This window comes from Pelophylax lessonae (assembly GCF_965119305.1).
Source record: "Pelophylax lessonae genome assembly, chromosome: 9".
Taxonomy (NCBI): domain Eukaryota; kingdom Metazoa; phylum Chordata; class Amphibia; order Anura; family Ranidae; genus Pelophylax; species Pelophylax lessonae.
In genome coordinates, this window is record NC_138776.1 from 31,775,164 (window position 1) to 31,919,342 (window position 144,179).

General features: G+C 47.2%; 1 protein-coding gene across 1 annotated transcript; it reads left to right on the forward strand.

The window, feature by feature from the left end:
* Positions 1-449: 449 nt before the first annotated feature.
* On the forward strand, positions 450-114,783 carry RIMKLB (ribosomal modification protein rimK like family member B; the record flags this gene model as incomplete). Its single annotated transcript, XM_082267328.1, has 7 exons — positions 450-612; positions 36,923-36,999; positions 85,506-85,722; positions 100,918-101,148; positions 101,356-101,442; positions 103,396-103,599; positions 114,284-114,783. The coding sequence occupies exons 3-7, from the start codon at positions 85,554-85,556 to the stop codon at positions 114,781-114,783; spliced, it is 1,191 nt and encodes a 396-aa protein (XP_082123454.1). The 5' UTR covers positions 450-612; positions 36,923-36,999; positions 85,506-85,553.
* Positions 114,784-144,179: the final 29,396 nt, after the last annotated feature.

Below are 144,179 nucleotides of genomic sequence, written 5' to 3' on the forward strand. Positions count from 1 at the left end.
ACTCAGGGGCCCCTCTCATCTCTCATTGTGATAGTACACAGCACCCTACACGAGGTTTCCATGTTTACTTCCCCCTCCTCCTCCTGCTTCCACCTTAGCCGCCCCGCCCATATACACTAGACAAGCCCCCCGCCCCCGACGTCATTGGAAATCCCTCGCTAAGGGGCGGCCTCCCTCCCCTCCGCCCCGCCCCCTCCGGCCCGAGCAGGCCGATCAGCGCGCGCCATGCAGCCGCACCCCCTGAGTCACTCCCTCCTCGCCCCGCCCAACTTCCCCCCCGGCGTCGCCCCTTGCCTTTCTCCACCTTTCCCGCCAGACAGTCCCAGCCAATGGGAGGGGCCCCGCGCCTGTTTCGCCCAATGGAAGGGCTACGGCTGTTTTGGAGGCGGGTGGGCGTGTCGTGGCGAGCAGCGCGTGCTGGCGGCGGCTTAGTCTGGTTGTGTGTGAGGCGGAGTGCAGACGTGTCTGTGAGGAGCTGCGAGAGCGCGTGAGTGTGTGAGAGAGAGGGAGAGAGAGCCCGGCGGGGGGACTCCGCCCGCTTCACTGCCATCTGTCTGCCCGACTGACTACTCACTGTGTGCTCCGTCCTTCACACGGCACAGAGACGGCGGGGTGAGTACCGGGGGACCGCAACATCTCTCTATTATTTGTCATCTGTTACCCGCCGGGGGGGGGGGAGAAGTGTGTCATCCCCGAGTGACCCTCATCACACCGGATACCCCAATACCATAGAGAGGGGGAACCTCTACACCCCCCATACCATAGAGAGGGGACCCCTCTACACCCCCTATACCATAGAGGGGACCCCTCTGCACCCCCTATACCATAGAGAGGGGGCCCCTATACCATAGAGAGGGGGCCCCTCTGCACCCCCTATACCATAGAGAGGGGGGCCCCTATACCATAGAGAGGGGGCCCCTATACCATAGAGAGGGGGCCCCTCTGCACCCCCTATACCATAGAGAGGGGGCCCCTCTGCACCCCCACTACCATAGAGAGGGGGCCCCTCTGCACCCCCACTACCATAGAGAGGGGGCCCCTCTGCACCCCCACTACCATAGAGAGGGGGCCCCTCTGCACCCCCACTACCATAGAGAGGGGGCCCCTCTGCACCCCCACTACCATAGAGAGGGGGGCCCTTCTGCACCCCCACTACCATAGAGAGGGGGCACCCCATATAGAGGTCACTGAACCCCAGATGTGATGGACACCCCAACATTACATAGACACCCAAATATTGTTCTTCAATAGGGGTGCCCTGCTTTTCAGGGGGAAGCGCTATGGGCACCCAGTAATCGGTGTGGATGCCCTGCTTTTTTGGGTAATTGCTATGGGCACCCAGTGATTGGTATGGGCTCCCAGCTTATCGGTGTAATCCCTATGGGCACCCAGTAATTGTGATGGGCACCCCACTTTTTGGGGTAATTGTGATGGGCAACCCTGCATTTCAGTGGTAAATCCTATGGGCACCCAGTAATCGGTATGGGTGCCCAGCTTTTTGGGGTAATCCCCTATGGGCACCCAGTAATCGGTATGCGTGCCATGCTTTTTGGTGTAATCGGTATGGGCACCTATTAATCCATATGGGTGCCCCGCTTTTTGGAGTAATCCCTATGGGCACCCAGTAATTGCTATGGGTGCCCTGCTTTTTGGGGTAATCGCTATGGGTGCCCCACTTTTTGGGTTATTTGCTATGGTCACCCATTAATGGCTATGGGTGCCCCACTTTTTTGGTTAATTGCTATGGGTGTCCCACTTTTTGGGTTATTTGCTATGGGCACCCATTAATGGATATGGGTGCCCCACTTTTTTGGTTAATTGCTATGGGTGCCCCACTTTTTGGGTTATTTGCTATGGTCACCCATTAATGGCTATGGGTGCCCCACTTTTTTGGTTAATTGCTATGGGTGTCCCACTTTTTGGGTTATTTGCTATGGGCACCTATTAATGGATATGGGTGCCCCACTTTTTGGGGTAATTGCTATGGGCACCCATTAATGGATATGAGTGCCCCACTTTTTGGGTTATTTGCTATGGGCACCTATTAATGGATATGGGTGCCCCACTTTTTGGGGTAATTGCTATGGGCACCCATTAATGGATATGGGTGCCCCACTTTCTGGGGTAATTGTGATGGGCACCCAGTAATCGATATGGCACCCTGCTTTTTGGGGTAATTGGTATGGGTGCCATGCTTTTCAGGGTTAATTGCATGGGCACGCAGTAATATGGGCTCCCTGCTTTTCAGGGTTAATCGCTATGGGTACCCAGTAATCGCTGTGGGCGCCTCGCTTTTCAGGGTTAATTGCATGGGCACGCAGTAATTGATATGGGTGCCCTGCTTTTCAGGGTTAATCGATATGGAAACCCAGTAATCGGTATGGGCGCCCTGCTTTTCATGGTTAATTGATGTGGGTGCCCAGTAATTGGGCACATGGGTAATCGGTATGGGCGTCCTGCTTTTTGGGGGTAATCTGTATGGGCGTCCCAGGAATCAGTATTTTAGGGGTAACTGTTATAGGCACCCTGGCATCCTCTGTCCGTATGGGCACCCCTGTATCTTCAATCAATATCCACACCCATCTATTGGTTGGTAATATGGATAGTGGCACCTCTATCTTCCATCAGTATAGACGCCCATGTGTTGCCTATTGATATCCGTATAGAACCCCTGTTGTATCCTCCAGGGTAAATGAGCTGCCCTGTATTTTCTGATATATGACCCCCTGTATCCTCCATTGGTCCACACACCAGTTTTGCCTCCCCCTGTAGGTTTCATTGGTATAGGCAGACCAGCATTGCCTGTTAGCCATGCCGGTAGTATAGGCTCCCCTCTTTGTTACCTATATCAGCATAAGGGTCTCTGTATCGTCCATTGAATTAGCCCCCCCTTGTGTGCCCTATCAGTATACATATAGGTGGGTTCCCTATTGGTATCTATAAAAAGATCCATATTGTCTGCATCTGTCTTCCATTGATCCGCCCCCCCCCCCCGTCCTCCCCACATGTGTCTATAGACCGCCTGGCTGTCACATTGTTATAACATTGTATCATTTGGCATCTCCGTATCCCTCCATCTGCATGCACTTCCCCTGTCCTCCCTCGTTAAAGTCGCCATCAGTGTCATGTAACACGTATGTGAGGACTGGAGTCACATCAATCCTGCGTCTGGTACCCCGTCTACCCGTGTGTGTAAATTGGCGCCCCCCCCCCCCCTCCTCTGCCATGAGTTTGTTCCTAGTCAGCAGTCGTGTCAAATCTAAATTGACGTCTGTGTTTCCGCCCGTCAGCATGTGTGTTTTAAGTGTAAAAGGCCCCCCCCCATATGAAGAAGTCGGCAGCATGTGTGTAAATGGCCTCCCATCTGCATGCGTCGTCCAATGTGTGAACTGCCGTTGCCGTGTCACTGTCAGTGTGATTTATTATCCTCCCCGGGTATATGAGGAACATGCATCCGCCTCTAATCTGGTGTCTCTATACCCCCCCCCAATAATAGCATCCCCCCCCCCCCAGTCTTTCCTATACGTTGATCTCCTGTCTCTTCCACTGGCGTTGTACGAATTTCCACCCCCACCCAACATGTGATTTGCATAAATGGTTGGTTCCGTTGTGTACATCCCTGAGCCGTATTGTGTTCTTCTAGTACAGGCGGGGTATCCAGGGATGCCAATTTGTAATCTAAGAAAATGATATCCTCGTATTCCCCATCTGTACATGTGATGACGAGTTCCATTCTCCCCCCGGGGGCCACAGCTCCCATGGAACGCTTCTCAGTGCAGCTGTAGCCATACGGAGGGAAAAAATTCCGTCCTCCCCAGACCTGTGTATCCAAATCCAGGCAGAGCAGGCCGGGGGTATAGGGGGGGGGATGTGTTTTACATTATGGGGAGAGAAGGGGGCAGCTGCAGCACCGTATGACAGCATGGTACAGGCGGTATTGTGTGGGTGAGCGGGAGGCTGGGTCAGTGCGAGGGAAGGAGGAGGATGTGCGCTGTGTCTGTAGGATGACGTTGGAGGGGAGGCTTTCTTCTGCTTCACTTTTCAGAGAGGGGCTGATGAATACTGAGCTTCCATGGTTAAGGGTGCTGGGAAGGTGAAAATAGGATTTGGAGGGGGGGGGGGTGTTGGAGTAGCTGAGAAAATTGCTGTAAAGGGTTCATAAGCTGTGCTTTGAGGAAGACCACATGTTACAATTTGTACAATTGGCTTCCTATTGTGTTACGTTGTAGAGGAGTGTGAACATATGCTGGGGGGGGGGGGGGGTGCGCAAACTTCTGTGTATGTGTGCAGGGCTTGACAAATTTGATTTGAATTAGGGAGCCAGCTTTTTTGTTGCCCTGTCATAGGGGCCGATCCCCCTTGTGCTCGCCATGGGGGGGGGGGGGGGGCTCGGCTGATCCCCCTTGTGCTCGCCATGGGGGGGGGGGGGGCTCGGCTGATCCCCCTTGTGCTCGCCATGGGGGGGGGGCTCAGCTGATCCCCCTTGTGCTCGCCATGGGGGGGGGGGGCTCGGCTGATCCCCCTTGCGCTCGCCAGGGGGGGGGGGCTCGGCTGATCCCCCTTGCGCTCGCCAGGGGGGGGCTCGGCTGATCCCCCTTGCGCTCGCCAGGGGGGGGCTCGGCTGATCCCCCTTGCGCTCGCCATGGGGGGGCTTGGCTGATCCCCCCCCTCCCCGCGCTCGCCATGGGGCGGGCTTGGCTGATCCCCCCCCTCCCCGCGCTCGCCATGGGGCGGGCTTGGCTGATCCCCCCCCCCCCCCCCGCGCGCTCGCCATGGGGCGGGCTTGGGGATGATCCTGTACATACCAGTTCCAGTGTTCCCACCTAAACCCGTCTACAGCGTGTTCTTTCAGTACAGTTTTATGGGGGGGATGGCGAAGCAGCTTGGGCCCCTGAGCACTGTACTGTACACTCCCTGCCCAGACCTCTGTAGTTCCATGGTGTGAATAGGGCCCCAGCAGAGGATGGGAGAGATGAGCAGAGGGCCCAGCCCTGAATACAAGGTACAAGGCAGAGCCTGAAGGAAGGAGCTCCCCATACTGCATAAACGGGGGGCTAGGCTAGTCCCCCACTGAATGGCTACTCGTGTGTCTGTGTGCCTCTACTATACGCTATACAGGAGACAGGTCACTATACTGGCAGATGCTGGCCGCCTTTCTCCGCTCTCTTCTTCCGCCATCTTCCCATAACCTCCCTTTCTGTCTCCGCTTGCCGGAGTGACAGGCTAGAAGTCTGACTCTGAAAGCTAAACAGCCTTGCTAGCTGCTCTCGGAACCGGGGTCTGAGCCCATCCAGAAAAAAAGGGGGCGCAGCCTGCAAAAAAAAAGGGAATAAGAAGAAAAGGGAGAAATTTTGTGCTTTTGGCTTGCTGGTGGTGGAGAGATAATGGGCGGTGACATTCATGGTGCTGGCATGCGATAGGCTGAGGGATAGCGGCTTCAGAAATGACTTGTGCCTGGTGCTAACAAGTTAATGGGCTGACAAAAGCTTAGGCGCCCGGAGGCAATTTCTAGTTGCTGTTGCGACTTGGTGCCTGGGATTTGTCGTGCCCTGTGTGTGTGTGTGTGTGTGTGTGTGTATGTTTTTTTTTTTTTTTCTCCAATCAGATCATTTTAAACTAGAAGGGGGCTGTATAAATTGTGATCTGTGAGGATTTTATTATAATTTATATTAATAGAATATTATATTAGTAAGATTTGTGACTCCACTTTTGTTACAAGGAAAAGGAAAGTATGCATCTTAGTGGAGACTTCTAGGAAAATCAGGGAGCCAATCACACAAGCAGGAAAGGACATTTGTGGGGGGTTTTCTTTACATTCTGTAAAATGCACACAAACGTATTACAGAAAACGCAACGGATGTACGCTAACAGATGGGAGAACATGCAAACTGCATGTGTAGTGTCCTGGCCAGGATTTAAGAAAAGGGTCCCAGTGCTGCAAGGCAGACATGCAATCCACTGGGCCTCTGTGCTCTCTTCCCCCCCCCCCCCCCCCTGTATTTACCAATACATGTGTTTTTGTTAATACAAGCAGTGTGTAATTGGCTACGTTTTGACGTGGTGGGGTTGATTTTTGCAGAGTACCAAGTCTGGTTTCTATGCAGAGCTGCACCAATCGGCTTGTTTTATTAAGATTTGACAATAAAATCTTAAAGATGTGATTGGTTACCATTTGCAGCTGCACCAGATTTTGCACACCTGTGTCAGCTTCATGCAGTAGTGCTTACGTGTCCTAGAACATGCTGATAGGAGGAGAGAGCAGAGTGACACATTCCTCAGTTTGCTGCTTTTTCCTTTCACTGTCCCATTCACAGGCTGGAAGAGCAACTGAGCTGTGAGCTGTCCATATTGGATTGTACGACTTGATGACAAACTACGGTGGGGACATTTCTATCTGGAATGGTGTGGCTGCTTTAATGATGAGCGGAAGATGTATGGAGTTGGGGTAGGTTATGTTTGAGGGGGGGGGGGGGTAGATTACATTCGGCACGGGTGGGAGGCGGGGGTAGATTACATTCGGCACGGGTGGGAGGCGGGGGTAGATAACATTCGGCACGGGTGGGAGGCGGGGGTAGATTACATTCGGCGCGGGGGTAGATTACATTCGGCACGGGTGGGAGGCGGGGGTAGATTACATTCGGCACGGGTGGGAGGCGGGGGTAGATTACATTCGGCACGGGGGTAGATTACATTCGGCACGGGTGGGAGGCGGGGGTAGATTACATTCGGCACGGGTGGGAGGCGGGGGTAGATTACATTCGGCACGGGTGGGAGGCGGGGGTAGATTACATTCGGCACGGGTGGGAGGCGGGGGTAGATAACATTCGGCACGGGTGGGAGGCGGGGGTAGATTACATTCGGCGCGGGGGTAGATTACATTCGGCACGGGTGGGAGGCGGGGGTAGATTACATTCGGCACGGGTGGGAGGCGGGGGTAGATTACATTCGGCACGGGTGGGAGGCGGGGGTAGATTACATTCGGCACGGGTGGGAGGCGGGGGTAGATTACATTCGGCACGGGTGGGAGGCGGGGGTAGATTACATTCGGCACGGGGGTAGATTACATTTGAGGGGGTTGGGAGGCGGGGGTAGATTACATTTGAGGGAGGTGGGAGGCGGGGGTAGATAACATTTGAGGGGGTTGGGAGGCGGGGGTAGATTACATTTGAGGGGGTTGGGAGGCGGGGGTAGATTACATTTGAGGGGGTTGGGAGGCGGGGGTAGATTACATTTGAGGGGGTTGGGAGGCGGGGGTAGATTACATTTGAGGGAGGTGGGAGGCGGGGGTAGATAACATTCGGCACATCAGCTGTAATGAAACTACAAATCCCATCATACGTCAGTATCATTGATGTCAGTATTGAAATCCCTCATGGGACTTGTAGTTCCACAGCAACTGAAGGTTGGCTGCCTGTTGGGCTGGAGGGTAGGCAATGCTTTGTACTCTGGCTGTGATGGAACCACAAATCCCATCATGCTGATCGTATTGCAATCCCTCATGAGATTTGTAGTTCCACAACAGCTGAAGTTGTGAAGGTTGCTTACTGCTGGTTTAGAGGACTGCATGGGGTGCTTAATGCTGAAGTAGGGCATGCTTCCATATTCCCTATTGGTGTTTGAGAGCTTTTCCTCCCCCCTCTTGTTTGACCTCTCCGTACACAACCAGATTTGAATTGTACAATCGGTCAGTTGTTGCTGAACTTGTGAAGTTAATGGCTGTCCTCTTGCATACTCTTGGCTAGTCCGATGCTTTATTTGGCTTGTGGGTTACCATGCTGAGATGGGTAGTTTGAGGTGAAGATATTTGTGCCAGATGATTGTCTATCAAACAAAGTAACCGTAAATCTTTGGAGGTTATAGGTTAAAGCCCAGCTCTGGAAATAACAAAAATGCTTTGTTTCCACCGAGTGGTTTGGTACAGTTCAGTACGGTTTGGTACACCTTGATCAGGCTTGCCTTTCCACCGCCAAGTGTAGCTCCACCCTGTTGGCACGATACTAATGTGCTTGGTACCCAAACGGGAAGAGTCCCAAAAAAGTGGGTAGGGTTCGGAATTGGGGTACCATTCACAACTTTTGACAATGGAAACAACAAAAATTGCATACCGTACCGCTCAGTGGAAACGAGGCCGAAGAGACATCGGATGCAATGGGGCCCCACACTTGGTGGTTGTGAACCTCAGACATGAGATATTACCAAAGCATAGTGTGTACTTGGCTCAATCCAGAGCACAACGTGTCTGCTGCCTCCTTCCTCTATCTGCAACAGTCCCTAATGAGTTTTTTTAAAAACAAACACAAAGAAAGGACGTACCAGCCTAGCGCATTATCCTCAGCGGGCTTTATTAATAATAAAGGTTAAAATCAGCTACTCACAAACATGTGGTAGAGCAGCATATCAATTCCAAAAGACAGCTTCAAATGAAACGTCCAATGTCTCCTGTAGATGTAGGGCTGATGCGTTTCGAGGCCTTGCCTCTTCCTACTTGACCACATTGTGCGGTCATATCAAGAAGTTCCACAGGAGGGAGCATGCTAGAGTGAGAAATACGGCGTCTTCCGTTACCCCCGTGGTTGCGGCGTCTTCCGTTACCCCCGTGGTTAGAGGAGCTCCAGCCCAAAAAAATACTAATACTGTATCTGATGGTTTTAAATATTGGGACACTAACATGTCCAGGGATCCCGCGATGTCGACACCCCCGACGACTTTTTTTTTTTTTTTTTTCTCTCACTCAATCAGCTACCGGGTGCTGCCACCGCCATTCCTTATAAGGGAAACTGGCAGTGCAAATTCGCAGCCAATTCTCTACTGCACATGCGCGAATCACGCTGCACTTTGTGAATGGCCTGGCGGTGGGGGCAGGGGTCTGAACTTCCAGGGGGCCTTGGCGAGATCACCCGTAAGGGGGGACGGGTACCTGCCAAAAATGTGCTGGTGGGGGGGGAAGCACAGAAGCGGAGCTTCCTCTTTTGGGATCCACTTTAATATGTATTGGGGATGAGGCGCTGCATGGGTTTTTTTTTTTACCACATAACCCCCGTTTCCAAAAAAAAAAAAAGCCCTGTCATTGTGATAGTCCTTTGTGTGCTTTTTATATTTTTATTTGTTTACATATAATGAACCCTATCAGGGACAGTTCTTGTCAACAGGGGGCGACTCTGTGTACATATGCAAAGCTCCTCCAGTATACATTTACATGTAGATGCAGAGAAACAAATCTATTGGTTAGTGAATAACTTCCAACTTTTCAGTATCCTATGTTAAAGCTGACGGAAGCTATTTACTAAAATATCCAGGTTTTCATGCAGCGTTCTCCTGTGCTGTCATGCCTGGTGGCCGGATTTTCTGGGCTTTGACGGGATCAGGTGTGATCTCATTATATTGCAGTGACTTTGTTGCATTGTCGTCACCTGCTGCTACTATTACTAAGCAGTTGCTTCTCAGTGGATGGCTATACGGCTCAGTAGGAGAGATGGAGACTTGCAGGAACATATGGTGATTGGACATCAGCGCTTCATTTTGCTTTCGCTGCTGAAAGCGGCAGGTTTTTTTTTTTGTAGAGCGAAATCCTGTTTTTCTTATGGCAGCCGCCCTTGGCTAATTATATGGCTGTGCCCCGGGATCTCTGCCACATGAGAATTTCAATGCGTTTGTCGGTGGCAGGAGCCGTAGGTAAGCAGATCTGTGTGGATTGTGGTGAAGAGGAAGATGAAGTACCAGTGACAGAAACCTCTCTAAATTGGATTTTTCTCTGCTGTGAATTAATCTTGTCCACCCAAAAACGCTAGTTCAGTGTATGATGGGTGTAGTATCGTGACGCCACCTAATGCACATATGTGCACACGTTGACAGCTTGTCACATGTTACTGTGTACGTTTAGGTCTCCAACACACAGGCGTTTCCCGGCATACATCGGATTCCTAGGGCAAGAATCGCCAGATTTTTGTCGCCAGAATGACAGGTGCGTGTGAATGGCGGCGGTTGTAAAGTAATGACTGGCGGCTGACAGCAGCAGTCACTGTTGGCTTGTAGCCGCGGTTACCTGAGGTTGGGGGACCGGTGTCCGAGCCTAGACACGGATGCAACGACAGATGCAACCAGACTCTGAACCCGCTGTCAGTATCTTTTATGTTTAAATGAGTTTCTATTGTTTTAAAAGCATTTTAAGGTCTTTAAACACACTTTTAAAAGTACAGTGACAGTAAAATAAACATGCTTTCTGTGTATTTTAATGGGGTTTTTCTATTTCGCGGATTTTCACTTTTCGCGGCTGGGTCCGGAGCGTAACCCCCTGCAATGGAGGGGGGTTTCCTGTATGCCAGTGACCGCCTGTGTGTGGGGCCTTAGTTTGCTGTACATGTCATGGTGAATCTCTATAGTTTTTCTAAAGGCAGAACGTTTTTTTTTTAACCGGAGCACAAACCGGTCATTAAGGTAGATTTTCCGCATGCAGGCACCCATCCCGGCCTTCTATACTCACCTGAGCCCAGTCTTGATCAAGTGATGTGCATGAGAGCAGAGGCTCTCCTGGCTCTCTACGCCCCTCACTAGCTCACAGTGGAAGCCATTGGCTGCAAGACAGTGAGTGGGGGGCGGAGCCAAGCCTTGCCCCTTGTCTTAATGGCTTGCTATGGGGGCACTTGGAAACAGGGAGGAGCCAGGAGCACCCAGGGGGACGACGACAGGTTAGTATTAACATGTTAAATGAAATTTAAACCTTTTTATAGTCTTTAATTTCTCAGCTTGGCTTTATCCTATGCGGTGGTACCGTTGACTGGTGGGGTCTTTGTGGAGCCTCTGCAAATCAATGTGGGGGTGCACTGGTGGCACAGCAACCAACCTTACTGACTGCTTTGTGGGCCACCCAACTTTCCACATGACTGACGTAGGAAAGAGACCAGCAGGAAAGATCTGATTCACAGTTCTTGTGCAAGGAATCATGGGACATGTAGTGCCACCGGCGTCCATGAATGGGTGTGCGTTTCCAGGAATAAAAGTTGCGTGGGTGCTTTGCACCTGGGAAAGTGAGCTGTCTAAAGATAATGAAGGGAAATCAGAGAATTGGCAAAGCAGAAATTAAAAATGTACATAATCCTCAAATATCCCTTTTTTTTGTAAAGGCAGCCCCCCCTAAATACATACCGGAGCCCAGGCAGCCCCCCCTAAATACATACCGGAGCCCAGGCAGCCCCCCCTAAATACATACCGGAGCCCAGGCAGCCCCCCCTAAATACATGCCGGAGCCCAGGCAGCCCCCCCTAAATACATGCCGGAGCCCAGGCAGCCCCTCCTAAATACATGCCGGAGCCCAGGCAGCCCCTCCTAAATACATGCCGGAGCCCAGGCAGCCCCTCCTAAATACATGCCGGAGCCCAGGCAGCCCCTCCTAAATACATGCCGGAGCCCAGGCAGCCCCTCCTAAATACATGCCGGAGCCCAGGCAGCCCCTCCTAAATACATGCCGGAGCCCAGGCAGCCCCTCCTAAATACATGCCGGAGCCCAGGCAGCCCCTCCTAAATACATGCCGGAGCCCAGGCAGCCCCTCCTAAATACATGCCGGAGCCCAGGCAGCCCCTCCTAAATACATGCCGGAGCCCAGGCAGCCCCTCCTAAATACATGCCGGAGCCCAGGCAGCCCCTCCTAAATACATGCCGGAGCCCAGGCAGCCCCTCCTAAATACATGCCGGAGCCCAGGCAGCCCCTCCTAAATACATGCCGGAGCCCAGGCAGCCCCTCCTAAATACATGCCGGAGCCCAGGCAGCCCCTCCTAAATACATGCCGGAGCCCAGGCAGCCCCCCCTAAATACATGCCGGAGCCCAGGCAGCCCCCCCTAATACATACCGGAGCCCAGGCAGCCCTCCTAAATACATACCGGAGCCTGATCTCAATCCAGCGATGTGTATGAGCAGGTGCTCTCTCCCTCCTCATTGGCTGTTACAGCAACACTATTGGATCCTGCTGCTTTCAGTCACAGCCATTGATTGAGGAGCAGGCTGCTTTGTGCCCCTATAACGAGTTTGGGGGGGGGGGGGCAGGATTGGGGCTGCTCTGTGCAAAAGTAATGCAAGGAATAAAACATGTTTAACAAAGACTTTACCTTTACTTTAAATTAACCGCGTGCTTCTAACGTGACGGTTTAATACTACTTCAGCCCTTCAAGACTCCCAAGTGGGGTGAAAGGAGCTGGCCTTCAGTTCACAAGTCCTCTCTTCTGCCACAGCCAATAGGAGGTGGGGGGGTCTGCTTTACCTGTTTAGTTTTTAATCGTTCTGGAAAAAGCAGTAGAAGTGGGAACACCCTAGAGGGGAGGAAGAAAAGCGGCAGTCAAGCAATCGTCTTTTCCAAGCCCAAAGAGGCACACGAAGCCGTGTGGGCATTGTCCATCAAACTCCACCTATACCCGAAATCACCATTAACAAGTTGGTGCTCTAATTCATTAATTTGCAGTCTGTATATTATTGTGCTTTAAAATTACCAGCAGTTTTTTTTATTATAAGGGCTTTACCATCACAATATGGCCACACACAGCAAATGGGTGGAGTAGGAAAGCAGAAATTATGCAAGAGAAAAAAACTGCATGTAAATGGGTGGTTCTGGTAAAAAATCCCTTCTGCTTTATATTCAGAGTTTTTATATTTTTGGTTCCTTTTAAAGCTAAACTCCAGGCTAATATAAAAGACTCAAATACAGCCCTGTATTCAGTGTGTTTGTGGATGGGTGTGTGTGTGGGGGGTTTGTGTGTATGTTGTATAGATAGATCTATCAGGGCTCGACAAAATGCCAGGCGCCACGTCGCAATTGCAACTAGAAATTGCCTCCTGGCTCCTAAGCTTTTGTTAGCACCAGGCACAAGTAATTTCTGAAGCTGCTATCTCATGCCAGCACCATGAACATCATGCCCATTATCTCTCCACCCACAGGCCAAAAGCACGGAATTTCTTCTTTTCTTACTCTTGTTTTATTGCAGGTCGCTCCCCCTTTTTCTTGATGGGCTCTCGGACCCCAGTCCCAGGTGCAGCTAGCAAGGCTGTTTGGTTCCAGAGTTAGACTTCTAGCCTGTCACTCTGGCAAGCGGAGACAGAAAGGGAGGGCCTGGGAAGATGGCGGAGAAAGGCAGTCAGCATCTGCTGGTATAGTGACCTGTATAGAGTGTAGTAGAGGCGCACAGAACACAGGTGGGTAGCCCTTCAGTGCGCGGGGCCCCTGTGCGAGGTGAGGCTAGCCCAGCCCCCAGTTTGTGGTGTGGGGAGCTCCTTCCTTTAGGCTCTGCCTAACACTGCATGTATTCAGGGCTCAGCTCATCTCTGGGCTCCTCTGCTGGGGCCCATTCACACCATGGAACTACAGAGGTCTGGGTGGGGAGTGTACAGTGCTCAAGGGCCCCGGCTGCTCTGTCACCCCCCCCCCCCCCCCCATAATTCTCTGACAGAATATGCTGTAGGCAGGTCTAGGTGGGAGGGCTGGAACTGGTGGTGAGCACGGAGCCCACCCCCCGTAGTGAGTATGGGCATCAGCGAAGTCCCCAAGGGTGAACCTCCTATGACAGGGCTCGACAAACAAGCTGGCTCCTAGATTCAAAGAAAATTAGTCAAACCCTGATATATTGTATGTGGATATAATCATTTTTTTTGTTTACACTCACCGGCCACTTTTAGATGGATGCACCTTGCTAGTACCAGATTCCCCCCCCCCGGTTTTTTTTGCCTTCCAAATTCTCTTAATTCTTCTTCTAGTGGCCATAGCTGGTGGCAGTATTTGCACTAACAATTCGACCGGCTAGATGTGCCCAAGTTGATTGATCATCTTGTGTACAATCCATCTGGGCCTGTCCCTGCTGGACCGTGCCAGATTCAAACCATCTATGGGTGGCTTTAGTAAGGTCAACAATGAGGCCTTTATTTGCAACCCCCCCCTTTTTTTTTTTCCCTTCTCCACTTTGGACTTCAGGGGCCCCAGTGCTGCCAGGCAGAAATGCAGACCAATCAGTGGCCCTCTATCATTACATCCATGAAAGAATCTGGGTTGTTTGTGTTTGTTTATGTGTTTGTATGTATGTGTATGCCTGAATTTGACATGGTGTCCTCTAAGTCGCTGTAAGCAAAGCTCAAACAGTATTAGGAGCAGCCAGCCGGGTGTGCTGCAGCACTCATGTGCTCTAGAACAGCCTTTTTCAACCAGGGTGCCCTTTTGAGGTCTTCAGAGGTGCCCAAAAATTGCCAACAGGGCAGCCATGGTTACTCAAAGCCACAGGTTTTATTGTGCAGCATTATAACTTTTGGGCATCATGCGGAGCAGCCACTGGCATCCTAACAATGACATCATATAAGGATGGATGTCGGGTACCTGTACAGCATCCTTGTTTGCCCCTCTGTCAGCACTGGGGTCAGGTTAGCAAAGAGAAGCATAGAAAGTGAGGGAGAAGATGACTGCTAGAACACCAGTACCAGTGTGCAAAGGTGGAGGAATAAATCCCCTCTAATGTTGGGTGGCCCATGTGTGTAGATGCTGCTGCCATATGTGAAACTATTAGTTTAGTTTTTACTTTGTAGAATGCGATGCCTCAAGTGTGCAGAATTTTAGTGCGCCTTGACTTACAAAAAGGTCAGGAAGCACTGCTCTAGAACACGGTGATAGGAGAGAGCAGAGAGAAGTTCATCAGGCTGCTGCTTCTCTTTTTACTGTCCAGTCACAGGCAGGAACAGGACCGGTCATCAGGCTGCTGCTTCTCTTTTTACTGTCCAGTCACGGGCAGGAACAGGACCTGTCATCAGGCTGCCTCTTCTCTTTTTACTGTCCAGTCACAGGCAGGAACAGGACCGGTCATCAGGCTGCTGCTTCTCTTTTTACTGTCCAGTCACAGGCAGGAACAGGACCGGTCATCAGGCTGCTGCTTCTCTTTTTACTGTCCAGTCACGGGCAGGAACAGGACCGGTCATCAGGCTGCTGCTTCTCTTTTTACTGTCCAGTCACGGGCAGGAACAGGACCGGTCATCAGGCTGCTGCTTCTCTTTTTACTGCCCAGTCACAGGCAGGAACAGGACTTGTAAGTGAACTGCAGCAGAGAGAAATTGGTTGTCTTGCCTTGCCAACCAGGGCCATGCTATGTAGCAGAGATGTGTAATTATTAGGACTGGCTTGGCAAATACAAATCTTTGCTTTAGTTGAGTTTTATTGAGATTATCAAATTTCAATTTTAGTAAATGTCGTTTGGTAACCAAATCCAGTTCTCTGCAGGGCATGTCTCCTCTCCAGTATTGCTAGGAATAAAACAGTATAAAGGGTTACAATTAAAGCCTTCAGCTTTTGCTCAAAGAAACTTGCAGCACATATAAAAGTACATTTGCATTTGTCTTCTGAAGGAAGAATGATTCGGCTTTGATATTGGATGTAGGTCACATGAATGTCCTGGAGATACTGCTGATTGATTTGCTATTAGCGGCAGTTGGCAGGGCATTAACGGCCTTTTGATGGGATGGGTACCATTGAGCGCTGTAATGTCAGCATGCCATAGATCCACTCCGCTATCCCAGCATGGAGGCCGTGAGGCTGATCTGCAGGGGAGCTTCATGGGGCGGACGTTCCGTAGTCTGCGGTGACCAGGCTCAAGTGTGCTGGAATCAGATATTGATTACAGTAGGCTACTGCCTTTTGCTGTTTGTAATAGAATCTGCTTTATGGCCTTTAGTCAAGTGCAGGGTGTGGCATCCTAGAAGTCTGCTAATAAATCCGAAACCAAAAATGAAACTCATTACAGCTTACCAATCATTAGATGTGGTGGCTGCATTAGTTTTCGTTTTTAGGCTCCCCCCTCTGTTTTCACCTGGTGATCTGTCCAGTAATGCACCTTCTGGATGAGAGCACCCCCCACCCCACCACCACTCTGGGTGAGAGTGCCCCCACCCCACCACCACCACTCTGGATGAGAGTGCCCCCACCCCACCACCACCACTCTGGATGAGAGTGCCCCCACCCCACCACCACCACTCTGGATGAGAGTGCCCCCACCCCACCACCACCACTCTGGATGAGAGTGCCCCCACCCCACCACCACCGCTCTGGATGAGAGTGCCCCCACCCCACCACCACCGCTCTGGATGAGAGTGCCCCCACCCCACCACCACCGCTCTGGATGAGAGTGCCCCCACCCCACCACCACCACCGCTCTGGATGAGAGTGCCCCCACCCCACCACCACCGCTCTGGATGAGAGTGCCCCCACCCCACCACCACCGCTCTGGGTGAGAGTGCCCCCACCCCACCACCACCACCGCTCTGGGTGAGAGTGCCCCCACCCCACCACCACCACCGCTCTGGGTGAGAGTGCCCCCACCCCACCACCACCACCGCTCTGGGTGAGAGTGCCCCCACCCCACCACCGCTCTGGGTGAGAGTGCCCCCACCCCACCACCACCACCGCTCTGGGTGAGAGTGCCCCCACCCCACCACCACCACCGCTCTGGGTGAGAGTGCCCCCACCCCACCACCACCACCGCTCTGGGTGAGAGTGCCCCCACCCCACCACCACCACCGCTCTGGGTGAGAGTGCCCCCACCCCACCACCACCACCGCTCTGGGTGAGAGTGCCCCCACCCCACCACCACCACCGCTCTGGGTGAGAGTGCCCCCACCCCACCACCACCACCGCTCTGGGTGAGAGTGCCCCCACCCCACCACCACCACCGCTCTGGGTGAGAGTGCCCCCACCACCACCACCGCTCTGGGTGAGAGTGCCCCCACCACCACCACCGCTCTGGGTGAGAGTGCCCCCACCACCACCACCGCTCTGGGTGAGAGTGCCCCCACCCCACCACCACCACCGCTCTGGGTGAGAGTGCCCCCACCCCACCACCACCACCGCTCTGGGTGAGAGTGCCCCCACCCCACCACCACCACCGCTCTGGGTGAGAGTGCCCCCACCCCACCACCACCACCGCTCTGGGTGAGAGTGCCCCCACCCCACCACCACCACCGCTCTGGGTGAGAGTGCCCCCACCCCACCACCACTACCGCTCTGGGTGAGAGTGCCCCCACCCCACCACCACTACCGCTCTGGGTGAGAGTGCCCCCACCACCACTACCGCTCTGGGTGAGAGTGCCCCCACCCCACCACCACTACCGCTCTGGGTGAGAGTGCCCCCACCACCACTACCGCTCTGGGTGAGAGTGCCCCCACCCCACCACCACTACCGCTCTGGGTGAGAGTGCCCCCACCCCACCACCACCACCGCTCTGGGTGAGAGTGCCCCCACCCCACCACCACCACCGCTCTGGGTGAGAGTGCCCCCACCCCACCACCACCACCGCTCTGGGTGAGAGTGCCCCCACCCCACCACCACCACCGCTCTGGGTGAGAGTGCCCCCACCCCACCACCACCACCGCTCTGGGTGAGAGTGCCCCCACCCCACCACCACCACCGCTCTGGGTGAGAGTGCCCCCACCCCACCACCACCACCGCTCTGGGTGAGAGTGCCCCCACCCCACCACCACCACCGCTCTGGGTGAGAGTGCCCCCACCCCACCACCACCACCGCTCTGGGTGAGAGTGCCCCCACCCCACCACCACCACCGCTCTGGGTGAGAGTGCCCCCACCCCACCACCACCACCGCTCTGGGTGAGAGTGCCCCCACCCCACCACCACCACCGCTCTGGGTGAGAGTGCCCCCACCCCACCACCACCACCGCTCTGGGTGAGAGTGCCCCCACCCCACCACCGCTCTGGGTGAGAGTGCCCCCACCCCACCACCGCTCTGGGTGAGAGTGCCCCCACCCCACCACCGCTCTGGGTGAGAGTGCCCCCACCCCACCACCACTACCGCTCTGGGTGAGAGTGCCCCCACCCCACCACCACTACCGCTCTGGGTGAGAGTGCCCCCACCCCACCACCACCACCGCTCTGGGTGAGAGTGCCCCCACCCCACCACCACCACCGCTCTGGGTGAGAGTGCCCCCACCCCACCACCACCACCGCTCTGGGTGAGAGCGCGCCCCCACCCCACTCCATCACCGCTCTGGGTGAGAGCGCGCCCCCACCCCACTCCATCACCGCTCTGGGTGAGAGCGCGCCCCCACCCCACTCCATCACCGCTCTGGGTGAGAGCGCGCCCCCACCCCACTCCATCACCGCTCTGGGTGAGAGCGCGCCCCCACCCCACTCCATCACCGCTCTGGGTGAGAGCGCGCCCCCACCCCACTCCATCACCGCTCTGGATGAGAGCGCGCCCCCCCACTCCACCACTCTGGATGAGAGCTGGGACTTGGTCTCACAGATATGAACGGTACTCTTTGGAAGTCATGGCGTACTTTTTGTCATGCGACGTTGCAGTCCCAAGTGTAAAAGGAGCCTAGAGGTTTTACATAAACAATTGCTGATCATTGTAAGCACCCCTGTCAGTGTTAAATGGGTTGTCTCATCTCTATAACTGGTACATTCTGCTGTAGAACTTGTTTTTGGAAAAACAGCAGACTTGCTGGCTGAATTGCCAGGTGAAAATAGAATAAAGCCTGAAGAATGAATGCAGCCATCACATCTAGGAATTGGTAAGCTGCAGTGTTTGTTTTTGGGATAAATACCATTTTTTAATTCTGTGCTGACATGTTGTTGTTCAGTACAGATGCTGCTTCTTGGTCATTGTTTCTCCACGGCTTAGTGTCCAACCTGCTTAAGTGGTTGCTGGAAGGAAAATGTTTTCGTCTAGTTGGCTGCAATGCAGTGCAGACTCTGGCATCGTTCCCAAAGTAAATTTACGTGTTGTAGGATGGGTCACAGAGCGCGGGATTGGAGGAAGGTTCTGCCTATGGCTGGATGCCAGTAATGCATCTGGCTACTGCTAGGGGATGAGTGACCCAATGGTTAGAACCCCACCACCTCCAAATAAGTCCCGCCATAGCCTTTCTCCTGCTCCTCTCCTCTACTGGCATGGACTTGTGTGCTTGGGAGCTTAGACGTTTGGGAGTAAGAGACAAAATCGCCTAGGTGGATGCAGCATTTGTCCCCCGCAGCTCCGAAGACGGAGAACTGAGCGATCACACACCACTCATCCCTGAAAAGTGGATGTAAACCCTCACATGTACCCAGAGAAGTGAACAGCCTCAGATGGAGATGAAACAAATCTCCCTACATAAGTTTATTTGTCTACAGCTTTCCACACTGTTTTAAAAGTGAACATTTTTTTCTTCCTGTTCCAGCACTGGGTGTGGAGTCTTGGCATACACTGACCGCTGATTGGAGGAAAGGCACACCCCCCCCCCCCCACTCCACATAGTCGAAGGAAAGAATGTGCAGAGCTGTGAATAGACCAGCTCTCTGCTAATCTCTCTATGCACCCTCCCCGACACAAATTTCCAGCTTTTATCTCGTGTCGGATAATTTTGTCAGAAGTTATGCTGGTAACAGAGCAGCAGAAAGACACGAGACTTGGGGCTTTGGTGAGAGATAAGTTAAGACTACAGATATGTGCCCAGGTCAAATTTCAGGAATGGGGTTTACATCCACGTTACATAGTAGTTACATAGTAGGTGAGGTTGAATAAAGACAATAGTCCATCCAGTTCAGTCTTCAGTGAGCAGTCACCAGCTCTCTGCTCTGCCCCTCCAGCAATCACGAGTGCTAGGGAGGGGCAGACTCAGTCTCTTAACAGCTGCTTGTCAGGCATCTGGGTGGATCCCAACATTAAAGTCGTGACCTCAACAGAGCCAGGACTGCCTGAGTGATGTCAGCAGACTGTCACCTGAGTACGGGTCACAGGAGTGCAGAACAAAGTGAATTTCTGTCACCCACAGGAGAAGTAGAGCTTTGGCCCTACTTCTCCTTTTTGCCCTCTGGAAGATTTACCCGTCTTCATGACCAGGCCATTTTTTGCGATACGGCACTGCATTACTTTAACCACTTCACCACCGGGGGATTTTGCTGTTTTACGTCTGGGCCACTTTTTGCAATTCGGCATTGTGTGACTTTAACTGACAATTGCGTGGTCATGCAACGCCGTACCCAAACAAATTTACGTCCTTTTTTTTCCCCCACAAACAGCTTTCTTTTGGTGGTATTTGATCATCTCTGCGTTTTATTTTTTGCGCCATAAACAAAAATAGAAAAAATATAATTTTTTACTTTCTGCTATAAACCGATCTAAAAAAAGAAGCCAATTTCCTAATCTTTATCACTTTTAGGCCAGTGATTCTCAACTCCGGTCCTTGGGGACACACTAACACTCCAGATTAAGTATTACCTCAGGGAGATGAAGACTACGAATACTGCAATCACTGAGCAGCAAATGAGATCTCCTGTGATGTGATTTTTAGTTATCTTGCAAACCTGGCCTGTTGGTGGGTCCCGAGGACCTGAGTTGAGAACCACTGCTTTAGGCCAATATGTATTCTGCTACGTGTTTTTGGTATAAAAAATAGAATTGATTGGTTTGCACAGAATATTGAATGGTTTGCACAAACATCAGTGCCTACAAACTACTGGATTTTTTAATTTTTTTTTGATTTGAGACTTCTAGCGTGACTGCGATATTGCGTTGGACAGACTAAAGCCTCGTACACACGCAACGATTGTTGGCCATGAATTTTCGGCCAACGTCCGATCGGCTGATTGTTGGCTTGTTAGTATGATGTTTCCGACAACCGACCGTCTTTTCGGCCGAACAAAATCTGGTGTGCAGACTATAAAATTTTTGTAGGCCAACAACAGAACGGCCGAGTGTTCGTCAGTCAGTACAGATTTCGGCAGACAAAAATCTGAGCAAGACTGGGCATGCTCAGAGAAGAAAAAACACACGGAAAGTAAACCAACACATGACATCACTTCTGAAGTTGGTTGTTGTTGGCCGAAAAAATTAATGTGCAGTCTAGAGCACATTCCAACCAACACAACACAACTCTGGGCAAAAGACGGGCCATCGGTCGGCCGATAATCGTTGCGTGTACGAGGCATAACACGGTTTGGGGACCAGTGACACGAATAGTTATCGGTGCTAAAAATATGCACGGTCACTGTACTGACCACACTGGCTGGGAAATCTCCTCTACGATCAGCGGGTGCCGGCAGACGTTTGTTGGCCGGCAGACGTTTGTTGGCCGGCAGACGTTTGTTGGCCGGCAGACGTTTGTTGGCCGGCAGACGTTTGTTGGCCGGCAGACGTTTGTTGGCCGGCAGACGTTTGTTGGCCGGCACCCACTGAAACTGATTGCAACAGAAGCGAGGGTGCCCCCTACCTGGAAGGGTAGAATTGCGTATATATACAGAATAGCCGCCCGGTAGTAGTGACTGATATGGGGTGGTCGGCAAGTGGTTATGTGGTCATTTGCCCGGGCACAGAAGCACTTTACGCACCTGTCTTTACACAGCATTTTGACATACACACCCCACCTAACAATGGCTTTTTGGGGTCCCCTGTTGATTATTATGCTTCTGTTCTTTGTAATGTACATACTCAGCCTTACAAAGGATACTTGGAAAATGTCCATAAAACGTGGAGGCAGTTTTCAGCTCCTGGAAAAATCAGTGCATGTAAATAAATTATGCAAAACAGAAGGGCGGCCGGTCTGTAAAGCATTTTCTGGTTCTGGTAACTGTGTGCCCACGTTCAGCTTATCTTTGATTTTTCAGCTTGCGTAAACAAATCGGGCAGATGGTCATGCATTGCTGCTTACATAAACATCTGATTTTTATGGCCTCTGTACCAGGAAGGCTCCAGAATGGGGTAACTCCATGTAATATCACCTAGTTATTGGGTAACCTGTTAAACATGTCCTATTCCATCTTCTAAATTGGGGATCCTCAAACTTACGGCCCTCCAGCTGTTGCGGAACCACACATCCCATGAGGCATTGTAAAACTGACTCTCACAGACATGATGGGAATTGTAGTTCCTGAACAACTGGCGGGCCATAGTTTGAAGACCCCTGCACTAAAGCATAGGTCTTCAAAGTATGGCCCTCCATTTGTTCAGGAACTACAATACCCATAATGCTTAATCATGTCAGTGAATGTCAGTTTTTACAATGCCTCATGGGATGTGTAGTTCTGTAACAGCTGGAGGGCCGTAGTTTGGGAATCCCTGCACTACAGTCTTTGCTGTGCACCCGGGCCTATTTTTTATCCCTGATTTGTGCGCAGTGACATCCATTGCATTGTGTATGTATGTAAATTTTTTAATAACTTTATTGCTATCACATGGGATGAACAACATCTCTTGTAACAGCGTGCGGCGGTAACGGGTCCTTTGTGGAGAGACCTGGAGTCTATTAGACCCCATATCTCTCCCCTGGTCTCCAATGCAGCCGATCGGTTTGATCGGCTGCTTTCCTGCTCAACGACAAGGTAAAAAAAGAACAGAAGTGACAATCTTCATCTCTTCCAGTTTCTGGGGTCACTGATGGAGGAATGTCAGTTCCTCTGTGTAATGACACCACAGCTTCCATTACTCCGGGGCAGCGCGATCAGATGGCAGAGCCTGGGACCCCTTTCCACAGAATCGATCGAGTGACTTTTCAACCACTAGAATCCTTTCTGCTGTAACAGTAAATTGTCAGCTGCAAATTTTGATACTGGGATGATGCCTGCATACCTTGTATAACCACTTCAACCTAAGGACGTCCTAACGTAATGAAGTGGGTAAAGCTAACCACTCAACCCAGTCAACTGGCTAAAAAACATAGCCCCCTGAGACGTGTTTAGGCCCCCGGAGACCGCTGTCACCTGATGATCCATGCGCCTCTTTTGGCATTGAAGAACGGTGGTCAATAATGCACTCCCGACCAGCCATCTGGTCTTGCCGCCACTGTCAATTCCTGAACCCCATAGCAGATATTTACATATTATAATTATGCAATGAATTAACGCATTGCAATTTCAGGAGATCTTGTTAGAAGCGATTTATATTCAGCTACTGGAAAGTAAAAGTAGCCCTGCCCAACCGAGCTTCCAAAATGTGAGCCGGAGGTGACACAACTAAGCTTTGTAGGGTGGTTTGGTTTAGGAAGGTTTGGAGTAGAAGCTACTGAGATTAGGCAAGAAGGATGGCTGGTCGTCTTTTTAGAGGAGGCTGGTCGTCTTTTTAGAGGAGGCTGGTCGTCTTTTTAGAGGAGGCTGGTCGTCTTTTTAGAGGAGGCTGGTCGTCTTTTTAGAGGAGGCTGGTCGTCTTTTTAGAGGAGGCTGGTCGTCTTTTTAGAGGAGGCTGGTCGTCTTTTTAGAGGAGGCTGGTCGTCTTTTTAGAGGAGGCTGGTCGTCTTTTTAGAGGAGGCTGGTCGTCTTTTTAGAGGAGGCTGGTCGTCTTTTTAGAGGAGGCTGGTCGTCTTTTTAGAGGAGGCTGGTCGTCTTTTTAGAGGAGGCTGGTCGTCTTTTTAGAGGAGGCTGGTCGTCTTTTTAGAGGAGGCTGGTCGTCTTTTTAGAGGAGGCTGGTCGTCTTTTTAGAGGAGGCTGGTCGTCTTTTTAGAGGAGGCTGGTCGTCTTTTTAGAGGAGGCTGGTCGTCTTTTTAGAGGAGGCTGGTCGTCTTTTTAGAGGAGGCTGGTCGTCTTTTTAGAGGAGGCTGGTCGTCTTTTTAGAGGAGGCTGGTCGTCTTTTTAGAGGAGGCTGGTCGTCTTTTTAGAGGAGGCTGGTCGTCTTTTTAGAGGAGGCTGGTCGTCTTTTTAGAGGAGGCTGGTCGTCTTTTTAGAGGAGGCTGGTCGTCTTTTTAGAGGAGGCTGGTCGTCTTTTTAGAGGAGGCTGGTCGTCTTTTTAGAGGAGGCTGGTCGTCTTTTTAGAGGAGGCTGGTCGTCTTTTTAGAGGAGGCTGGTCGTCTTTTTAGAGGAGGCTGGTCGTCTTTTTAGAGGAGGCTGGTCGTCTTTTTAGAGGAGGCTGGTCGTCTTTTTAGAGGAGGCTGGTCGTCTTTTTAGAGGAGGCTGGTCGTCTTTTTAGAGGAGGCTGGTCGTCTTTTTAGAGGAGGCTGGTCGTCTTTTTAGAGGAGGCTGGTCGTCTTTTTAGAGGAGGCTGGTCAATCCAGGAGAGTTTCCGTTTATTGGCAGTATCTGCAGTCCTAGTGAGAAGAGAATATATGTACATCACACAGGGTAATAAATGGAGATTCATAGGCACACAGAAGAGTTGTGGTTCCTGAAGTGAGAAATGGTTGCATTTAGAAGCAAGAAATTATTTGAGCTCAAGTGTGGGGACCCCGAGGGTAAAAATTGAGGGGATCCCATTTTTCTTATAAATTGCAGCTCCTTATTTCTGTTCTGAGATATACACAGCTCTGCGACAGCACAGTCTTGAGGAAGGAAAATCGCACTAGACCTGTAAGGTTTTTATTGGTAGTGTTATCTTTGATATAAATATCTGGTTCCTGTGCAGGCAGCTTCAACAGACTTTCTTAACCTTTTCAACACAGAGGAACCCTTGAAATGCTTTTCCATTCTCTGGGGAACCCCTCCGCTAATGACTAGATTTACAACTCATGATACATTAGTGTGATGATCAGTGGGAAGAACGCTCCTTAAGATTTGTGATCATTTTGAAGAATAGATAAAAAGATCAATGGTGTCAATGGGAAATTCTGAGAGGCAGAAAATGCTCAAGGAGCCCTTAGCAACCTCTGGAGGAACCCTAGGATTCCCATTCTACATCCCAGAACAGTGATGGCGAACCTTTTTAAGCCTGAGTGCCCAAACTGCGACACAAAACGAACTTATTTTTTTCAAAGTGCCAACACTGCAATTAATAACAGCCACAGATAATGGCCGCAAGGGCCTCTTGCCAATCCCAGTGACAAAGCAACACTTCCCCCCCCACCCCCCCTTATACAGATTTCCACTCACTCTGCTGCCAGTGGCAAGGCCCGCAACTGGCACTGCAGGGGGGGGTATTCTTGCGGCTTCTCTGTCCGTGGCTCAGTGTACTGCTCCAGTCTTTCTCACAATCTCTATCTCTATCTCTCTCTCTCTCTCTCTCTCTCTCTCTCCCCCCATAGTCTTTCGGGGGGCTAAATGTCCCATGGTGCACTTGTCAACCACCTCTAGGCTTGTGACGGTATCAGATTTTCATGCTGCGATTAATTAAGGTTTTGCCACGGTATACGGTATTATCACGGTATTCGATTATTAAATTTAAATTATAAAATTTCCACCTCACTTCAATTTCATTGCTGAATTTAGGGGCTTTGGTTCACTTATGCACATTATTATATAGTCAGTCAGTACAGACTCTGTGAACCAGGCCTAAAATAGGTCATCAAGCAGTGTCTGGCCTAACTGGTGATGACTGGTCCTGGCGCTCGGCTCCGATCCGATGGCCTGGTCATTAAGAGGGTAAATCCTTGTGGTCAAGAAGTGGTTAAACCTGAAGGAGGTGTTGTTTATAAATTACTTTACTATTGCTTTAGGCCTGGTTCACATGTATGCGGGTTGGCGGCCCACATTTGCACAGGCATAGCAGCCCATTGATTTGAACGGGCTGCTATGCCCTAATTTTCCGCAGAAAAAAGGTGCATGCAGCATTTTTTTTAAATTCAGTGGCCTTGAAATCCATCCTGCTTTTGCACCATGCGACTAACCTGCAGTTCCTGCTCTGGCAAGCTTTCTGCATTTTTTGTATACGTGGGCACGGCATTTAAAAACAGTTTGCGTGTGCAGCAACGGCAGGTAAGTCGCATGGTGCAAAAGGATGGATTTCATGGCCACTGCATTTTTTTAAATTCTGCATGCACCTTTTTTCAGCTGAAAACGCAGGCATAGCAGCTCAAGCCCATTCACATCAATGGGCTGCTATGCCTGTGCAAATGTGGGCCCCCAACCCGCATACATGTGAACCAGGCCTAAAGCAATAGTAAAGTCATTAATTGGTTAAACCTGCAGGAGGACCGGTGTTTTTATCTATTAATGACTTTACTATTGCTTTAGGCCTGGTTCACATGTATGCGGGTTGGTGGTTCACATGTATGCGGGTTGGTGGTTCACATGTATGCGGGTTGGGGGCCCACATTTGCACAGGCATAGCAGCCCATTGATGTGAATGGGCTTGAGCTGCTATGCCTGCGTTTTCAGCTGAAAAAAGGTGCATGCAGAATTTAAAAAAATGCAGTGGCCATGAAATCCATCCTTCTTTTGCACCATGCGACTTACCTGCCGTTGCTGCACACGCAAACTGTTTATTTTTAAATGCCGTGCCTACATATACAAAAAATGCAGAAAGCTTGCCAGAGCAGGAACTGCAGGTTAGTCGCATGGTGCAAAAGCAGGATGGATTTCAAGGCCACTGAATTTTAAAAAAATGCTGCATGCACCTTTTTTCTGCGGAAAATGAGGGCATAGCAGCCCGTTCAAATCAATGGGCTGCTATGCCTGTGCAAATGTAGGCCGCCAACCCGCATACATGTGAACCGCCAACCCGCATACATGTGAACCAGGCCTAAAGCAATAGTAAAGTCATTAATAGATAAAAACACCGCTCCTCCTGCAGGTTTAACCACTTCTGGATCGCAAGGATTTGCCCCTTTAAAGACCAGGCCATCGGATCAGAGCGCCAGGACCAGTCATCACCAGGTAGGCCAGACACTGCTTGATGGCTATATAATAATGTAATGTGGGCTGCTATGCGTGTGTGTGTATATATATATATATATATATATATATATATATATATATATATATATATATATATATATATATATATATATATATATATATATATATATATTTATTAGAGCTGCACGATTCTGGCCAAAATGAGAATCACGATTTTTTAGCTTGGAATAAAGATCACGATTCTCTCACGATTCTCTGTGTAACAAAAAAAAAAAAAATTGGGATAACTTTACTGTTACGTTTTTTTTTTTTTTTTTATTCATTAAAGTCTAATCATTGCGTTTGAAAGACTGCTGCGCAAATACAGTGTGACATAAAATATTACAACAATCGCCATTTTATTCTGTAGGGTCTCTGCTAAAAAAATATATAAAATGTTTGGGGGTTCTAAGTACTTTTCTAGCAAAAAAAAAACTGATTTTAACTTGCAAACAGCAAGTGTCAGAAAAAGATCCAGTCTTTAAGAGGTTAAACTTCCTTTCTCCCTGGCAGAGGGAAGGAAAAGATACAAATGTAATCATTTTTGTTTATAGTTAGGAGACTTAATGCTGAAAGGTGTTAGCTGAGTGAGTGAATGAGTCATCCAGCTCACTGAAATGTATCAATTCACAAGTCAGGCAGACTTGACAGAGAAACTCGGTATTTTAAAAATGCCACAATAACAATACCGTGGCTATGCAATACCGCGATATATCGAATTACCGAAAACCGGCATATGTCTAACCACCTCATTGGTGCTTGGTTGTAGCCAATGGGGAGGCAGGAATCAGAGTGGGCGGCGATCTCTACAAGCGCCGCTCTCCCTCTCCAGCACTGCTTGACAGATGGGGGGCAAACGGGGAAACACACTGACAGTCCACGCTCGCTTCCCCCCCTTGTCAGGGGAGGGAGGATTAGAGAGCCAAGGCATTAGCGGCGGCAGCTTCCCAGTATAGGTGGCGTGCCCACAGAGAGGGCCCTGCGTGCCAGCTGTGGCACGCGTGCCATAGGTTCGCCATCGTCTCCTTTGCTTTTAATGTAAAATAACAAAAATGAAAATTGGAAGTTTGATTCTAAAGCCAAAAGGTGTTTTTTTTTTTTTTTTTTTTTTTTCTTCGTAGATTACAAAACCTTCCACTAGCAGTCCCCTCTACCTACTTACCCGAGTCCTGTATCCAGTGATGTGCCTGTCTGCGGCAGCGCTGGTCTTGTAGGCGCAGTGGGAGCCATTGTTTTTTTTTTTTTCTCCTGTCCTGTCAATCAAATCCTAAGAGCTGGCAGCAGTGGGAGCCATTGGTTTTTGCTCCTGTCAATCAAATCCTAATGGGGGGGGGCAGTGGCACGTGAGGAGGGGGTTGGGGGCTATGCTGCAATCTCTCTATGGATGTACTCAGTCCAGCTTGGGAAGGTGCCCCCAGAGCTAGCAGATTTCTATGGGGCACACAGAAGAGTGTAGAGTGCCAGTAGGGGGACCCCAGAGGAGGCAGCGAGGGGTCCCTCTGTTCAATAGTATTTCACAAAACAGACTAAACCTCCTGTGTTTATTTTTATTTTGGAAAAACATTCGAGCCTTTAGGCCCTGCTCACACCTGAGCGCTCATCTCTAAAGTCTCAAAATGCCCAACAAGCAAAATCCCATTCATTTCAATGACCCCTGTTCACATCTGAGGGTTTTGTCTCCTGAAGCAAAATGCCTGAAGCTCAAAATAGTACATGAGCTTCTTTTTTGGCAGCGGTTTTGTTAGATGTTAATGCCTGCCTCCAAACGCCTGCAAAAAAAGCCTGAAAACGATACCCTCAGGTGTGAATGGAACCTTATTATCACTTGAAGTGCCACACCACTGCTAGGAAGTCCAGGTACAACTTCCAATTAAAAAAAAGTGGACAATCCTAACATTTTCCAACACATTTCTGGGGTTCAACCCCCCCCACCCCCTTAATCGGAGCTTGATTTAAAACAATGGGGCGCTCTCTCCTTTTTTCTTCTTCTCAGCATGCTCCCTGCACTGCTTCTTCTCCCACCTCCAAGTCTGAGCTTTGCTGTACAGGGCCTGCTACATGCTGGTGTCAGGTCACAATTGAGTACTTGTGCTGCTTCTCCTAAAACTTTGATTGCAAAACTCGATTAATTTGTCTTCTCTGCCTGTAGCTCAGGTTTAATGCCGTGTTGCACACTGAACATCAATAACATTGTACGCTTCAGTAATGATTGTAACGTCGCACACGCCAAGGTTCTGATTATGAAACTCTTTTGGCTGGCACAGACCATATTATGCAGAATTGTACAATCACACAGCTTGCAATTATTGATCTATTGAAGGGTTTGCCAACTTTTCCCCGGTTTTATAAACCCTTTCCAGTTTTTTTGTGATTGAAGAGAACTATTGGATCTTTTCTGCCCCACCCCCAGCAAGGGTTTAGATTTCTGTACCGTCAATCTAACCTTGTAATATGGGAGGTTTGAGATTACAGTCAGAGCTTTATTTTTTCTTTTTTTTCCTGCAGTCAGAATGCATCCGCTTGCTTCCTAACCGGCCTGCTGGCTCCTGAATTTACTAACCACTTGTCGGCACCTGCCTGGATTGTCATCCTATCCTTTGATGTCGTGTTCAGCCGGGGTAATGTGCATACGGATGTTACAAAAAGCAGAAATTGTGGCTTTATTTTAGGCCAAATTTAATCTGGGAAAAATCAAATAAAAATGGCTCTGGAGCACTTTATACAATTTTATATACCGTATTTATCGGCGTATAACACGCACCCAAATTTTAAGGGGGGAAGTTTCAGGGGAAAAAAACTTAAATTTTAAATGAAGAATTGTGAAGCAAAATAAGGGTCAGTGGCCATTTTGCAGCCTCACCAGTGCCCATCAATGCAGCCTCATAAATGCAAGCGTGATTGGTGACCCATCAATGCAGCCTCATAAATGCAAGCGTGATTGGTGACCCATCAATGCAGCCTCATAAATGCAGCGTGATTGGTGACCCATCAATGCAGCCTCATAAATGCAGCGTGATTGGTGACCCATCAATGCAGCCTCATAAATGCAGCCTGATTGGTGACCCATCAATACAGCCTCATAAATGCAGCGTGATTGGTGACCCATCAATGCAGCCTCATAAATGCAGCCAAATGGGTGCCCATCAATGCAGCCTCATAAATGCAGCGTGATTGGTGACCCATCAATGCAGCCTCATAAATGCAAGCGTGATCGGTGACCCATCAATGCAGCCTCATAAATGCAAGCGTGATTGGTGATCTATCAATGCAGCCTCATAAATGCAAGCGTGATTGGTGATCTATCAATGCAGCCTCATAAATGCAAGCGTGATTGGTGACCCATCAATGCAGCCTCATAAATGCAAGCGTGATTGGTGACCCATCAATGCAGCCTCATAAATGCAAGCGTGATTGGTGACCCATCAATGCAGCCTCATAAATGCAAGCGTGATTGGTGACCCATCAATGCAGCCTCATAAATGCAAGCGTGATTGGTGACCCATCAATGCAGCCTCATAAATGCAAGCGTGATTGGTGACCCATCAATGCAGCCTCATAAATGCAAGCGTGATTGGTGACCCATCAATGCAGCCTCATAAATGCAAGCGTGATTGGTGACCCATCAATGCAGCCTCATAAATGCAAGCGTGATTGGTGACCCATCAATGCAGCCTCATAAATGCAAGCGTGATTGATGACCCATCAATGCAGCCTCGTGAATGCAGCGTGATTGGTGACCCATCAATGCAGCCTCATAAATGCCATAGTACACAAAGTCTAGGCACACCTTTTAACCCTTTGATCACCCCTGATAACCCCTTCCCAGCCAGTGTCATTAGCACAGTGACAGTGCATTTTTTTTTTTTAGCACTGATCCCTGTATTAGTGTCAGTGCCTGACTGTCCGCCGCAATATCGCAGTTCTGCTGGAAGTCACTGATCGCTGTTAGTAGGGAAAAAAAAAAAATCCTATAGTTTGTAGACTCTGTACCTTTTTATATAGTTATTGCAATTTTTTTTTTTAACCAAAAATATGTAGCAGAATACACATTGGCCTAAATCAGGGGTCTCCAAACTTCCTAAACAAAGGGCCAGTTTACTGTCCTACAGGCTTAAGGGGGGCCGGACTGTGGCCATTGGGAGTAGAAAAAGGCCTGGCATCAGTGGGAGCCGTTGGGCCCCAGCCCTCGGTGTCAGTGGGAGCCGTTGGGCCCCAGCCCTCGGTGTCAGTGGGAGCCGTTGGGCCCCAGCCCTCGGTGTCAGTGGGAGCCGTTGGGCCCCAGCCCTCGGTGTCAGTGGGAGCCGTTGGGCCCCAGCCCTCGGTGTCAGTGGGAGCCGTTGGGCCCCAGCCCTCGGTGTCAGTGGGAGCCGTTGGGCCCCAGCCCTCGGTGTCAGTGGGAGCCGTTGGGCCCCAGCCCTCGGTGTCAGTGGGAGCCGTTGGGCCCCAGCCCTCGGTGTCAGTGGGAGCCGTTGGGCCCCAGCCCTCGGTGTCAGTGGGAGCCGTTGGGCCCCAGCCCTCGGTGTCAGTGGGAGCCGTTGGGCCCCAGCCCTCGGTGTCAGTGGGAGCCGTTGGGCCCCAGCCCTCGGTGTCAGTGGGAGCCGTTGGGCCCCAGCCCTCGGTGTCAGTGGGAGCCGTTGGGCCCCAGCCCTCGGTGTCAGTGGGAGCCGTTGGGCCCCAGCCCTCGGTGTCAGTGGGAGCCGTTGGGCCCCAGCCCTCGGTGTCAGTGGGAGCCGTTGGGCCCCAGCCCTCGGTGTCAGTGGGAGCCGTTGGGCCCCAGCCCTCGGTGTCAGTGGGAGCCGTTGGGCCCCAGCCCTCGGTGTCAGTGGGAGCCGTTGGGCCCCAGCCCTCGGTGTCAGTGGGAGCCGTTGGGCCCCAGCCCTCGGTGTCAGTGGAAGCCGTTGGGCCCCAGCCCTCGGTGTCAGTGGAAGCCGTTGGGCCCCAGCCTTCGGTGTCAGTGGAAGCCGTTGGGCCCCAGCCTTCGGTGTCAGTGGAAGCCGTTGGGCCCCAGCCTTCGGTGTCAGTGGAAGCCGTTGGGCCCCAGCCCTCGGTGTCAGTGGGAGGAATTATACATTTGTTATGCATGAAAATAGTGCCCCAAGGGTCGGAAAGCAAGAAAAAGACTGCAGTTTGGAGACCACAGGCCTACGTTGATGAAATTTGATTTTTTTTTTTTTTTACCATTCTGTAGGTTTTATACCAAAGTAAAAAAATCCAAATAAAAATGTATTTGTAAAGAAGAGCAAAGTAATGCGCTCACCGAACCCACAATATAACTTCGCTCACCCGGCGCCAAATTACTTCTGAACACAATAAATAAATTATATAAGCTGCTGCTATAAATTTATAAATGTATATAGGTGCATCAAGATTCAAACAGCTCACAAGCTAAAGACTCCTTCACGCACTAGCAGCGCTAAAAGTCCATGTAATAAAACATGAATCAATAAATAAATGAATGGATGAGCACATCAATGAAGGGAAGTCCATGCATGCAGTCCCAGAATGTAAGGAGATGGGTGGGTATATCCTTGCAGAAACCCAAAAGCTTTCACCACACCGCTGTGTGCACCCTTAAGTGGGGACACTTACCAGAGCCAATCTGTATAAAAGCAGAATATAACAGCAAGCGGGAATGCCTTTATCGCCTTACACCTCTGCGTTGAAACTCCAACAGGGACCGCCAACAGATATCACATGTAGACCCCCCCTTACCTTGTCACTATGAGTCCTGCATGTACAACGGGATGACATCAGACAGAAGCCTACTTCTGCAAGAGGACAAACTTTCATAGTTATGTCTCCAAGCGCGCTCCCTATTTTACAGTGGCGGCCATGACTTCGGACTCCCCCTTTTTGTGGGGGGTCTGTGATGTAAGGGGGGGCTCTCTGATGTGGGGGGCTCCGGGGGGAGGGTGGGTCTGATGTAAGGGGGGCTTTTTGTGGGGGGGTCTCTGATGTGAGGATGTGAGGGGGGCTTTGTGTGTGTGTGGGAGGTCTCTGATGTTAGGGGGGCTTTGTGTAAGGGGGTCTCTGATGTGCGGGGCTCCGTGGGGATGGGGTCTCTGATGTGTGGGGGGTCTCTGATGTGTGGGGGGTCTCTGATGTGAGGGGGGCTCTGTGTGGGGGTCTCTGATGTAAGGGGGGCTTTGGGTCGGGGGGTCTCTGATGTGAGGGGGGCTCTGTGGGGGGGTCTCTGATGTGAGGGGGGGCTCTGTGTGTGGGGTCTCTGATGTAAGGAGGCTCTGTGTCGGGGGGTCTCTGATTTAAGGGGGGCTCTTATGTAAGGGGGGCTAAGTTATTAGTGATCATAAAAAAGAAAAGTCAAAGTGCAAAAAAGGTGCAAGAAAATTTGCCCGGGGGGGGGGGGGGGGGGGGGTGCCACGGGATTAGCTCGCACAGGGCGCCTGATCACTAAGGCCGGCCCTGGTGAAGGCTTTTGGGTTTCTGCAAGGATATACCCACTCTCATCATCTCCTTACATTCTGGGACTGCATGCATGGACTTCCCTTCATTGATGTGCTCATCCATTCATTTATTGATTCATGTTTTATTACATGGACTTTTAGCGCTGCTAGTGCATGAAGGAGTCTTTAGCTTGTGAGCTGTTTGAATCTTGATGCACCTATATACAAAAATGTATTTGTGTGCAGCGTCACACGACCGTGCAATTTTCAGTTAAAGGAATTCAGTGCCGTATCGCTACAAGTGGGGCTGGTAACGAAGGGGGTTAAATCTTCCAGAGGCCAAGTGGTTAATAATTGCTTGAAACCTTAATAGCTTCTGTCTACATGTGGTGTGTATATATGTATGTGTGTGTGTGTGTATGTATGTGTGTGTATGTATGTATGTATATGTGTGTGTATATATATATATATATATATATATATATATATATATATATATATATATATATATATATATATATATATATATATATATATATATATATATATATATATATATATATATATATATATATAATTTATTAGTATGTGTGTGTGTATACACCAACATGCCATAAAAGAATTGAAAGTGGATTAAAAAGCAATTCATTGCAGTAGAATGTGAAAATGTAAAGCAGAATAAAAGTAATTGTAACATCAATAAATAAAATGGGAGCGGAGGAACATTGCGCTGGGATCTCTGCCCTGTAGAAGGAATTGGAGGGGTTAAAGCCCCCCCTGTGTGCACCGTGTGTCAGAGCTGACGGTTGGTGTTTGATGAGCAGTATGAAGAAATGTTTTCTCTGTTTGTACAGTGAGCGGATCAGGACACGCTCTGTATTTTCCAGACTGTAAAGCCCAGCTATACACGAGTAGATTTTCATATTAATGTTTGTGTGAAAATTCTCAGTGAATTCGATGCGTTGATAAATATCTGAAAGTAGTTCTAAATTATCTTTTTTTATTTTTAGAATGAATGCCCTTTCCTGAACGTAAACCTATGTAGAAATGAGTTTTTGAGAAACGATTTCCTTCCGGCTCCTTCACATTTTCTGTTCACTAAAGTTGAAAACACTCAAATTTTGACCCCACAAGTCACTGGAAAATTGAACATTTTAAATCAAATGAAATTCTACTAGTGTATGTCCAGCATGTTGAACCAGAGCTCAACAAATCCCAGGTGCCAGGTCGCCATGGCAACTAGAAATTGCGTCCTGGCACCTGGGCTTTTGTCTGTGATTTTGGGGGGGGGGGGGGGGGAGGCGTAGGTAAGGAGATGACTCAACGGGTGCTGGCACCTTTTCTACCTGATGATCTGTGCCAAGCGGGGCAGTGCCACCTGCGCCTTCCCATGGCTATGGCTGCGCACCTTAAATCTCCTCTCAGCTCCTTATGAGCTTTATACACAGCACATGGAACCTGGGGCACCAGATAGATGGATGGATCTATCCAATAGTAAATGGCTGCGGGGCTGCGGGCAGCCAATCAGAGGCTCAAGCCTAGTGTACAATAACTGTTTTCTTTTCGTTCAACCCAGCGGGCTGAACGAAAAACAAACTAAGGAGCTTGCTGTACTATCGGCACACTGATCTTCCCAGTGAAAGGCTTTGCAGGGGGGAGGTGGGTGCTCTAATGCTTAGTGTGGTCAGTTTTTAAATAGAAAGTAAAGGGACTGGCAGGATCCCCAGGGATTTTACACAAAGGACGCAATACAAAGAACGGGAAACTCTCATACAAGTACATGGTACAGAAGGCACAGATCAGGAATATGAAATGGGGGGGGGGGATTTATATATTCTTTAAGATTATTTGTAGCTCAGCAATTCTTGATGCTTTCTGCTCAGTTATCTCTATAGGCTTCAGCTATCTCTGCAACCCTGAGCTTGGCCACTGCTAGTATAGATGGTCAGTGTGGGCTTGCGGGGCTTTTGAAATGGTCTGCGTGCTTCTGCAATGCTAAGGTGAGCACCAATGGCTGCCATGCCCTGCAGTGAGCCCTGAACTGCATTCAGTGCAGTAATGGGAAAAGAGAAACTGCCTATGAAGTATATAACCTTTTTATTAAACCTCAGTGTACTGAAAGGATAAGTTCACTTTTTTTAGAAAAAAAAAACGCACACCTTTTTTGTGCTCTTATATTTTTTTACACTGGGGCCTGTAAAGCATTGCAGCGTTCATGGGTTGGAAGGCACCCGGAGGCTTAGTACACGGTCTGCCTGTACCTTCCATAGGGGAATGCAGTTAACTAAATATCAGGAAGAATCCAATACCTACAAGAGCGCTCCCTCGCAGTTCATTGAGAACTACAAGCCATCGGCCGTGGTGGCTGATGGTACTTGTAGTTCATTCAGAAATCAAATGATGCTGGCGGAGCTTCACACGGCTGTGCAGTTTTGAAATTGTAACATCGGTGGGGGGAAAGATCCCCGGCCTGCTGTCTCTTGGGGGGGAGCCAGGAACATGTACAGTGTTCCTAAGGTGAACTTATCCTTTAACCCCTTCTTGCTGATGTACCACATATATGCGGCCCCACTGCACTGGCCAATTTTTCCATGGGCCGCATATGTGTATCTTACCTTGTCGTCGTCCACACAAATGAGGGTGGGGTCTGCCACTGTCGTCCTCCCAACAACTTGGGGGGGGGGGGGCTCTGCGCATCTGCCACAGTCACCCTCCCAAAGAATTGGGGGGGCAATTTCACTGTTGTCCCAACAAATTGGGGGTGGGGGGGTTTCATTTGCCACTGTCCTCCCAAGGGGTGAGGTGGGTGGAGGGCATCTGCCACTGTCCTCCTCCCAACAAATTGGGGGGGTGTTCATTTGCCACTGTCCTCCCAACGGATGAGGTGGGTGGAGGGCATCGGCCACTGTCCTCCCAACAAATTGGGGTGGTGTTTGCCACTGTCCTCCCAACGGATGAAGGAGGTTGAGGGCATCTGCCACTGTCCTCCTCCCAACAAATTGGGGGGGGGGGGGGTGTTCATTTGCCACTGTCCTCCCAACGGATGGAGGTTGAGGGCATCTGCCACTTTCCTCCTCCCAACAAATTGGGGGGGTTTGCTACTGTCGTCCCATCAGATGAGGTGGGTGGAGGGCATCTGCCACTGTCGTCCTCCCAACAAATTGGGGGAGGGGGGTGTTTGCCACTGTCCTCCCAACGGATGGAGGTTGAGGGCATCTGCCACTGTTGTCGTCCCAACAAATTGGGGGGGGGGTGGGTTTGCCACTGTCCTCCCAACAGTTGAGGGGGGTGGAGGGCATCTGCCACTGTCGTCCTCCCAACAAATGGGTGTCCCTGCATTCGTTATTACTTTGTCTCCAACTTAGGGGTTCCCTTAAACCCAGAAATGTCAATGCAATTTGCAGGCAAATGAGTATCTAGGGCAGTGACACGGGTTTCAGACATCATATTTTTTTCGTGCGTCCATCTTTAGACAGATTTCTATTTAATAACAGTAATTACTTCAGAAGAAAAGGGTGTGTGATAATTGGCTTCTATTGTAGCTGTTTGGGGATGTTTTCTTTTCAGAGATTGGGATATAGAGGCTCGTCCTGTCCTCCTCCAGTTGGATTACTTTTGGGAGTATAAACTTGACATTTGGAGGAGACAAAATAACGGGCAATCCGGGCATTGCTACAAATTGGAGTCAGCCGTAATCTGAAGATAACAGGAAGCCGATAACTGCAGGACTATTGATGGCAGCAATGGAAGCAGATTGCTATAATGTAACTTTGTAGCTGTCTGTATCGTCTGCTTCCTGTTATGTGAAGACCGTGTTCTGGTGACGTTGCTACATTGTAACGGGAGTTGTTTACTAACATGTGTAATGTGGGAATATTTATGTAATGGGAGTTGTGACTTAATGGGCTTCACATTGCAAAGGCCCTCCCTAATGTGACACTTAACTAATTTTTTCTTTTTTGTGTCTTCTGCAGATTTAACAGCCTTTAGCAGAGCCGGTGTTCCCAAATCTCAGCAACAGTCCAGGCCACCCCTCCAGCCGCAGCTCAGTGTAAGTATTCCATAATGAGTGCTTTACAAGTACTTGGAGCATCTGTGCTTTCGTAACTTATTTTCTCTTTTCCCCACAAACCTTACCAGCGTAGTTTAGTGTCACTATAGTAACACTGTACTGGACGGGGGGGGGGCTAGTTTTTTTTTTTTACACTAATTGCTGTTTCTATGATCACTGACAGCAATGTTTGCAACTGTAAATAGCTGTGATTACTAGTGATCTTAGATTGTAAGCTCTGACGAGCAGGGCCCTCTGATTCCTACTGTATTGTATTTGTACTGTCTACCCTCAAGTTGTAAAGCGCTGCGTAAACTGTCGGCGCTATATAAATACTATATAATAATAATAATAATAATCTGTGATTGGCTACAACTAATCACATGGTACTTCATTTTAGCCCATATGTCATGTGATAGTTGCGAGCCAATCACAGCGTCAGTCTATAGTAAGCACAGCTGTTATGAATGAGCTTCATTCATACCAGCCTTGTTGACAATGTAATTGCAGAAAAAAATGAAACAAAAAACTGCGCTTGGGTCTATTAAATAAAAAAACAGCGGCTGCACATGTGCTGGATAAAACCTAAAAACAATAAAAAAATTGAAAAGCAGCGCTATATAAAAAGTCCAGGTATAGGTAGGGTCCAGCTGATTGGTCTCCTTGAAGTGCCACCACCACCAGAGAGAGAGCAACCCCAATCACACTGCCGCTTACCGTCCCACTAATAAATGAAGGCTCAAAGGTCGCACCAAACTGCTCCTCCAGAAATCCTCAGCGATTCCAGGATCAAGCCAATTTGGTGCGACTCCATACAGATGGTACAAGGCAGACTGATCACACACACACACGTGTGTATATATATATATATATATATATATATATATATATATATATATATATATATATATTTCAGAAAAAAAGAAAACCATAGTGCAGGGGTCTTCAAACTTTGGCCCTCCAGTTGTTCAGGAACTACAATTCCCATCATGCCTATGCATGCCAGAATTTTACAATGCCTCATGGGATGTGTAGTTCTGCAACAGCTGGAGGGCCGTAGTTTGAGGATCCCTGCCATAGTACAACACCTAATGAACCACCATTTAATGTCCTTATGCCAAATAAATGCTTACAGGTAATAAGAGTAAAAATAGCTTATCTACCAGAAATGTTTGACCGCCAACGAGATGACCGCTGCTTCACTCCGTAGTGACGTCCCGCGTCACAGCTCCCGCGCAATTGCATAGCAAACATGATCCCCGGCCGTTTTTAAAAGTGGCTGGGTACCAAGAGCTGCGATCAGCAGGTGCCGCACTGCACACCAAAGGCTGGTTCAATCTGTATATGCCGCCCACCTACAGTAAATGGACGGTGCGAGGGCGACAAGTGGTTAAGCTCAACATCATGCAGATATAATATAAAAAACAAACACAATTATATCAAGATTTTACTATACTCTTGCTTTATATCTTCCTTGCTTTATATCCATCTTCTGCTTGCAGAGTTCAGTTGCCACACTTAGGAAGTGTCTGATGTTTGCGATCCCCCTGTTAAGTTTAATGCCACTTATGTGTCCAGTGATTATGGGGGTCAGTGAATGGGACCATCATCTGGGAGACGTCCAACACACTTGAGTGTCGAGTGTGAGGTCTTTTTTTGACCCCAGATCTTTCCTCAAAAAGGACCGGTCATCCCATATTTCTATTACAAGGGATTTTTACATTGCTTGTAAGAGAGATAAAAGTGATTTTAAATAAAAAAATAAAGGGATAGTGTAAAAATGAGAAAAAAAAAAATTAAAGCGCCCCAATCCCTCTGCTTGTGAGCAGAAGTGAATGCATACGCAAGTTGCGCATGCATATATGAACAGTGTTCGCACCACACTTGAGGTATCGCCACAAACATTGGCGAGAGTAATAATTCTAGAACTTGACCACCTCTGTAACTCTAAATGGGTAACCTGTAAACCTTTTTAAAGCGTCTATGGGGATTTTTAACCACTTAAGCCCCGGAGGATTTTCCTGCTAAACGACCAGGGGGTATTTTGCGATTCGGCACTGCGTGACACTTTAACGGACAATTGCGCGGTCGTGCAACGCTGTACCTAAACGAATTTGACGTCCTTTTTTTTCCCACAAACAGAGCTTTCTTTTGGTGGTATTTGATCACCTGTGCGCTTTTTATTTTTTGCGCTATAAACAAAAAAAGAGCATAAATTTTGCAAAAATAACAATATTTTTCACATTTTCTTATATGAAATTCCCCCCCCCAAAAAAATGTAAAAATCTAAATTTTTTAACATTTTTTGTTTTATCCTACCTATGTTTGGTAAAGAAAATCGCAAAAAGCGTATTTTTATTGGTTTGCGCAAAAGTTATCGCGTTTACTAACAAAGGGAAAGATTTTTGTCATTTTTGTTTTTTTTTTTAAACGCGTAATGGCGGCGATCTGCTTTTTTTTTTTTGCGGTACTGCGGCGGACAGATCGGACCCTTGACTGACATTTTTGAAACTTTTGGGGGTACCAGTGACATTTCTACACTAATCAGTGCTATATATATATATATATATATATATGCACTGTTACTGTAAAAATACACTGGTAGTGAAGGGGTTAACTTTATTTGGGAGGGAGGGGCTGTGTCCCTAGGGGCGTGCTTTCTACTGTGATTGGCTGTGGCTTGAAGTGTAAGGACACTGATCAACGGATCTACATAGTAGATCCGTCTGATCAGTGTTTTTACACCGAGGAGAATGACAGGTGGCTTGTTTACACAGGATCGCCGAGTGCCTGGCGGACATTAGGTCCGCCAGTCACACGCGCGGGGGGGTCCGTGACCGCGCGGGCGCGCGCCAGACCCTCCCAGGCTAGTGACGTTAATTAACGTCACTCTGCCTGGCAGGGGCTGACCGCCGCAGTAAATTTACTTGCGGCGGTCGGCAAGCGGTTAAGTATCGCAGTTTGTTGCCATTACATGAACTTACACAATTTTAAATCGTGACATGTTGGTTATCAGTTTACTCGGCGTAACATCGTCTTTTTTTTTTATTTTTTACCAAAGTGTATTTGTAGTGTTGTTTTTTTTTTTTTTTTTTTTTCTAATCTTCCAGGCCACAGCATCTGAGAGACTCTTCCCACCTGAAACAGGTTAACGCAGTAGTCCACCATTATAAAAATGTCAGTCATACCTTCTGTCTCAGTTTGTTTCCTCTGGATCCACAGGAACTGCAGCGGTTTATTTTTTTCAGCCTCTGTGCTAAGCTGCAGGAGGCTCCTTGGCCAGCCTCCCATCCAGCTCAGTGAGCCTTGGTCAGGGGCAGCACATTGAGGCAAACTGACCCCCACCTTGGATAAACAACCATTCCCCCAAGCTCTCAAGGCGCTGGTGGCATTTCCCCTGAAACGGCAACTGGAGCCAGTGACCCGGGCTATCCTGTAGGCTAGTTCCCAGCGTGCCCGAAAGGGGGGCTCGTGTGCCCCCCGCATGCAGCACCCCGGTTTCTTCCAGCAAAGGCCAGTCCAGGCTGACCGTGTCGGCTCTCCTGCTCAGCATCCTCGCTGTTGGAGGAGCAAGATGGCGGGCGGACCACTTCTGGTCCGCAGCCACCTTGGGGCGTGCAGAAGTCGGGACGGCAGAGCGGGGAACGTCCACTGATGTCGCTTCCGGGCGGCGGCACAATTTTCAAGAGGAAAATTCTCAAAACTAATACTTATTCCAAGAAGATTAAGCGACTCCCCTCCCCAGAAGGAAGGGGACCATAGGTTACCAGGGGGTGACCATGCAGGTATGTCCACCAACCTGCATGGGAGCTGGACAGGAAGCTGTTAAAGTCCCTATGCAGGGCTTTCTTTTCTGAGGCTGACCATATTGGATGCTTCCCCACCCTGCCCTGCAGATCCTGCTGGTCAGGACCGCTCCAAGGTAAACCGAGGAACTCTGGAGTTCCCTCTGTCTTTACCTCACTATCTTTCACCGTAGTGTATGGCAACTGCCTGTTTCACTGGGTCCTTTGTGCTTTTTTTCAGACACAGACCCCAGAAGAGAAAAAGGCAAAGATGAGTAGCAAGGCATGTGCCTCTTGCGGTCAGACTGGGAAAAAAAAAAAACAGATGCAAGAAATGCATCAACCAAATGGTGGCCAGATATTTACAAGGGTTCCTTTAAAGACATGCTTGACTTTTAAAAGGAAATTAAAGAGGTTGTAAACCCAAATTGTGTTTTTTTTTTTTTTTTTTCCCAACCTGAAAGAGAAATGCATAATGAGCTAGTATGCATCGCATACTAGCTCATTATGAAATACTTGCCTTAGAACGAGCCCCCACCGTGCCGCCCACTTACCTCTATGACGGGCGACATGTTCAGTCGTCCGTCTTCCGGGATCGCAGCTTCCGGCCATCTGATTGGCCGGAGGCACGGTGACGTCACTCCCGCGCGGGACCTGAGGGTCACGGCCCTAGGCTCTGAAGGAACGGCACCAGCGGGCGTTCCTTCAGAGCGCATGCGCCAGTGATGTCACTGGCTGGGTGTAAGGTAAATATCTCCTAAACTGTACATGTTTAGGAGATATTTACAGTACCGAATAGGTAAGCCTTTGCAACTTTTACCTATAGGTAAGCCTATGATGTGGAGGGTTTACTTCCTCTTTAAAAGCACAATTGGACCCCTGCCTACAGCCATAGAAAAACTGGAGTTTCAAGCCAATCCCGCACTCATCTACCATTAAGGCACCCATCCCCCTCATGCAGTGGGGATGAGGTGGAGCAGGGAACTGATTCAGATAACCCAGAATCTGAGGATGGCCGATGCTCTGACTCAGATGTCAAAGAGCCAGCACCAGAGGGTACACACTTTCCCTTGGAAGACACGGATAATTTACCGAGAGCCATAGCAGATATGCTGGGTATCAAAGAACTTAAAATTGCAGAGCTTTTACTTTACCAATAGGATGTATAAGGGCTTACAACCGAAAAAAACCATAGACCATTCTGGTACATGAGACTCCTGTGGCTGAAGTCATGGGAAGGGAGGAAGAAGACTGGTCCATTCACACATTTGCGAGGAAGAAACCATCAGGCAAACTAAGGCTCATAGTGAACCTAAAACCGCTCAACAAAAATAAGGTAAGAAAAAACCCGGGATGGAAACCATCTACTCAGAAACATTCATGGCGACAGTAGATCTGCAGATGCATATCTTCTTGTACCGATAAAGAGCTATCAAATATGCCTAAGATTTGTGGTCCAGGGTCCGGCTACCACTCTACTTTTTAAAGACGCCGCTCTGCCTTTTGGCATCTCTTCCGTGCCCAGGATCTTAAAGATAATGGCAGAATCCTTAAACCTAAGACAGCAAGGCATAGGAGTAGTGCCATATCTGGACGATCTATTTGCCGAATCAGCAGACGGGCTGGAAGCCGATCTACACAAGAGCATATCTTACAGGGCTTAGGGTAGATCGTGAGCGAAGAAAAATCGCAGCTAACACCAAGCCAGAGATTCGTATACTTGGGCTATATAATAGATGCCGAAGTGACCAAGATTTTCCTGACAGAAGAAAGTCGACAAGATCAAGAAAGCGATGGTATCCCTGATGACCAAATTCATGACCTCCAGACGGGGCATGGCAGTATTGGGACTAATTACTTCCTCAACCCGGCCATCACCTGGGCTCAGCTCCACATGAGACCCTTACAAAATCACATTTTGGCCCGTTGGGATGGCAACCCATCATCCCTAGAGGCGACTATCTTGGTTCCTCAGGCAATCAAAACGCTCCAGTGGTGGCTCAGGCCTCTAATTTACCTTGAAGGGTGCAGATGGACACATATCGATCCTATGGGGATCACTTGTGGACTCCAGCGCTCTCGGCTGGGGGGCACACATGGCAGACCACTGCGCACAAGGAAAATGGAATACCCACTGGACTCAAGCATGCTCAAACCTGAGGGAATTAAAAGCCGTAGGGGAGGCGCTAAAATCGTTCCAGGCGGCAATTCAAGGCAAAGGCATCAGGATTCAGTCAGAAAAATGCCACAACAGTGGCATACCTGAACAGACAAGGGGGGACAAAACCGACAGTCTAATGACCCTGACCGAAACACCCATCATGGGGCGAGGACAACATCAGATCCATCTCCGCCATCTATCTGAAGGGAACACCGACATCAGGCTCGCAGGTTTCCAAAGCCTAAAAAGCATAGAACAGACGGAATGGTCCCTAAATCAAGAGATCATTTTAGGGGATCTCCAGTCATGGGAGTGCCCGAAGTGACTGTTTGCGACCAAAAAATACGAAGCTCCCAAAATTCTTTCTAAACTCTACAGATGAGAACATCGGTGTAGATGGCATTCAACCAAAGCTCGGCTTCCACATCTGTTTATGCATTTCCCCCAACTGCCCTAATACCAAAGGTTGTACAAAAGGTCATGGAAGAAAGGGCTACAGTGATACTCATTGCACCCCATTGGCCTCAGACCATGGTTCAGTCCCTTTAAAAAACCTCAGCATTAGATCTCGTATAACACTTCCAGACTTGCCGAACCTCCTGTCTCAAGGGCAAGTAAACCACACGAACCACAAGGTCATGACGCTTTCGGCCTCGTTCCTGAAAGGGTGAGGTTACAGAACTAAGTCTGTCAACAGTGACACCCATCTTAGCCAGCAGAAAACAGGTGACTAGAGCCATCTACAAAAAAGTGAGGAAAGTTTGTCGTCTTCTTGTATGAGAACAAAGGAGCCCCAGACAAAGGAAGCTATTCCAGTGGTCTTAGATTTTATGCAGGTAGGAGTGGACAAGGGCAGAACACTTTGAAGGTTCAAGTGGCAGCCCTATCTTCCCACCTACACATTAGGTTGGCAGAAGACACATTCATCAGAAGATTCCTTCTCTCCTTGAAAAAAGCCAGACCCATAAAGTTTAACAGAACTCTTACGTGGGACCTCTCCACGGTACTTAAAGGTTCCTTTCCACACCCTTTGAGCCACTGGAGGAATGTTTGGATAAATACCTTACACTAAAAACAATACTCCTGGTGGCACTTGAGTCAGCAAAATAGTCTCTATCCATGATGGAACCTTGTGGTTTAATTCTGACAGATAAAATTCTCACAACAGACCCAGGCCTCCTACTGAAAGTCTTTGACTTTCCACATAGGTGGTTATTCCTTCCCTTCCAAATTCAATGGATAGCTGAAAAAGTGACTTAGAACAAGCTTGATGTAAGAGGTCCTAATGGCTTACTTAGAAAACGAAATAGTGGAGAAAAACCACCACACTATTTGTCCTCCATGCAGGAGTCAACAGAGGGAAGCCAGCTTCAAAGTACGATAGCAAGATGGATAAAGCTGGCTATTCAGACAACCTACCAAGCACTAAACCTTGCCCCGCCTAGCGGAATCACGGCCCACTCAACCAGTGCTTGGGCATCCTCAAGCGCAGAATTAGCTGGGGTAACACTTGAGCATGTTTGCAGGGCAGCGACATGGTTAAGCTTCAATACCTTTTTTGTAAGGCATTACTGCATCGACCAGCTGTCAAGTCAAGACCAGATATTTGGTTGCAAGGTGCTCCAGACTTCTTCCCCTCCCTAGTAATTATTGCTTGCTACATCCTCTCAGATGCTGCCCTGGAAGATTGGAGAAAAGAGTTGGGTACCTGGTAACTTTTTCTAAAGTCTTCCAAGGGCAGCACTCGTTCCCACCCTAAACAATAATGGGGTTTTGCTGATTCTTAAGCTTATGGAGGGTTTTCGGTGCTTTGATATTCACGGAGGCAGAAGGTATAGTGGACTATTGTTTCCAGGGGGAGGAGTTTATCTCTGATGCTACCTTGGAAGACTTCTTAGTTACCAGGTACCGAACTGTTTTTTTTTTTTTTTTTTAACAAATTGCGTTACGCTGCGCAAATACTGCGACATAAAAATTGCAACAACCACCCCTTTAATCGCTAGGATTTCTGCTAAAAAATTAGAAATTATTTAGGTAGTGGTGTATGTGTGTGTGTGTATATGTATGTATGTATGTATGTATGTGTATGTATGTATGTATATATATTTATGTATATATATTAGTTTGGGGGTTCTAAGTAAATTTAGGCCCCTTTCACACTTGTGCGACCTGAAGCAATGCCTGTGTAATCTTGAGGTCTCTGGACCTCAAGTCGCATCAAAGTCGGACTAAAGTAGTGCAGGGACTACTTTGAAGCCACTGCGACTTGAAGGAGGACAAATATGAATAGTATTCATTGGAAATCATGGGGTACGACATTAGTCCCAAGTCACACAAGTGTGAAAGGGGGCCTTAAACTTCTAAACAAAGTGCTGGAAAAGGCCAGGTCCTTCAAGCGGTTAATAAATTGGTTTTCTTTTGCTGGTTTTTCTTTTTCATTTTTAAATCGGTAGATGTATAGACCTATATGAATTACTGCCAATAAAAAATAAAAAGAATTCCAGACATGGGTATTTTATAGATGTCTCATTGATCCAGCTTAAACCAATGTAACTATGTATATACCATACCTGGCTGATCCTGGAAGCTAGCATTCTGAAGTGGATACCGCTTCCAGAGATCTCCACTAGCCTTTGGAGCCTGTACTGAGCGTTTACCCTGCTGTGTTCTTTTTTTGTATACAAACTTTTATTGAAAAACCAGAAAATTGTGGTACAAAGAGGATAGACAAATTTGTCATGACAAGCAACGGTAAGACATAGTTTACAAAAATATAAATCCCAGAATGACGGGCGCTCTACAGAGAATGCTTTGCATTTTCTGAATGAATGCAAAGCACGTTCTGAACAAGGTGGAGAACACGACGCTACCGCCCCACCTGTCCACATGATATTGTGTTTTGACAGTATTTGTTGGCTTGAAATTTACCTTTTAATAAAACTGCTAGTTTACTTAATGTCAGATTAGGAGCAAGGTGTGGTTCCTGGACCGGCAAGTATAACTCTCTTGCCTCTGTTTTAATTACAACTAATCTCCAGGGATACCGCAAAGTAAACGCCTTTAACGTGTAAACGCTTTTTTTTTTTTTTGTGTGTGATTTGGTCACTTGTGACACTCGCAGGTTACGGATTTTAATTTTCTACCAGTAAAGTGACGAATTTATACACACACATACTGCTCTGCAATATAAGTTGCATTTAATCATTTTAGTGTGTTTTTCTGCTTCATTGCAACATCCTCCATTACCTCCCTGAACTTTCCTTTCCCCCTTTTGTTTTGAACAAGCAGTACACATTAGCTGTGTTTATGCACACTACAAATCCTGTTATCCATAGTCCATCTCAGGAGTGGAATAGTAGACGGTGTCTACATCTCTACATGCAGTGGAACCGTGGAGAATGAACCTAGTCACCCTCTAACAGGAAGTCAGATCACAGCAGCAAGGAAAGAAAAATTGGAGCAGAGCAATAGAAGGGACTTTACGTTCAGAATACAAAAAGTGTGTGTATACAGTATCTCACAAAAGTGAGTACAACCCTCACATTTTTGTAAATATTTTATTTTTTCATGTGACAACACTGAAGAAATTACACTTTGATACAATGTTAGGCTGCATTCACATGTCAGCGTATGATCGCGGGCAGAACCGCCGCGGTTCCGCCCGCGATTCGGAGATTTATTGCAAATGGCGGGACGCCTAGCGTTGCCCGTTGATTTGCAATAGCCCCCCAAACGCCGAGCGATGTTGCCGCAATTTCCGCTTGCCGAATCGCGGCAACATCGCGCAAACAAAATCGCGGGACGCAATACGCTTCAAAGTACAAGAGCTTCTTTGGAGCGTATTGCGTCCCGCGATTTTGTTTGCGCGATGTTGCCGCGATTCGGCAGGCGGAAATCGTGGCAACATCGCTCGGCGTCTGGGGGGCTATTGCAAATCAACGGGCAACGCTAGGCGTCCCGCGATTTGCAATCTCCGGATCGCGGGCGGAACCGCGGCGGTTCTGCCCGCGATCCAAACGCTGACATGTGAATGCAGCCTAAAGTAGTGAGTGTACAGCTTGCTGTCCCCTCAAAATGACACACAGCCATTAATGTCTAAACCGCTGGCAACAAAAGTGAGTACACCCCTAAGTGAATGTCAATTTTGGGCCCAATTAGCCATTTTCCCTCCCCGGTGTCATGTGACTCGTTAGTGTTACAAGGTCTCAGGTGTGAATGGGGAGCAGGTGTGTTAAATGTGGTGGTATCACTCTCACTCTCTCATACTGGTCACTGGAAGTTCAACATGGCACCTCATGGCAAAGAACTCTCGGAGGGTCTGAAAGAATTGTTGCTCTACATGAGGGGTGTCAAACTCCACTTTCATCGCAGGCCGCATCAGCATTATGGTTTTCCTCAAAGGGCTAGTTATATCTGTAACATTAGATGTTCAGAGCACCCCACGCCCCCTTACACCCTTACATCACAATGCACCCACTTACCAGAGGGTGGATCTGGGAAGAAGAGAAGGGCTGGAGTCAGCTTCCAGAGTCTGCTGGATGCTGAGACCAGGGGAGGCAGAGACAAGGTGGTGTTGCGGCTGCACAGAGGTGCAGGATCTGTAGGAGGAGTTCTTCCCTCCTCTCTGATGCGGACTGCTGAGGGGGGGGGGGAAGACAAGCCTTTCTGCAGCTGCACAGAGTACAGCAGGATCTGGCAAAGGAGTTCTGTCCTCTCTGCTGCCAACTACAGAGAACACGTGGGGGCAGAGACAAGGGGGCTGCCACAGCTGCATGAGAGGTGCGAGGGCCAGATGAAATGGCCTGGGGGGGGGCGCATACGGCCCGCGGGCCTTGTGTTTGACACCTGTGCTCTACATAAAGATGGCCTAGGCTATAAGAAGATTGCCAAAACTCTGAAACTGAGCTGCAGGACAGTGACCAAGACCATACAGTGGTTTAACAGGACAGGTTCCGCTCAGAACAGGCCTTGCCATGGTTGACCAAAGGAGTTGAGTGCATGTGCTCAGTGTCAAATCCGGAGGTTGTCTTTGAGAAATGGATGTAGGAGTTCTGCCAGAATTGCTGCAGAGGTTGAACGGGTGGGGGGTCAGCCTGTCAGTGCTCAGACCATAAGCTGCACACTGCATCAAATTGGTCTCCATGGCTGTCGTCCCAGAAGGAAGCCTCTTCTAAAGATGATGCACAGGAAAGCCCGCAAACGTTTGCTGAAGACAAGCAGACTAAGGACTTGGATTACTGGAACCGTGTCCTGTGGTCTGATGAGACCATAGATAACATTATTTGGTTCAGATGGTGTCGAGCGTGTGTGGTGGCAACCAGGTGAGGAGTACAAAGACAAGTGTGTCTTGCTTACAGTCAAGCATGGTGATGTGAGTGTCATTGTCTGGGACTGCATGAGTGCTGCCTCTACTGGGGAGCTACAGTTCATTGAGGGAACCATGAATGCCAACATGTACTGTGTGACATATGAAGCAGAGCATGATCCCCTCCCTTTGGAGACTGGGTATTCTAGCATGATAGCGACCCCAAACACACCTCAAAGACGACCACTGCCTTGCTAAAGAAGCTGAGGGTAAAGGTGATGGACTGGCCAAGCATGTGTCCAGACCCAAACCCTATGGGGCATCCTCAAACGGAAAGTGGAGGAGCGAAACGTCTAACGTCCACCAGCTCCATGCCCAACAGGGTTAAGGCAGTACTGGAAAATGGTGGCCACACAAAATATTGGACACTTTGGGCCCAATTTGGCCATTCTCATTTACCGGTGTACTCACTTTTGTTGCCAGCAGTTTAGACATTAATGGCTGTGTGTTGAGTTATTTTGAGGGGACAGGAAATTTGCACTGTTATACAAGCTGTACACTCACTACTTTACATTGTAACAAAGTGTAATTTCTTCAGTGTTGTCACATGAAAAGATATAATAAAATATTTACAAAAATGGAGGGGTGTACTCGGGTTTCTGAGATACTGTGTATATTACTGTTCAAAAGTTTGGGGGTCACTCAGACAATTTCATGTTTTCCGTGAAAACTCACACTTCATCAAATGAGTTGCAAAATGAATAGAAAATATACTCAAGACATTGATGAGGTTAGAAATGATTTTTCTTTGAAATAATAATTGTCCTTCAAACTTTACTTCAAAGAATTCTCCATTTGTAGCAATTACAGCCTTGCAGACCTTTGGCATTCTAGCTGTCAATTTGTTGAGGTATTCTGAAGAAATTTCACCCCAGGCTTCCTGAAGCACCTCCCAAAAGTTGGATTGGGCATTGCAAAATGGAGTGATAGCCTTCCTTATTCAAAATACCTTTTACCTTGTACAAATCTCCCACTTTATCAGCACCAAAGCAGCCCCAGACCATCACATTACCTCCACCATGCTTGACAGATGGCATCAGGCACTCCTCCAGCATCTGTTTACTTGTTCTGCGTCTCTCAAATGTTCCTTCTGTATGATCCAAACACCTCAAACTTAGATTTGTCTGTCCATAACACTTTTTTTTGTTTCCCCCAATCTTCCTCTGTCCAATGTTTGTTCTTTTGCCCATCTTAATCTTTTCCTTTTTATTGGCCAGTCTCAGATGTGGCTTTTTCTTTGCCACTCTGCCTAGAAGGCCAGCTTCCCTGAGTCTTCCCTTCACTGTGGATGCTGAGACTGGTGTTTTGTGGGTACCATTTAATGAAGCTGCCAGTTGAGGACCTGTGAGGTGTCTATTTCTCAAACTAGAGACTCTAATGTACTTGTCCTTAGTTGTGCACCGGGCCCTCCCACTTCTTTCTATTCTGGTTAGAGCCCGTTTGTGTAGTTTGTGTAGTTTGTGTTTGAGTGGTACACACCGTTGTAGGAAATCTTCAGTGTCTTGGCAATTTCTTGCATGGAATAGTCTTCATTTCTCAGAAAAAGAATAGACAAGTTTCAGAGTTTTTTTTCTGGCCATTTGAGAGTATGATCGAACCCACAAATGCTGATGCTCCAGATACTCAACTAGCTCAAAGGAAGGCCAGTTTTTTATAGCTTCTCTGATCAGCACAACCGTTTTCAGCTGTGCTAACATAATTGCACAAAGGTGTAAAATCATCAATTACCCTTTTAACACGATTAGCTAACACAATGTACTATTGTAACACAGGAGTGATGGTTGCTGGAAATGGGCCTCTGTATACCTATGTAGATATTCCATTAAAAAAATCTGTCATTTCCAGCTAGAATAGTCATTTACCACATTAACAAAGTCTAGACTGTATTTCTGATTTAATGTTGTGTGGCGTGCGTGTGTGCGCCTGTGTGGGTGTGTGTAATGGTTGCCAAAGCACACAAATCGGAGGATAAAAAAAATGGGCCTGGTTGCACAATGGACTGTGGTACATATTAAAGAGCATTGAAATAAAACCTTTATCATGCGTTCACCTTTCAAGGCTATTTTCACGATAAGTCGGGGTGTTGAAATAAACCGTTATCTTTCAAGACCCGTGGGTCTCTTTGGAATGTGTGCACTACAGTCTTTGCTGTGCACCCAGGCCCATTGTCTATCCCTGATTTGTGTGCGTTGGCAACCATTGGAATAGATATAGATTATGATGTGTGTGTTAGGGATCAACTGATATAGTTTCTGGCCACCCTCCAGGCTGATAGCTGATATTAGGTGTGGGTATAATGCACTTTTAGTTTATTTTTATGCTTTTTCAATTTTTTTTTTTTTTATCACTTGCTCACACTTGATCACATCCCTTGTGAGTAATAAGCAGTGACAGGTACTCTTTATGAAGGAATCTGGAGTCTAAGATCCCAAATCCCTCCTCTGCACTTAAAACCATTCAAAACGCCAAGTTTGGCTGTTTTGAATATGGTCTGTTTTTTTTTTTTTTTTTAAATCTGGCGCCTTTAAGGCTCCAGTAACTGGAAGTGATGTCTCTTCAGGTTTACTACATAGGAGACCCGATCAAAGCAAATTCCAGCTTTGTTCGGGTCTTCGGCCAGCCAGAGTATTGGCGCTTTTCCACTGCTGGTACCGCATGGTATGGTGTCGGAACGGTTCGGTACGGCGGTGCTTTTCCACTGCATGGAACCGAACGGTACGGCTCTGAAAAAACAGTACCTACTCGATTGTGGTTCCAACAGGTACCATATCCCACAATGCTTTGCATGCAGTCACTTCTAGCCACTGATTGGTCAGAGAATCCCACCCACCCCGTTATCCCACCCACTTAACTTTAGTACTACTTTAGTGGAAAAGCAAACCGTACCGAACCGTTCCAACACCGTACCATGCGGTACCAGCAGTGGAAAAGCAAACCGGGCCGAGTAGAGCCGAGCCGGTACTTGCAGTGGAAAAGTGCCATAAGTGCCGGCTGGTCATTAGGACCACCTGGTGGGGGCGAGAGACTCAGACAGAGCGGCGTAAGGTGGCAGGAGGGGGACATCACCTCCCGCTGCTTAGAATAACGGCCGATCGGCTTCTTAGCTGCATCGGTTATTGAGAGCCGACCGTCTGCTCTAAACAGTACTGGGGTGATGTCTGTAGCTGCAGGCATTACTCCAGTGCAACCACTTGAAGCAATATCGGCAATTTTGTGGCCAATACTTGAAAAAAAGTGAATATCGGCCTCACCGATAATCAGCCCCACCGATAATCGGTCGATGTGTGTGTGTGTATAATAAAGTTTATGTAATGTGTGGGAAATTGTGTGTGTGTATTCTAGTGACTGTGGAGGCAATTGGAGTACAGTGACTGGATCTGGTTAGTGTGGAGGCCATTGGAGTACAGTGGCTGGATCTGGTGAGTGTGGAGGCCATTGGAGTACAGTGACCTCATTGTCATGGTGAAGAAACCAGTGGTGAGATGATTGGAGCTTTGTGACATGGTGCATTATCCTGCTGGAAGGAGCCATCAGAAGATGGGGACACTGTAGTCATAAAGGGATGGAGATGGTCAGCAACAATACTCAGGTAGGCCGTGGCGTATAAATGATGCTCAATTGGTACTAAGGGGCCCAAAGTGTGCCAAGAAAATATCCCCCCACACCATTACACAAGGCAGGATGGATCCATGCTTTCATGTTTACGCCAAAATCTGACCCTACCATCTCTAAATGGGGAAAAGAAAACAAAAAAGGGGCGGGCCGACCTAGTGCATCACCACTAAAACCATTTATTAAAATGTTAAGTATACAATATACTCACAAGGCAGGTGTGATAGTACACACATCAACATTGCACATAAAATCTCCAAGGTAGCCAAGGTCCCACACGAAGCTGAATGGCATGCAGTGTGCCGTATGGGGCTGCTATGGCTGGGCTGACGCGTTTCAGGGGCGAGCCCCCCTTCCTCAGAGCCAGAAAAGTTGCTGTTCGTCAAAAATGTTGCTGCTACCATCTAAATGTTGCAACAGAAATGGACTCCTCAGACCAGGCAACGTTTTTCCAATCTTCGGTTTCCTGTTATGACAGCAGTGGCACCTTGTGTGGTCTTCTTCTGTAGCCCATCTTGAAGTTTGGATGTGTTGAGCATTCAAAGACGGTATTCTGCATGTCTTGGTCGTAACGTGTGGTTATTTATTTCGATCATCTTGAACCAGTTTGCCCATTCACCTCTTGACATCAACAAGGCATTGTCTTCCACTCAACTGCTGCTCATTGGAGATTTATGATTTTTATTTTTTGAACAGTCTAGCCTTCCGCTTACTAACTGGACAGTGAACGCTCAACCATGCATTGCAATAGTTCCTGTGCTTTCTCCTTTTGAAAACAGTAGAAAAGTTAAAAAAAAAAAACTTTTCCCTGGGAGTTAATGTGCTAGTTTGGGCTGCATACTAGCACATTATGAAAAGCCTGCCAGGGCTTATATCTTCACCTGGTCTTCCTTCCAGGTTTGCATGCTCTGGATGTCATTGTGGCTCTGCCATTCAGTCACTCCCACACGTGTAGCGGCAGAGCGCACTGCAGGGACGACTTGCACAGTATGCTGTCCCTTCAGCACGCATGCACTGGTGACAGCTGCAAAAATAGTGAATATTTCCTAAATTTGTGCGTTTAGAAGATTCCTTGTACCTAGGGATAAGCTTTATTATAAGCTTACCTGTATGAAGTGGTGATCACGCTATTCCCTACTCTGTAGTAAAGCCACACCACAGGTTTATCCAAGGACAAACTCTCTGAAGGTGCCATTTTGTGTCCAGAACTTTGTAGATAATGGGGTTTATTTACTAAAACTGGGGAGTGCAAAATCTGGTGCAGCTGTACATAGTAGCCGATCGGCTTCTAACTTCAGCTTGTTCAACTAAGCTTTGACAAAAAAAACTGGAAGCTGATTGGTTTCTGTGCAGAGCTGCACGAGGATTGGCACACTCCGGTTTTAGTAAATCAATCCCAATGTATAAATCTGAAGTCCCCCTATGCTTGTATTCGGATTAGGGATGAGCTTGGGTGTGTTCGGTTCCTGGTCCCCAAACCCATGCCTGCCAGGGCTCAATCGCCTGTACTGGACAAATCTGTGGCCAAGGCATTCCCCTCTCCACAGCTGCATATATACACGCACCCTTTGTATGTGTGCCGCTGCATGGCGTAGAATGCTCCAGGTGCAGATGATTGGTCCAGTACAGGCGACTGCTCCCTGGCAGGCATGGGTTTTGGGACTAGGATTCAAATACACCCATGCTCATCCCTAATGCTGATGTACATTTGCAGTGTTATAGTAGTAGGCAGTTTACAAACTATATCTGACCCTTTAGGGGGTTTCTTAGGTCATATTACGCTGTTCACTACCTGCTGCACAATGGAAGGAGATCTGGCCACCGTGCCCAGAAAAGCCCGCTGAGTAAATACATTTAACAAAGTCATTCGGATACCAGAGACCTTCTTGGCACAGTATGACTACAGTGTATCACCTATAAATATTTCCACATATTTGTATTCAACAGTCAAGATAACCTTTTTGTTTTTAAAGTGAAAGTAAAAGGTATGCTAAGTGAGAAGCGCTTTTTTTTTTTTTTTTTTTTTTTTTTTTTTTTTTTTCTTTAGACTTGGTATTTTAGCGTTTTTACACTTGTTGTTTTCATGATTGATTGGCTCCCTAATGCTGGCCATATGAAAATACACGTGGCAGCACAGCAGTGAGCTTTGTTGAATAATGGAACGTCTGGCCTCAGTACGAGTGCCAAAAGAGAATGCAACACATTATTTGATTGGACAAAGTGGGGAGGTGCGACGGTGACTGGGGCCAAGGTGGGACGGTGATTGGGGCCCAGGGTGGGGGAGGCGGGGCGGCGATTGGGGCCCAGGTGGGGGAGGGGGGGACGGCGATTGGGGCCCAGGTGGGGGAGGGGGGGCGGCGATTGGGGCCCAGGTGGGAGAGGCGGGGCGGCGATTGGGGCCCAGGTGGGGGAGGCGGGGCGGCGATTGGGGCCCATGTGAGGGAGGCGGGACGGCGATTGGGGCCCAGGTGGAGGCGGGACGGCGATTGGGGCCCAGGTGGAGGCGGGACGGCCATTGGGGCCCAGGTGGAGGCGGGACGGCCATTGGGGCCCAGGTGGAGGCGGGACGGCCATTGGGGCCCAGGTGGAGGCGGGACGGCCATTGGGGCCCAGGTGGAGGCGGGACGGCCATTGGGGCCCAGGTGGAGGCGGGACGGCCATTGGGGCCCAGGTGAGGGAGGCGGGACGGCGATTGGGGCCCAGGGTGTGGGAGGCGGGGCCCCAATCTACTTTTGTGCTCCCTACAGTCCCTTTTAACAATTATGGAAGATACTGTTTTCAGCAAGATGCATTAAAAAAGATTAGAGAAGAAAAAGGAAAATAAGATGGCGTAAAGGAAACAAAGCAAACCATTCATCCACTATAGGCTAGTTTTGAATATTTCTCCACTGCAGTATGTAAGGAAAATGCAATACGGTCAGCAGAGGCCCCCAACGGCCCCTTGAGTGCCACAGCCCTGTAGGTTGGGTACCAGGGCTCTAGAAAGATTATATTTAGTGAGTAAGCTAAATACTACCCAACTGCTTTTAGCAGCTCTTTAAGCAGGGCCACACATGACCACCAGGTTTATATTGTTGGACCCTTCAGTTTTGTCAAATTGGAGTTGAAAATGACAAAAATATTTACTTGCAGTAGCGGTGTAACATTTGGAAAAATGTTTGGCCAGTATGTCAGGTTTGGTATGTGCGTGACCTTGAGTGCTGTCAGCTATTTGAGAAGTTCACAGTTCGGGTTTGGGAAACGGAGCATTTGGCATTTGTTTTTTAAAACCCTTTCTGCAATTGCTGATTTAAAGCTTAACTCCAGAAATTCAGCCACTTTGGGAATTGTTCTGGATTATTAGGGGTAAAGTGGTTCTAAAAGCAAATTTTTTTTATTTTTTTTCCCCTAATGCAATGTACAATACATAAAAAAAAAACAGCATTCAGTCTCACCTACCCTGCCCCCCTTATATTTGCGATCTTGATTTGGCAATGTACACAAGCAGAAGCGCTTTCCCTCATTGGCTCAGGCAGCAGCGGGAGCCTTTGGCTGTCAAATCACTGAGTCCCACTGTCAGACGCAGACAGAGGCTTGAGAGTAAGCTCACATGAATGCCCGCATAGCAAACGGTTTGCTATGAGGGCACTCGGGGGTGGGGGGCTTAGAGGAGCCAGGAGTTCTGGTGGGGTACCTGAGAAGAGGGTTGGGGCTGCTCCTTGAAAAACTATTGCACGGAGCAGGTAAATATAACATAACCTGTTCTATTAAAGTAAACATTTTGAATCACTAAGTCCAAAAAAGGTGCATGCCACCTTGTGGACTTGTCTTAAGTTACAATTTTTTTTTTTACTGAGCACCAAGGGCATAGCTATCGCTATACTTCTGGTGCTTCGACACTGAACATTGTAGTCTCGGCTCCTTTTATCCGCAGAGTTGTGCAGCCAATTAACCTGCCTTTCCCCACTTCTTCTGCCCAGTCATGGATCGCTTTATATTATATGAACCCATTCACTAATACAAAGGCTTCTGTGAATGGGAAGAGATGCTGTATGAGAAGGCAGTGTCTCCTACCAGAGTGCCAGGAGTGTCACAATAGCTGTACTCCCGGCGCTCAGTATAACTGTCAGATGTAAAGAAGTTGGCATACACTTCATTGGGACTTGACCCATACTACCATCAGAATTTGGAAAGTGGCTAAATTCCTGGAAATCTGCTTGAAGCATTTTTGAGGGCAAAATTGTGACCATCCTGTAGGCACAGGCATTGAACCAGGGCTTTTTTTTTTTATCTGCTGGTCTCCACCCAGTCATGTTTCTCTCCTGTATTGGAGTTGCTTACTGATTTCACTGCACGCTGTGAGCTTCTTATATTTTTTGCTGCTTTTACCCAGCTAAAAGTGCAAGAAAAGTGTATTTACCTTTTTTAAATCCTATAAAACTCTTCACACCAAAATGCTGTGGGTGTGGTGAGTTTTGAAAAGTCCTGCATGCTGCATCTTTGGCGCACTAAAAACTCGCCTCGCATTGATATCATTGGTAAACCATATTGTGTTTTTGGCGCCCTTTCTGGGTCACAGGTGCATGCTGGGAGTCGGGCAACCAAAAAATGCACCAAAATCTCATTAAAAATGCCTATTTGTGGTTGTCAAGGCAGAAGGTTTTTTTCTTAATGCATTCTATGCATTAAGATGAGCCTTCTGTGTGTAGCAGCACCCCCCTAATACTGAACCTGAGCCTCCTCTCTATTCAGCGACATCCGGGACTCTCCCTTCTGATTGGCTGAGACACAGCAGCAGTGCCATTGGCTCCTGCTGTTAAGTCAGCCAATCAGGAGAGGAGGCGGGGCCGAACGGCAGCTCCTTGTCGGAATGGACATATGGAGCTGCAGCTCGACTCTGGTGTGCCCATATAAAGCCGCTTGCTGTGGGAGAACTCGTCAGAAGGGAGGGACCCGAGAAGACGAGGATCCAGGAGCCCCCCAATGCAAAACCATTACACACAGCAGCTAAGTATAACGTGTCTTTATTTACAGACTTTACAGTGTGAAAGGGCCCTAACAGTGTGCATTAGAAGTTGCAACAAGCCAGATAAAGCCCCTCATTTGGATAGAGGATCAAAGGGGTGGTGGAGTGGAGAGGGCAGTAAGTTCAAGCTTAGTCTCTGCTTCCTGGTGTTTGGGATGCAGGCTGCCCTCGTCACCTAGCATCCCTGGTTTCCTTGTTGGATAAGTAATTGGAAAGGGGGGTGTCCTTGGCCTGCTTGCTGTCTATGCTACCTCAGCAGTGAGAAAGATGGGACGTTAAGCTACAGGCACTTATCACCTGTGAGAAAGGAGCCAAGAAGCGTTGTAAAACTACTTTAACGGATATTTATGCCACATTATATTCATTAATATTGAAACCAATCCCACCCCCATTTTATCCAGGTCTCTATGCTTTATTTTGCTGAGAAACCACTTTAAAAATCAAGAGCAGATGACTCGTGTGGCATTTACTTCTGGAATCCATCTGCCCATGGCTCAGGCAGGAGGGTGCTTAGCAGAAAAAAAACCCTCCTGAAGACTCATGGGATGCATGACATTTGTTCAGGCCTGGAAACCAGGAAGTAACTGAAGAAATGTTGATATATTTTACTGTCTATTTACTAAAGCTAGCAATATCGGGATTAAAAATAGTGATTGAGAGTGAAATTCCACTTTAAAGCGGAGTTCCGGCCACGAAAAATGTTTTTTCAATAAAAATACCGCCGGGACAGTCAGGGCTAGTACATTCCACAATGGATAGCCTCTGAACTGTCCCAGGTCGCACTTAAACTGTAAGAAATGCTTACCTTGAAAATTTCTTCTCCAGCGCTGCCATCTCAGGTGTGGGCAGCTGAAGCCAGCGCATCCTCTTCTCCCAGAATGCCCTGCACCGGCCCCGCTCGTCACTTCCGGTGCGGGCGTGTCATCCCTCCACAGCTTCTGGGCTGTTTAGCAGGGAATGAGGCGCCCGCACTGGAAGTGACGAGCGGGGCCGGTGCAGGCGCATTGATTCTTGGGAGTGATGACGTTCAGCTCCCAGGAATCAATGCAAAGAGGAAGCGACGGCGCGGGCCGCGGCCGCAGAGGGAGGAAGTGGAAGAAAGGCGAGTATATTTTTCTTCAAAAACAAGGTAAGTAAATAAAAAAAATTGTAACGATCCATTTCTTTTTCAGGTGACCTAAAGCAAGCGGATGGCCCAACATCGATTTTATGTTGATTTTGTGGCCAGAACTCCGCTTTAAGGAACTAAGTTTTGTACAGTTCTGCATTTAATAAGCATGATTAAATCTCTGCACACGAATTCCGGTCGAGTTGGAATATTGCACTGCGTGTGAGCCTACCAGGCTGTATTGCAGTGCAGCCATCCCAACATGTTTCTGGCACTGGGGGCTGATGGAGACATTTAGGTAGCTTGCAGGCAATGCCTTAGTAGGCCAGTGAGCTGACCATAGACCTGAGAGGTGAAAAGTTGGTATAGCAGTATCTCCTTTCCTCAGGATTCTATTTTGGTAGATGTGAATAAGGCAGCTGGGCAGAATGACCCCTTTTGGCGGATAAAATGGTGAACCTATAGATATTACATTCATGCATATGGCTGTTTGGCTGCAGTTACTTTAAATTGCTTGCTAGCTCCTGGTAATCCATGTGGTTAAACCTGCATTGTAGGTTTGCCGCGTTACAATCCTAGTAGGTCTTAACATAATCCACTCGGCATGGTTTAGGACTAGATACACACCTACTGAATGATGGGCCAGCTGCCAGCAGCAGTGTGTGGGGCTCTTTGGGAACAGGAAGTCATGTGACGCTGACGAGGATTTGCAGCGGATGTCGTGACGGGGCCCGTTCAGTAAAAGCCGGGTGGTAATCTTGTTGTCTTTGTAATTGAAGCTCACTGATGTGTGTGACGCCTTCGTACGCTGCGCTACGCATGGCCTCTCCAGATTCCCCTCTGCCCTGGGGGCAGGGAGGTGTGTCACTAAAATGACATGCTGACATAAGTGAGAGCTTTTGTGACTAAGTTTTTCTGGTTGCTTTAACACGCTGTAAGCCTCACTTTCTAATTGTTGATTCACATCTCAGAGTTTGTGACTACACAGGAAGGCAGAATTGGTGGTAGATTAATGGTCTTATGGGATTTTTTTTTATTTTTTGCAGTGTGCGCTGCTAGGCTGGAGAGATCATGGTGGTGAATCCATAGGGACCTTTTCAGGGTGGATCGGTCTCATTGTGACCAGCTTAAGGCCTCATGCACACGGGGCATTTAAAAAAAAAAAAAAATCTGCAAAGAAGGGTTGACGCCAGGAAAAAGCAGCTGTAAAAATACGCTTTTAGAAGCGCTTTGCATTGGCGTTAATGTTAGCCTGTTAGCGTTTCTCTGCCCTCTTCTATTTTCCACTCGCAAATCCAATTACTACAACGTAAAAACGCTGGATGTGGCTTTACGCTGTATACAGCGTCAATGTGCGTTTAGCTGTCAGGCATTTTTTACTGTTGTAATGCTGCTGTTCCAGGCATTTTTTTTACTGCTGTAATGCTGCTGTTCCAGGCTTTTTTTACTGCTGTAATGCTGCTGTTCCAGGCTTTTTTTACTGCTGTAATGCTGCTGTTCCAGGCTTTTTTTACTGCTGTAATGCTGCTGTTCCAGGCTTTTTTTACTGCTGTAATGCTGCTGTTCCAGGCATTTTTTTACTGCTGTAATGCTGCTGTTCCAGGCATTTTTTTACTGCTGTAATGCTGCTGTTCCAGGCATTTTTTTACTGCTGTAATGCTGCTGTTCCAGGCATTTTTTTACTGCTGTAATGCTGCTGTTCCAGGCATTTTTTTACTGCTGTAATGCTGCTGTTCCAGGCATTTTTTTACCGCTGTAATGCTGCTGTTCCAGGCATTTTTTTACCGCTGTAATGCTGCTGTTCCAGGCATTTTTTTACCGCTGTAATGCTGCTGTTCCAGGCATTTTTTTACCGCTGTAATGCTGCTGTTCCAGGCATTTTCTTACCGCTGTAATGTTGCTGTTCCAGGCATTTTTTACTGCTGTTCCAGGCATTTTTTTACTGCTGTAATGCTGCTGTTCCAGGCATTTTTTTACTGCTGTAATGCTGCTGTTCCAGAACGCACTGGCCCTGTAGGGTTTATTTTTTTTTTGCTGCTTGAAAAAGCCGATGCTTACAGCTCCTAAAAGCCTATGTGTGCATGGACACATGGAATAACATGGAGAGGCATTTTTAAAGGGATTGTAAAGGCAAAAGATTTTTTATCCTAATGCATATGCATTAAGGTAAACCTTCTGTATGCAGCACCCCCCCCCCCCCCCCTCAGCCACCTGAATGCTTAACTGAGTCCATCTCTATCCAGCGATGTAGCAGGAGTTTCTCAGCTGCCCGTGACTCCCCTCATTGGCTGAGACAGTCAGCCAATCAGGAGAGGGGGGTGGGTCTGGGTCGTGGATCTGTGTCTGGACACAGGGAGCTGTGGCTCAGGTGCCCACATAGCAAGCTGTTTGCAGTGGTGGGCACTCAACAGGAGGAAGGGGCCAGGAGAGCACAAGAAGGACCTGAGAAGAGGAGGATCTGGGCTTTATGGAGTCCATCTTTATCCAGCGATGTAGCAGGAGTTTCTCAGCTGCCTGGGACCCCCCCCCCCTCTCATAGGCTGAGACAGTCAATCAGGAGAGGGGGGACAGGTCATGGATCCATGTCTGAATGGACACAGAGCTGTGGCTCGGGTGCCCCCATAGCAAGTGGTTTGCTGTGGGGGGCACTCAACAGGAGGGAGGGGCCAGGAGAGCCCAAGAGGGACCAGAGAAAAGGATCTGGGCTTAACTGAATCCATTTCTATCCAGGGATGTAGCAGGAGTTTCTCAGCTGCCTAGGACTCCAGCCCCCCCCCCCTGGGATTGGCTGAGACAGTCAGCCAATCAGGAGAGAGGGTGGGGTCGGGCCATGGATCTGTATCTCAATGGACACAGGAAGCTGTGGCTCAGGTGCCCCATAGCAAGCGGTTTGCTGTGGGGGGCACTCAACAGGAGGGAGGGGCCAGGAGAGCCGAAGAGGGACCCTGGAGGAGGATGTGGGCTGCTCGGCAAAAAAAAATGCAGAGGTAAGTAACATGTTAGTTTTAAAAAAAGACTTTACAATCCCTTTAAGTTGTAAAAGCGTCCAGTTTTCACAAGGCTTAAATCTTAAAATAGATGTTTGCTAAAATTGAGTATTTATAAACAATTGTCATGTTTGTTTCGTACGTAAACTTTTATTTTCACTTTTTTTTTTTGTCATCCCATTTCACTTCTCAGTACCGCTGATCTCCTGCAGCCCTTTCCAGCAACTCCTTGTCTGCATTCACTTGCTCCAACATTGCTGCACATCATTGCTGTGGATCAGCTTTCTGGTAGTGACAACAGTAGGCCCCTCTTCAGTTTAGTTTCCTTCAGGAAATACGTGCGACAGGGTGGACACACTGGAGTGCAGTTGGAACAGTTGTCGCCCCTTAAAGTGATCCTGAACACATGCTGTTTAATTTATTGTCCCTTCTATTTCTGTATGTGGATGACTGCACTGTAATTTTAATAAAGAAAATCGAAGTACCTTTTTTCCTAATGCATATACAGCGGTCACATGACCCAGATCTTTCCCAGCCTGTCTGCAGGGAAACATAAGTAGGAGGAGCTTCTAGTCCTCTGCTGCTGGTCACAAATACAAATATCAATAAACTGTTTTCAATCATCATACAAATATATATTTGAGATCAAATCTTTAGCATTTTATGGCAATAACATGGTGTGGGTGGATTTCTGCCAGTCACAGGTTGTCATGCATCTCCAGTCTGTCTTAGAATAACAGGGAGGTAAAGCCTCCAATAAATATGCAATATCCCACCCCCATTGTGGTTAGCTGGTTGAGTATAGAGGAGGAATTAAGTGCGCTGTCATTTACCATTGTGCTTACACCCACATGTGACTATAGTCACATGGGCTGCTCAGATGTGATAGGGAGGAAATGCTCAGCATAAACTCACTGAAAGCTGAGCATGTGCAGAACACTGCTCTGCATAATCCCTGGATGGATTGGAGAGCAGCAGCATTAACCAGGTTTTTGCAGAACATGCATCTCATAGTGACTTGAGTGTGAACCGCATGTAATGCACCATTGCCACTTTAACAGGCGGTGCCTGAACCTTTGTCAGGATCACTAGGAACATTTATAAAAAAAGGAAAATAAGCTTTAGCCTTACATACACATGTAATAATTCTTATGACCAGTTCTGTTTCATGCACTTTTTTCCAGCTTTTATGTATATGCAAACCCTCACCTTGTAAAACAGTCCATTCAGTTTAAAATAAAATGAAAGGCAAAACAGTTGTGTATAGATCTAAAAATACATTCTAAATAGCTTTATTCCTTTTTTTACAAGTGATCATATTCCCTCTGTTCTCAGCTGCATGAGGTGCTTAGAGAGCTGGGAGGAGAAATGACTACACTGATCTTCCCAGTGAATGGCTGTGGTTGTCAGGACGGACAAGTCTGATCATTGGAGAGCAGGCTGAGTTCTCAGCACAGCTAGAGAACTGACCACATTGTGCTCTCATGCCCACTGTGGTTAGTTTTTAATAGGAAAGCAGAGGAACTGGCAGGATCATCAGGGATTTCACACAAAGGAAGCAATACAAATTGAACAGGATAGTTTTTCGTTCATTGACGGACACCGCTTCAGGTCTTCATAACCATTGAGTTATACTGCCCCCTACAGGAGTAGGACACTAGGCAGAAAGAATCTGGCTACGCCTATGGGCAATCCCAGGGGGTTATGCTCCCTCTCTCTGCTATTGGTTTTTTTTTTCTGCCTAGTCAGGAGTTAAGGACATAGTTACTTGCTGGGTTCTCTGGTCCTGGTCACGCAGATTTCTCTTGCAACTGACTGTCTGGACCGTTGGACAGATCATCCTCAAGGATGCCCAGTGCGCATTCTGTCGGACAATGCCACGGCGTGGCTTATGTGAATCACCTGGGGGGGCACAAGAAGTGTCCTGGTGGCTCTTGAGGTAGCCAGCATTCTAAGGTGGGCAGAATGGTTTGTTCATCCCCCTCCGACGTACACATTCCCAGGGTGGAAAACTGGCAGGCGGATTACCTCAGTCGGCAGGCGTTGGATCAAGGGGAGTGGTCCCTTTATCCTGAGGTGTTTTATCAGTTGGCTCTCCGGTGGGACATCCCAGAGGTTGATCTGTTGGCATCTCGGCTCAACCGAAAGGTGCAGAGGTTGTGGCTCGGTCACAGGATCCTCTAGCGGGACGCCACAGATGCACTGTTGGCCCCTCTGGGTCATTATTGTCAGATTTATGCCTTCCCTCTCAAGCTTCTGCCAAGACTTTTACGCAGGATCAAGGCAGAAGGGATTCTGGTCATCTTGGTAACTCTTGACTGGCCTCGTCTGGCTTGGTACGCCGATCTTGTGCTGCTGGTCGAGGACGTTCCTTGAAAGCTTCCTCTCAGGGAGGATCTGCTGTCCCAAGGACCAATCTTCCATCCTGCTTTACAGTGGCTGCCTTTGATGGCTTTGCGGTTAAAACCCCAGGTGCTGAAGCATAGAGGTTTATCTGAGTAGGTGATTCCTACGCTGGTAAAAGCTAGGAAATCTTCCTTTCATACTTGCATTGAGTGGTGTGAGTCTCCTTGGGTTCATCCTCGCTCCTTCTCGTGGCTTGGATCTTGACCTCCATTCAATGGGGGGATTGAACAGAAATTGGCCTTGAGTACCATCAAGGGGCAGGTGTTGGCTTTGGTGGTCTTCTTCCAGTGACCCTTGGCCACACTCCCTGGTGCGTACCATCAGGGTGTCCGACATTTTGGTTCCTCCAGTGCAGTCTCCGTTGCTGCCTTGGGTCCTCATTTTGGTGCTTTTGGGCACCTCCCAGTAACCTGCCTTTGAGAATCTTCAGGAGATTTCCAGAAGGTGGACTTTTTTGGTGGCCATCACCTCTGCGCGTAGGGTGTAGGAACTGGCACAGTTATCCTGTTTTAGCTTACCTGGTGATTCAGAGAGAAGGTGGTTCTTAGCCCCTGTCAGTTGTTCCTTCCAAAGGTTGTCTGATTTTTATTTTAATGAAGACATTGTGTTGCCTATCCCTGTGTCCCAGGCCAAAACATTTGAAGGAAATTGCCTTGCATGCCTTGGATGTGGTCTGGGCAATTAGGGTGTACCTGGCAACTACAGAGTCTTTTTTAGGAAGCCAGACTCACTATTTGCACTCACGGATGGGCCTCTGAAAGGGTTGTCCTTTTTTTTTTTTCCTCTGCGAACATTTTTAAGATGAATCGGACAGACGGTGATTCTGGCCTATTTATCAAGGGTCAGGTTCCTCCTTTCCCTGTACGCACTCTACTCGGGCTCTCAGTACCTCCTGGGCCTTCCATCATCCGGCGTCAGTGAGGCAGGTTTACAGGGTGGGCCACCTGGTCGTCGGTGCGCACTTTACAAAGTTTGAATAAGTGGACGTGTTGGCTGGTTACAGTTTAGCCTTGGGGAATTATTTTTTTGTTCCCACCCCTCATGTTTAACACTGCTTTGGGATGTCCCAATGGTTATTAAAATCAGGTGCTGTGTCCGTCCGTGAACGGAAAATTGGATTTTTGACTTCTGTAAAATCAATTTCTGATATTCATTGAAGGACACAGCACCTACCCCTCTGTGCAGAGTTGTAATTCTTCTGACACTGTAACAAAACGGAGAACCTATAGCGGGGGGGGGGGGAGAGAGTATACCCCCTGGGACTGCCCATAGGCGTAGCCAGATTCTTTCTGCCTAGTGTCCTACTCCTGTAGGGGCCAGTATAACCCAATGGTTATGAAGATGAGCTGTGTCCGCCAACTAACATCGGAGGAGAAATGTATTTTCCGGTAAGTCAAAAATCCCATTTTTTTTTTTTTTTTTTTTTATACAAGTACATGGTACAGCAGGCGCGTATCAGGAATATGAATGTTGGGATTAAATATTATTTAAAGTGTTCCTCTGTACAGGAGAAGGAACGAACACTACACCCTCCCCTCTACTGATCCCTGCTGTGCTTACCTGGGGGGCTGCTGAGCTTTCCATGCCCAGCCAGTCCCAATGGTCCAGGGATTTGAAATCCATGCTCTTCTAACTCTGTGAAGCACTTCCAGGTCTCTGTGGGCGATGCTCTGATGGCGCTGACCAATCAGGATCACTGGTCCTTTCCCGAAGTGCTGCACAGAGAAGAGAGCGGAGGTTTCAAGTCAATGGACCCAGCTGCGTGGACGGCTCAGCATTCCAAGAGGTACAACTGGGGTAGGTGGGGGGGGGGGGGGGGGGCGCATGTACAGGTTAACAGTTAACTTTACTTTTTAAATCAGGCTCATGCACATTGGCACTCGTTTTGTGTCCAAGGTTGTACGTGGTATTCACATGCATGTTTGCACTTGGAGCTCCTTTTGCATACAGACACAGCTGGAGATGCAGAGAAAATCTCACAGGTTCCTTAGGTTTATTCCTGCTTTCTGTTACAGCTGCCATGCTTGAGTTTTTAGTGAATGTTTTTAAATAAATCCAGGTACACTCTATTAACTGTCAGCTCCAGTCTGAGCTGCTGTACTAACCATGCAAGGTTAGTACAGCAATCTCCCCTGCTGAGCTGTTGTGTTCTGACTGGGTTCCTGTGACTGCTCCTGATTTCATAACTTTTATACTCTACTACATGTGAGTGGCTAACTTGCACCTTTTATTAATTTGCTGCACTTTGATGCACCCTATTGTGTCTGAGACCACGGTGTCAAACGGCCAAACCATTACCATGCATTGGTGATAAGACTATGGTTTTGATGCATGCAGCAATTGCACAAGTCACTGATTTGGCGGCGGTGTGAATGTGGATTTTTTTTTTTTTTATTGTAAACTCCTTAGTTGGATCTCCTGTCGTCCATATGTATGGATTGTATTTCCCTATTCAGAATTTAGTCTCTCGTGCCTTTCTAGTTACAGTTGGCCAGAAGCGCTGAATAATTTCCTTCCTGCCTGTTTGCCAGTTGTAGGTGTGTTCCGGTGATCAGTGAGGATGAGGTTTCTGATGCAGCAGGCATCATGTGACACTAAACTGCCTGTGACTACGGGTAAATCTTCTGGCTCTCACCTCCTGTCTGCCGCATTGCATGAGCGAGAATTCTCATGAAGCTAACCTGAGAAAAAAAAACAATACTTTGTTTTGTTGCTTAAACAGGAAATCTCTTCCTTTATCCGACAGTCCAAGGGAAGAAAACGCTTACTGTTGACCCTGTTTGAATCTGTGTGTGTGTGAACTTGGAATTGCCATTTTTCCATGCCTTGTCATATCCTTTACAGAGTCTGAGTACCTGCTAATAAGTTCAAGTTAGAACAAAATGCATTTCCCATATGTTCTTAGGGATGTGGCAGGATTCTCTTTGGCTTAATGGCATGTAGAGTTGGCACTTAAAACTTTCCAGTAGAACAAAATGCAGTCATTAAGGAACCTTTATGAGCATTAAATGTAATACGAAGTCCAAACATTAATGCCTCCCCAACAAAAACCTTAAAATGTGAGGAAAATCTTTTCTGCTCCTCCCCTGATGGAAGCCCAATTTGTGGGCATTACTAATGTTGAGCTCAGTTGTCAGTTTTCAACAGCCATGCCTAAAGGATTTGTATTTGTCCATCCAGTGCTGAGATTTTACACAGCCCTCTCACTCGATGGCTCAACTTTTTTGTTGCCGTTCAGTAAGGGCTCTCACACTGGTGGACCTGCCTGCTTAGCGGGGGATCTCTGCTGATCCCCTCTGAGCAGGCAGATGGCTGGTTCATGTCTGCTCAGCTTATGCAGAGCGGACACAAACCGCTCGCTTTTTTCTATGGGTGGTCAGATGTAGAGACCCCCTGTTAGTTTTACATTCAACTATCATTCGATCCGCCAGACGAATGGGGAACAGCTTCCCCATCTGTCTTTTCTTTTATAGATCGGATGTTGGTGATTGCAAACTGACACATGTCCATTTACATCAACCGCTGTATAGAGGGCAATGGCTGTGGTCTGATCAGATATCCCTAAACGTAAAGATGGACCTGATCGGGTACGCCTGTGTGAAAGGGTCAGAAGGCTGATGTTGGGAATGGGGCTCGGACACTAGCGATAATCACCAGCCTCAGACATGCTAAGAGGTTGCCTGTCCATGGAATCACTTCCTCTCTAGCTGTGGCAACTAAATTGCCTCTAGGAAAATTGACAAATCTCAAACACTAGGAAAGAGAGGATTCCACAGGGGCAGCCTTTTTAGCAATCCCGCTGCCTGCAACTTCAACCAGTTGGCAACAGAATCGCTCACTGCAATGTCATACATCTGACATCAGCCACACATATACCAGGTCTTGTCCTCCCAGCCTGTGACTGGACAGTGAACAGAGAAGTAGCAGATTGATATCAGTCTGTTCTCTCTTCAATCAGCATGTACCTTGTTAGCACATCAGCACTGATATGGGTTTCAGTGGCTGCTTTGTTCCACTTCTTCCCCTTGGTTTAAGTGCTGCTGTACAGGGACTACAAAAGGTACTAAAAGTGGTTGTAAATTCAAACATACCACATTTTTAACATCCATGCCTTTGCTATAGAAGATGTGCAGTGTTTTTTTGCAATAAGTGTCCGCTTTTCCTTATCCCGAGCTAAAGGAAAAAAAATCTATTGAGGCGTATAGATGGACTTTCATGGTACCAGTAGAAAAACTAAACCGTACATAACAATTTTATTCAAAATTGCATTTTAAAAACATTATCTAAAACATTGACATGTCTAACAATACTTTGCTCTAAGAAATCACTCCCAGATGGAATGACCTTGGAACAAAACCATCGTCAAGTCCTAACTAAGGCCACCTGGATGCCCGATGCTCAACATGTTTCGTGGGCATAGAACACCGCTTCTTCAGGCGCTTGTAATGCAGTAAGTGTAGGGCAGCAGTGACATCAAATACTGTAATGGATAACATGAGATAATCCTTCATATTAAATAATGAACAAATTATGGCATTAAAGTCGATGTGAGGCAGCACCTGTGCATGGCCCTTACCCAGGCAAGAGGGGCCACCCGCTAGAAACCAGGAATGACGTCCCCACTGGCGGGTGTGGGAGTCCCACTCGCAAAAGGTGTATCAGTGTATCACTGTCCCCTATCTATGAAGAGATAATCACGTGGTAAAAATACAATATAGAGACTGAGGATTGCATGTATAGAAAGTTCTCATATGCCTCAATGTGACAACCACTATACAAAACCTATCGAATTATTGAATCTGACGTACTTCCATGGTGCAGGACTTTTTTTTTTTTTTTTTTCCCCATTGCTTTGTTTAATCTATGGTTCGGGTCTCTTCTTGGTCACCTCAAGGTGAGCTTGTATGGTATTATACACATGGGTATCTTGGTGTTTATGGCATGAATACAATAAGGGGAATATATATACTCCAATCTGAGTAGCCCTCATACTCCGTTTTTACCCCATGTGATGACCCCATATATGTTCGGGACATGAGGAAATACCGTACACCTTGCATTCTAGGTATTTTGAGGATTGGATGTGCAGCCACATGCCCTAGAAATTCATACACCTTTATTCAGAGTAATCTCTCCTGGACATTATATCAGGTAAAGCACTCTAGATGTAGATGTCATCGCTGGGTCAGTGATGACAAGGAGTATAATAAATGGTCTGTCTTATTGGATGCAGGATGCATGCTACCTTTGCAGGTCAGGATGCTAGAGGCCCCTTCTTAGCCCTCATAACCTTCCATATCGGCAGCTTTTGACTACCTTTTTTGTTTTAGGTTTAGTATAGTGGTTGTCACATTGAGGCATATGACAACTTTCAGTGCATCCAAGCAATCCTCTGTGTCTCTATTGTTTTTTACCACGTGATACACTTCTTTTGTGAGTGGGACTCGCAACCGCCAGTGCAGACGTCATTCCCGGTTTCTAACGGGTAGCCATTCTTGCCTGGGTAAGGGCCATGCATAGGTGATGAATCACATCTTGACTAATGCCATAATTCTTGATGTAATATGAACTATTACATTTATCTCATGTTATCTATTACAGTATTTGATGTCACTGCTGCTCTTTACACTCATTGCATTACAAGCTCCTGAAGAAGCGGTGTTCTTGAACCGCGAAACATGTTCAGCATTCAGCATCCAAGTGGCAGTTAGACTTGACAACGGTTTTTTTTTTTTTAAGTACAAATGGTGGTTTTTCTACCCGTACCATGAAAGTCCATCTTTGCATAGATGGATAGATGTATATATCTATTATATATATATATATATATATATATATATATATATATATATATATATATATATATATATATATATATATATATATATATATATATATATATATATATAATTTTTTTTTTGCCATGCAGAATGTAGGTACATTATATACTAGTTCGTTCTATCCAGCACCCCCCCCCTTTTTTTTTTTTAAAAAAAAAGTGGCAGGAGTACCGCCTAAATTCCTTTTCGATCCACTGTGGATTTCAGAGGTCAGTAAGAATTATCACCATTGTGAGAACTCTCTCAAAAGTTTGTCCTGCTTTGATGGGTACTTTTTAAAGACTGTTGCTTCTCCAGCATTCTTTTCCTTGTTAACTATAAAAGCTCAGAATTTTGGAGTGGAAAGACACTAGAAAGTCTTTACGGTCCGTGTACAAATAGATTTCCCCAGGGTTATTTTCTTCGGAGTTGGAAGTATAGCGAGAATTGCCTCAAACTGCATTCCTAACTGGCAAAACCAGAAAAGGTTTCTTGTGAAAGAAAGATTGTAACCAAAACAGACTTGTTAAAGTGTATAAAACTGCGTGCTGAGCGACTGAACTCAACGACCTCACTTTATCTGGGTAATGCTAGGTCACGTGATAGGTGTTGCCTCAAAGAATGCATTCAGAGATGTCTGAGGAACCCATTCACCCGACCATTTCAACAAAAATCTCCCCAGGTTATGAGCATTTTGTGCCTTTTTTTTTTTTTTTATTTTTAACCTCATTGACCGGCTGACATCGGGTTTCTTTAAAAAAAAAAGTTGCATGGGGCAAAAAACCTGGAAGGGGAGACTTAAGGGCACTGGACGAAATATCATTCAATTTTTCTCTCTAATGCTCGCGTTCACAACCGTTTTTAGTTGACGGTGCATAAATGTTCACAATTTTTCTTTTTTTTTTTTTTGGGGGGGGGGGGGGGGACATTTGTTCCTAGACTTCCGGGTAGTCGGCAACTTCAGATCATGCGCGGCCTTTCGTATTTGATTTTTCACGGACGTACTGCATACACATTAAACGAAAATTGGTTGTCTGGGGACGGACGATAAAAAATTTTGGTGTTTCGTTGAAAATGTTGGGATCGGCTGCTGAAGGTTGTGTACACACTAGCCGAAAATCTGACTATTTCACCTCAGGCGGGAATTTTCGGCATGTTTTTCTACTAGTGTGTACCCCACTTGAATTCCCTGTCAGTCATCAAGCACCACATGGCAGTCAGTGTATATGGATCTGTCCACTTTAAAATGGCAGACTTGTTTCTTTTTTGTCTTCCTGAAGTGTGTAGATGCCAAAACTTTTTTTTTTTGTGTGTGCGATAAAATGGGGAAAAGTTAGAATCCGTCAGGTTAAGTGTGTTCTGCGTTAGAGAGCAGAGCTCAGACTTGGAGGGGGGAAAAGCAGTACAAGGAGTAGGTTAGGGAAAGGGGTTGGTTGGGGGTGGGAGAGCAGAGTGGCAGATGCGTTCAATGGTCTGCTGCTTCTCCTTAACCCTTTTACGGATGTAAAGCTACCAGCGGTGGCTTGGGGGGGGGGGGGGGCGGCAGAGTTTAAAAATGCACCCAGCAACTGAAGTAGTGTGTATAATGCTGGCCATACACTATACAAAAAAATTGGCCAAATTCAGTCATTTGGACAGTTCTCATTTTTTTACACAGTTCATGAGCATGAATCGGTAATCGGGTGTGACGTTTTTGAGCCGAAAAAACGAAGGACAGGTTTGGAAATTTTCTGCTGAACGATAAATTGAAAGGTTGTTTCTCGTCTTAACTGTTGCACTTGGTATATGTGAAAAACGATTCATTTATGTCCTTTAAACAATTTATCGGTCGTGATGGCACGATCGTTGGCTCTCACGGCTGAATGTTCGTTTTTTTTTTCGAAAATGAGTTTGAACGATTAGTGTATGGCCAGCATAAGGCTCCATTCACACTTGCGTGACTCCGAAGTCGTATGTTTTCCAGTGCAACTTTAATTTTATTTTACACTCTCATCAAAGTCTCGTAGGCACCTTTTCAAAGTCATGACTAGGCATGATGGGAATTGTAGTTCCCAAACAAATGCAGGGCCATAGTTTGAAGACCCCCCTGCGCTAGAGTGTCGGCCTGCTTTCAGAAGGTGTTTGGGGGGTTTTATGTAATCTTCAGGCCTAAAATGCTCCCTCCCCTTCCTAACTTTTCAGACTAACCTGTGTAAGATGGATGGATAGAGATATATAGATGTAGATATGCCTATTTTCAGCCTGCCCAGCTTTTCAAAGTCGCTGCGGCTTGAAGTGGCACCAATTTGAACGGGTGCCATTGAAAAGAATGGGCTGCAACTTGTCGTGTGACTTTGATGGCCAAAATCTCATGACAAGTCGCACAAGTGTGAATGGAGCCTAAATCTGACAAGCTGATGGAAGTGATTCGACGGCTGGATCTCTTCCTTACACCCCCGTTACTGCCGGTCCCCATCAGGGGCGGCTACACATGAAAACGTTGATTTCGCTACGCGTTGCATATCATCCCACACATGCTGGAGTGGGAGTTCTAGGCCCGTTATTTATGGGTATTTCTAAACTGATGTCCTGGAGGGTTTTTTAAAGCTTCGTCTATGGAAAATATGGGGTATTGGAATTGTCGCTACTTCACTGGTACTTACAATTTTACGTTTTGCCGTGTTTGGTATCTTTTTACTCGGCACGACCTCATATTTTTATATTTTACCAAGAAAATTGGGTAACTTTTTGCCTTTGGTGTGCCCTAAAACTAACCTTCGTTATTTCTTCCTAAACCGTTGTGCTAATGTGAATAAAAAATGTCTAACCGCTACTTTATTCTCTAGAGCAGGGATCTTCAAACTACGGCCCTCCAGCTGTTGTACAACACACATCCCATGAGCCATTGTAAAACTCTGACATTCAGACATGACTAGGCATGATGGGAATTGTAGTTCCGGAACAACTGGAGTGCCGTAGTTTGTGAAGAACCCCTGCGCTAGAGTGTCGGTCTGCTTTCAGAAAGTGTTTGGGGGGTTTTATGGCCTAAAATGCTCTCTCACCTTCCTAACTATGCAGACTAACCTGTGTAAGAAAAATGCATATACTTGCCTATTTTCAGCCTGGATCATATGATCCAGCTCCCCTGTGCCAGCCAGTGGAGGCTGCAGGGGAGAGGAGGGAGTGGGGGCAACGGAAGGGCCATAGAAGCCTATGGATGACATCACCACTGCCAGGTATTCCAGTTATTGTCTATTGCTGTCTCTTCTCCCCTGTAGCCATCGTTGGCTTGCACAGGGGATCACGTGACTGGACAGAAGTGGGCTGACAATAGGTAGGTATCTTTCTTACGCAGGTTAGTCAGCATAGATGTTGGGGGGGGGGGGGGGGGCATTTTGGTGGCTAGTTATGTTTAGACTTGAATTCTTAACCGAACTAGTCTTGAATTCTACTTTAACTGCCCAGTTCTGGCTGCGGGAGGGATACAACCTGTACGTGTTAGTAAACTACGGGGTGGGGGGCAAAGTCACGTCCCCTGCACTGTCATACAGTGCTGTGTGGCAGAGCTGTGTAAATCTCAGGACTAGATGGACAGGATTACTCTAATTGTGTTTAATCTGTGTATATCACAGTTTGCCTGGATTTCAGCTGTAATCTTCTCTATGGCAAACCCTGTCTGCAGATCTCTCGGATTCACAATGCCCATCATCTGGTTTATGTCTGCTGTGATGAAGCAAAGGGCGCCCAGCCAATGAAGTAATGCAATATGCTGAACTATAAACACTGCATTCTTGCAGCATGGTTAGATTGCCCATAGACAATGCGAAGAGCGTCTTGGCAGACGGAGATAAGCATCTGATGCCTATCGCTGGATGTTGGCTCTCTTTGGGGGACGTTTTTTAGGCACAGTGCCTGCCCAACCTACTGGCTTGAAACACCCATTCTATTCCAGACTTGGGGTAGATAGAATGTGCCCAGCATCAAAGCCAGTACCCTGTTAAAACCAGTAGGATTTTCCTAGTCCAAACCTAATTAAAGGGTTGGATCGTCTAGTGGGGGGACTCCATAGAACAGGGGTACTCAAACTTTTTGAAGGCCACTTAAGTAATTTGATAACTGGCCACAGGCCACAATAAAATATGCGGTTTTACCACCTACATCTCAATATAATAACGGATCTGATAACCATTTCTAAACATTAGAAAATGGAGAGAATGAGTAACTCCACATGACCATTTCCATCTAGGGACAGGGTAACTCCACAACTATAATGGTCAAAATGAAAACACCGCCTACCACCTCTATGGCATTGAGTCATAGACTTATTTTACATCTTGCAGGTCTCTTAAGGCCCGTACACACGAGCGGGAATTTTCGTCCAACGACCGATCTGCCGATTTTCGGCTGGTTAGTATGATGCTTCCGACAACCGACTCCGACTTTTCGGCCGAAAAAATCCTGGTGTGCAGGCTATATAATTTTTGTCGACCATCAAAACGCGTCCGATTTTTCGTTTCATTAGTACAGATTTCGATGGGGAAAAATCTTATGAGCAAGACTAGGCATGCTCAGAGATGAAAGAACACAAATAAAGCAAATCAACACATGACATCACGTCTGAAGTAGAATTCTGTCGTGCGGGAAAATTCGTGTGCAGTCTAGAGCACATTCCAACCAACAAAACACCACTCTGGACAAGATGGACGACCGGTCGGCGGAAACTCATTGCGTGTGTACGAGGCTTTAGATTATAAGCTCTAACGAGCAGAGCCCTGTTATTCCTACTGTATTAAAGTGTATTGTATTTGTACCGTCAAGTTGTAAAGCGCTGCGTAAACGGTTGGCGCTATACAAATCCTATATAATGCAGTTTCAGAAAGCTCTCCACGGCCGCCTGCTTTCTCTGCTGCCAGCTCGGGCTTCATGCACTCACGATCTGGGCTTGCTGACCCACCATCCCAGGGCAATTAACATGTGCTTCCCTGGTTTGAGGTCGTGGGCCACATCAGAAGGCTCAGCGGGGGCCACAGGTTGAGCACCCTTGCCATGGAACATTCAGTGACTGTCACCTCCCTGTCCTCTGTGGACTAAGGATGGTGCTACAATAATTTCTGTATGTCCTCTATGGACTGAATTGATGGCCGTGACACACTCGCTGGCCAAAAGCCATCCTAATCCTTGCCGGTTGTGTAGGAATTGGTGTGCTTTAATGTAGCGTACCTAAAGGTGGACCCTTTTTTAGATGGCATTGTTCAGACTTCATGGCTGCTTTTAATTCCGAAGTCGTATGTAACTGCAAATAAAAGACCACTGAAAACCGGTATTTCACGTCGAGTATGGTAGAGGTCTTCCACTAGTATATCTATAATGGCCGGATCGGACCATGCCACCACCTTTACTGTTTAACCTTTCCTTCTGCTATAATGGCCGGATCGGACCATGCCACCACCTTTGCTGTTTAACCTTTCCTTCTGCTTTTGGGGTAGTTATCTTCCTCTTGCTGCATGGTATAGGCTGTTGGGGTAGTTATCTTCCTCTTTCTGCTATAGGCTGATGTGTAAATGAAGAATAGAGGGGCCGATCCCCCACCTTAGGTCTGAGGGCCAGTGGGAAGCTTAAAAGATCTACTGATCGGAGTTTCTACGATGCCGGAGAGATGGGTGATTACTTTTCTGCTAGGAGAGCTGTATTAGATTTGGGCTTGAGTAACCCATTAAGGTATTTATAGATAACTTTTTTTTCCATATCGGTTTCGTGGCACGGATGATGCTGTTGTGGGTGGGAGGCGGGCGGTGATTGAAAAAGCCTGGAATTGAGATTGAAGAGAGCACTGCATCTGCTTGGAGGATTGGACCTGCATGTACAACGTGGCTGTTAAATATCTTCTCTGTAACCCTTTATCATCTTTGTATCCCTTCCTGCATGCTTCTAGTGTGGGGGGAGGTGGACAATCTGGAGGGGGGGTGACTAGGATGCTACTCAGCAAGGTTAACCCCCTCCCTGCCACTGCCTTGCTTACAAAAGGCTATATCAGGTTTCCAGGCTCCTTGTCGACGCACATGGTGGAGGGGGTGGGGGGGGGGGGGGGAGCTGCCTGCATTGTGTTTCAGCTTCAGGGACTGTTGAGAGACAGGAAGGGGCTGTCTGCCTTATTTATGTCGTGGAGGCTGGGCTTTGTCTGCAAAGTCAATCCCGCCAGCATTGTGCTGGTTAGCAATGTATCCAGGGCTGGGATCTTATATTTTTCACTTTCTCCCGTTCACAAGAGCCTTTGTATCGGCAAGGCAGGGGGGGTGGCTGCTTTCAAGCATCTCTATACAGTGATTAATGCTTTAGAGCCTTGCCTGATGAAGAGTGGGCTGTCCTGTAGGGGTGTGGTTGCTTGGAGAAGGGGGGGGGGGGGATGCTGCAGAGTCCCTTCATATCTTTTGTGTGGCTTATTCCAGGATGGATGGGGAGGGGGGGGCGGCATGTGGCTGCCTTCTACCATTACACTGAGCCCATTGTCTGCAGTCTTGCATCTCTTTGCGGCTGGGGGCTGTCGAACAGCTGCGTCAGCACCCCCAGCCTGCATCGCAAGGAAACCAAATATCGACTGTAATAATCCAATATTTTTCTAATGCAACATGAAACGTTGTCTATATGAGCAACCTACCAATCGACTGCTAGCATTATATACACTTCTAAGCTTTTAGAGGAAATCCTGTAGTAGCTTTTCAATGAATATGCAATTAAACGTAAGTTATTTGCTGGCATCTCACATTTTATTATTTTCCAGAATCCATTTTTAAGTATAAATTTTATAGGTTCTCTGTATTGGCTTTTTGTATTTCGCACATTGCAGTTATTAGTGAAGCTAAAGCTTTGCTGCAATAAGATCAATTAAGTTACATCAATACACTGGGTGTATTTTTACATTACTCAGAGCTTCTTTTTAGCTCGACTGAGCTAGCAGTTTTCACCTTTTTAGATATGACCGGATTAGTGCTGTATCTGCCTGGCTTGTGGACTGATGCTAAGATAGGTAGGTATATCCTCATACAGGATTTATATAGCGCCAACAGTTTACGTAGAGCTTTACAACTCCAAAGACATGCTGGTAGGTTAATTGGATCCTGTATATAAAAAAACAAATTGGCCCTACTGTGTATGTATGTGAGTTGGGGACCTTAGATTGTAAGCTCCTTGAGGGAAGGGACTGAAGTGAATGTGCAATGTATATGTAAAGCGCTGCGTAAATTGACAGCCCCTATATAAAATATAAGAACCTGAAATAATAAAGGGAGATGGTATGATTACAATACAGTTCAGTACAGAAGGAATAGGAGGGCCTTGCTCATGAATCCTACAATCTATGCAAAAAAATATCTGATATATTCTATATTGAAAAAAAGATATATTTTAGATTTTAAAAATTATATACAGGTGCATCTTATAAAATTAGAAAGAATATCAAAGTTTATTTTCAGAAATTCAATTCAAAAAGTGAAACTCATAATGGATAGATAGATAGAGCTGAAACAACTAATCGATTATAATCGTCAACTAATCGATTATGAAAATAGTTGTCAACTATTTTCGTAATCGGTCAGCGGATTAGTTGTCCTGCATACAGAATGCATTATTTGTTTACATATCAGAAAATACAGTGCAACGCACATACAGCTCAGTAAACCATCCATACATGTCAGTAGATGAGAGAACTTGTGAATGTGTGAGGAGCAATGCCTCATGGGAAATGTAGTCCTGGGCAAGAGAAGGAACCATGTGATTCTAAAGGCAGAGGTTTTTAACCTTGCTATAGGGACACTCTATACTGTACTATAATTTGCTGCTTCCTATAGGGGCACTTTGAAGGCAGGAGGGGCCAGAAGTGCCGTGGGGGGGGGGGGGGCGCAGAAGAGGAGAATCAGTGCTGCTCTGTGAAAAATCATTACACAGAGAGGGTAAGTATGACAAGATTTTTGTTAAAAAGAAAAAAATCCGGGGGCGTGGCCTGGAGCGGCATGAAGTAGGACGCTAGTGACTAGAGCTCCGCCGGCAGATCATCCTTTATTCCCGTTTATCCTGAACCCCGGGTGTCTCTTTCGGCTCCACGGCATCCTCCTTGTGCCCCAACTCCTGGGCGACATGTCGCCGCCGAAAAAACCCACGGACACCGTGGCTAAACTGGACAAATATCGCCGCCAGGAGAAGGAGGGCTCTTCCCAAGATGGCGCCGAGGCGGGAGCGGGAGGCAGCGTAGCGGCTGCAGATACAGTTCGTGTCTTGGATGCGATCTCGCTCTGCCAGACCTCCCTGACAGCCAAAATAGAGGAGGTTAAGGTCGACATCTCCCTGATCCGCCAGGACCAACAGAAGCTGCGAGACCGGGTCGACGAGGCTGAACACAGGATCAGCGGTGTGGAGGATTCCCTGCCCCCCCTGCAGCATGTCTCCGAGCGTCTCCAGCTTCAGGTGAGCCAGCTATTGCTCAAACAGGATGACATGGAGAATAGACTGAGACGATGTAATATCAGGTTGGTTGGTCTCCCGGAGGGGGCAGAGGGCAGAGACCCGGCGGATTTCCTAGAAAAACTCTTGACCGATACGTATGGGCGAGAGGTCTTCTCCCCCACATTTACAGTGGAAAGGGCCCACCGTTTATCGGGGAAGCCCCCTCCACAGGGGGCGCCCCCCCGCACCTTTATTGCCAAGATGTTGAACTATAGAGACAGAGACACCATACTGCGTCTTAACAGGGAAAAGGGTAATATCCCTTTTGGAAACGTCCGGATTGCGATTTTTCCCGACTTCTCGGCCGAGGTGCAGAAGAAACGCAAGACCTTCCTTGAGGCCAAACGAAGACTACAAGTCAAGAACATAAAATATGCTATGTTGTTTCCGGCTCGGCTGCGAGTGGAGGGGGGTGACAGAGTTCATTTTTTCGATGACCCTGAGGCTGCCATAGCGTGGCTGGAGCGCCTGGACACTCGGAACTGAATTCTCCTCCCTGCCTCTCTCTCCGTTTTCTGTTGGTGACTGGATTGTTGGCACTTTTGCTTGCTTGGCAGCTTTTTCCCCTTTCAGGGGTTTACATCCTGTTTCCCAAGTAGGAAGGTGACTATGACTGTTCCAGCGCTGCCCTACAATCCTCCTTGCATCCTGCCCAGTCCACGATCCATCCCCTGGTCTGGAGGAGGACCGTGCAATTCTCCCGTGTGCCTTAGTATTTTGAAATGTTTGAATATGTTGCTTTGTGTCTCTTCCTCCCCTTTTCTCTTAGTCTCGGTGAATGTGGTTTGTATCTGCCTTCTCCTCTATCTCCTTCTATGATTCCATGTGTGTCATTGCTTGCTGCTGCCCGTGAGGTTCTCTGGCCGGCGGGCCCTAGTCCTCTTCGCTTGTTTCTCTCTCTTACCAACCTCTCTTCTCTTCCCCTTTTTTCGGTTTCTGTTCTTTTTTCCCTCTTTCCCTTCCCGTTCTTGTCTGTTGTTTTCTGATCTTTGTCTCTGCTCCTGATTTTCTTTTCTCCTTACCCCTTTTCTTCCTCTCCCCTTACCCATTTCCTCCCCCCCCCCTTTTTTTTCTCCTTTTATTCTTTTATTTATTTATTTATTTATTTATTTATTTTTTTTTCTCTCTTCTCTTTCTCTTTCCTCTTTTTCTCTCGGTACTCCCTCTTTCTTTTTCTAGCTTTCCTACAATTGTGCATTTGCTACCCAGCGAAGTTTCGCCCGGGGGCTCTGTGTTAGGCGGAGCCGCGCACCAACCACCCCTTCTCTGTCTGTGTGGACAGTGGGGGCATATGCTCAGGCTGTTGTTTTCCTGGGCCAGACACTGGACCTGTTTTCCCCCTCATTTTTGTGCGGGGGTTTCTTTTTGTGGTCCTCATCTTCTCAAATTTCACAGGTCCAGACTCTGTTGTGGTTGGGTATGGGATTTGGAAGCCCGCACGTGTTTGGGTTGGTGCAGGGCAGGGTGGGGGGAATTGTTTTCTTTATTGTTCATAACTGACCAGTATCTGTGGGAACGTATATTGTTTACCATGTTTAATGTACCACGGCTATTTACAGTACCAATGGAACGACTATTTCTGGGCCTGGCCGAGGCCGCTCCCATACGACGCATTGTGCCTTTTGTTATTGCGGGTCCTGTGGGACTCCCGGGGCTCCTGAACGGCTGGCTGATACCGAAATTCTATGGCCCAACTTAAATTTCTGACATGGAACGTCCGGGGCCTGGGTGATAGGATTAAACGCTCGGCGGTGTTTGCCTTTCTTAAAAGCCAGCGTGCTGATGTTGTGGTGTTGGTGGAGACCCACCTGGAAGGCAGGCTTCAGATGGCTCTCCGTCGCCCGTGGCTCGGCTGGACGTTCCACTCTATGTACACTTCCCATTCACGGGGGGTGGCTATTCTAGTGGCCAAGACTGTTCACTTTGAGCTCCGGGGGTCCCTGGTGGATCCTCAGGGTAGATATGTGTTTCTTTCTGTGCTGCTGTGCGGGGAGCCTTTTCTGTTGATGGCGTATTATGTGCCCCCCCCGTTCTCGTGCACTGTCCTCATGGAGGGCCTAGATTATATGATGTCGAACCCCCACATACCTGTGCTCTGGTTAGGGGATTTCAATAATACCCTGAATCCCAGTTTGGACAGACTTCATACGGTGCCCCCGTCTTCTCCCTTACCTACCTCGACCAGATTTGCTAGACTGTTGACGGAATTTAATTTATTTGACACCTGGAGAGCTAAATACCCTGACAAGCTGGCCTACTCCTGTTATTCCTCTGCTCGTCAATCCATGTCTCGCATAGATTTTATCCTGGTATCCCCTTCCCTTCTCCCACGTCTGATGGACGCGGGGTTTGCGGCTCGTGGTGTGTCGGATCACTGTCCTTACTGGGTGAAGATTGGTTTTGGCCGTGACCGCCCTCCTCCGGCGTGGAGGCTGAACCCACATTGGCTTGGGCTTCTACCTGAGGAGGCGGATGTATCATCGGTCTGGCGACGGTTTTTCGCGGAGAATGAGCATTCTGCCTCCCCGTCGGTGGTCTGGGAGACATTTAAGCTACATGCTAGATCCCACTTAACGCAGGAAATCAATAAGATCAAGGCTGCATCTTCAGAGAGTTATAATGCAGCCCTGCGCAACCTGGCTGCGGCAGAGCAGGCCTTTCAGGCGGCTCCAACGCCGGAGGGAGCCGCCCAGCTCAAGCTGGTGACTAGGGTGGTGGCACAGATGGAATACGAAAGGGCACGTAGGAAGCTGTTTTTTCAGAAGCAGAAACTGTTTGAGCACGGGGAGCGTGCGGGTAAGCTGCTGGCTTATCTGGTACATTGCGAAGACAGGCCCCCGGTGGTGATTAAATTGAGCTCACCACAGGGTTCCTTGACCGCAGACCCCAGGCAGGTGGCAGATATGTTTAGGGTGTTCTTTCAGGATCTTTACACCTCTGTGGCCCCGGCGGATGATTCCCCCATGAATGCCTTTTTGGCCTCCATAGAGCTTCCCCGATTGTCGGCCGAGCAGGTGGAGTCTTTGGAGGCCCCGCTTACGGTGGAGGAGATCATGGAGGCCATATCGCAATTCTCGAGAGCCAAGTCGCCCGGCCTCGACGGTCTCCCAATTGAATTCTATGCAACTTACGCTGAAGACTTGGCTCCCCGCCTGTTGGCACTATTTACTGGTATCTTCGAGACCTCTACCCTGCCCCCGTCCATGAGAGAGGCGCTGGTGGTTCTAATACCTAAACCTGGTAAGGATCCGCAACGTCCAGAGTCCTATAGGCCCATATCCCTTCTCCAGGTGGACGTGAAAATTTTGGCCAAGCTTTTGTCCATTCGGGTTAACAAGGTCATCCTCTCCCTGATCCACACTGACCAGTCGGGCTTTATGCCCGGCAGGAACACTTCCTTCAATTTGCGAAGGCTGTTTATGAATTTACAGGCCACGCATGACAATGTGGGAGCTAGAGTGGTGGTGTCCCTTGACACCGCCAAGGCTTTCGACTCGGTCGAGTGGGGGTTTCTTTGGCGATGCCTGGAGGGGTTTGGCTTTGGCCCCCATTTTGTCCGCTGGGTGCAGGTGCTGTACCAGGCCCCGGTGGCCAGAGTGTTGGCTAACGGCTGGACATCTGATCCTTTCCCCCTTAGCAGAGGGACGCGCCAGGGATGCCCGCTGTCCCCGCTGTTATACGCTCTAGTTGCGGAACCGCTGGCCATTGCTATCAGGACCCACCCGGATATAGGCGGCTTACGTGTAGGGCCCTTTGAGGAAAGAATTAGCATGTACGCGGACGACACGCTGTTGTTTCTTGCGGACCCGGAGGCTTCTCTCCATACTGCGCTGTCCCTGATCGGCCGCTATGGCCACTTTTCGGGCTTGAAAATCAACTGGGATAAGTCCCAAATCCTGCCCATTGACGACATCTCGTCGATTCCCCATAGCCTGGAGTTCCCCTTGTGTAGAGTGGACCGCATTAGGTATTTGGGAGTTCACGTCACAAAGAGGGCGTCTGATTATGTCCCGGACAACTTACTACCTCTCCTTACCATGGTCAAAACACGGACTCAAACTTGGGCCCGACTGCCACTGGGGGTTATGGGACGCATCAACCTCATAAAAATGGTGTTGCTTCCAAAACTACTCTATGTCTTGTGGCATTCCCCGATGTATCTTCCACTCCGATACTTTCTTCAGCTGGAATCTCTTCTTAAACCGTTTGTCTGGGGAACTTCCAGGCACAAGCTGTCCTGGCGGAAGCTGAAGAATGCTACCACTCTTGGAGGGATGGCTCTCCCGGATTTTAATTTATATTATATTGCAGCTCAGCTGTCTCATTTTTTCCATTTTAATTCATCTGATAGGGATAGATTCCTGGCGCTCCTTGCGCCGTCTCGGACCCATGCACTCCCAGATCCGCTGTCTGTCATTGTTTCGGGTGTTCGGGGAGCGGTTAACAGGGACAGCAGGACTTCAATGTTGTATCACTATCGGAGGCTGTGGGACGTGGTTTCGTGCAAGCTGTCCCTCCCGGGCCTTCACGAATATACCCCTTTGTGGTGTAATGCCTCCCTCCCTGAGTTCCTGACTGTACCGGATGTGCATGTATGGGTCCGACACGGTGTCATTTTCTTGTCACATATCCTTGCTAATGGTACTATTAGGAGCTTTGGGTCCCTCTCAGACAGGTTCCATCTTCCCCCTTATATGCGTTATCGTTACCTCCAACTGAGACATGCTTTCCAGGCACAATTTCCTCAGCCTCTGCCCGAACTTCCTCCTGTTCCTGTGCTGGAGGTGGTTAGTTGCTCGAACCCTGGTCACCTCATTTCAATTTTATATACTATGTTGCACGAGCCGGCATCCACTGTTCTGGCTTATGCTCCTAAGGCTGGGTGGGAGGAGGACGTGGGAGATCTGGAGGATGACGAGTGGAGTGATGCCCTTGACACTTGTAAATTGGCTTCCCCTAAATTGTCCGACCGCCTCACGCAGATTTATATCCTTCATCGAGCATACCTTACCCCTATTCTGACGGCCAAATACAGACGGGACACCTCGGACGCCTGCCCTATGTGTAAACGGGAACGGGGAACCTTTTACCATTTGATTTGGAGCTGCCCGGAGGTTCAGGGATTCTGGGCACAGATAGTCAAATTCCTGCATGACACCATGGGCTCTCCCCTCTCACTGGTCCCCAAACCGTGTCTATTAGGAATTTTTCCTGATGTCAGCATGGATAAGTTTACTACTGTTTTCCTACATGAGACCCTGTTCTCTGCCCGAAAGCTGATTGCGAGAAGTTGGATGCGAGACCGACCTCCTACCTTTCATGACTGGCTGAGGGAGGTCAATGCTACTGTCCCGTACAAAAAACTTCTGTATACGCATCGTGGATGTCCCACAAAATTTACTAAGATATGGGACAGATGGGTTCGTGCCCCGGAGACATGTGCAGGTCCTGGTGTCCCACCCCCCCCTCCTACATAATACCATGGTCCATAGATCGTTCACAATGCTATTGATTTTCCCGCTTTACAAGGTCGTGTAGTTGTTCCACTTTGTTGTTACTTGTCTAAGATATTTTCAAGAATGTGCACTTGCTGTTATTACCTTCTGATGTTCACGCCTAGATGTTCTGATCATTGCTTGGCTAATTATTTGTGGATTACTGTAATACCCTGTTACTGTTATTTACATTCTTTTTTCTGTTCAATAAAGAACCGTTTGATTAAAAAAAAAAGAAAAAAATCCAACGTTTACAATCACCTTAAGGGCTCTGTGCTGGGAAGATCAGCATCTGAACCCAGAGAAGGTGGAGGCCGATAGACTAGAGGTGATATAAGGCATTACAATTACATTTTAAAGTAAAAGTTTACTAGTATTGTGCATTATATTTAAAATGATTATATCCATGAAAAAAAGTCTCAGCTTTTAGTACTACTTTAATATATAAATGTTGTTTTCCCCCCTCCACCCTTTATATACCTTCATGTCTGACTCCCAGTTAAAATATCCTGCATATCCGACTTCTCGGCATATTTTTTTTATATACATACACATGAAAAAAAAGCATGCTGCTGCTACTAAAGGTCTTCTGCTGCCCATACATGTATTGGATTTTTGGACAAAAATATTTGCATCTATATTTGTTCAAAAATGATTTGTATATTTGTTGAATGGACGAGTGTTTGAAAATTCCACTTGCTTTTAACTATAAATTTTAAAATGAATAAAACTTCTGAGCAAAAACCACATAAACGATTTGAAGATTTGTTTGATCGAGAAGTTTTCTATTCTGTTCCTTCAAATGTTCCTGTCACTGTGGTTGACACCGGACACCAATATACACTAATGGTTAGAAAAATCGGATGAAGGTTTTTAAAAATTTTCTAAAAAAAAATGTAGTTTGTGTATGGCCAGCATAAGTGACAGCAGGTGCAGGGAGCTTGTATCCAGCTACCTGCCTATTAATAAGGGAGGCTATCATAAATATTATATACCAATCCGGTCTGAAAATTTGCAAAACAATGTTTTATGTCTTTTAAAAATATTGATCTCGGAGTCTGCTATGTACCACATTTAAACCTCTAATAATACATATATCTGTTTCAGAGTGGATTAAATATCCAACTATATAGCTGGATATTTATATTTACCACTACATATAGATATTCAAGAATATTAACTAAATTATACACTTTTTTTTTTTTTTTTTTTTTAGGTTTTTTTATCAGATTAGTCGATTAATCGAAGCAATAATCGGCCAACTAATCGATTATGAAAAGAATCGTTGCAGCCCTAATATATATATATAGATATATAGATAGATATAGATAGACTTGATTCTATAGGAACAATGGTGATTAGCCTTTAATGCAGGTAAATGCCACTTGCCTAAGGCCCCTTTCACACAGGCGGACCGTTTAGATCCGCCTGTCCGTTTTTTTGGCGGATCTGAACGGTTCCCCCCCCCCCCCATGCATTCCTATGGGGTAGCGGAGACATGTCCGCTGACATCCGAACAGATCCGATCCGTCAAATCTGGACAGATGGAAACCCTATTTTCCATCCGTCCAGCGGATCGGATGAGAACGGACCGACTGTCCGTTCCCATCCGATTTCCCCCATAGAGATGCATGGGGAACTGAGAGATGTGTCTCCGCACACAGCGCGGAGACACAGCTGTCGTCCTGCTGCTCAGCGGGGGATCGGCGGCTCGATCCCCCGCTGAGAAAAACGGAATCCGGACGAATAGTGTGAAAGGGGCCTTACTGAGATTGGGCACGTCTTATTCACGACAGGTGCTTTCAGACAAGATGGAGAACCTCTGTGCATTAAGCACTTCCAGTTTTAGAATATTTTACTTTACTTTTTAATATAGACCGCAGGGAGTGCCCAACCTTCACCTAATCATTGCAGCGAGCCAGGTATGGCAACCCCAAGACTGAGAAGCATGGGCAGTGAGACGTCCCTTACATGTGATCATCCTTGTTCAACTGATGTCAGTGGCCCATGCACACAATCATTTGCTCCCTTTTCTCTGTAGAAAAGACTGGCTACCGCCACAGATTTTCGTACATTTGAAACCCTTTTTGTGTGAGCATTGCTTTTAGATTGGAAATGCATGTTTCACTTTAGGTGGTTTCAGGGAGTATCTAGTTGCCTTTGGGAAGAGTAATTTTTTTTTTTTTTTTTTTTTTTTTCACTTCCAGAGCAATTGGGACCAGTGTTTGGATGTTTTGCCTATCTTTCCAGTTCTGCTTTTCTAACGGCCTTATTTTGCTATATTTCAGACCACGTCCTAGGGCGATCTCCGTCTGTACATACCAGGGCCTTTGAAGATGTGCAGCTCCGGACGTATCTGGTTCCTGACAGACAGAAGGATAAAAGATGACTACCCTCAGCAGGAGATTCTGCGAGCCCTCAAAGCTAAATGCTGTGAGGAAGAGTTGGAATTCCGATACCTTCTTATGGACGAAGTGGTCCTGACCATTGAGCAAGGGAACCTCGGTGAGTTCATTGTGCAGTTTTTGGGGAGACCCCCTAATTGTTTTACACCTCTGGTATGTCTGTTGCATTGCACAGCATCACTACCCTAACACTTAGTGTGGGTGAAGGAAAGTTGAATAGGTGGGGTGTGTAAGAGGGAGAACCCTTTTTAAGAGCCTCCCAACTTTGGATATGGTTAATTATAGGCTAGTAAGCAGGCTAGAGGGGGGGACTTGACAGAGGCTGCAGCTATCGATCAAATTATGGTGTCATCCTCTGGCTGTTTAGTGTGATGGGAGTTTTTGCAGTACAAAGGTCTGTCAATTTTTTTCTTTATGAGCCTCTGTTGGGGAGAGATCAATTTGTACTGGTGACCATTATTGCCAAGAGTAAGTGATGGGAAGTCCTACATTTTTAGAGTTGCCCCCAGAACAAGAGGTGAGGAGATATCTTTCAGTGGGGACACCAGTAGAAGGGACAACTAAGAAGGGAGTTCACCACCTTGTCTGTGACAGGAAGTATAGGGAATGGGATGCGGACATCCACCAAGGTTTTTCCCACTGTAAGGCCTTCGTTCCACTGACACTTAGGAATTTTAGTAGGTGTTCCTGGGATCTGAAAAGTGCTTCAAGAGTTCCTTTTGGGCAAAAAAGTTAGACTGCCTTAAATTGTCAGCTTCAGCATGGTATATACTTATACTACTTGTACGTGATGCCCAGCAGTCCCCCCATCTAGTCACTGGCTTGTTTTCAGAATTGGTCAACCCTTTACCTTGGCATCCAACACATTCTGGAACTTGCCGTTTTTAGAACCACAGCATGCTAGGCGCCTTTGCCCGTTTTCTCTCCTCCCTCCACATTGCCAGTCTTCAACCCAGACTCTGCATTCTGAAACATAGCCGGTTGAATGAACAGAACAATTGTGTACACTACTGAGGGGTGGTACCACAAGTGCATATACCATGGTGAGCTGTGCCACGGCCCATCATTGAGATTGAAATAGAGACCAGAATATCATGGACTTTTTTTAGGCACCAATAGTAAAAATCACAATGTATTAGTTATACAATAAAATTACACATGACATCGCAAATAAGTCATATAAAATGATACATCACATGGCCAGATCACATGTGTCCATCCCTGGAAGACCTCCATTGCCAGGTTCTACCAGTGGTGGGCACTGCGGTTAAGGCTGAACAGAAAATTGTATGTAGGTTCTAGCTGGACAGAAAATTGTATGTAGGTTCTAGCTGGACAGAAAATTGTATGTAGGTTCTAGCTGGACAGAAAATTGTATGTAGGTTCTAGCTGGACAGAAACCTGTATGTAGGTTCTAGCTGGACAGAAACCTGTATGTAGGTTCTAGCTGGACAGAAACCTGTATGTAGGTTCTAGCTGGACAGAAACCTGTATGTAGGTTCTAGCTGGACAGAAACCTGTATGTAGGTTCTAGCTGGACAGAAAATTGTATGTAGGTTCTAGCTCGACAGAAACCTGTATGTAGGTTCTAGCTCGACAGAAACCTGTATGTAGGTTCTAGCTCGACAGAAACCTGTATGTAGGTTCTAGCTCGACAGAAACCTGTATGTAGGTTCTAGCTCGACAGAAACCTGTATGTAGGTTCTAGCTCGACAGAAACCTGTATGTAGGTTCTAGCTCGACAGAAACCTGTATGTAGGTTCTAGCTCGACAGAAACCTGTATGTAGGTTCTAGCTCGACAGAAACCTGTATGTAGGTTCTAGCTCGACATGTTTCACGATGTGTTGCTTCTTCAGGAGCTCATCAGAACATTATGCCCCAGGAGAGGCCTTAGTAGTAGGAATGCAGAGCCCTACTGGTTTTCTTGATTCATAAACATGGGTACAAGTGGGACCAAACTAGCTCAGGGACCATTCACCTCATGAGTAAAGTACCAGCCACTCCCTTGTTGCCTGTATCTGGAGAAAACCAATATCAAAATAGGATACAAGACATCAATGTCATACTCCAAAAGGGGTGACCCAAGTGGGAACCAAGTGTGTGTGTGTTCCCCCCCCCCCCCCCCCGCATTTAAATGATGACCGAAGGTATATAGTAGGGCTGCACGATATTGGGGAAAAAAAGTACATTGCAATATTTTTTTCGATATATATCGCGATATTTAACTGGGTGGAATGCAGAAGACACTGACAGTGTCGGGACTCACAGTGGTGATAGAAGAATCCCCCCCGAGTCCCCGACTTCTCCCTGCCTAATGCTGTAGAGTGGCTGCTAAGAGTTCTATGCAAGGGGGATTGCTGAACAAGGTGAGAGTTGCAGTCTACTGTGGATCTATGTCCCCCTGTGTAGCCAAGATGGCGGTCGGCACAGCTTGCTGAGGGATATGAGTACACTGGGGTCCTTTTTGTGAAGATTAGGAGGTCTGTGTATGGCTTTGGGGGCACCCGGGGGATGAAGGCAAGTCCCGAATGAGTGCGGAGTAAGTAGGCCTTACCGGGAACCATGAGCGCACGATCGCGCTCCGATCTAGGCAAGGCTGCGGCTTCTGTGCCTGTGTAGGCCTCAACTCTGTGCTCCTCAGAACGGAGTCTTTCCTCTGCAATACCGGGCAGTATTGGTCTCTGGTGCCTCAATGGGTCTCCCCAAGCTGTTTTTTTTTCTCCCTGAATAGGGGAGATTTAGGATTGCTGAGCATTCTGTACGGTGGTATCGGAGCTCTCACAAGCCGCATCCGTCCCGCACGTCTTCCGGCCATGCCCCTTGCCTAATGCTAAATATAGTGTCTTCGGCGATATGAATATCGCCCACGCCCGCAGAACGATAGTCGATATCATATCGACTATTGTTCAGCCCTAGTATATAGCAACAGTAAAGTAGTAGCCTATAAGATGGTACAGGTATAATCTAAGCGCCAGCTGGCCGATGAAGCTGAATGGTGTATAGATGTCCTCCACCGAAAGAACTAGACATCCGCTTGGTATCCGATTTGTGTCGTCCCCTGAAAATTGCCCTGAAAAGTTCCTTTTGGGCAAAATGGTTAAAGGCAGCCTTAAAAAATGGGTCCGCTTCAGCATGGTATATTCATATACTTTATGTGATGCCCAGCAGTCCCCCATCTAGTCACTGGCTTGTTTTCAGAGTCGGTCAACCATTTACCTTGGCATCCCACACATTCTGGAACTTGGCCTTGTTTTTAGAACCACAGCATGCTAGGCGCCTTTGCCTGTCTTCCCCCCCCCCCCTCCACATTGACAGACTTAAAACCCAGACTCTGCATTCTGAAACACAGCCAGTTGAATGACTGAGTGGAAAATGCAGGAGCAGCATCATTGTACCACAGCCATACCTTCCCCTCCATATAAACTTTCTACCAGCTGTCCATGGAAGAATGAGGGGGAATCGGAGCAAGACCCTCCTCTGTAGAATGCCATTGCTGTTTACTGAAAGCGCCGGTTTTGGGTCTGCTTCTTCGTAACCACTTGGCCTGTTATCTAATGCAAAGAATTTTTGTTTCAAGGCTGCACATGTTTGTATAGTCGCAAGGCTGGCTTCTTTACTAAAGCTGGAACCCGGATATTAAAAAGTGTTTTTCACTTTCAGCTGTTTTTCAGAGACATGTCCTTGCAGCTGATTATAGACAAGTGGAGACTGCTGTGTTCATAACTGCACATGGAAATTCTGTGTTGTACTGTGTGTTTAGTGAGCAATTTACGCTTTGTAGTTGTGATGTTTGTTTAAACCAACCCTGACACTAGGGGACAAAAATGGAAGCTGTGCCACCCTCTTACAGAATATTTGTCTTCAAATCTTCACGCTCTTGCAGAGCCACTGTTGGTATACAGTACTTCTGGTTGTCAGATGGCGTCTCCCACTGATCTCTGTATTTATCTATTGCACCATCTTCTATATCCCTCAGGCACGTAGGTGAAATACTGCACAGAATGAACAGGAATAGCTCTGTACAGAGGCGCCTGTTCATTCCCAAACTGAAGCATAGCAAACTCTTTACTATGCTTTAGTTATGAGCACAGTTGGTGAGTAAGTGATCAGTAGCGATCCCTCACGGTGTTCATTCAGAAAAGTTAGTGGACAGTAAATTGTGTATCTCCCCTTTCCCCTGCTCTCTATCTTGGAAGATCCTCTGCAGTGGCCAGCGGGAGAGGAGGGAAGGCTGACAGTGCTGGGGGTGAAGGGGAGCACACAGGGGAGCTGGCCAGCGGGAGAGGAGGGAAGGCCGACAGTGCTGGGGGTGAAGGGGAGCACACAGGGGAGCTGGACAGCAGCAAGGAGAGGAGGAAATGCAGGCTTCTATTTGTTGCTGGAGGAAAAGGGATCAGTTCCAGGAAATTTCGCCCCGCTCCTGTCCAGGTTTCGGGAGTTGACAAGGAAGGGACATAATCTACCTGTTGCCTGCCCGCAAAACAGTGGGTTGCTGACCCACACAGAATCTTGCCTCCCCAGCTCGATCGCTGTCACAGCCAGCTAACAAATACCCAGTGCTTTGAGATATGGGGGAGCATGGGATCTCCTACAAATGTGCGTCCCTCACATGGAGGAGACGTTACCACTCCATTTTAGGCACGAACACTAGATGTCCAGGGTTTAGATCCCTCTAGATCCTCCCACAGCTTGCTATGGTTCCTCCTGTTGACCTCTGAGTAATTTATCCTATAATGCCTTGGAGGTCAGCAGGAGGAACCAGTGGGGTGGGACCCAAGAGATTGATCGGTCCTGTAAATGTCAATTTCCCAGGTGAATTTCGATCCATCTATGGGCAGGCTGGTTATCCTGAAGTTGATCTATTGACTATCAGTCTGACATCAGTGATCATTGTAATATGACAGTAGGGACACCTCCCGCTGTCAGAATACAATAGCAGAGCAGGTGGGTAACACGTAGTTGATGGGAGAGTTTAGCGCCTGTTTCCTTTAATAGTTAAAAAAGTTATAAAATTGCATAATGTCTGGCCAGCTTAAAGGGATATTAAAGCCTTTTTTTTAATTACAAACATGTTATACATACCTGCTCTGTGCAATAGTTTGCACAGAGCAGCTTTGGTCCTCCTCTTCTCAGGTCTCACAGCGTCGCTCCTGGTTCCTCCCTCCAGCCAGGTACCCCCTACAGCAAGCATCTTGCTCTGGGGGCATCTAAGCAGGCATGCTCCTGACCCAAAGTACTGTGTCCGTTCACACTTGGACCTGTGGCCTGGTCCTGCCCCACCATCTTCCAATTGGCTGTAATTGACAGCTGTGGGAGCCAATGGCTCCTGCTGCTGCCAAAAGCCTATCAGGAGTGGGAGTCCCCAGAGATGCAAAGCTCTCATGGACATTGCTGGATCGAGAGGGGGCTCAGTAGGGATTGGGGGGTGCTGCTGCTCATAGAAGTCTTTTTACCTTCATGCATAGAATGCATTTAGATAACAAAAATCCTTCTGCCTTTACAACCACATTAAGGCCTCACTGTGAACCCATATGGAAACTAAAGATGGTGGTCAAGGCTCTGGTAGGTCCTAATCCACTGGGGGTGCAGGCGGGGAAGAGCTCCTTTCAGCTCAGTGAATGTCAGTGAAGGAAAGTATAAAATCCTGTTGTTGGTGATGCCCATCTCAAATCATGGTGTATTGGTAATGAGATGGTTGCTGCCATCTTGTTGCCTCCAGCACAGCATAATGAGGATGAAATCGGCCTATCAAGGGAAGCCTACAAACCAAAGGCACTGCTGCCCTTCCTGTGATGGTCCTCTGTCTGCATAGGTCAGAACCCAGAGGGAGATGGAGATGAGGCCTTATGCCTCATACACACGCATCGATAGTTGGCCGACCAATCGGCAGTCTTTTGTCCAGTGTTGTTGTGTTGGTTGAAATGTGCTCTAGACTGCACACAAATTTTCTCGGCCAACAACCAACTTCAGAAGTGATGTCATGTGCTGGTTAACTTTCCGTGTGTTTTTTCTTCTCTGAGCATGCCCAGTCTTGCTCATCAGATTTTTGTCTGCCGAAATCTGTACTGACTGACGGAAAATCGGCCGTTCTGTTGATGGCCAACAAAAATTTTATAGCCTGCACACCAGATTTTGTTCGGCCGAAAAGTCGGTTGTCGGAAGCATCATACTAACAAGCCGACGATCGGACGTTGGCCAAAAATTCAGGGCCAACAATCGTTGCGTGTGTACGAGGCTTTAGACTGTCAGTGAATGAAAGGAGAAAATCCTGAATGCCGCACATTACATACAAGCCATGTATTGGAACAGCAACCTCAGCCCAATCCTTGAATGCATTTCATTCCGCAAGGGCTTACTCCAGGGTGAAACACGTTGGAGGGCGTGGCCTGGATGGAATCTGGGCCTGAGGCTGCTCTTCTGATGGGTTTTGTGTGATGTGCAGCGTTCAGGATTTTCTCCTTTCCTTCACGGACAGCCTAAGGCTCCGTCTTTGGGTTCTGATCAATGGCAGCAGTGCCTTTAGTTTGTAGACTGCCCTTGATAGCCCGACTTAATCTTTATTATGCTATGCTAGTGGCAAGATAGCAGTAATCATCTTATTACCAATACACCATGATTCGAGAGGGGCATCACTGATGGCGTTGGCCCTTGTTCCTCCTCTCCTCTGCATAGGCAACAACCAAAAGCACATGGCTAAGCATTCCTGTAGCCAGCATCTATGTGTATTGCCCTGGGGGTGATTGGATTGTGCCTGAAAAGTGCCCCCCCCCCCGGACATTAAAGGAGTTTTGCAGAATATGAGCAGTACAGACAACTAATAGCAGTCATGACACAGGGTTTGTGGCGTCTCAGTGGAAGAGTCTGGCTAATTACCTTCTGAATGTGTCCGTTTTTGGCTGTGTCAGCGCATCCCAGCCATCTCCTTTCACCTTTTATCAATCTTTTCTTTTCTGCTCAGACAAGGCTTTCCTCCCATCAGCATTCTGAGCACTGCTCCCGTCAGCTGCAAGCCATCCAGAAGCTGCATTGCGGTAGCCATAAAAGTGCAAATGATGTGAAAGCTGGAAAGCGCCTTGTCCTTGTACTCAATGCAGCGGAATGATGCTCCTTGCTTGTGTCGGTCTTGGCCCTTTTTTCTTAAAGTAAACCTGTTGTGATTTAAATGACGCATGTGCTAGTATGACTATATACACAGCACTTGTCAAATGTCTGCTCCATCGTACTGCGGGCCCCCGGAGCAAAGCTCAGCTTGACCTGGTCAGAGCTTGGGCATAGTGACCTTGTGCAATGTTAATGCTGCGCAATAGGTCACCGAGGTGCCTGCATTGTCCTCTGGGATGTGGAGAGGTGACAAGAGTCGGCATTTGCAAACTGCTGCCTAGATTCAGAGTTTTGAAACGTCAAGTTCAAATGACTAATGGTTTTTGAACTCTGATTTCAGTTCTTTCAATAATGGAGGTTCGGGGACATGTTATCTCAGGGTGGTCTCTAATAGTCTACCTTGGACTGGCACGCCCATCAAGGCATGTTGATATTTGAATACCTGGAATAACCCCTCCTGAGAGGTGTACATAGGCAGGGTGCGGTGCTCTTTTCAAGAAGCAATGAATGTACAGCACCTTGCTGGCCCCTCCCACCACCCCTGATCTGCCTGCGTTGCATAGAGGAGTACCGACGTTATGTACTGAAGCGGTTCTATTTAAATTTTTTATGAAAATAGCAAAGTATTAGCAGATTAAACATTCGCTTTAAACAATCACATTTATTGAAAGATTATCGGTTTTCTGGTTTAAATTCCAATTTTAAAAAGATCCGTAGTTCAATTTGGCCTGTCCTATTGTGTAATCGTCACGGGGTTTTAGTATTTATCACTATCCCCTTAGGGGATTTGGCTGCATGACCATAGTTACTATTAAGGTCTGTTTTTTTTTTTTTATCATGTTCATGTAACTATTAACAATTTCTTCCCCCTTTTATTCATTAAAAAATAAAGAAATTTTGATATTTTTCATATACGTGCCTCAAAAGTTCATATTTTGACACTTAAATTCAATATTCTACATTAGGATGTGGCACATTTTTTTTACCTTGTGCATTCAGGTTGCCACCCCTGGTAATGCACAATCCATTTCAGTAACTGTATTCGTCTAGTCGGGCCCTGGACCTCCTGCACTAACACTACAGTTAGTAGTTTTAAAACCGTCACATATACCCAGTGAAGTCACTGACCTTCCAGTGATGGAGATGAAACCAACCCCCCTACATAAGTTGTACCTGTTAAAGCGGTTGTAAACCCGAAAACGAAAAAAAAAAAAAACCTGCGAGACAAAGGCATAATGAGCTAGCATGCATCGCATACTAGCTCATTATGTATTACTTGCCTTATAACGAAGCCCCGACACGGACCCCCGGACATCGCTGCGGGTGCCGCCATGATCCCTCGGCGTCTCTTCCGGGTTCGGCGGCTCCGGCGCTGTGATTGGCTGGAGCCGCAATGACGTCATTCCCGCGCTTGCGTGCGGGATTGATTTTCCGGCAAGGAAAACTGAAGGTCCCCCCCAGACCTTCAGAGCGCATGCGCCGTCTGCATGCACTGCAAATATCTCCTAAACGTGCCGGTTTAGGAGATATTAATTGTACCTACAGGTAAGCCTTATTATAGGCTTACCTGTAGGTAAGTGTCAAGAAGCGGGATACTACCACTTTAACTGCTTTAACTTCTCTTCTCTACAGCTGTTCAAAGTCCAGAATTTATACAGCTTGTCTGAGCTTTCAGAAGGAAGGGGGCATGGAGCTGAAATTACACTGCTGATCTCAGTGAGCTGATTGGGGGGGGGGGGGCATCCTCCCTTCCCCCTCCCTTCACAGCACATGTGGACAGAGCTGAGGCTGCCAATCACAGGTTGTGTGCTGGAGCTCCCTCAACTGTCACCTTGTTATCTATTGGTGCCATGAAAACCCATTAGAAGTGACTCTTGCAGAGGAAAAAGGCAGCAGCGAGAAATGACGCTTGTTAATGTCATGTCTGAGGTTTACAAGCACTTTAAGTAACAAAAAAATCTATAGTGGCGCCAGAGGGATGGGGCATAAAAAGACCAGTTCTGATCGTAAAAGCATAACAAAGTCCATCATATCAGATGTTTGTAAGAGCACAAGCGGCAGCACCCTTATGGCGCTTTTCCACTGAAAGTACCGACTCCGCTCCACTCGGCCCTGCTTGGCTCGGTTTGGTTTTCCACTGCATGGTACAGTGTTGGAATGGTTTGGTACGGTTTGTTTTTCCACTAAAGTGGGTGGGATAACAACGATTCTCTGACCAATCAGTGGCTAGTAGTGACAGTCAAGGCTGCATGCAAAGGATTGTGGGATATGGTACCGGTACGGCCCTCTTGGAACTAAAACTGAGGTGGTACTGTTTGAGCGAGCCGTACCTTTCGGTTCCATGTAGTGGAAAAGCGCCACCATACCGAACCGTACCATGCAGTGGAAAAGCGCAAAAGCGAGCCGAACCGTTCGGTTCCATGCAGTGGAAAAGCGCCATTAGAGTGAAGCGAGCAGCTCTATAGGTACACAAGAAAAACACGGACGCCAAACTAAGTGCAGTATTATTATACTCCAATTTATTGAACGTAAGACGAAGGGCAACTCTGTTTAATCCCTTGGCACCGGCTCCCACTGGTGCTTTAAGGGGTTTGGCAATGGAGGTGGGGCTTGTGACCACCGTGATTGGCTATCGCATGATTGGAGAACTCCCTACCCTAAGAAGCGACCCGGGAGCTTTTCGTGAGCTACTGGTCACTGTGACCGGAGTGCACAGGGTGCGCACTCGGCATAGCTCTATCGGCACTAGTGCTTGCAAATATGCCGTGCCCAGAGGCTGCATATTTGCGTGGGATTGGCGCTTAAAGGGTTAATGGATCAAATAGGCGTGTATAGTTGTTCTGGTCTGTCTGGGCTTTCACAAGTGGTTCCCGGTCTGGCACAGGCCTCATCAGACCCAGAAGCTGACGCTTCGAAACGTGTTGCCGCCCCTTTACATGAGCACTGCCTCCGTAGTGACCTCACGTCTGGTCCGGCGCCATCTTGCATTCCACACTGGGTAATGCAGCGAGCCGCCGCTTTCTACAGTCTTTCATCCATACAGCTCCTTTGCCAGATGCCATTACTTCCCCGGGACTACTTTTGAGCGCCCAAAGACTGACAGAACTCTATACATGCCTATTTGATCAAATTGGGATTCGACGTTTGTCATTCAATAAATTGGGGTAAATTAATACTGCACTTAGTCTGGCGCCCCTCTGTCTCTTACAACAACTTTATACTTTAAAGCTAGAAACTTCCGGTTATTGGGAAATGAATTGGCTATGGTTATCTGAGTTTAAAGATGTATTTCCATCAAGTGCGACTGACCAAAATCATTGGTGGGCATACTGATGAGATCATCATTCCGCTATTCCCTCCTGTAAGCATGCGCAAAGAAGCAGAGCCCTGATTGGCCCAGAGTGTTGCCACTCCCTCTCCCTGTCTGAGCTGTTCAGTGCAGGTTTGGAGACTGATTATGAAGACCTATTTAGGTCCTTTTTTCAGATTATTGGGGGGACGACCAGCCCAGTCTGAAGCCAATCCTTAAGCTATTGATAACCCACCTAACACATGTGAGGCAGCAAATGGGTGCGTGCTTCAGGGGCGTACAAGGTTTGTGCTGTTGGCATGCTCATGTCGGTAATCTCTCTGCCCCTAATGATGGCCAATGGGACCATTCCCAGTCAGGTGACTGCCAATCGGTGGTCCCAGGATCACTGATCCTGCACCCAGCTGGGAGCTTTGAACTTTCTAAAGGTAGGAAGGGGTTAAAACTGCACTTGTTTGAATGGTTGGTTTCACTCAGGATGCAGAAATGATTCACGAAAGCATTCTTTGGTTATTTCTCACCGACACACGAGGATTCATCTAGCACAGCTACAATATAGAGAGGCTTAGCAGGGACATAGGAGCAGAAGACAAAGTCAGAGGTCACTGAGCCCACAACAATGGAAGGTTTAGTCCAGGCCAGGGCTGCAGCTTCTTTCTATTAAAGCATTTTTGCATGGATGTGTTGGAAGAGGCTTACGTGCCGGTGCCATTCTCTATTATACCAGGAGGCTGACCGGCAGTTTCCTGTTTGCGCGCTGACCTAGCAATCACTTTCTTCATGAATTTCCCATGCACGAGAGAGAGTTAATCAGAGTCTTGTGGCATCTGACTGCAAAATCCTGCGTACACACGCACACTATGCCTGACCTCGGGGGCCCTGTGTGAACTCCATTTCCCCAAAACGGGAATTGTTTTGTAAGATCGTCATAGCCGCGTGGTTTTCTGGGTAGCCGAACGCTTTGCTTTCTAACAATTGTTTTCACTGGCAATTCCGCAAGGAAAAAAATAAACACAAAATACATTTCATCTTCAGAATTTTTTAATTGGTGCGCTTTAGAAACTTAGGCATGAGAACTGAGGATATGGGTCCAGAAAAATAGAGCGGTTTTCTTTCTCAGGGAAGTTTTTGGTGAAGTTTTTTTTTTTTTTTTCCTCCAGTGGAAAATCTGAAAACCTCCTAGATTTAGCTGATTTACATACAGTATCTTACAAAAGTGAGTACACCCCTTTTTTTGTAAATATTTTCTTTTCATGTGACAACACTGAAGAAATTACACTTTGCTACAATGTAAAGTAGTGAGTGTACAGCTTGTATAACAGTGTAAATTTGCTGTCCCCTCAAAATAACTCAACACACAGCCAATGATGTCTAAACCACTGGCAACAAAAGTGAGTACACCCCTAAGTGAAAATGTCCAAATTGGGCCCAATTAGACATTTTCCCTCCCCGGTGTCATGTGTTACAAGGTCTCAGGTGTGAATGGGGAGCAGGTGTTAAATTTGGGGTTATCACTCTCATACTGGTCACTGGAAGTTCAACATGGCACCTCATGGCAAAAATCTGAGGATCTGAAAAAATTGTTGCTCTCTATAAAGATTGCCTAGGCTATAAGAAGATTGCCAAGACCCTGAAACTGAGCTGCAGCACTGTGGCCAAGACCATACAGCGGTTTAACAGGACAGGTTCCACTCAGAACAGGCCTCGCCATGGTTGACTAAAGAAGTGGAGTGCACGTGCTCAGCCTCATATCCAGAGGTTGTCTTTGGGAAATAGACATATGATGGCTGCCAGCATTGCTGCAGAGGTTGAAGGGGTGGGGGGTCAGCCTGTCAGTGCTCAGATCATACACCCCACACTGCATCAAATTGGTCTGCATATATGTCAACCAAGAAGGAAGTCTCTTCTAAAGATGATGCACAAAGCCCACAAACAGTTTGCTGAAGACAAGCAGACTGAGGACATGGATTACTGGACCCATGTCCTCTGGTCTGATGAGACCAAAATAATTTTACTTGGTTCAGATGGTGTGAAGGGTGTGTGGTGGCAACCAGGTGAGGAGTACAAAGACAAGTGTGTCTTGCCTACAGTCAAGCATGGTGGTGGGAGAGTCATGGTCTGGGACTGCATGAGTGCTGCCGGCACTGGGGAGCTACAGTTCATTGAGGGAACCAAGAATGCCAACATGTACTGTGACATATGAAGCAGAGCATGATCCCCTCCCTTCAGAGACTAGGCCGCAGGGCACTATTCCAACATAACGACCCCAAACACACCTCCAAGATGACCACCACCTTGCTAAAGATGCTGAAGGTAAAGGTGATGGACTGGCCAAGCATGTCTCCAGACCTAAACCCTATTGAGCATCTGTGGGGCATCCTCAAACAGAAGGTGGAGGAGCGCAAGGTCTCTAACATCCACCAGCTCTGTGATGTTGTCATGGAGGAGTGGAAGAGAACTCCAGTGGCAACCTGTCAAGCTCTGGTGAACTCCATGCCCAAGAGGGTTAAGGCAGTGCTGGAAAATAATGGTGGCTACACAATATTGACACTTTGGGCCCAAATTGGACATTGTCATTTAGGGGTGTACTCACTTTTGTTGCCAGCGGTTTAGACATTAATGGCTGTGTTGAGTTATTTTGAGGGGACAGCAAATTGACACTGTTATACAAGCTGTACACTCACTACTTTACATTGAAGCGAAGTGTCATTTCTTCAGTGTTGTCACATGAAGATAGAATAAAATATTTACCAAAATGTGAGGGGTGAACTCTTGTAAGATACTGTAGTCAAGAAACGTTCGCACTTTTTTTTTTTTTTTTAATATATAACCTACCCAAACTATATAGGCAAAGGTATGTGGACCTCACAAAGACTTTGCAGCACACTTACCAGCTGGTCTGCAAAACAAACTGACCCGGTCTAACCATTTATGCTAAAAACAGGGCTTTGTTTGCACACGTTTGCAAATATATGCACACGTCAAGGCTCCTCTGTATACTGAAGTCCTAACGCTATAATTTGGAGAGCAATAGCAGTAGATTAAGGGGAGGTTTGCCTGGAGGGAGCCCACCCCTCAAAGACACAGGGACACATTGGACACCCAGCAACAGCGAAAGGCAGCCGAAGACATCCAGTGCTTTAAAGGTATATTGTGGCACTTTTCCACTGCAAGTACCGGCTCGGCTCTACTCGGCCCTGCTTGGCCCGGTTTGCTTTTCCACTGCTGGTACGGTGTTGGAACGGTTCGGTATGGTATGGTTTGCTTTTCCACTAAAGTAGTACTAAAGTTAAGTGGGTGCGATAACAACGGGGTGGGTGGGATTCTCTGACCAATCAGTGGCTAGTAGTGACCGCATGCAAAGGATTGTGGGGTATGGTACCTCTTGGAACCACAATCGAGGTGGTACTGTTTTTGAGAGCCGTACCGTTCAGTTCCATGCAGTGGAAAAGCGCTGCCGTACCGAACCTACACCGTACCATGCGGTACCAGCAGTGGAAAAGCACAAAAGCGAGCCGAACCGTTCGGTTCCATGCAGTGGAAAAGCGCCATTGGACACCCCACCAAATCAAGTTCAGGTGTTTTCGGTGAAGGGTTCTGTTAGTCTGATCTGATTCACATATGAGGCTGGTGGGGGAAGAGGGGTAAAACCCCATTGTTAAGCAATTCTTTTAACGACCACCCCTTTTTAAAAGAACTACTACCCCCCCTCCCCCAAAGTGCTGCTTTGCGGCTGCAATAGCACCCCTCCAGTAAATAGGGCTGTCCTTTGTGCCTCACAAGCTAGTGCAGGGATTAGGGGGTTAAAGCAGGTGGTTCGGAGGCGATGTAACATGCAATCCCTCCTTCCTCACTCCGTCAAATTCTCTCGGAAGATGGATCTGAATGCGGATCACTCTTCAAAACGCACCAAGAGTGTGAACGAACCCTTGTTTGGGCTTTCTGTCACTTTACCCTAGGTTGACAATTGCACATTTTGTGCAGCCTGCGTCTGCGCGGGCACCGCAGCCCATTCAAGTGCCTGCATTGCCGCAAAAAAGTTTCCGCATTTATGCGGGTGGTGTCACTGCAGGATCTGCACAAATATGGGCAGCTGCAACCACCCACACAAATGTGGGACCCGCGGGCGGATTCCTTTATGGCTAATGGCATGTCTCCTACACTGGGAACCTCAGCCCATTCAAGTGGTACCATTCTCGTTGTTTTAGACTGTATACTTTATGCTATACTGCACTCAGTGGGTGGCCCTTTTTAGCGAAGGTTTGGACTAGCTTGGGCCCAAAAAACTAAATTGATAACTGGATTTAGGCTTTAATGCTACAGCAGAGACGTTCTAGAGAATTGGGTGGTTGCCCCACCTTGTGGTATGTTTGTGGAGGACTCTTTTCTGTTCCAGCATTACTATGCCCCCTGTGTAGAAAGCAAGGGCAATAGACATTGTGTGACCAGTCTGTATAGAGGAACTTGATTGTCCTGCACAAAGCCCTGACCTCAGCCCCACTGAACTCCTTTGGGATAATTTGGAACATCAACTGTGAGCCAGATCTTTTCATCCAACATCAGCACCTGACCTCATAAATGCTTTTAACTCAGGGGTCCCAAATTCCCACGGCTTGCCCTGTAATTTTATGTAAAGCATTACCAAAGGAGCGAAGGTGGTTGTAGCTCAAGAGAGGGGTGGGCAGCTCCTTATTAATGGTAAGTTTTTTGGAATATGTCCAGCAAAGCTGGTTGAGGTGCAGTGGTCAAGGTTCCACAAGCTCCTATGGTGGATCCTGTATCACCTCCTGACCTGTTAGTCTCTTGGCACAAGCTTACTGTGTTTAATGCAAGCTCTGATCTCGCCACTAACATTGAACTTTTTTTTTTTTTTTTATTTGCAGGCCTGCGTGTGAACGGAGAGTTTGTTACATCTTACCCGCAGGTTGTGGTCGTCCGTGTGCCTACCCCCTGGGTGCAGAGCGACAGTGATATCACCGTCCTTAGACATCTGGAGAAGATGGGCTGTCGGCTAATGAACAGGCCACAGGCTATCCTCAACTGTATAAATAAGTTCTGGACTTTCCAGGAGCTGGCTGGCCATGGTGTACCCCTACCTGATACTTTCTCCTACGGTAAGTCTCTGCTTTTGGTGTCGATGCTTTGCCCCTGCAAATTCAATTTTACAGGATCTATGGACTCTTGAAAAGAAAATATAACATTTTTGCGAGAAGTTAACCCTGTCATTCTGTTACATTTGACATCTTAAATTGTTTTATAATGAGGATCATTTTATAGAACAGTGGTCTCAATACAGATGCTGATGACACTTTATTTTTAAGGTGGTCATGAAAACTTTTCAAAGATGATCGATGAGGCCGAAGTATTGGAGTTTCCGATGGTGGTCAAGAACACTCGGGGTCACAGAGGTGAGTGTCTTAAAGCCTCTGGTTTCCTGCTGGTGTATAGATGCTTTTTCTGAGTTGTATAATTTTAAAGAGATGTTTATTAAAATAGCAATGCAGTGATTGGGGGGGGGGGGGGATCAAACTCACCTTGGTGGATGCTGCATCTGTTCCCTGCTGCCTCTACATGGTGGTCTGAGCAATCAAAGACCGCTGATCATTCAGTTCCCAGACTTAAGACTCTTCTGCTTCTCCCTAACTTACTAGAGTGTCGGGCTGTGCAGGGGGCTGGAGTGGCTGTCTGAAGCGCTCAGTAGGTCGATGAGAGGCTTTCAGCTCCTGGTCAGGGCTCTGGGTGGATCTGGACATTGAAGTCAGGCTCTCTCCAGAGCCTGGACCAACTTTGGCCCACTGTTTGCTAAATATGGGTCACAGGAGTGCAGAACTAAATGCACACCTGTCACCCACAAGAGAAGCAAGGTCAAAAGCTTTGGCCTTACATTTACTCTAAGAGCCCATTCACACTAGCGCGACTTAGTCAGGCGACTTGTCAGCCTGACAAGTCGCGGTCCATTGAGTAGTACAGGACCCGTTCTAATAGGAGCGACACATTTCGCTCCGACTTAGAAAAAGGGTCCTCTGCTACTTTGGGGCGACCTCGGAGCGACTTGCATAGACTTCCATTATGTGAAGTCCCTGCAAGTTGCGCCAAAGTCACGGTGCACGCAACTTCACAGGTCGCCCCCCGAAGTCGGATCGCCTCAGTGTAAACCGGCTCTAAAGGGGTAGACGTTTGGTCATGTAATCCCTGCTAAAAGGAGCAATCTGAGTCACATTGACTTATCGCCTTTTCATCAGAGATCATGTGACAAAGTGCCCAGGCTTTGGTCATGTGACGATCACACTGCCATTCTCTCCCAGGAAAGGTGGGCACTTCAGCTTTTCCTTTAATGGCCATAAGCAGCACTCTTGCCTTCAAGCTTATTGCTATCTTTTAGTGATGCCCAAATACTTTGCTTTGTCCAAACGGCATATTACCTTCACTACTAGATGTGCCCGTTGTTGTGTTAGCTGTATAAACTGTAGGGATGCACCGATCCGACTTTTTTGGAGCAGATACCGATATCTGGCGTTGTAAAATCGCCGATGCCTATACGGAACCGATCCGTAGCTACACACAAAGCAAACGGCTGCAGTACAGAGCAAAGCCGCTGCTTCATGTGTGGCTCATCCATTCACAGGCTAAATGCATCTGATATCACTCCGCCTGTGAGCCGGACCTATACAGGAAGTAGCGGCTCCCATCCCATACTATTACTGCACCTAGTAAGGGATGGCTGAGCTGTTACTCAGCAAAAACCGGATCGGCCCGTGGGACGGCTACATTTTACCGATCTCCAATCCAGCTATTTTGTCAGGATCGGGGCGATTTCCGATCCGAATATCGGATCGGTGCATCCCTAATAAACTGTATGCAGCCTCCTCTACATACGGTATACAGTGCTGTGTTGGCAGCAAGAGGAATTTCCCATCCAACTTCTGGAACAAAATAGTTGGGCTGAGCTCTGCTCAGCCATTCTCAGGGAGCTTTGTATTGTATGAGTAGAGCTTCCTCTGATTGGCTAAGGACCAGTGACGGAACTATATCAGACTTAGCCATTCAGAGGAAGCACCAGATACAAAAGCTCAGATTAATCTTTATTACATTTGATAGAAAACACACCTAAGGGGGGGGGGGGGTTCCTTGAAGCCCCCACTAATAGGGCTTTAAAATGGATAGTGGAATTTTATAATTGAGCCAAATACTAATTCCTATACATATAAATTTGCATAAAGTGCATGCAAGCTGGCAGTAGATGACCAGAACATTGTTTCATGTACTTGGTTTTATGACCATCTATCTTTAGAGGGCTGAGCACCTGTTGGATCAGGTTTAAGTAGTCCTCTTTTTATTTAATCTGTCTTATTACTTTCTAGGTAAAGCTGTGTTTCTAGCTCGGGACAAGCATCATCTGGCAGACCTGAGCCATCTCATCCGTCATGAAGCCCCGTATCTATTCCAGAAGTACGTACAGGAGTCTCATGGACGGGACGTTCGAGTCATTGTCGTGGGTGGCCGTGTGATCGGCACTATGCTGAGGTGTTCTACAGATGGAAGAATGCAAAGCAACTGCTCTCTAGGTGAGTGCAGACTGAGTACAGCAAAGGTTGATCATACATGCGCGTTAAGCTGTCTTAACTGCACTAACTGGATGTTGCCTATGGCAACTAATGTCCTTCCGAAGGCCGGGTTCACACTGGTGCGACATGAAAGTCCGACTTTGCCCTGCAACATCGGTCCGACTTCTATGCAACTTTAATGAATGAGATCCCCTTTTTAGATGGGTATGACTTGGGTCCCACGCCAAAGTAAAAAAAATGGCCAAAATCTATACTGGTCCCCTAGGCACAACCATAGGCCCGAAGAGCCTGGTATGAATTTCGCACCACACTTTTTTTTTTTTTTTTTGTTCCCCCTCCAATACGTGTTGCATTTCTTTTCAAAAAGTCGGACCAGTTAAGATGACTCTCATAGGGAAACCTTTTTAAAGTCATGTGACGCGCTCTCAAAGTATGAGCTCATGTCGCACCAATGTGAAGCGGCCTTATAGGAGGAATTTAAACATCGCTCTTATTGAGCACAGGTTGATAAGAGGCTTCTTTTTATTTCCTGTCAGTTTACTTAAAGGTAAACCTGAACCAAGCTTGCTGCTTGTTACCTGGCATGGCTGCACACTACCTAGAGAGGAGTGTCTGATATGGGCTGATCCATATGGGCTTCACACAGATGTACAGAGCTTGTGTCCAAAGATGCCATAGTGCTAACTTATTAAAGAGACTGTTGCTTTAAGTCCAGGAAGAAACTTCTAGGTTATCTTACCTTTGCAAATACACTATATTGTCAAAAGTATTAGGACACCTGCCTTCACACACATGAACACGATCGTTCGCCCGATTTTCTTAGTGTGTACCCCACTTTACCTATAGGTAAAAGTTCTAAAGGTGGGTTTACAACCACTTTAATGGCATCCCAGATCTAGTCTGTTAACGTTCACCATTGAGTTGGCCCACCCTTTGCCGCTCTAATGGCTTAAACTCTCTTCTGGGAAAGCTGTCCACAAGGTTGAGTGTGTCTATGAGAATGTTTGACCATTCTTCCAGAAGTGCATTTGTTGGGTCAGGCTCGCAGTCTCTGCTCTAATTCAGCCCAAAGGTGTTTTATCGGGTTGAGGTCAGGACTCTGCAGTGGAGGAACTTGATTGGCCTGCACAAACTCGCTCTTCCATGTTTTTATTTGGGGGGGGGGGGGATTATGGTGTGGGGGTTTTTCAGGGGTTGGGCTTGGCTCCAGTGAAGGGAACTATTAAGGCTTCAGAATACCGAGACATTTTGGCCAATTTCATACTGCCAACTTTGTGGAACAGTTTGGGAATGGCCCCTTCCTGTTCCAACATGACTGCGCACCAGTACAGAAAGCAAGGTCCATAAAGACATGGATGAGCGAGTTTGGGGTGGAGGAACTTGACTGTCCTGCACAGTCCTGACAATCAACTTGATAGAACACCTTTGGTATGAATTGGAGTGGAGACTGTGAGTCAGGCCTTCTAGTCCACATAAGTGCCTGACCTCACCAATGCGCCTCTGGAAGAATGGTCAAACATTCCCATAGACACACTCCTAAACCTTGTGGACAGCCTTCCCAGAAGAGTTGAAGCTGTTATAGCTGCAAAGGGTGGGCCAACTCAATATTGAACCCTACGGACTAAGACTGGTATGCCATTAAAATTCATGTGCATGTAAAGGTAGGCGTCCCAATACTTTTAAAAATGTTGTGTATGTAAGGTTAGCCTCTAATGCTGCTGCCACTGACATAGCTTCTTGTATCAAGTATAATGGCATTGTGTCCTTTTTTTTTTCCCCCCTCTTTGTATGTCTGGTTGCTGCTTTGCTTTCCTTGGCCACCAGCTGTGTAACATCCCTGCAGTACTATTATTTATTTATTTATTTATTTTTTTACAAGAGGTGACGTAATTACAGCTGCTGGGTGCAGTGGGAGCACATGGTAGTCTCACGTTCCTGGTCTGTCCTGCCCACTAACATTTGGTGACAGCAGAGCAGTGTGCAAAGATGTGGGTGGAGTCAAAGTGACACAGCCCCTCCTATTAAATGCTTAAGTTTCTATTGTCTGATACAGTAAAGATGAACATTAACAGTCAATCCCTCCTGGGGGGGGGGGGGGGGTAGAATAATAGGTTTGATATTTAGCAAAGCGAAGTAAGTAATGGTGAGAGTTTAAAAAAAAAAAAAAACTCCCAGGGTTCAGCTTTTAGGAATTGCTGAAAAACAGGCAGTCAAAGGTGTCGGCACATGCTAGCAGCTTTTGGTAAGCTCCACTTCACCCAAACGGCAAGCTGCTCTGGTCTGGCAGTCTTAATCACTTCTGAATAAGGCTTTCCCACCTCTTCCTGCCTTCTACACATTTCTGTGGGCCATTGGGGTAGCCTATAATAGTGATAGGACCAATAGCAAGGTGTTAACATTTGGGGTGAAGTAGAGGATACTGCCCCCTTTACCCCCCTGCCTCTGTAAAGGGTTTTCTTGCTTTCTGAGAAGATTGAAATAATCTTGTGCTCAGATCGTAGTCATGCGATTGGGATACAATTACACATGGGAGCAATTTTGATTTCATTCAATCCTCAGTGTGTCTAGAAAAACTAAAACGCAAAATTTTTCTTTCGTTCGACAGACCCAGTGCTCCATAAATCATAACTAGAGGGTTATATTTCCTCCTCCAGGAGTAGGACTAGGCAGAGCAAAAAACACCTGGCTATGCCCATGGGCTGTCCTCAGCTGGTATATAACCCCCCTCTCTGCTCTAGGTAATCAGTTTTCTCTCCATGTTTCCAGGACGGCCCAACAATGAGAGATGATAGGCTCCTCCCTACCGGAAACACAATTAAGAACATTTAAAAGGCCCCACCCTATAGGTACTTATCGCCTACATTTATGCATAACATCATACACCCCTTTTAACTAGGGTGGGTAGGCGGACCGTCCTGGAAAGGCTCGGAAGAAAAGACCGTTACCGGTGAACTAACGGTAGGTTTTTTAATCTGTCTAGTCAGGAGTAAAGACCTAGGCTTCTGGCTGGGATCTCTGGTCCTAGCAATTTTCTCCTTCCTTTTATATCTTTTTGTGTTTTCTCTCGGGAGAGCTACAACCAACTGCTGGGCTGGATAATCTAGAGCCAGTGGTCCCCCTCAGTCCAGCCAGCGAGCGCGTGCAGACCGCAGCTATGCACTAGTTCGGCTGCGACAAAGGCTGGCCTGTGAGTTAAATGTCTCACAGGGTCGCATACGACCAGGCTTAGGTCTGAGTCGCAGTGGTCCCTTGGCCGACAGCTCCCCTTCTTCGGTTGCGAGGATTTCTGTCTGGAGCGTTACTCGCACCATGGAAGGGTAAGTATGGTTCTCGTCCCCCCCCCCCCCCACTCCCATTCCCCCACGGTCTGGTCCTAGTCTGGTGGGGGTCCCAGGGCAGAGAATGCAGGAGGCCCCCCCGGGGTCTCTCCGCTATCCCAACTCTGCAAGGGTCCTGGGATAGTGTCCTGACCTGGTAGTCTTGAGGGGGGTTCCAGTGTAGGAGACCCTAGGTTCATGCTCTGCTGTTTGCAGTGTGGGTATAGTGCAGGGGGGTCCCAGTGCAGAGACAGCTGCAGTCTCTTCCCTAAACGTGTGTCCTATCTTCAGAAGGGGTCCCCTTGCAGAGGGTGCAGGAAAGATCCCGCAGCACGATTCAGTGTTTGTAGCTGATGGTGGCCATTATCTTAGTCTGGATAGTCTCCGTTTGGCGGCCATGTTTGTGTTGTCTGATTATGTCACGGGGAACATTTTCCCTTAGCCTGGGAGATGCTGGAAACTAAAGCCTCGTGGGGATGCCAAGCTCCTTCCTCATTTTCCTCCCCCTTTTGCCTGGGACATATGAACAGGGATAGCATCCATGATGATGCTGGGTTCGAATTCTAGGCGATTGACGCACATCCTTAATCCTTTTCTGTGGCTCAGATTTTAAGCTTTCTTCAACTTGATCAGAAGTTTGCCTTGAGTACCATTAAGGGCCAGGTGTCTGCCGTGGCAATCTTCTTCTTTCAGCAACCCCTAGCCACGCACTCTTTAGTTCGTACCTTCATTCAGGGGGTTTGACATGTGGCTCCACCTGTACGGTCTCTTTTGCCGCCATGGGATTTAAATTTAGTACTTTCAGTTCTCCAGAAACCTCCATTTGAGACTATTTGGGAGATTCCCTTGCCTACGTTATTCCAGAAGGTGACCACCTTGGTGGCTATTACCTCGGCCCGCAGGGTATCGGAATTGGCGGCCTTATCCTGTTGCAGTCCCAATTTAGTGGTCGATAAGGATACAGTGGTTCTTTGTCCCTGTCCGCCATCATTCCTGCCCAAAGTTGTCTGACTTCAGTTTGAATGAGGACATTGCCTTCCTTGTGTCCCAAGCCTGCTCATCCCAAGGAATTTGCCTTGCATACCTTGGACTTGGTTTGTGCGATTTCGGGTGTATCTGGCAGCTACTGAGTCTTTTCGGAGGTTAGACTCAGACTCTGTTACGGACGGACCAAGAAAAAGGGCTGGCTGCTTCTTCAGCTACCATCTACAGATGGATCAGACAGTGACTCAGGCATATTCCATTTAAAGGTCAGGTTCCACCTTTCCCTGTCATGGCGCATTCTACTCTGGCGCGAAGTGCTTTTTGGGCCTTCCGTCATCGGGCTTATAAATATCGCAAATTTGCAAGCCAGCCACTTGGTCATCCTTGCATACCGTTATAAAATTCTCTAAGGTAGATACTTTGGCATCTGCGGATGCTTCTTTTGGCCACAAAGTTTTGCAGGCTGCTGTTTAAGGGTGGGCTATTCCCTCTTGAGGGGTATTTTTTTTTTTCTTTAGTTTCTCTCATTTATTGATGGGCTCCATATCTTCTTTGACCCTTGGTTATGCTGCTCTCCATAGGAGTAGGACTGGGTGGAAAAAAATTTGACTATGCCCATAGGGCAGTCCTAGGGGTATACGCCCACTTCCTGCTATAGGACTTCAGTTTTTTTTTTTCTACCTAGTCATGAGTAAGGACCTAGTTCCTTGCTGGGATCACTGGTCTTGGCATTTTTTCTTATTTTCTGTTCCTGTGAAAACTACAATCAACTGCCAGACTGGGTGATGCACTGGATATCCTAGGTCCTTACGGTCTTCCCAGTCTGGTCAGCTTCGCACTAGGTTGCCTGCGACAAAGCCCCACTGGACGGGGCTGGCCGGCGAGTGAAACACCTCGTGGGGGACGCATTGCCCTTGTGACGACGCTGGTCACGACCTGAGTCAATGTACCTCTGGCCCGCATCACCCCCATTCCAAGATGGTGCGGTAAACTGCTAAGGGTGGTGCTCGCTCGGTTCCCAGGTGTGGTGAGTAGTGTCCCCCCTCTCCTCTGGGGAAATGTTGGGGTGCATGCAGGCTCTTTCCTAGGGTTGGTAGGCACCCCTATGTGCCCTTCCTTCCTGCATGGTGTCCCCCCTCCCCCTCACTAGTGGGGTCACCCTGCACATGTCCCCACTCCCCTACCCCCCTCCTTGAGGCGGCCAGGCTACTTTCAGGTACGGGGTGTCATGCGGTGTTGGGCTGGAGGGTGGAGGGAGCACACTGCCAGCGGCTCACAACATTGTGACAAATGTCTGGGTGGGGGTCCCTGTTAGGGCCCCCCTAGCGGGCTATAGGTACCTGAAGGACGTTGGGGGTCCTGGGTGCCGTGCTGCATGGCCCAGCCATTTTTCTGTGCATGGCTGTGCTGAAGCTTCGGCGGCCATGTTTGTGTAGTCTGGCAGCCACGTTTTCGGAGTTTCCCATTGCAGTCAATGCAGGGGCCATTTTCTTGTATTCTGTGGAGCAATGATGTGGCGGTGGGCCTCTAGTGGCAGTGACAGCACTTCCTTTCTCTCTGATTGCCGCATGACAAGCAGCAATGCGCTCCAGGTCCCTCCCAGTTGGTGGTGGTGAATCCCTGCGGGGTGCAGCTTCCCTCTTTCTGCTACAGCAGCGCCGCTGGTGTGCTAGGACTTGGAGTACCACTGCTGCAGCGGTGGGGGGGATTGTTCTAGCAACTTTTTTCACATATTGCAGGCGGTCCCCAGGTACAAAATGGAGTCCCTGGAGCATGTCACCACCTGAGCCACTCTCGGGAGCTGCTGGACCCTTTGAGGTCTGTCTGCCCTGGCGGCCATGCCGGCGGTCCTGCAGTCACTAGTGTTCAAAGTTGATATGGCCTTTCAAAAGCGGCCTAGCAAGAAGCGCCCCCTGGCTTCAGATTCCGATGTTTATATGGCCGCCACGAATGCGAGTCACTGGGTCTGCGTCCACGCACCCTGATTGCTCTGACAGGATGTATCCTCCTCCGCTATGGCCACGCATGAAAAGGCGCTTCTGGAAGCACTTACTGTATCAGTGCGGGAAACTTTAAAATTGGAGGCCACAGCAAGTGCCATATTGGTACCCACAGACCATCCAAGGTGACTAAGGTGTTCCACTTTCCTTATTTAGACGAGATTGCCGCTAGTCAGTGGGGATCCCCGAAACGCATGGTTGGAATACCTAAGCATTTCGCTAGGAGGTATCCTTTTGAAGAAGCCAGCGGTTCCACCGGTGGTGGATTCTCAGGTTTCCAGACTGAATAAAACCACGCTTCTTCCAGGGGAAGATTCCCTGTCTTTTAATGACTAGTGGACGGGGGCTGAGGCTCTGGTCCGATTACCTTTTCACAGTGGCAGGTTCAATTTTGAGGCCAGTGTTTGCCACCACCTTGGTCTCCCTTTGACTTTGACAGAATGGGCGAAGCTTCCGTGCTCAGGATCTGGAAGGGGGTTAACATCCTCCTGAGCTGGCGGATGAGTTGATAGAGGGGTTACAGTATATCTGTGACGCCTCTTTGGATTTGGCCCCTTTGGCTTGCAGAGTGTGTCACGAGTGTGATCCTTCACAGCATGATTTGGCTAAAACATTGATCTGCAGACCATGCTTCCAAAAAGGTGCTGACTGATCTTCCCTCTGTGGGAGACCGCCTGTTCGGTGCTTCTATGGAAAGGTCTTACGGGAGATAGAACTCTTCTTCCTCAGTTTGTCAAGAGCAAAGAGCCTCGTCGTAAACCTGGACCTTTCTTTTCGGCTCACAAACAGCCCCTTTGTTCCGCTGGCTCGCAGGACAAGGGTTCAAGATCCCCCCCCCCCCCCCCCGTAAATTTGCGGGAGGTTCCAAGAGGCCCTGGGTTGGAAAGTCAAAAGCAGGTTCCGCTGGTCCTGCAGACGAGCCCTCCTCTGCCTGAAGGGGTGCCCTCACCTGAATCTGGGGTGGGGGGGACGTCTGTTTCTTAACAGACCTGTTGACCTTTCTCATTCAAACCAAATGTAGCCAGACCGAACCAACTCATGGACCCAAGATCAAGTTTTGGTCCTTGCCTCTGGCGAGGTTCTTCCCCCTCCAAGTTGCGCCTGCCCCTGGATCGGATCTAGGGCCTTTACGGGGCAGTGCAGGATCTTATTATCACAGGGAGTAATTGGTTCCAGAGTTGGAATGTTTTCAGGGATTTTATTCCAGTCTGTTTACTGTTCCCAGGAAGGAAGGCAAGGTCTGTCCGATTTTGGACCTCAAGGCTTCTGAACTGCTTTGAGAGTTCAGAAATTTCGGGTGGAGTCCATTCGCACGGTAGTGGCATCCCTTCATGAAGGGGATTTTATGGCCTCGGTCAAGGACGCTTACCTTCATAGCCCAATAAATGTCGGACACCAGCGTTTCCTTCAATTTGCCATAGGAGAGGCGCATTTTATCAATTTGTGACGTTATCCTTTGGGATCGCTTCAGCTTCTTGGGTGTTCACAAGTGTTGGCCCCAGGTGTTGGCCTTGCTTAGGTAGAGGGGGATCGCGGGTACTGGATTACCTAGACGATCTCCTAAGGATTCAATCGGACAATGCCATGGCTGTGGCATATGTCAATCATCAAGGAGGCATTCTGATTTGGCCAAACAATGTTTTCCAGCCCTCTCCTGATGTGCACATTCCAGGTGTGGAAAAGTGGCAGGTGGACTAATTCAGTCGACAGGCGTTGGAGCCGGGTGAATAGTCTCTTCACCCAGAAGTTCAACTACTGTCTCTGGTGGGGGACCCCTGATGTGGACCTGTTGGCCTCTCGTCTCAACCGGAAGGTACGGAGGTTTGTGGCAAGGTCTTGGGACCCTTTGGCCGACGCTCTCGTGGCCCGTGGGGTCAGTATTGTCTTATTTACACTTTTCCTCCATTACAACTTCTGCCGAGACTTCTGCGCAGAATCGAGGCAGAAGGGATTCCAGTCATTATGGTAGCTCCAGACTGGCCTCGCCGTTCTTTGTACGCGGGCCTAGTAAGGCTGGTAGCCGATGCTCCTTGGAGATTCCCTCTCGGAGAAGATCTTTTGCCTCAAACGATTATCACCCGTCTTTTGTCCAGTGTTGTTGTGTTGGTTGAAATGTGCTCTAGACTTGCACTGGACTTTTGTTGGCCAACAAAAACCAACTTCAGAAGTGATGTCATGTGATGGTTTACTTTCCGTGTGTTTTTTCTTCTCTGAGCATGCCGAGTCTTGCTCATCAGATTTTTGTCTGCCGAAATCTGTACTGACTGACGAAAAATCGGCCGTTGTGGTGACGGCCAACAAATTTTATAGCATGCACACCAGATTTTATTTGGCCAAAAAGTCGCAGTCGGTTGTCGGAAGCATCATACTAACAAGCCGACAATCGGCTGATCGGACGTTGGCCGAAAATTCACGGCCAACAATCGTTGCGCGTGTACGAGGCATCAGTCTTCAGTGTCCCTGTTGGCTGCAAATTCCCTGGTTCACACTTTCGTCCACGTGGTCGTCTGTACACAGTTTTATAAGGTGGATGTACTTGCATCTGGATGCTGCATTTGGCCACAAAGTTTTGCAGGCTGCTGTTGCAGAGGCTCCTGCCTCTTGGGGGTGTATTTTTTCTTTTTTTTTTTCTTTCTTGGTTGGTGAGCTCCTGGTTTACCTGGTTGGCTATATTTAGCCCTTTTGGGAATTGTGTATTGCTGTTTCCCACCCCTCTTATTGACACTGCTTTTGGGACGTTCCAAGGGTCAAAGAAGATATGGAGCTTTGTCCGTCAATGAACATCAGAGAAAAGGATTTTACGGTAAAACAAAAATCCAGTTTTTTTCAGACCGGCATCTGTGTCCTGGTTAAGGGCAAGGGCTCTTATGTTTAGCCTTGGGTTATTTTTCCCCACTCCTCATCTTCCTTTTGGCACGTCCCACTAGTTATGATTTATGGAGTGCTGTGTCCGTCGAACAAAAGAAAATGGGATTTTTGTAATTACCGTAAAATCCATTTCTCTGAGTTCGGGCACAGCATCAACCCCTCCAGTTTTGGTTGAGCTCCATGTTATCTGGCTATGTTTAGCCTTAGGAATTTTTTACTGCGGTCTTCCCACCCATCATGTTTAACACTGCTTTGGGACGTACCAATGTTTAAGAATCCGGAGCAGTGTCCGTCAATGAACAAAGAGAAAAGGGATTTTTGACTTAGCGTAAAATCTGTTTCTCTGATGTTCATTGACGGACACAGCACCCACACCTCTGGAGTTAACTATTGTCTGACACTGCTTGTAACAAAACAGCAGTACCTATAGATGAGTGTGGGTGTATACCCCCTGGGACTGCCCATAGGCGTCAAGCTTTTTCCTGCCTAGTGTCCTACTCCTGTAGGGGGCAGTATAGCCCAGTGGTTTAAGAAGAATCAGGAGCTGTCTGTCAATGAACATCAGAGAAATGGATTTTACGTTAAGTCAAAAATACCATTTTGGCACACATCTAAGGCATTCACGTTTCCACGTTTTGTCTTCTAACCTCTGCAACTACAGAAAAATACCTGTTAATCGTGAGAAAAAAAAATCTAGTGAGTTTCCAACTTCCAGTTTGAGTGTTTGCAACACGGAAATCCAAGCAATGTTGTAAACTTTCCTAACCCCCTTTCCTAATCTCCGTAAGGTAAAGAGGTGGGGTTCTGTAGTCCAACGGGTAAGTACTTGGGTAGGAAATGATGGCACAGCTTGGATTTTCAGTGCAGCGGAGGCAGTGTTGTCAGCCCACTACGTGAAGTTATTGGTTATTACCAGATTCCTAGCAGGTACATTCCTGTACTTACAAAGTGTTTTAAAGAGACAGAGTTGGAAAATGTGCATGTATGAAGATGCATCATACTTTTACCTATTTCTACACCCACTTGACCCTTTTAAAAGGCTTGTAACAATGCAGCACATTGTTTTTATAGGTGGTGCATGGCCTTCTGATTGTGATCACTGATGGGCTGTCACTGTATTCTTGGTTGGGCAACCAAACCAACCAGTTCCTGATCGTTGGGCATTTGAGGTGTCAATGGCAGCACATTTACAATGCAGTGGACACATGACTGAGCATACCTCCTGTATAAAAGAGGAAAGTCCACCTCTGTGACGCATGTGAACAGCTAGAGCGAAAGGTTTCAGTCTGAGCCTTTTTGCTTAAGTAAAGCACAAGTCCCAAGACTTCTGAGAAATGCATTCATGTTCCTGGAGTAGATGCCACTTCCTGCCACTGATTTTGCCTAGAATTCCACCCCTGGCCTTGGAATGTTTGCATTCTTCTGTGTTTTATTTTTTGTCCTTTTGTACTACATGCTGCTCCTCAATTGCCATCTTCCCCGTCACCCTCACCATGTTCTTCTTTTATTTAACAGGAGGGATCGGAATGATGTGTACGCTGAGCGAGCAAGGGAAGCAGCTGGCCATTCAAGTTTCCAACATCTTGGGAATGGACGTGTGCGGCATCGACCTGCTGACCAAAGAAGATGGCTCCTTTTGCGTGTGCGAAGCTAACGCCAACGTGGGTTTCATCGCCTTCGACAAAGCCTGCAACATGGACGTGGCCTCCATGGTGGCCGACTACGCAATCTCCCTCCTGCCAAGTCGACTGACCAGACGAATGTCCCTCCTCTCTGTCGTGTCCAGCGCCAGCGAGACCAGCGAGCCAGAGCTCCCCGGGGGGACCTCAGTCTCGGGGGTCGACGTCCCCGCTCCACTGCTGCATCATCACGACGCCGGAGACAGCATGAGCGCCAGCTCAAGCTCTGTGGACAGTGATCCTGACACTGCCACGGAGAGGGAGCTTCTCACCAAGGGATCCATCTTTAACATGAACCAGCTTCTCGCCAATGAAATCAAGCTTTTGGGGGAATAGATGGGATTCGGGGGGGGGGGGGGATGTGAAAAGTGGGTTGGGATTTGGGGGGGGGGAGGGGTGGGTTGTGGGGAAGGGAGCCTGTTGGGGTCAAGCACGTGTAAATATTGAAAGGGGCCATTACTGCTGGTGTTGAGGGGTGGGTGGGATGCGGGAGGGATGGGGGGTTAATACAGGATCCCTGTTGTAAATGAGGCTGCACCACTGAGCTGTGAGTTAGGGAGTGTGGAAGATAGGAGCTGGGGAAACTTCTTCCATATTACATTGAACGTGATGTTTAAAGGGGAAGTATATCGGCATGTTTCTACTAGAACTACTTGAACCATAATTTAAAGTTTAATTCCTCCCAAAAATTGGGTCTGCCCCCAGCTGGCTTGTTAAGATCATGGCTGAGTCCCTCCCTTCCACCTGTGGAAGAGTCTATTGGAGGTTGGTTTACAACTGTAATAAAGAGCCAACATAAGCTGCTGACACATGCAGTTGTCTGCATAAGAACAGCTCTCGGAGACCCTAATAAGCTCTGGGGGTTGGAACCATATCCATTGTACTGAAGATTGCTTTGGCTGATTATGATTTCTAACATACAATTGCTGTTTCCAGTTTGTATATGAATTTATCTGCTGCGGCTTGAGTATTTTACGCTTTCAGAAGAGTAAGTCGTTGGCTTTGTCTGGTCAATAGGTGTGTGCGCTCAGTTTTTGTGTTCACTAGACGTTCGATGCAACTTTTGAGCATAACGATGCCATTTTTTTTAAAATAGTTGGGTTATTTTATAACCCCTTCTCCCAAGATTGAGTTGCATTTTGGGTGTCTCATATAGCTCAAGCACCCTCTGATGCGGTCTCTTGACAAGACCATTGGAGCAGATGGGATGTAGAGACCTTTTTTTCTTTTGGACTCTCATTGGCTTGTTCTGGTGGGAGTTGAGTTTAGGTGTCCTAGTTGGAATAGCTCTGAGCTTATACAATCCCATTTTTCTTTCAAGCTGCTTGGCATGATAAAAGGGTATAAAATATACTTCACCTTTTATACAGCACCAGGTGTAGGCAAGAGAGCATGGTCTAGTTCAAATTTGAAGGTACGTTCGTGACTCACAGAACGTGTCCATTAAGGGGACCTGTTCCCTGAAATTGCGCAAGTTTCAAGCTAGCGAATTGGGCAACCTTTTTTGCTCTCCAGCTGTAAAGGAAAGCTGTAATCCAAGATGAAGGTGCTTGGTATAAAGTGGATTAAGATCCGAGTTGCTATGAAAATTGGTGGATAGTTTGTTCAACTCTTTCCATTTAATCACAAAGGGAAAGCTTGACAACTAAAATGTAACACTTCATCATTAACTCCATCCCACATCCCATGTTGTGTGCGTAGTGCCCAAAACTGAGGTGGGGGGGGCTTCAAGTAACACTTTAAAGAGATACTGGAGGATGCAGACGCCTAGTGCATTACCGCCACCAAACTTTATTTGTATAAAGTGCAAAAAACTAGCTCTGAGGAAGGTGGTCGTGTCCCCCGAAACACGTTGGCTTTCCAACTGCAGCTGTTTTGGCTTTGCTTAAGCTGGGGTTGAGTTCTGATATGCTTCTACCTTCTCATGTTTGTTTTTGGCAAATAAAATTTGGTCGTAGTAATGCACTAGGCGTTTGCACCCTCCCGTGTCTCTTTTACAAAGTGAAAGCTGTTTGGGGGACATGCAGGTCAACATACTTTCACTTGCATGGGATCTGTAGGGCTGTTTGAGTTCTGTGCGCTTTCGGGTAATGGCAATGCCAAGACCAGACAAAACTGGTGGTTGAGGTAGGCACTGCCATAGAATTGGCTATCCATAGCACCACTTCAAACTACTTTTCCATCTCAGCATGGCAATGATTGATAATAGGTCAGGTTTCACACAGCCCTAGCTCCTTCCTTCCATGAAAGTCAATGCTAAACGTCCACCCTCTGTCATTAAATGGGAAAGAGTTTAGCTTTTTTTCTTTGGCAATGTCTTATCTAAAAAGGGAAGAGCAACCCAGAGATCCAGGAATGACACTGGCTTTATCAAAACAGTGTTAGCACTCGCTCATTAAAGATTTTATCAATGCATCCTCCTATCAGATCTTGGTCCACATTGTCCTAAATGTTTTTTTATGACCACTTTGAGCAAGTCTCAGTATGCTTTGTCCGCCACTTGGGCTTCCTTAACATATGGAGGGCTAGAGGTTAACCATTGCCACTTGTTGGGCTTTACCACCTGACCTGCTGTCTTCACACTCCTTGTATTGCAAGGCACGTTCACTGTAATCTGGAACAAGAACGTGGGCATTCTAAAGGGAGCTTTCAGTATTTTTAGAACGCTGGGCGCTTAGAACAAGTGAAGTGACTGGAGAGTTGTATTCCATCCTCCATTTTATCCTGACTTGCTTTGTATGGAGTGATGACACACTGAGGCCGGGGTGGCCTGTTCTTAGTTCTGTATCCCTTCTACAAGTTGCATGTGCATGAAAAGGTATTTGACTATTGTTACAGTAACGGCGTACAAGGTGCAGGGAAAGATGGTTAACCCCGGCAGCTGTGAAAGTGATACTCCTGCCAAGCCTATGGAGGCAGTAAGGTTAGGCGATGATGTAGGAATTCTTCTCCTAGACCATGGGGTAGACAACCTCTGCACTCAGCTGTGTTGAAACTACAAATCCCATCCCGCCAGTGGCTTTCGGTTTTACAATGTCTTTTGGGATTTGTAGCTTCACCACAGCTATAGTACTAATGTTGCCTACCCCTGTTCTAGACCTTTCCCTCATTCAGTACCATTTACACAGAACATTGAGCAGTATTGTGTACATAACATGCAGATCTTGTCTATATAAGGCGATTGCCAGTCTTCTCTATTCCAGTCAGACTGTTTACTGCTTGAATGTTACATATTGTGGGTCCCAAACGCATCAATTTCCCAGCAGCTTTAGCTTTTTACTCATCGGAACCCGCTTGCATGAATATCACTTTGGTAGCTTTTCTGGCTTGACAAGGACTTGCGATGGTTCCTCTGGGATTCGGCAAGTGGGTCGGTTAAAATTGCACATGGTTCTTTAATGCCGCAATCTTAAAGTGGACTTGTTGTTTAATCGTATGAGGTAGCCATTGTGTGATATGGGATAGTACCCTATTGAGGTGAAGGCATCACTAGGGGCTCGTACACAATGGGATTTGTTCTAATGCTTGTGTTCCATCTCCACTGAGTTGCTTTCGACACTCCAGGTGTCCAAGTATGTTTGACGTTCAAACATCCAAGGTTGGCACCCTCTAGCATCCAGGTGGAAGCTGAAGTCACCTGTGTGTCTTGGGAGGTGTCCCTTTTTTTAGGTTTGATGGAACCCACTCTTAAGTTGCTATTTTTTTTAAACTTTTAAGAACGCACAGACTTGTGTATGGTCCCCTTGGTGGCATCACCAGTTCTTGAGAAATCAAAATCTGAAGTATCAATATGGCTGCCTCTATTTTAAGAGAATTCCAGGGTGACCATATATGGTCAGGTGGATTAGATTAAGTAGGGGTTTTAATCTGACACATCTCTTGGCCTTCGCAAGCGATCTCACGCTGAATTAGTCGCTTATGCTCCCTCCATTGCTCACCACTTATGTGCAAGGTGAATCTCCTGACAGCAGCGAGAAGCACGAAAGTCACAACATATCTTTGATTTACTATAATAAGGCTTTGGAGATGGATCAGAATAAGGCCCCTTGTTGACCTCACCCATCCCTGTATATGGTTTTATGGATCGTTGCTTCAATCATTGCCCGCTTTTAGATGAACTTCCCCCTCTTTCTGGCTACGTCGTCCTCTTGTTTCATGAAGAACTTTTTTGCTGCTCATTACAGAAGAACTTGAGTTGGCTTCTTCTCTTGAGCTGTAAAGCTGGAATTGGGTGTTTGAATCCCTTGGGAGAAGAGTAACATCTGAAAGGAAAGTGGTTGGGGTCTCCCTTTCATTGGAGGCTGATCAAGACCCTGTTCTCCTTAGGGGCACTTATACCCATCAAGAGTAACTTGGGGAGGGTAGTTGAAGATGAGGGAGTTGCCTAAAAACGTGACAACCTCAAAGTCCACTTTGCCTGCACCGAAAGCAGCCTTATTCTACCTTGCTCCTGTACTGCTCACTTCAGGTTCCCTGATACCCCCCCCCCCCCCCTACGCTATCCCTTTCTATATATATATATGTATATATGTGCCCACAAGGCTAATTGGTTTACTTGTATGTAATGCCTTTTACCACCAGTATGTTCCTGATGGCGCACTGTGCTTTAGTCCAACCTCATGTCGCAAAAGGAGGTTGCGCTCCTTTCCTTACTTTCATTTAACCCTTTCACTGCTGCCGTCCTACAGTGAAAGTGTTAATAGCAGTGTTACATGATGCTGTTTTTATTGCCTTTGAAACGTGTACATTTTGTTTTTCCTTTTTTTTTAAAAAAAAAACCCGGATTGCTGCTTTTTTTTTTTTTGCACTGGATGGAGGGCCTGAGTGGGGGAATAAGGGAGGAGGGCGGATATAGTTATAATGCAGGCCAAATTTTTAAATCATTCCTGTTTTCTACTTGTACTGCTGGGCACCAGACCCATTTATCAAACTTGGTATGTGTTGTCTTTATACAGTGGACTATGGTTTAGACCGGCATTGCCACCTTCTATTTTACCATGTCTCCGTAGTTTAGTATATGGTGGCCTGGATTTTGGATATTTTTAAAGTAACGAACGTTTTAGGACGCCAGTAAAGACATCCAATTATATGTTGGGAGGCCTAGTGCTAGGCTTTAATGCAAGCTTTCATTAAATTCCAGTTGTACAATTACTTCCCATTGCCGCTAATCTTGCACGCATGCAAGGGTTCCAATATGGCGGTCATATTTGGGCCATTGCTTCCTATACACTCTGGTGTCTTCTCGATTTGATGGCCATCACTAGCAGGAAAATTGGGCATTTTTAGAAATTTTTACCATTTTTGGGTCTGGTGCAGCTCTGCAATAAATGATACTTTATAAAAAGCAATGAACAGACTATATACGGTTTTTGGAGATTAGCCGTTACTCCATAATGTTTACACTTGTGCTTGAAGGGACCTTGCAATCCTCTAGCAGACGTCCTTGCGTTCATTGCCTCCTTGTCTAGTCTGCTTAAGTCTTAGGTTTTGATTTTTTTTTTTTTTTTTTTTTTGTACAGATAGGGGGGAGGAGGACCAAAGTCAAAAGTTTGAGGTCTGCAGCTAATTTTCCTTACATTCCTACCTCCTCCCCCTGCCCCCTTTTTCATTAAGATGTTGAAAAGCCATGCTCATCTAAACCTAAGAAATCATTTTTTTGGTGAGTGGCAAGAAATAAATGACTCGCCTTTTTAGTTTCAGCCTCTTCGCCTTGGCCCGCTGTCTTTGCCACTCTGCATAAACAGGGAGGGGGGGATCAAATTAATTTTCTATCGTTCATAATTCATCTGGCTTCTCTGCTCACACAGCAAGTCCAACTTTTGCATCAAGAACAGAGCTGTGAATGGAAGCATTGTGGCATGAGGACATTTAAGTCTTGCCATCCACCAGGCCAAATGTGTAATTTTGGATGGAAATCTTTTTAATACTTTTTTTTTTTTTTTCTTTAGAAATTACACTACAGAGGGCATCAGATTCTTCCCTTTTCTCTACGCCTCCTTCCAGTGCATTTTTTTATTTTTATTTTTTAAGTCTTATTTAAGCCAATCGCCACGAATTTAAATAAAAAGCTGGAATGTAATAAATTGTCAAATATGGAATGATTACTGCCTGTGATGTTTTACTGCCTAATTTCTTCATTAGGTTTGGTACTCGGATGTTAGAAGGGTGGGAGAGCCTTTTCTGTTCATCTAGGTTTTGGTTTACGATTTCTGATCTTGCAGTCTTCTGAGCATTGTTCCTGGGGGGTTACAAATATACCACAGCCCCCCCTCACTAAGGAGAGGAAGACGTCTTGTGATAAAGACGGTGGAGGAAGAATTATAGAAAGTTGGAAATGTTGCCATCTTGTTACAAATTAGATTTCATCTGTCAATTTTCAAACTTGTGCTAGACGAATGAGAGCTTAGAATTGGGTTGCCGCGGAACCAGCTCTTAATTGTATAGCTGTTGTTAAATGGCTTAATTCCATTTTTTTTCCCCCCGCTCTACAGCCTTCGCCTCCATCTTTCAGGATTGCTGAAGATTGTGTGGATCTCGAGACTTACCTTGACATTAGCCCCACTGAGACAGTGATTGTTATGGAAACGGTTATCTTAAGGTAGCAGATTTGCTAAGATCTACAGAAGAATACTCCCTGTTCTTGGGCTGATTCAAATAAGGACTCGAGCCTCATAATATTTAGCTCTCTTGGCAAGAAGGCTGTAAACTGCAGACGCCCCCTTCACTATCAGTTGGGGAAAAAAGGTTCCTTCAAGGAGAACCTATTAAAGTTTGCTTGTACAATAAAGCGTACTTAATTTCATATAAATTAAACCAACCCGCCTACCTTTAACTTTGTCATGATTCTCAAAGCCTTACATGTGGCCAGTGATTTCATAATGAGATTTATTTACCCATAACTTTTTATATTAAAAAAAATATTGTTTAGCAAAGAACATACATTCCCCATTATGCTATCCGAATTAGTGTGTGCTGTAAATTGCCTCCAGCATTGCTCCTATTCTTGCTGGAGGTAGCCATTTTGTGCTATAAATTGCCTTCAGCATTGGTCCTATTCCTGCTGGAGGTACAAAGATATGTTCATGTTGGATAATCCCACATGTGCCACATCCCAGAAAATGGTAAAGAGAGAAATTCCCCTTTGGGTGGGACTTTTTAGGCACTAAATTGTAACATACACAAATAACGTCTTATAAAGTTTATTAGAAAATTCAATACAAAAAATTGGTTAAAAGATTTGGCAAGCTGTATAATGCATCACATGCAACAGATGGAAAATAACCACATGACCCCAGGGTGAATATCTGACGCGTTTCGGAGTGTCAATGAATACTCCTTCAGGGGTGCCCTTGGAAAGTGGTCTGTAAGTAATTAGTACAAATAAAGAATTATTTTAAAATGCTGAAAACGCACATTTTTGTGAAACACATTTTTGAGAAATATGCAGTAAAGAAACTTACATAATCCACTGTAGTGACTACCTTCCTGCTGGAGGTAGCCATTTTGTGCTATAAATTGCCTCCAGCATTGGTCCTATTGCTGGAGGCTGCCATTTTGTGCTACAAGTTGCCTCCAGCATTGCTCCTATTCTTGCTGGAGGTTGCCATTTTGTGCTATAAATTGCCTCCAGCATTGGCCCTATTGCTGGAGGCTGCCATTTTGTTGCAGCCCAGAGCCCTATGTGCAGCAGTAAATCTTTAGCCTGTCAGAAGATCGGCCTCTAGATTTTTTAGCAGTGCTGAAAAATGCAGCCGAGTAAGATATTGTATTAATAGATTTTAGGCAGTACAGGCACTGTAAAGTTTTTTACATAGCTATACCTGCAAAATGTTCCAGCCTGAAGTGATCTAGCTGGACTTAATTTTCAGACTAAATTTCCACTTTAAGGTTCTCCAAGAACAAAGATGACTGCTTCTAATCGGCATACATTTGCTCTTTTATAATGCCCTGAGAGAAGACTGTGATTGAGATCTTTTGGGAAGTAGGAAGACTTCTCATTTATGGGACACAAGGATTATGAGACCTATGTATAGTCTACCATCCAGCTCTGACCCTCCACAATCAAGGCCCTCGCTGTACAGGATGAATCTAATGGAAGCAAAGCTGCAACAAAAGTTTTAGTTCTAGGATTGTATTAACATCCTAAATGTTGGTTTTGAGTAATTCACACACAAAAAATCTCAAATGCATTTTTATTAATCTGCAGCAATATTTTAGGCCTACACTGATGGTTCCACTCATCCAAGTTGACTGGTTACATCAAGTTGACTTGGTCAACTTATGGTCATGCAAGTGAAGTTTGAAAATGATGTTTGACTTGGCCCAGAAACTTTTGCGTAGTTGGTAAGAAAAGATTTGCAACAGGATTAGAACATCTATACCTTTTTGAAAATTAACATGAACAATTTAGAATACCTTATTTCTTAATATTTTAAACTTAAGTTGTCGCCTGGGCTTTTAGGCTCCATTCACACCTGGGTGATTTGAATCGCCCAGGTGTGAATGGAGCCTAAGAGCCGGTTCACATAGGCGCGACCCGACTTGCCGGGGCGACCTGTGAAGTCTCGGTGCGCAGCTCGCACCGCAACCTCGGAGCGGCATGCACGGACTTCATATCATTGAAGTCAATGCAGGTCGCTCCGGGTCGTCCCAAAGTAGTACAGGACCTTTTTTCTAAGTCGGAGCGACTCGTGTCGCTCCTATTAGAACGGTTCCTGTGCTAATCTATGGCAGGCAAGTCGCCCCAGGGTGAACCGGCTCTCAAAGCTATCCTTTTAATCTCCATGGAATTACTGGTCACACATTTTAGGACTCTTTATTGACCCTGCATTGAGTGTTCTACTTGCCAATAAATGTTAAATAAGAAGGTGGTTGTTGGTTTAAATTTTTATGACTTTAAGTAGTCCAGCTATGTAAATGTCTTTTTAATCCCATTACATTTATTATATTCTGTAATTTCTGAAGACTGAATCATCAAAGGGTTGTAAACTTTTTTTTGCTTGTTTTTTTTGTTTTTGTTTTTCTCTAAATTCTAGCATCTATCTTGTGAGTTTGTAGCTTCCCACCAAAGCTCCTGGAGGGGTGATGTTGCTAGTTCCACTCTGGACAACTGACCACATGGAAGCAGTGGTTGAGCCCAGTGGTTCTTTGTCGTGGGTGGTCTGACCAGTGAACAAGGAAGGCAGAACGTGACAATTAGGAGGAGCTAGGAGTGTGGGGTTCCGTCCAGATGCAGGTACCGGCTGAGGCTGCAGAGGAGCCGAGAAGTCTGTTATCAAATGGATGGTGGCAACAGGAGGCCTGTAGTTATCATTGGATGAGGAACAAGAGAAGAGTTTGCAATTCTACGAGGGGAATGTAGACTTACTATATGAGACCAGAGAAAGATGTCTTTGCTTACAGCTTCATGAGGTACCAGAAAGCTAAGACCGCTCTTAAGTTCAAACTGAGGGAGCTTTTCTCTAAATGCAATGTTATCACCAGCTGATGAACCAGATGCAAGTATACATTTAAAGATAAGCCATCAAACCACTGATAACATGCTACCTCACCCTTTGCTATGCCAGATTAAGTTTTTATTTATTTTTTTTTTTAAATAGTTTCCATAGAAATGGTTCTCTTGAATCCTAGCTGAGGGTCTGGCCTATCATTTCTATCTTAGGACATTTTTTTCCTGACGTATCCTGCAACTTTCATTCACACTGGTTGATAAATGCAATAGAAAAGTTACAGATCCTCTTTAAGGTAGAGGTCACATGGGGTATGGCCTTCTTAGCAAGCAGAGAAATGCAGCATCGACTCAAAGTTTACAAAGGCAGCTAAACTATGATCTATGCCGTAACCATTTAAAGTGAACCTGTGGGGATACAAATAGAGCTGCCATCGCTGACTTTATTTTAAATGACGACCCATCCTGGATAATCCATCTTTCCATTGCCCAGCCCCTATCACTGCAGTGTTATGGGTAACTGCAAAAACACTGCATAGAGTCCCTACTGACCTGTTCCTGATACAGACCTACCCTTGTGCAGGCCACTCAAGTTCCTCCACACTAAACTAGGTCTTTATGAAGCTGGCTTTGTCTACAAGGCACAGCCATGCTAGAACAGAAAAGGAACATCACAGCTGCCACAAGCTTGAAAGGACACAACTGCTTCAAATGTCTTTGTAAGCTGAAGCATTTTTCAGTACGCTTCACTAGAAACACCTAAACTCAGCTTGGAGTGGTGTCTACATTTTTACTGCCATATACTATACATCATGCCTAGTATATGGCAGTAAAAATGTAGACACCGCTCCAAACTGAGTTTAGGTGTTTCTAGTGAAGCGTACTGAAAAATGCTTCAGCTTACAAAGACATTTGAAGCAGTTGTGTTTTTTCAAACTTGTGGCAGCTGTGATGTTCCTTTTCTGTTCTAGCATGGCTGTGCCTTGTAGACAAAGCCAGCTTCATAAAGACCTCGTTTGGTGTGGAGGAACTTGAGTGGCCTGCACAAAGCCCTGACATCACTCCTATTGAGCTGTTGTGGGATACATTGGAATGCTGATTGCAATTTAGGTGTCCTTGTCCAACATCAGTACCTTACTTTACAAATTCCCTTGGCTGAACGGGCATTCATTCCCACACACACCTAAAATCTTAATATATAAATGTGCAGATGTCTGCCTTCTATATCCCCATCTTTTTTCCTGGCTATCCCATCTAGCAGAGCAGCCTAAGCGGATTATCTGAAAACCAGCTCTGAAACGGCATTCCTTGGTCACTGTGACCATGTACTTGCCTATGGAAAGCGCAAAACTGCTAATACTTATTTTGATCAGGACGGTGTTGGGACCTTCCACATTTCCTCCCCATTTAGTTGCAGCAGTTTAGTTAAAGACAATTTTTAGAGGTCTGCAGAAGGGTCTTCTAATCTAGTTTACTCCTACTGTGGAGAGAATGTAAAATAAAGTAGTGATGTTTTTTGCTCTCCATGCTTGCAAGCAAAGCTAGTAAGTAGCAAGGAATTTTTTTGCAGTTCCTTCTAACTCGAGGCCTAGTCTGACCCAGAAAAGCCATGTAAGTCACTTTACGGCTTATGTACCATGGTGCACACTAAATATCCAAGCCTTGTTTTCTCTGCTTCTAAACAAGTAGGGCTGAATTCTCAGCAATAACAAACGCATATGGAGATGGATCATGTGGGTGGATAAGCCCAGCAACTAATGCCTCGTTTCCACTGAGCGGATCGGGGCGGTACGGTACGCTAATTTGAGTGTTTCCATTGTGAAAGTGGCCCATACAACCGAACCAAACCGCACCATTCCTGGTCCTGCTTCAGATGTAGGGCCATAGGAAATGGTACGGTAAGGGCGGAGCTACTGGCGTCACACGATAGATTCCACTGATTGGCGGACAGGAAAACTTCAATGCTCACGTCAAATGAAATGGCAAAACAAACACCTCATTTGGTGTAAACCCCGCATGGTCCCTGGTGGCCCGACTTGCAGTGGAAACGCTCACCTGAATAGACCGGACCATTCTAACCCTTCCAAACTGTACCGACCCGAACCGTTCAGTGGAAACGAGGCATAATAGTCCATAAGCAGGAATTGCATTAAAGTCCCAACAGTTATTGTACAGGATTTATATAGCGCCGACAGTTTACTCAGCACTTTACAACATATGTTCTTCAAAAAGGCCCACACCCTGATGGCAGCTCCTCAGACTAAAGTGTTCTCTGCAACACAGTACAAAAGAGGGCACTGATCTGTGCGTAGAAAAAAAATATGAATGCTATGCCCAGATCGGCGCCCTCTTTTGTTCTTGTACTGCTGCTGAACTCTCAGCAATGATGTCCCCTTACCAATTTAAATTGGTTTGATCCATAAAGGGTGCAGGTCCTATCAACCCTACTCATTAATGACACAAAAGTGATTGTGCCAAATCTCTTTACCATATATAGATGATCTGGCTAAAGACTACCTTTGGGCCATAACGTGCTCTATGTAGAAAAAGCTACTTGAGGTTGCCTTTTGCTTTTTCTGTATTTTTAAACCCTTTAATAAATGTAGGCATGTGTAACGGACTAATGCCTAGAACAAAGATCATTTTAATGATTCCCTTGTTGAGATTAGATGCAGACACCGCTCTATGCCAGGAACTGCTGGAACATGGTGACCTGAGATGTACACTTGCATTTGACCATCGTGTCCTTCAGCTGGTGATAACCAAGCACTAGAACCGGCTCCAATGAGGCCTCACGTTTTTAGTTCACTGCAAAAAGTAGAAATGTATCATTTAATGGAAGTACGCAACTGCTGAGAACCCCAAATGTTGAACTGACCATACGGTTTCTGCCATTGGCCCTGTGTTGTCGTTTGGATGACCGTAAAGGAAATGATTTCTACAATTTGAGATAAATTTGGTTATAATAATTTTCTCCTTCATTCATAAAACCCTTCAGGTCTCTATATAATAACAAGAAACTGTGATTGCCATCCATGGTTCCTTGTGGTTTAAAGACCATCTTCATCCAAAAAGATTTAATAGTATATGTTCAATCACATGTTGGTTTCTAATGGCACTTTTCCACTGCAAGTACCGGCTCGGCTCTACTCGGCCCTGCTTGGCACGGTTTTGCTTTTTCACTGCTGGTACCGCATGGTACGGTGTTGGAACGGTTCGGTACGGTATGGTTTGCTTTTCCACTAAAGTAGTACTAAAGTTAAGTGAGTGTGATAACGATTCGCTGACCAATCAGTGGCTAGTAGTGACTGCATGCAAAGGATTGTGGGATATGGTACCGGGTATGGTACCTCTTGGAACCACAATCGAGGTGGTACTGTTTTTGAGAGCCATACCATTCGGTTCCATGCAGTGGAAAAGCGCCGCCGTACCGTACCGTTCCTACACCGTACCATGTGGTACCAGCAGTGGAAAAGCACAAAAGCGAGCCGAACCGTTCGGTTCCATGCAGTGGAAAAGCGCCATTATATATGTCTGAAATACTCCATTGATGACACCCCCACCATATTCCCCAGCTGTATTGTAACCATAGTGGATGCTACCAAGCCAAATGCCATTGTTTCTAATTCTGTTCACTCAAGTTTGTGATTCAGACATTGTCAGTGCAGCTGTCTGTGACCTCCATTGCTTGGTCAGGACCACACTTATTGGATAGTGAAGGAGCGGTTACCCAAATCCCTGCAGCCAAGTCTAATTGGCTCCTAGCACTAGCCCTACCTCTCCCAGTCAATCCTGCTGCACAGGGTTAAAATGTGCTTTTATTTGAGGAAAAACAAAGGTACTTACATTAGCTTCATTGGCATTTAATAATTAAAAAAAATAAGTTTTAAGTTAAGTGAATACATAACGGAGACCATGCGTGTTTTCATATATTTAGTTCAGCTTTATTCTAGTACAAATAAAAGGAACCCCAGTTCTAGAGTGACATTTTCTTAATAACTTTGACCAGTCTTTGCTAACCTTTTTACCCCAGGGGGAACCTTTTAAAATCTTTTGATATCGGGGAGCCTCTGGTAAGATTAATCCATTGGGGGTCATTGGAACAATGCCCCTTAACGTTGGTGGGAAGAATGCCACTCTTAGTCATGCTGCAGGCTCTGCCAAGTGTCATTGGACCTGAATCTATGCAGCCACCTTTAGATGGGAGGTCGGTTAGCCACAGCTCAAGGAACCCCTAGCCAACCGTGGAGGAACCCTGGTTGAGAATGGTTGGCTTAGACGGTGGCAGAGATTTAATTCCTTTTAGAGAATTCTATCATCTGGAGTCTCAGATCAAGGAAACCCAATTTTGGATGAAGGTGACCTTTTAGGTTTTAGCACTGTTCTTTCTGAATGGGCAAGGAATGGCTTCAGATTCACCAATGACTTTCTAAACTTAAGCGTTGGAGGAACGTGGCCCACCAAATAAAAGGGGGGGTCATTCCATTAATTTTAGTTTTCAACACTGTGGACCTCCTTTATCAAAATGTCTTATAGAAGAGTTGTTTAGAGCAGTGGTCCTCAACTCCGGTCCTCATGGCCCACTAACAGGCCAGATTTTAAGCATTACCTTGGGGAGATGCAGACTAGAGTACTGCAATCACTGAGCAGCAAATTGTATCACCTGGGATGTATTTCAGTTATCTTGCAAACCTGGCCTGTTAGTGGGCCCTGAGGACCGGAGTTGAGGACCACTGGTTTAGAGAAAGGAAAGGTTGCCATGGATAAGACCATTCTGGGACACCTTAGTAAATGAGGCCCATTGATTGGAATGTTACAGAATTCAGTGTGGGCTGTCTTCCAGCACCCTTCTGGTTTCGGTCACCCAAATGTGCAACTCGGGTCAAGAGGCAGAACCTAAGTTGAGATGGCCAGCTAAATGAAGTTTTACACCCACCTGCTAATAACCTTTTACCTCCAGTTAAGTTGTCTCTTGAAACTGATCTGCCCCACCACCTTCCATAGTGGACCCGTCATGCTTGTTGTGCTTTAGCTACCTGTTATCAGGGACAGGTAGTAACAGCCTGCAATCACTGGTAGGTGTACTTTGGAAATGGTTGTCAAGGGGCAGCTTGTACCTGTTTGGGGAGACATCTTAGCCTGAAGTAAGATAAATATGAAGGATAGAGAATTCCTGTAAGGATTTTACCCTCAAAGGTCGAATGCGAACCACACAGGCTCATTAAACCGAACAGTTTATAACATTTTTTTTATTGAATATGTCAAACGTCTTTTGCTTAGCTGTGCAGATGCAGGGGTGGCATGCTGCTGGCCGTTATGTGCTGGGACTTTATTTTTATTTACTCAGTTCTAATTTTTGTCCTCCGTGGCTTTAAAGTATCTCTAACAAATGAAAGAGCAAAGGATATGGCCCTAGATTCAATGGTAAGCTCTGCAAGCAAGTGCATAGCCATCGGAGTTTAAATTGTTCCAGTAAGCCTGTAATGTTCAATAATATTTAAGACAAAAAGCTTTGATTTTAGCTTGAGAATGAAATAGTCAGACTTTACTACCCCTCACAGCCCATGAAATAAACGGTTTAGCATGCTCTATGCAAGTAGGGATCAGATTCTCGTCTCTTCTCACTGAGACGCGTGAGATTCCAGCAACATAAAACCATATTGTGTTGTCATTCTGCCCCAATAGATTCCTCATTAAACCTTATGGATGGAGTCTTCACCTTTTTATTCTACTACTGTAGAGAACTCTGTCTGGATAACTACTGTATATAAGAATCCGCAGTGGTTATAACCCAACACTGCCCAAACAGAAGAAATGTAAAATTTGTGTTGGCCATGACGGTCTATTTTAAGTCTTGAAGTCTCCCAACATGCTAGCCATACATGTGGGTCCCAGACCCCACCTATTACAGCTGGTTCAGGGGGGAGAGATTTACTAAAACTGCAGCACACAGAATCTGGTGCAGCTGTGCATAGTACCAAGTCGGCTTCTAACTTGTCCAATTTAAGCTTTGCCAATAAAACCTGGAAGCTGATTGGTTACTATGCACAGCTGCGCCAGATTCTGTGTGCACCAGTTTTAGTAAATCTCCACCATGTGTTACCACATACATGCACCATTTTTAGTAAATCTCCCCCATGTGTGTTACCACATACATGCACAAAGTATGTATGTGCTGTGGTGCTTTTCCATTGCACCCCTAACGTACATCTACAGTGTGCTGCAACGTACATGCGCTATAGCACACCACGCATTACACAAAGAAAGTCACACTGTGCATGTTATTTTATAAATGGTATTGGGTAAAGAAAAGGTTTTAATAACATTAAAGCCTGACTCCAGATAAGATTTTCCCCATGCAGTGGGACTGCACAGATCAAATGCTCATTTACGTCTAGGGCAGTGATGGTGAACCTTGGCACCTCAGATGTTTTGGAACTTCATTTCCCATGATGCTCAACTACACTGCATAGTGCATGGGCATCATGGGAAATGTAGTTCCAAAACATCTGGGGTGCCAAGGTTCGCCATCACTGGTCTAGGGGATTGGAGAACTAAGAATACTTGCCTAGTCCTCAGATCCTCCCTAAACAAGATGGGTCCCTGTGGCTCCAGCTCTCCGGTAGACTGTTCCTGATGCCATCCTGCCCATAGAACTGCTATGGATGTGAGGATATCAGGAACAGTCCACCCTTGGATTGTGGGGGAGCGCAATTTGACAATGGTGTGAAGGATCGGGTGAGTGTACAGCTTTCTCCTCTGCCCTCGGGTGAGTGTACAGCTTTCTCCTCTGCCCTCGGGTGAGTTTACAGCTTTCTCCTCTGCCCTCGGGTGAGTGTACAGCTTTCTCTTCTGCCCTCGGGTGAGTGTACAGCTTTCTCCTCTGCCCTAGACAAAGAGCAATTGACCTGTGTAGTGTGGGCATAGCCCTACTGCATAGGTAGATTTGTTTTTTTTGCCTGGGGTTGGACTTTAAAACTTAACCATGGGGGGTGGGGGGAACCTTTACCCCTGTGTAGTTGGCCCTCTTGCAGTTGCTTGTTTTACAACAACAAAAAAATTCACGACCTAGATCGGTGAGTCAGCGCTCGCTCACTGTCACAACATGGATAAAGATTACCATACTCACAAACAAATCAGTAATGAATAAACATGACGTAAGAAGCAAAATGAAAAACCTTGTCCATGAACCATCAACCTTCACTGTATAATGTCTATGTAGATGGAAGAAAAGGCTTCCGATAGTTTTAAACATCCAAAGGCTGGGAGACTGTTAGACCGGCAGCTCCTAAAGAGGTAGGGAATCCCTCCAGACATGCAGGAAAAAAGAGAAAGCAAGGGCGCCAGGTCACAAGGAATGTGTAAAAAAGCAATGACTTTATAGCAACTTACATGTAAAAAAATCCAAAATCAGCCTGCTCGGTAACGAGAAAAGATTCTCAGTGAAGCCAGGTGGTGTGTGATCAGCTGGAAACCTCGGTGGTGGTCCTGTGCTGTATGTGGGCACTGTCCAGGCACTAGGCTGTAGTTGAGCGTAGCAAAGGCTCCCTGGATGAGCAGCCTCGCTGATGCCTGTGGCCGGAATTGACGCAATAACACACTGACTGTTCCTCCGTGTGTTATTGCGTCACTTCTGGCCACGGGCATCAGCGAGGCTGCTCATCCAGGGAGCCTTTGCTACGCTCAGCTACAGCCTAGTGCCTGGACCGTCCCCACATACAGCACAGGACCGCCCCCAAGGTTTCCAGCTGATCACACACCACCTGGCTTCACTGAGAATCTTTCCTCGTTACCGAGCAGGCTGATTTTGGATTTTTTACATGCAAGTTGCTACAATAAAGTTATTGCTTTTTACACATTCCTTGTGACCTGGCGCCCTTTCTCTTTTTAGTTGCTTGTTTTTGCCAAGGGGGTGAAGAATAAGGCGATATGCTTTATTCCTCGCTCCAACAGGCATTCTCTGTGCAATCTCCGAGGCCTTTTACTGCCAGACTGGTGGCAGCTCTGATGTCATACTCTACAATGCAGGACCCAGCAGTTTTGCATTATTTTGGATGCCAAGGGCCTGCCCACATTCTTGAGTAAAGAAGAGCACCAGATGCAGGGGGGGAGCAAGATGAGCATCACCTTATTTATCATTGCCCAGGCAAAACATGCCGATAACGCTTGCATTGGAGAGGAGGATCCCTCGACCAAGAGTAAGGCTGGCTTTAGATGATTCGTTTCTTTTTCATTAATGCAGGAAAAAAACGTTTTCCCCCATCCACACAAATCCAGTAAAAGGAGGAATCTGACCCCACTGGAACATTGTATTGTCAGCAGGACTCCTTCCACAGAAGTCGAAGGGTGTCAAAACAAAAGTGATTTTAAACAAAGGCATTGCTATACCAGGAATACCAGCGGCCTTTCCTCACAGGACCCAAAATTTATGGTGGCATTACTAAACTTGCTTACAGAGTTTACCATTTAGTCAAGTCTCCGCTCTTCAGCTGCACAGTTGTCCTCTACACCAGCGTTGCTCCACTACAGTCTGCAAGGCCAACTAAGCCTGTGTGCACACTGATGTTTTTGCTCTAACGTACAAAGACGATGCACTCCGCTGCAGTTTTATCCAGGGCTCCGTGAACTCGAGGGTTTTGCAGACTCCTTAGTCTTGTTCTTGCCGTGTCCTTTAAGCTGCATTTTTCTGCAAATCACATCTGTATGGGGAGAACAAGGCACATAGAAAACAATCGTTCTGTGTTCCCTGTTCTCATTGTACATGCGTGGCAGTGTGCAGACAAGTGCAGCTCCAGGGACATGAACAAGCTCTTATATCATAATATATTATTTTCAATCCCCTCGTGTTTTTTTTTTTTTCCCCCCCAACAAGAAACGAGCTCATGGATTAAAAACAATGCATGGTTTTTAAACTTTCCAAACTAAAAACTGACAGCCGGATCAAAAATGGCAGCATGCTGTAGTTGTATAATGTTATGGGCAAACACAAAGGGGGGAGATTTACTAACACTGGAGCACTCAGAATCTGGTGCAGCTGTGCATGGCAGCCAGTCAGCTTCTAAATTCAGCTTGTTCAGTCAAGCTTTGAGAATAAGCCCGTTCACATTGTGACTGTGGCTTTGAAATTGTGCGACTTCATCTGAAATCGCACGATTTTAAAGCAACATCTCAGTGCGACTTCGGGTGCAACTTTGCGGCCTCAATGCAGATATCTATTCAAGTCGCACCTGAAATTGCCAAAAGTAGGGCATGTACTACTTTTTCAAATCGATGCAGCACCGCAAAGCCAGTGTCGCACCAATTTGACCAGAGTGATCGGCAGCAATAGGCTGCGACTTGTCGTGCAAATTGACCCGTCAGATCACATGACAAGTCGAATAGGGGTTAAAACCTGGAAGCTGATTGGCTGCCATGCACAGCTGCACCAGATTCTGTGTGCTCTAGGTTTAGTAAATCTCCCCTAAAGTCTCCAACTTCCTTCCTGTTTAAAGTGTGTGTTCAACCAAATGTTTTCATTAGTCCTTTTGGATAGTGTGAAGTCTTGGTTTGGTTTTTCCTGTTATCTGGGGTTCTGTAAGAGATTTCCCTTCACTTCCTGTCATGCTGGCGGTTTACCAGACAGGAAGTGACGGGAATTCTACAAAAGCAACAGAGAATACAAATGCTTTTCTTTAGTAGAATGTAGAGATGAGAACCTGTCAGATCTCTAACAGTGGAATGCGGAGCGGTGAGACCCCCCTGTCAGATCTCTAACAGTGGAAGGCGGAGCGGTGAGACCCCCGGTCAGATCTCGAACAGTGGAAGGCGGAGCGGTGAGACCCCCCCCCACCCCCTGTCAGATCTCTCACGGTGCCCCAGGGTACACATTCAACAGGGGTTCTGATCCTTTCTCACTCTATCCAAAACTAGAAAAACTTTTTTTGGCCTGATGCATACTTTGAAAAAGAAGGAAAACAAACCTCTGTGTTCTTATAAACTCAGCAGTGCAGGTATTTCCTACTACCAGGTAGAGACAGATAATGGCAAACCTGACCACATGCAGTTGGGTTTTTGTTTCAGATCTGAATTTTCCAATCTGCAATACTGAGGGCTTATTTAAACTCAGCATTAAATGTCATTTGATTGAACAAATCAGATCTTTAAAGCTGAGACATGACCTGTCAGTTGGCCTAAGGGGCTGCGGTTTCCCTTTTTTTGGGGCTATACCCCCCTGTATTGCACAGTTAAGTAATCCTTTTTTTTTCTTTTCTTTGTGATCTCTGATATAAAGTTTTTGACTCTGGGAAACCAATGTACATCCACCAAAAGCAATGAGACGAGCGTACATGTACAAAACGCCTTCTGTATGTTTCTGCAAAACCTGAAGACTTTGTCCGATGAATGTGAACACAGCAAAGAGTAGCGTGCTTTCATCAATGTTGGTCTTGATCAGATTGTCAGGCCAAGGGAGAAAGTGTGATATGTTTGTATTAGTTCTGAGCGCTCCGTTGGTGCAAGAAACATTTAAATGGGATTTTTACTGAACTGTTTCTGATGTGTATTTGAAACAGATTTACCAATAAAGTGTAACTTAAAGAATTACTTGTTTGATTTTTTTCTTTCTTTTCTTCCTTCCTGAAATGTATGGACATTTTCTCAGACTGACCTATGATTACCCACTCCAGCCCCTGGCCAATGGTGACACTTCTCACATATGTGGAGATTTATTTATTTTTTTTTCTGCTGGAAAATTACTTGGAACCCCCAAACATATTTTTTTTTTTTTTAAGCAGAGACCCCAGAGAATAAAATGGGTGGCATTGCAATTTTCGTTCATTCCATAGACGCAGCGCTGTTTAAATCAGAACTACTGGGTTATATTGCCTCCTCCAGGAGCAGGACTAGGCACTTTGCTACGTTATCCTCAGCTGGTATACAACCCCCCTCTCTCTGCTCTAGGTATTCCGTTTTAATCGGTCTAGTCAGGAGTAAGGACCTGGGCTCCCTGCTGGAATCTCTTGGTCCTAGCAATTTTTTTTTCTCTCCTTCCTTGCATTTTTTTTTTTTCTTGGGAGATCTACAGTCAAATGCTGGGCTGGGCGACGGGCTGGATAATCTAGATCCACTGGTCCGCCCAGCCAGCGAGCGTGTGCAGATCCCAGCTACACGGTGGGTCAGCCACCATATAGCCTCACAGACAGAGGCTGGCCCGCGAGGTAAACGTCTTGCAGGGTCGCATACGACCGCGCGCTGGTCTGGGTCGCAGCGCCCTCTTGGCGGACAACTCCCCTACTTCAGTGGCAGAGTTCTGTCTGGAGCGTCACTCGCACTACGGAATGGTAAGTACAGTCCCCCCTCTCCCCTTTGGGTGGTTTGGGGTGGACACAGGTACCCTCCTGGGATTGTCAGGCCTGCCTTCCTCCCATCCTAAAGTCCCTCAGTTGAGCTGGGCTTCTCCCTGTGAATGTTCCGGACCTGGAGTTTGGTGGGGGTCCCAGGGCAGGTAGCGGAGACCCCCTGGGTGTTTTCCCCGCCATTCACCTTCTGTAAAAGTCTTGGTGGTGTGTTTCCTGCCTTGGCGGTATGGGGGGGGGGTCCAGTGCAAAGCGCACAGCAGAGACCCCTAGGTGCATGCCCTACTGTGTGCAGTTTGGGGGTCACAGTGCAGAGTGCACAGCGGAGTCCCCTTAAATGTTTGCCCTGCCTGGTGTGGTACAGTATCTTGGGGGGAGTGCATGCCCTTGCAGAGGGCGCAGAGAGGATCCGGTGGCCATGTTTGGGAAAGCCCAATGACAACACGGCAGCCATTTTCCATTGGTTTGGCTGGTCTCCGGCTGGCGCCCAGGTTTATGTAGCTCGATGACGTCATGGCAGCCATTTTCCCTTAGTCCGGTGAGACTCTGGCGATGCCGGAGCTCCTCTTCCTGTGCCCGGGATATATGAAGTAGATGGTGTTGCTGGGTTCAAATTGCGGCGCTCCTTTGACTGGTAGGGTGAGTCCTTGGGGGTCCCTGTGTATGTCGCTCTGCTAATAGGTACCCTGAGCATTTGGGGATCCTTTAGTGGTGCCAAAAAATTTCTCTTGCGTCCTCTGACAGACCCAGCCTCTTCCAAGTTTCATCACTAGTGGGGTAATGGCACCCTCTGCAGGAGCAGGCTAGGTAGTGAAACTTCATTAAAGCTTTAACTAGACACCTTTAGGGACTGTCCCTCTAGATATTACCTTCAGACACTTACAGCTTACTAATCAGTTTCTTGCTGCCTAGCTCAGGAGTTGGACCTAGGACACCCTGCTGGGACTCCGGTCTCTGTTTTTATTTTTTCTTTGAAAAATGTTTATTTTATTTTTTCACTCCCTAACGCTAGCTAGTCAGGGGGATCCTCCTGGTGAACAAGCGACAGCTGGGCTGGGCTTCGCACCATTTTGGGTGAGGGCAGCCAGGCTGCATCAGATTAAGGGCAGCAGCCATTTTTTGCAGAACAAGTGCTTTTGGCGCTGTTTTTGGCGCCATCTTGGATGTGGGCAGCTGCATTGTAAGGGAGGCGGCCATTTTCCCTGTTTTCCCATATACTTTCTATTGGCATCCATGTTTGTGTAGCTCAGGGCACTGTTCAGCCTCTAGTGATTTCAGTCACTTCCTTCAGCCATACATCATACATGGAAAGTGTCGATTTCTTGGTGTGAGTCGATTGTCACTCATCAATCTTTCTGTGGCTTGGATCTTAGCCTTTCTTCAACAGGGTATTGAGCAGAATTTGGCCTTGGGCACCATCAAGGTTCACGTGTCTGCCTTGGCAATCTTCTTTCAGCACCCCCTAGTTCAGGGGGTTTGACATGTGGCTCTACCTGTATGGTCTCTTTTTCCACCATGTAAACTTGGGGCTCTCGGTTCTCCAGAAACCTCCATTTGAGAGAATTCGGGAGATACCCTTGCCTACGTTGGCCCAGAAGGTGGCATTCTTGGTGGCTATTACTTCGGCCCGCAGGGTATTGGAGTTGGCGGCACTTTCCTGTCCTACTCATTTTAGTGGTGCATAGAGATAAAGTGGTTCTTTGTCCCTGTCCGTCATTTCTGGCCAAAGTTGTCTGACTTCCATTTGAATGAGGACATTGTGTTGCCTTCCCTGTGTCCCAAGCTGGCTCATCCCAAGGAATTTGCTTTGCATACCTTGGATGTGGTTCAGGCAATTTGGGTGTATCTGGCAGCCAGAGTCCTTTCGGAGGTCAGACTTGCTCTTTGTGGTTACACAAGGACCAAGGAAAGGGCTGGCCACTTCTTCAGGCTACCATCTCCAGATGGATTAGACAGATGGTGACTCAGGCCTATTCCATTAAAGGTCAGGTTCCTCCTTTTCCTGTCACGGTGCATTATACTCGGGCACTGAGTACTTCTAGGGCCTTCAGTGAAGTGTAAGTTTCTCAAGTTTGCAAGGCGGCCACACTTGGTCATCGGTGCATACTTTCATAGAATTCTACAATGTAGATCTCTTGCCATCTGTGAATGCCTCTTTTGGCTGCAAGGTTTTACAGGCTGCCGTTTAAGAGGGGCTGCTTTTTTTTTTTTTTTTATGGGTCTCCTATGACCTTGTTAGGGCTCTTGTGTTTTTAGCCTTGGGTTATTTTCCCCACCCCTCATTTTCCTTTTGGCACTGCCTTTGGACTTCCGGGTAGTTATGATTTAAGGAGCGCTGTCTCCTATCGCAAAAGAATCTGATCCCCCCCCCCCTGTAAAATGTATTTCTCTTAGTTCAATGGACACAGCACCCACCACTATATGGAGTTTTGATACTTCGAATACTGCTTGTTACTAAACTAAATACCTAGAGCAGAGAGGGGGGGTTATATACCAGCTGAGGATGACCCATGGTCGTAGCCAAGTGTTTTTGTTCTGCCTAGTCCTACTTCTGGAGGAGGCGATATAACACAGTAATGATTTAAGGAGTGCTGTGTCTGTTGATCCCTGGATATTCCTCTTCCTGATCGCTGCATGGTGTGCAGTTCAGTGCTGTGAGTACCTGGCCGGTAGTGGTGAGTCTGTTTGTGGGGTTCTTTCTCCCTCTCTCTGCTATTGCAGTGGGAGTGCTCTGTGCTTGGCCTTGTGTGGTGCCGCCTGCGCAGTGGGGTGTCCCTTGCAGTGTTCTACACTTTTTTTTGTGTGGGTTCCCCTCTCCAGTCATGGGAGTCCCTGGAGCATATTTTACCACCTGATCTCCTCTCAGAGGCTGTCAGGCTTGCTGGGTCCCAACAACTGACTGCATTGACGGCCGTCCTGGGGTCTTTGGTGTCCAAGGTAGATTTGGTCCTGGGAAAATGGTCTAACAAAAAGCGTCCCCCTGCCTTCACCTGCTTCCTCTGTCTCATCAGATCCAGAATCTGATTAAGCTGCTGTGGATGCGAGTTACCTTTCGGGGTCTGCGTCCACACACTCTGCATGCTCAGATAGCGAGGATGATTCCTCTGCTCCTCTAGCCGTGCAAGAAAAGGCGCTAGTGGATGCACTGTTTGTATCAGTGCGGGAAACCTTAAAGATGGAGGATACGACTAACGCAGCATCGGAGGCACGGGCACCTTTGGCACCCACAGGTCCTCCAAAGCGGCGAAGATGTTCCCCTTTCCCTCCTCCTTTGACAAAATTGTCACAAAACAGTGGGGGTGCCCGAAATGCACCTTTGCAATCCCTAAGCGTTTTGCAATGCAGTACCCCTATGAGGATTCCCTCCTTAAAAAATGGACAGTTTCTCCTGTAGTGGACTCCCCTGTTTTCAGGTTGAATAAAGCCACCGTAATCCTGGTTGATGAGTCCCCGGTCTTCTCACCTCCTGCTTATAGGAGGTAGGGAGCCTTGACCCGCCATATGTTCACTGTGGCTGGTTCGGCACTTAGATCGGTATTTACTATTGCCCTGGTGTCGCAAGCTATGAAGGAGCAGGCAAAACTTCTACGCTGGGACCTGGAGGGGGGGAACAGCTCCCCCTGTCCTTGCAGGGCTGGCGAATCAGTTGGTCCAAGGGCTACAGTGTCTGTGATGCTTTTTTTTGGATGCGGCTCCCTTGATTTCTAGACTATCTCTCTCGGCGGTGGTCCTGCAGCGTATTTGGCTGAAATGCTGGTCTACGGACCAGGCTTCTAAGAAGGCCTTATCCGATCTTCCATTTGTGGGGGGATTGCCTGTTTGGAGCTTCCTTGGTTGACATCAAAGGCCTCACAGGGGAAAAGAGTACTCTTCTTCCTCAGGCTTCCAAGGGTAAGGAGTCCTGTCCCAGACGGGGGCCTTTCTTTTCGGCTCACGAGGCTTTTTCGTCCCTTGGTCTCAAGACAAGGCATCTAAGCCCTTCAGAGCCTCAGCCGAGGGGGTTCTAAGAGGACCTGGTCCGGCAAGCCATGAGCAAGTTCTGCCAGACCTGCGGACAAAGCTTCCTCCGCATTAACGGGCGCTCTCACCCGTATCTGGGGTGGGGGGGGGGGGGAACGGCTTTGCGGGTTTCCAGATCCGTGGGTGGTCTTTGTCTGATTCTGGACTGCCTCAACCACACTGTTTCTTCAGCTGGAAAAACTCCAGAAATTGCAGGAGCCAATTCAGCTTCTGCTGGCCAGCAGATGGTCATCTCTTCGAACTTGCATGCGGGTACTGGGCCTGACGGTGTCTACCTTTTTTTTGAGGCGGTTCCGTTTGCACAGTTCCACATGAGATCTCTGCAAAAAGATTCTGATGAAATGGAACAAGAAATCTCAGTCTCTAGACAATCGGATCCTGTTGAGCTGGAGTACGAGGGGGGTACCTGGTTTGGTGGCTTCATTCTCTGGCACTTCGTCAGGGCAAATCATTTCTTCGCCTGTACTGGACAGTCGTTAACACGGCCGCCAGCCTGTCCGGGTGGGGAGGCGTTCTGGGCACAGAGTGTGCTCAGGGGGTCTGGACTCTAAAAGAGTCCAGGCTACCGATCAATGTACTGGAACTCAGAGCAATCAGACTCTCTGGAACATTGGACATGTCATCTCCAGTGGTGTCCAGTATGGATTTAATCTGACAATGCCATGGCTGTGGCCTATGTAAATCACCAAGGGGGCACGAGAAGTGTCCTGGCAGCTCGATAAGTAGCTGACATTCTAAGGTGGGCAAAACTATTTGTTCCAGCCTGCTCTGCTGTGCACATTCCAGGGGTGGAAAATTGGCAGATGGGTTACCTTAGTCGACAGGTGTTGGACCAGGGGGAATGGTCACTTCATCCGGAGGGGTTTCATCAGTTGTCTGTGGTGGGGTACTCCCGAAGTGGATCTGTTGGCCTCTCGCCTAAACAGAAAAGTGCAGAGGTTTGTGGCATGGTCTCGGGATCTTAGCCGATGCCACAGACGCATTAGTGGCTCCTTGGAGTCGGTATCGTCTGATTTACCCTTTTCCTCCTCTTAAGCTTCGGCCGAGACTCCTGCGCAGGATCGAGGCAGAAGGGCTTCTGGTCTTCCTAGTGGTTCCAGACTGGCCTTGCCGGTCTTGGTATGCTGATCTTGTATGGCTGGTTGCCGATTCTCCTTGGAGACTTCCTCTTAGGGAAGATCTGTTGTCACAAGGGCCAATCTTCCATCCTGCTTTACAGTCGCTGGCTTTGACGGCTTTGCTGTTGAAATCCAGGTGCTGTAGAATAGAGGGTTGTCTGACTCTGATTCCCACGCTGTTAAAAGCTAGAAAATATACTTCTAGGGGGATTTACCATCATACTTGGAAGATGTGCATTGTGTGGTGTGAATCCCTCGGGTTCACCCTTGCTCCTTTTCGGTGACTGATCTTGGCGTTCCTCCAACGCCGGGTTTGGGCAGTGCCTGGCCTTGAGTACCATCAAGGGCCAGGTTTTGGCTTTGGTGGTTTTCTTTGAACGTCTGTTGACCACACACTCCTTGGTGCGTACCTTTTCACCGGGGACTGAGACACTTGGGTCCTCCAGTGTGATCTCCATTGCCGCCATGGGACCTCAATTTGGTGTTGTCAGTTCTCCAGAAGCCTCCCTTTGAAAACATTTGGGAAGTTCCTCTGCTTACATTGTCCCAGAAGGTGGCCTTTTTGGTAGCTTTTACTTCTGCGCACAGGGTGTTGGAGCTGGCGGTGCTGTCTTGGTCTTTCGCCTTACCTGGTGGTTCACAGGGATAAGGTGCTTCTTTGTCCATGTCCATCGTTCCTTCCAACGGTCATCTCTGATTTTCATTTGAATGAGGACATTGTTTCCCTCCTTGTGTCCCAGGCCTAAGCATCCTAAAGAAATTGCCTTATTGCCCAAACCACATCCTGGGAATACAAGGGTGTACGTTGCAGCTCCGAAGTGTTTAGAAAGTCAGACTCACTATTGGTCCTCACGGATGGACCTTGCAAAGGGTTGGCTGCTTCTGCTGTGCCCATTTACAGATGGATCAGACTTATTCCATTGAGGGTCAGGTTCCTCTTTCCCCTGTGAAGGTGCACTCTACCCGGGTGTTTAGTGCCCCCTGGGCTTTCTGTCATCAGGCATCAGTGATGCAGGTTTACAAGGCAGCTACCTGTCATCTGTGCACATGTTCACAAAGTTTTATAAGGTGGATGTGTTGGCATCTGTGGATGCTTCCTTCGGCCACAAGGTTTTGCAGGCTGCTGTTTAGAGAACTTAGTCGTCTTCAAGGGTGTTTTTAATTTTTTTTTCGGGTGAGCTTAAGTTGTTTTATGGTTGAGCTCCATGTTAACTGGTTGGCTATGTTTAGCCTTGGGAAGTATTTTTTTTCTTTCTGGTCCCACCCCTCATGTTTGACACTGCTTTGGGATATCCCACATAGTCAAGTAGATGAGGAGCTGTGTGCTTCAATGAATGAAAATGGGATTTTGGACTTACCGTATAATCCATTTCTGTAATGTTCATTGACGGACACTTCACCCACCCCTCTACGGAGTTGGGTTTTTCACTTCTGACATGGCTTGTAACAAAACGGAGTACCTGTAGCAGAGAATGGGAGTATACCCCCCCCCGGGACTGCCCCATAGGCGTAGTCAAGTTCTTTTCTGCCTAGTATCCTACTCCTGTATGGGGCAGTATAATCCACGTAGTCAAGAAGATGAGGAGCTGTGTCTGTCAATGAACATTAGAGAAATGGATTTTACGATAAGTCAAGAATCCTTTTTTTTTTTTAATATATACTTCAAATCCTTTCTTGATCTTCAGTCCAGTGACTTTGCCTAGGCTGAGATATTAGCCGTCTGTAGCCAGGAGGAAACATTTTCTCAGTCTCCTCCCCCAGTGATCCGATTGTAACATTCTAGCAAGTCATAAGGTGAGAGGCTTTAGCTGGGTGCTGGTCTTTGTCAGACATTTCTGAACACGGGAATCAGGATTTACATGCAAAAACAAGCCACAAAGGGTGCACCAACCAGTGCATTACATTTGTGGTAACTTCATTGTGTAATAAAAAGACAGATGTGTACTCACAAATGACAGTGGCAGTAAGGCACATCAAAGTCCAGAGGTACATGATGCAGTCTGGTCACCTAGACTGTCCCTGAACAGCTGATGTGATTTGAGGGGGGGGGCAGAATCTCCTCCTCTTCTTGTGTAATAGACAGCTGTGTCCTGAGGTCACATCTGTCTTTTTATTACACAATAAAGTTATTACAAAGGTAATGCACTAGGTTTGTGTGCTCTCTGTTCCTTGTTTTAGCATTATTTCCTTTGGGGTTCCCTGACCTCCAGGGGGCAACAAAACTGATGCATAATTGGATATTCTGAAGAGTATGGATGGTCTTTTTGGCCAGTACACTTCTCTTGAGCGCATATTGTTCTTGTGTTTGCCCCAGGATTTACATGACTGTCATCTGAGCCAGCTTCTTCATCGAGGAAGTAGATAGGACATTGGATGATGCTTGACCAAAGGTGGAGAGAAAAGTGGATGAAATTATTGTCTGAGGGAGTACTGTAATTGCTGTGAGAGTTATTAAATGATAAAGTGTTACACTTTACACAACATGAATGTACTTGACATAAAATATATCGGAGAAGAGGTCTACTTTTTTTTTTTGCGGGGGTGGGGTGGGGTTGTCTGTATGAGTTTTGTGATACTGGAAATGTAGTATAAGGATAGTCCCATAGACACAGACAAATTACATTTTTCATATACATTGCTTATTTTTAGGATGTGGCTATTTTCGGCTTCCTAACAGATAAGAGTTTGTTTTCAAGCCAGCAGTTTGGTGAAGGATGGGAGTCTGGGGGTGATTTGCCCCGGTTCCCTTCATTTGTAATGCAGACTACCAGCTGCATGAAGTGTCATGGAAAATTCTGCTCCTTAGAAAGATTGCTTCCCTGTGAAAGTATGCAAAGATGTATATTTCTGGATGCTGGTTCATGTCAAGGATGTCTGCCACCGCCGATCTGTCTCATCACTGCAGGTTGTCCAAACTGTCTGTCTCCTGAACTGCTAAGCATGTAAACGGAAAGTTAAAGGAAGCCTGTACAGTCGGGATATTGCATTAAAATTCAAGGAGGTCCGGTCAGTAAAATGTTCTTCCAGCAGAGGACTGAATCCCAAGTTTGTGGTATGACTCAGGATGGATATAGTCAGTATATGTCAAAAAGTAGATCCATCAAAGTGCTCTCTTACATCAGGTGTCCCCATCAGCATGTTTCCTGACATTCGGTATCAATGCAAACGAAAGGCAACCACCCCAACCTATAACTGGCCTTTGCAGCAAGGAGCACAGGGAACAGTGACACATGTCAAAAAACAACAAAGAAAAATTTCCAGCTCACTTTCCAGCCTGCAACAAACTGAATTGACCCTAACAGTTCACGTTTAAACCAAGGGATTTAGTTTGCAAATACATGTGTAAGCTGCAGTGGCCACATGACAGCACCCCAGTGTACTGCAGTACTAACTCTATCATTTTGAGTCTCCTGAATTGGAGAACGCATACATCAGGTATCCCCCATGAGTGTGGCCCTCTACATCACTTGTCCCTACCCCAGTGCCCCCTTACATCATATTAATCCCTTCCCAGTGTCGTCTTACGTCAGGCATCCCCATTAGCACGCTCCCTTACATCGGACGTCCCCATCAATGTGCCGCTATTCCAGCACCCCCTTAGATCTGGCACCACCATCAGCATGCTACTTTAAAACGGGTGTCTCAGTCAGTGTGCCCCCCTTACATCATGTGATCCCATACCAGTGCCCCCTTACATCAGATGTCCTAATCCTAGTTCCCCTTTATGTCAGGCATCCCCATCAGCAAGCTCCCTTTCATCAGGTGTCCCCATCGTTTTGCCCACTTACATCACATGTTCCTTTCCCAGTGCCC